At 38.5% G+C, this 117,840-nt stretch overlaps 1 protein-coding gene, 1 long non-coding RNA gene and 4 pseudogenes across 3 annotated transcripts; 2 read left to right on the forward strand and 4 right to left on the reverse strand.

Annotated features, from left to right (window-relative positions):
• Positions 1-259: 259 nt before the first annotated feature.
• LOC101716303 (histone lysine acetyltransferase CREBBP pseudogene) lies at positions 260-10,815 on the reverse strand (annotated as a pseudogene).
• Positions 10,816-21,380: 10,565 nt separating this feature from the next.
• Positions 21,381-84,919, forward strand: LOC147822115 (uncharacterized). 2 transcript variants are annotated; one of them, XR_015446075.1, is made up of 3 exons: positions 21,381-21,455; positions 83,757-83,963; positions 84,491-84,919. It is a non-coding gene; the product is annotated as an uncharacterized LOC147822115 (long non-coding RNA). The 2 variants fall into 2 exon arrangements; XR_015446076.1 differs by lacking the exon at positions 21,381-21,455 and adding an exon at positions 70,200-70,261.
• Positions 31,121-34,253, reverse strand: LOC147822116 (olfactory receptor 14A16-like; annotated as a pseudogene).
• On the reverse strand, positions 81,729-82,669 carry LOC101715631 (olfactory receptor 14K1-like; annotated as a pseudogene).
• A 15,960-nt stretch (positions 84,920-100,879) lies between the features above and the next one.
• On the forward strand, positions 100,880-101,820 carry LOC101715273 (olfactory receptor 14A2). The gene is given in 4 exon segments (XM_004875290.3): positions 100,880-100,923; positions 100,925-101,043; positions 101,046-101,099; positions 101,102-101,820. Coding segments are annotated over 4 exon segments (936 nt in total).
• A 5,034-nt stretch (positions 101,821-106,854) lies between these two features.
• Positions 106,855-107,723, reverse strand: LOC101714910 (olfactory receptor 14K1-like; annotated as a pseudogene).
• Between the last annotated feature and the right edge of the window lie 10,117 nt (positions 107,724-117,840).

Here is a 117,840-nt window from a genome sequence, read left to right on the forward strand (position 1 = left end):
TCTTGCTTTGACAAAAGCCTATTCACATCTTTGGCTTATATATTTTTTTTCAATTTTAAGTGATACTTTATATACAATGGGGCAAAAAACACATGCATAGCCCAAGCATAATGTTGAAAACAGCATTTTCATAACAAAAAACCCTGAACCCTAAATGTTAATACCATGTATATGAATTCAAGAAGGACCACACTTTTTCTCTGTTCCACACAATTTATTTAACAATATGATATAAGAAATAAATTGATACTTCACTATTCTATACAGTGATTGAATCTTCTTGAATTTTCTTTTTCATAGTAATTGTAGTGCTTGCATGATTTACACTAGAACTACTTTTCCTCATTTCAAGTTTTACTTGCTGGCCTTCACACTCATTCTGCCAGGGTGCTTCCACTGCTGCCAGTGGAGGCTGGGCAGGGGGTGGGGAGGCCTGAACCTGGTTGGTGGGCTTTCCAGTGGACACTGTCATGGGGGGCTGACTCCTGGTCACACTGGGAAGCTAGCTGGTGACATGCTCATGGGTGAGGGCTGGGGCTGGGCAGGGGGATGTGGTGTCTGTGGTGTGCTGGGCTGATGTGTGGGTGTCCAGGGCAGTACTGAGGTAGGCGAAGGCAAACTCTGCTAAGGCACATTGTGGGTGTTCATGGGAGCCATATGCCGGCACATGAGATGGGCCTGCTGCAGGTGGTGCTGGATCTGCTGCTGGTGGAGCTTATGTTTGATGTTGAGGCAGAAGGGCACTGGGCATTTGTTTTCTTGGCAGTGTTTGGCATGGTAGCAGCAAAGAGCAATAAGCTGCTTGCACACTGGGCAGCCTCCATTGGTCTTGCATTTGCAGCCCTTGGTGTGCTGCACAACTCTGTTTCATCTTCTGGCAGGATGGCAGTGAGCAATTGGCATTGCCATACTGGCAAGCATGTACCAATGACTGGATGCAGCAATGGATGCTCAAATGTCGGGCCTCCTGGGGTCTCTTGGGCTGTGGCTCACCCTGGCTGTTCCCCATATCATCCAGCCCCAGGCCCCACTTCATCATTTTATGGGTGTGGCTCTTTGTGTTGTAGCAGTTGATGCAAAGGTCCTGGTCCTCACACACAGTGCAGTGCCAGCATGTCTCCACATGTTGCTTGCATTGATTACAGCTATAGACAAAGTGATCCTGGCCCTGGGTATGCAGTTCCACCAGCATGCACAGTGCAGACAACCTGGAGTGGCACAAGAAAGAAAATTCCCAGTGCTTATCTCTGGACAGGGTGAGAAAAGCACCACGCCTGTACATGAAGTCACAGCTCAACAGTGGGTCAGCATCTACAATTGGGGACAGAATATTGATGACAGGCCCAGCATGCAGGTGATTCATGAAAAAGGCCACTTTGTGTTTCTCCATGGTGGCATAAAGCTTCTGGGACAGGTTGTTGGACACACTGGGCATGCTGAGCTTCTTCTTATTGGTGCGGCTAATGCTGCTTTTATTCTTGTTGGTCTTCTTTTTTTGTTGTTGTTAAATTCTTTTATTGGTACATTTTAGGTATACAACACAATTACATTTCTCATTGGGAATTGTACCTTTACATAATGCATCTTCACTCTTATTTTTTCTCCATTCCTAGCCCTCCCTTCACCCCCTCCACCCTTCCCTATTTACAAAGACTTTATTTCCATTTTTTCCATTTCTCAGCATTTTTCCTTTCCCTTCTTTCCTTTCTCCTGTCCCTCCCACTACCCCTACCCCCTTGGACCTTTTCTTCCTATTTTGCATTATTGATTACTCATTCTAACCATGGGTACATTTTAGGTATACAATATAATGACATTCATCATGTTAAGGAATATGTAAAATGACTACAGGCAAAATTACCATCCCTAGATAAGGAAATGCCTGCAGCATTTCTTAACCTCAACCCCCCACTTGAATAGGGCCAGGTGTCCAAACATTAAAACAATTACCATGCCTTGCTAGCAAAAGTACACATAGACCTGAAGCTTCTGGCAAATCACATTGATAGAAAAAGCTTTAAGTAGCTTAGTAGTGTGAGACCAAAAGTGACTCCATTTTGTGAATGTGAGACCAGAATGACTCCATTTTGTCCAAAATGGAGCAGTCTCCTTTATTCTTTCAAATTAATGATTAAATGTGCTTAATCTGGGACAAAAGACATGATCTGTAACTCAAGATTCCTAAACTCATTACTCAGCCATCTGTTTGCCCTAGAAACAAGTGTCCCGGGCCCACTATCTATAGGACAATCTGTTAACGTGCTGACTATCCACACAAGGTGGTCATGACCATGAGTCAAGATGTCTGCTGACCATCAGTACGTGACAGTAGACCACTAACCTTTGTCCCCATTTTTCTTGTAAAAACCTATACGTAATCCCCTTCAACCCCCAATGAGCCTAGCCAATCAAAATTCTACACTTCATACTTGCTAAATATTAACCAATAATATGGCTGCTAATGACTAAAGCTTGCTGTAATCTCAATAAAAACCCTGCTAATTTGGAACTCGGGGCTCTCAATCTTGATCCGCTGTGTCGGTGACAATTGAGAGTCCCTGCTTAAGCTTGAATAAATGACCCTCCTGTGCTTACATCGGAAACAGCCTCCTCGTGGTCTTTGTGACTTCTTAATCTGGGCACAACAGTAGATTGACTATGAAGGTAATTGTAGAAGCAAAATAAGTAGTGTATTCTTTTAAGATTTGCTTTTTTCTGTTGCTTTTGATGTTTAAGGTGTTAACCAGTAATTTAAGTATAGATAACATTTGAACCTAACAAAGTTGCAAATGCCTAAGTGAATTTACAATGTATATGTGCCTATCTTGTGTCTCTGATTTGTAGGTAGGAACCAGAATTGTATTTACACATCAAACACCACAAGCAAGGAGATACTGACTAACAAAAGTACTAAAGAGAAGAGACTAACAAAAGAGGGAGCTGATTTTGACCAGACCAGTTTCTGGTGGTCTCACCAGCTTGCAAGTAAATCTTATTTGTTTTATCTGACTTCTGTGTTGTTGAGCATATCTTTTCGAGATTCCTGTAACAATCATTGGAAATTTGCACCTTTACCTAATCTCTCTTGGTTCTTATTTTTCAACCTTGCCTAGCCCTCCCTTCAATCCCTCAATTCATCCCTATTTACAAAGATTTTGTTCCTATTTTTCCATTTTCTCATATTAATCCCATTCCCTTCTATCCTTTCTCCTAGCCCTCCCACTTCCTTCCCCTTTGCCCCTTTTCTCCCAATTTCACATTACCTATTATATATTTTAGTCCTTATTTACACTTTCAATTTCTCATACCAGAGAAACTATTTGGTATTTATACATATGTGTCCTATTTATTTCACTTAACAGTATCGCCTCAATGTGCATCCACTTTGCTATAAATGTCTCTAATTTCTCATTTTTATGGCTGAGAAGTACTCCATTTTATAAAAAAAACACACATTTTCTTTATCCAGTCTCCACTTCACGGGCATTTGGGCTGTTTGCAAGTTTTAGCTATCACACAATGTGCTGCTATGGACATGGGCACACATATATCACTGTGGTATGATTCTTTTAATTCTTTGGGGAAGATCCCCAGCAGTGGAATAGTGGGGTCAAATGGGACTTCCAGTCTTAGTTCTTTGAGGTATCTCCATACTGATTTCCACAGTGCTTGCACCAGTCTACACTCCCACCAGCAGTGGAGCAGTGTTCCTCTTACCTCACAGCCCAGCCAGAATTTGTTATTGGTTGATTTCATGATAGCAGCCATTCTTTCTGGAGTGAGGTGGAATCTCAGCATTGTTTTCATTTGCATCTCTCGAATGACCAGTGATGTTGAACATTTTTTCATGCATTTATTTTCTATTTCTAATTCTTTGTCTGAGAAATGTCTGTTCATTTCAGATGCCCATTTTTGGATGGGGTCTTTAAATTTGGGAGGTCTGATATTTTTAAGTTCTTTATAGATTTGAAATAGTAGGCCTTTGTCTGCAGAAAAACAGGTGAAGATTTTTTCCCACATTGTGGGTTGTCTCTTCACACTGCTGGTGGTTTCTCTTGCTGTGCAGAAGCTTTTTAAAAAGAAGAGATCCCACTTGTTGATTGTTTGTGCTAGTTCACGGGCAACTGAGGTTTTGTTCATAAAATCTTTTCCTACACCGATGTCTTCAAGGGTTCTATCTAACCTCTGTTCCAATTGGTTCAGAATTTCTATATTAATATTTAGATGTTTAATCCATTTTGATTTTAGTTTAGTGCATGGTGAGAGATACAGGTCTAGTTTTAATCTTTGTCAAGTTGAAGCCCAATTTTTCCAGCACCATTTTTTAAACAGGCTATCTTTCCTCCAGTGAGGGTGTTTGTCTCCTTTATTGAGGATGAGATGGCTGAGTGTGTCTGGCATTTCTGTATCTTCTAATCTGTTCCACTGGTGCTCAGGTCTGTTTCTTCACCAGTACCATGCTGTTTTTATCACAGTAGCTTTGTAGTATAGTTGCAGGTTGGGGATTGTGATACTCCCTGCCATGGCTGTTACCTAGAATTGCTTTTGCTATTCTGGGTCTCTTCTTGTTCCAAATGAATTTTTGGATTGTTTTATCGAGGTCTATGAAGTATGCTTCTGGGATCTCAATTGGAATTGTATTAAATCTATATAGCAGTTTTGGAAGTATGGCCATTTTCACTATATTAATCCTTCCTACCCAGGAGCAGGGAATGTCTGTCCATTTTCTGATATCATCTTTAATCTCTCTTTTCAGAGTGCCATAGTTTTCAGAGAAGAGGTCTTTGATTTCTTTCGTTAGGATGATTCCTAGGTATTTCAGTTTTTTGGATGCTATTGTGAAAGGAATTATTTGCCCTATTTCTCTTTCAATGAGTCTGTCATTTGTGTAGAGGAAAGCTATTGATTTTTGTGTGTTGATCTTCTTTGAAAGAATCAACAAAATTGACAAACCCTTAGCCAACCTTATCAGAAAAAGGAAAGAAAAGGCCCAAATCCATGCAGTTAGGAATGAAAAGGGTCAAATTACAACAGACCAAGCAGAAATCCAGAGGATCATCAATACCTACTTCCAGAACCTGTACACCAATAAGATGGACAACACAGAAGAAATGGGCAGATTCCTAGATACATATGAATTACCAAAGTTGAAAGAAGAAGACCTAAAAATTCTGAACAACCCAATATCAACCAATGAAATTGAAAATGTAATTAAAAACTTATCAACTAAGAAAAGCCCGGGCCCTGATGGCTTCACTGCTGAATTCTACAAGACATTTAGAGAGGAACTTCTTCCTCTACTCTTTAAACTCTCCAATGAAATTGAAAGGGAAGCAATACTCCCAAATTCATTCCTGGAAGCAAGCATCACCTTGATCCCCAAAGCAGAGAAAGTCCCAACTGAAAAAGAGAACTATAGGCCAATCTCACTAATGAACATAGACACAAAAAATCCTTAATAAGATAATATCAAACAGAATGCAGAAGATCATTAAGAAGATCATACACCCCGATAAAGTGGGATTCATCCCAGGGATGCAGGGATGGTTCAATATACGAAAATCAATCAATGTAATATATTATATCAATAGAGCCAAGGACAAAAACCATATGATTATCTTTATAGACACAGAAAAAACATTTGACAAAATCCAACATGCATGGATGATAAAAACCCTATAAAAAATTGGAATAATAGATGGTCTCTACCTCAAACTGATAGAAGACATCTAGGAAAAACCTACAGCCAATATCATACTAAATGGTCAAAACCAGAAATCCTCCACACTAAAATCAGGAACAAGACAAGGATGTCCACTGTCACTACTCTTGTTCAATATAGTTTTGGAAACATTAGCCTCGGTAATTAGACAAGAGAAAGAAATAAAAGAATAAAAATAAGAAATGAAGATGTCAAATTGTCATTATTTGCAGATGACATGATACTGTATATAGAAGACCCCAAGAACTCCACCAAAAGTCTTCTAGGCTTAATAACCAAATTCAGTCAAGTAGCTGGTTACAAGGTCAACACCCAAAAATCTTATTGGTCTTCTTATTGTTCTTTTTCTTGGCATTCTTGCTGTCATTCTGAGTGCCCTCAGGTGTCTTGCTAGCTGTGATGCTCTCTTCTTTCTTCCTCTCTTCTTGTTCTAGTTCCTTAATGCTCTCTTCCAAGACATTGGGCCAGAACTCTCCTTCAAAATAGGGCAACTCCTTGGCACTTGTGAGCCTGTCTTCAGTTGCTTGTTTGAAGATGTCTTTGTAATTGTGAACGATCTGCTCTGCAAATGCTTTGTTCAGCATCTGCCTGTATCACTCTTGTAGTGCATTTGGTTTGGGGATTTTTTGATCTGCAGGGTGGCAATGAAATATATATACAGTCATCTCCTTCCCTTGGGGGACAGGCCCAGATTTGCCTTGTTACATACCCTAATTTCTTCACATATGTGAGGTAACCAATAAGGATCTCATAATAAACACTTGTCTGAGGGCAATGGGCCAGAAGAAATGAATACTGTCCAGATAAGTTATATACATAGGTCTTGTGTTTGGTGGGGAACAATCAGAGCTGTATTCTTGGACATGCATTCCAAAGAAACACACATCTACTCCATCAATTTCCCTGAAAGCAAAGAGGGCTTTATTCAGTATGGGAAAGACTCAGACATTTCCCCAGAATCCACAAATCATGACGTCATCCCAGGCTTGACCTCCACAGTCTTGTTGGAGCTGGCCAAGACTGTGACAAAAACTTCCCCAGGTTCAGGGTGATTCTGGAGCTTTAACAACTTGTACACTCGGTCTTCCAAGTGGTTTCCCAATGTAGAGGTCTGCAGTCTCTTAGCACTGAATTTTTTTCTTTTCCAGGTCTGCCAATTTTCTTCAAGCAGTTGTCACACACAAAGCCTGAAGGCCAAATGATGTCATAGTGCAGAACACAAATCTGATGCATCTTCCAGCCACACTCCTTGAAATCAATAAAAGGTTCAGGATCTAAAGTATCATTTTTCTTGTTTTCAAACTGATTCTTGGAAATTGCTGTGTAGGGTCATCACCCAGGGTCACATTCTCACCCTGGATCTCTGTGAAACACTTCTCATAGAAATGATACCTATTCTGATAGCTGTAGTAAGCTGCATCTTGAGGAACTGTGTACAGCTGCTTCCCATAGCAGCACAAAATTTGTGGGGAAATCTCATACTTGCTTCCACAGCAATATCCAAGGGACTGCATAACAGGGTCAATTTCTTGCTCAAAGACCTCTGCGAGTTTACTGCAAAACTTATAGACCCGAAATGTCTTACGATCATAGAGCCAGGCATTGTTGAACATAAGCAAGACATCATCTACATATTGCCAGGGTTCTTGATACTGCCCTGTATCCATCCAGCTTCTGTTTGATGGTAGAAAGGTCCATGGGATTCTTCACAATGTCAAAATAATCTGGAATTCTCAGGAGCTGAGGATCTACAGGCTGCTGAAAAGGTAAGGATTCTGGGTCCTCTTGGTAGAATGCTTCTACCTGATATAAGTGCCTTGTGTAGATCCTCGGGTCTAAAGATTTTTTTGCATGGCTGCAAAGGGGATGTTGACTGAGAAGCTGTACCATTAGCAGTACTCTCTTCTTCCTCTTTAGCTTCCACTTGTATATCAGATTTCTTCTCATCTACTTCCACTGGTTCTCACTTCTGCTCTATGTGTGTCTCTTTCTTCTTTACCTTGGAAAGATCCTTGTAAATCTTCCTCCATCATCTCAGATCGAGACTCCTTCTTGGATTCACCAGGATCAGGCTCAGTGTCCTCAGTCTGCACCTCTGGTGCTTCATTTCCAGCACAGGTATATCAGGTACTGGCTGTTGGGAACTGGTTTTGGCACTAGCCACTGAGGAGGGTGTGGGGACCCTGTTATCAATGCTGGCTGCTGCCTGGGAAAGCAGTGTGCCAGGAGGCTGGACGTGCACAGGTATCAGTTGCTGCTACTGTGATGACTGAGGGGTGGCCACAGATGGCAGCTGGACTGGGGTTTGAGGCTTCAGGGTCACTTGGGCTGCTGCCTGCACTGTAGAGGTTCTCTGGGCTTGGGTAGCACTGGGCACTGAGCAAGGAGTTGGGGTAGGAGTCTTCCTGGAAGATGAAATGGGAATGGATGGCTGAGTGGGAGCTACTGGCTGGGGAGGCATCATCCCAGGTGGTGTCAGGTGTTGGAGAGATGGCATGCCAGAAGCTGTGGAACTAGGAGGTGGCATCAGGTGCAAGGTTGACTGGGTCACTGTTGGGCAAGGGAGCTGGCTGGCTTGGGGACCCAGCATGTTCAGAGGATTAGGAAGAGCAGCACCAGGTACCTGGCCCTGTGACATGCCTTTCTGGGCTGCTGGCTGCCCCATTCCCAAACTGTTCACCCTCCACCCCACTGGTTGATGGGAACTGACTCTGTGTCAGAAACTGGTTCTGAGCAGGTGCCTGGGCCATTATGTTGTTGGCATGTGTGCCTATCATTATTGGAGGCTGAGGCATTTGGGAAAGAGAAATGGCCATCCCTGGAATGGAGGCCATGCTGTTTATCTGGACAGAGTGGTTCACTGGGGAGGCTGCACGTGGTCCCATGGGTGCTTGTGGTAACTGCACGTTCCCCAAGGACATCAGATTAAATGAATTCATCCCTTGAGAAACCTGCATGCAGTTCACTGGCAGTGGCAGGGGCCTATTCGGAGGTCTCACAGACTGCCCAGGTGGGATCACAGGGCCCTGTGCCCCAGGAGCTGGTAAAGTTGGCTGGTTACCCAGGATGCCTTGCTTATGTAAACATGACCTCCAGTTTTCTTCTAGTTCTGTTTGTATCTTATAGATTTTCTCTGCTAATAAGTGATAGTATTCATCCTTGCTGTTAGCAGGCTCATACCTGTCTCCCTCAATTTTCTTGGCATAGGCAACAAAGTTCTCCATAAGGCAATCCTTCAGAGCAGCAGGGTCTAGGGTTGGGAAGATGGCTTGAATGAGTTTATGTACTAAATGGCTCCACAGGTCCTGAGTAACATGTTCATGCCAGCCTTTCTGAACACCAGTGCTAGAAGGAGGTGCTGCTGTAGGTGTTGTGCTGAGGTTTTCAGTGTTATGAGAGTTTGAGCCATCATTCATCAGTGAATTGGTGGCCCCCAAGGAAGTTGGAAAAGCTGATTCTGAAATCAAGTTTGGTGGTTGCTGATCTGCTGTTATTCCTCCTGTTGGAATGTTCATTGGGTTATTTCCCAGAGGGTTGAGAGTCCTCATCTGCTGGTGAGCTGGAGGCTGTGCTGGTTTCTGGCCAGGAACCTGAGGCTGCAGCTGCATTGGGGGCTGGTTCCTATAGGGGAGTCCAAGAGGAGCATAGGCCCACTGCATGGAGCTCAGGTCTATGGAATGTGGGTTACTTAAAGAAGTGGCATTCTGTTGCCCTGTGCCAACAGAACCAATTGTGTTTTGAATTCCCCTAGCTGGAGATCCCAAGATGGTTTGTTGGTTTTGCTTGTCATGGGCGTTTTTCAAAGGGAGGCAAACAGGACAGTCATGTCGTGTGCATTTCTTTCAGTGAGAGATGATTTGTCCTGAAGATGCACAATGGGCAACTTGGCAGGCTTTCCCAGCCTGACAATGCATCATGTGATTCAAAACATTTTTCATGGTTCCACAATGTGGTAGGGAGCAGGCCCGAACCTCTCCATTGGCTTGTTCTTGTCACTGACATTTATGAGCATGAAGCTGTAGAACCAGCTTCTGCTGTATCAGTTGGTGTTTTTCAGGATCTGCGGTGGGGCCTGTTGCAATTGCTTGTGTGGGAACAATTCCAACTGATGTTTGCATTTGTGACATATTTGGCACATTGGTGAGTGACATATTCTTGATGTCATCAGGGAAGGTAGGCAAACTGTTGACCATGCTCTGTTTGCTGGATAAGTGCGGGTTTACCCCATTGGCTACCATTTGCTGCCCTCCAGTTTGATTAAAGGGCGGCTGTCCAAATGGACTCGTGTTACCAGTCATTCCCATCTTGGTCATGCCTCCTGTCTGTGCAGTGTTCAGTCCCATGTGGCCAGCCATTTGCGGGGAAACCTGGGTTAAGATCTCGGTCAGGACGCTGCTTGTGGCTCCCTGCATGGCAGGAGCAGGGAACTACATTCCAGCTCCCCTTCCTCTACCAGCAGCCCCAAGACATCCATTCATGACTTGAGCTTGCTCTTGTTGAGCCTGATTCATTAAACTATGGTCAGAGTTACTGTTGAAGAGGCCAGAGTGGGTCTGGTTAAAGGTGGCATTCGTGCAGATCCCAGGTCCAGTCTCAGATGTGGCAGGGCTGCTGGTTACCAGCCTTACTTGCTTTTGTGTTTGTGGATTCAGTGCTTGGGAAGCAGGGGTTGTGGGTTCAGAGGTGTTGGCTGCCTGTTTTGGGAAGGCTGGCAGCTGATGAATCTCCCTGGTTCAAGGGGCTTTTGCCCATGGCACCTAGGCTGGCCATGTTCCTGTTTGGCTGCCCTTGGGCATGGCCTCCAAGGCCCTGCTGCACAGGGCTGCTGGTGCTCGCATTTCCTATTCCTGGGTTGATACTAGAGCCAGCGCCTCCTCGAAGGAGCTCGGACAATTGTTTATGTTTGGAAGCAGCATCTGGAACAAGGTTCCCATTATTTAATAGGACTAATTCTCCATTGGGGATCAGGCCTTCAGGAAGATCATTTTCCAAGTCAAAGATGCAAAATCTGTGCTGTCATTCGAGGAGAAGCCGGGCCACCTGAGTTTGCCTCCTTTGGTGTTGGGTGGTCTGTCCAGCAAGTTCTCAGCCATCTTCAACTACTCCAGGAAATAGCCCCAGGCATGGCAGGAGGTCTGGCCAACAGCATGGAGCAAAGAAGCCAGCTCAGGATGAGCAGGGGCATGGCCCAGCCTAGGCTCAGGCCAGGTGGGGGAGGCAGTGGCCAAATCTCAGCCTCAGCAACAGCACCCCGCAGTGCTCACTGCCAGCCCCTGGCCCCCGCCACCGCTGGCCTGGACCCCCTCATGCCCTCCCTGCCTCCCCAATGGGACACTCCACGGCGGGGGCACCGGGCAGCCCGGCCACCCCCAGGGACCGGCTGGCAAGGACAACGCCCTGCCTGGCTACTCAGGCAGCACCCAGGAACCTGGAGCCAGGTCGCCACCACCTCGCCCCGCCTCCCCACTTAATGAATTCGCCTAAGGCCAGAAGACCAGGGGGTCCTGGCTCCGCTGAATGCCCTGGCCCGAGGCCACCTTAAGGAAAAACAATGCGCCAAGTGGGACCTCCACGGCGCCCCCCCACACACTGCCCCTACCCTGGGCAGCGCCAGGCTCCAGGAGGCCAAGCCAAGAGGCCAGCGGGGCTTCCTGGGTGGATGTGGACCCCAGGGCAGAGCGGGATGCTCAGGCTGTTGTGGGGCCCCGGACCTGGACCTGCGGGGCCTAGTCTTTGGCTTATATTTTAATCAGGTTATTTTAAAAACTATTGTCTTACATTTTATAGGTATTAATCGCTTTTCAGGTTTTACAGCTTGCAAATGTTGTCTCCCATTGTGCAGGTTTCTCTTCACTCTTTTGCCCATTGACTCCGCCATGCAGAACCATGTCAGTCTTATGAAATTCCATCCATCTGTCTTTCTTTAGTCTTGCTGCCATGCTTTGGAGGTCCGGTCCAAAATGCTCTCAGATTAAAGCTACGGAGTTTGCTCTTCTGCCTTCTAGTATTTTTGAATTGTTTTGATTTTATAAATTGACACCTATCATCCGTTTTGAGTTGGTATTTGTGTGTTCTGAGAGACAGGGGCCTCTCTTCATTGTTCTGTGTGGAGATGTCAGTTTCCCTAGTACCATTTATTAAAGAGACTTCTCTTTCTAAATTTGTGTTCTTGGCTCCTTTATAAAAATCAGTTGGCTGTAAATGTGATTTATTCCTGGGTTCTCTAATCTGTTCTGCTGGTGTTCATGTGTGACTGTATGCCAGTATGATGCTCTCATATTTATTATATCTTTGTAATTTTGAAAGTCAGATATTGTTATGTTTCCATTAACACGGGATGACATCTCTTACTTTATTTTGTGTTTTTAAATGTGTCATAGTTTTCATTGTAGAAAGCTTCAATAGAGGCAACTCTTTGTAATTACTATAAAGGAAATTGTTTTCTAGACTTCTTTTTTAGGAAGTTCACAATCTTCATATAGAAAAAGTACTATTTTTTGTAAGAGTTTTTATTCTGTGTTTTTACTGAATTCAAGGCCAGCTTTTTTTTTTTTTGCTGCAGTCTTTAGAATTATTTTAAACATCAGGTAATGGTATCTGAAGGTAGGGAAAATTTGAAATTTTTCTTCTTTTAAAAGCATTGTATTTGTCATCCTGCCATATTTGTCTGGACAGGACATCCAATGATATGTTGAAAAGAGCTGGCAGACACAAACATCTTTGTTTTGTTCCAGATATTAGAGAACATACTTTCTCTATTATAGAACAAATTATAATGTGTTACCTGTGGTGTGGTCATAGAATATCTTTATTACATTAAGATATATTCCTTTTATACTAACTTTTTTGAGAATATTTACAAAAAAATGATGTGGAAGTTTGTCAAATACGTCTGTATCTGTTGAAGTGAGGGCTTTAAAAAAATTCTGTCAATGTGCTGTGTCATGTTTGCTGAAGTTCTTCTGTTGAGGAATCCTGGCCTCCTTCTCATCTATTTTTTTTTGCAGTGTTTTTGTAAACCTGCTTTATTAAATCTGGTATATGAATTGGTATTCTGGGTTCCTTTGGGTGTTCATGTCCATGGAATCCACTTTTTCCTTCCTTCACTTGAAGTCTGTGTGAATCTTTATACATAAAAGGAGTATTTTGTGAGCAATGTAAAATTGAGTCTTTTTTGGAAAATACATTTAGCAATCTATGCCTTTTTATCAGAGGATTTAATATACTTATATTAAAGATATTTATTGATAAGAAATTACTATGGACATTTTATTCTCTAGTTGTTTTGTAGAAATGTCCTCTTATGGAAATATTTTCTGGCTATTATTTTCTCTAACAGAATGACTTGCTTTTTTGCTTTTTAATTTTTGTGCATTTAATGTATATTTTGCTTTGTTGATTCATTCATATTATAAATATATCTTATAACAAGTTATTTTAAACTAGTAGTAACTTAGCTTTTATTACCAAAAAAGTCTACTCTTAAACTTTTCACCCACATTTTCACTTTATAATACAATTTATATTTTTGTATTAAATATTCATTGATAAGCTTTTTATTTATTATTTTGATAATTTTGTCTTTCAACCTTTCTACTAAGCATATAACTAATTTACATAGCACCACTCCAAAATTTGAATATCCTTTATTTAAATGTGTCCTTGCATTTACTGGTATGCTCTATATTTTCAAATGTCTCTGGATTTTGAGAACTTTCTGCTAGTTTTCTTTAGATATGCCTTGTTCCTCCTTTTTCATAGCTTTCTTTCTTTTTATTATAATGACTCAAAAATTTTCCCTTTCATATTGTTCTACAAATCCTATAAGACTTTTTCCTTTTATCTCTTAAAAAAATTTTCCTGTTTATTTTGCTTTACATACAGAGTAACTTTATTTTGGGATCAATTGCTGGTGATGTATTTCATTGCATTTTAATTTTCTTAAAAAGTTTCAAGATTTTTTGTTTTACTTTGCAACATTTCAAACTTTCTGTTTAATTACTTATACATCTAATGTTTGCTGCACTTCCACAATTGTTCTTCTGTGATATTTTGAAATGTGCTGAGCTTCCTCACCAGTCAGTTTGAATTTTTATGTGTTGCAGCCATGCAACTCCATCTCGGTAGCATCATTGCACTTTGCACTGTCCATTTGCTGAAGCCTTGTTTCCCTAGCAATCCTTGGTCCTTATGGTGGTGTATACCTGGTGTGTACATGGTGTTGTGTACACAGTTGTATACATGGAAGAAGACAACTTATTGCAGTCTTTGTAGTCCAGCTTTATTGGACAATATCTGTGAACAGTAAACCTGTTGCTGATAATGGGCAGAACTTGTGAGGAGGTCTCTAAACTTGTATCTGCAGCCACACAGTGACAGGGGTCACCTCAGCTATGGAGCACCATGCCCAGTGCAGCACAAAGCCAGCATTCCTTGTCTGCCAAGGCTCATGTGTCGCTAGGGTGATCCAAGTCCACCATCATTGAGACTAGTGCAATGATAGGTAGGGCATGCATGCTGCCTGTGGAGTCTAAGGCCAGCCTTCCAGGGAGTTTGTCTCTAACCCAAGGCCACTGTAGTCAGACACAGGTGATTCAGACTGTACTTTTACAAAGATGTTGAGGATTTTGTCTCAGGAGTGGGAAAGCTGACTAATACGCCATCAGAGAGTGACACCAAGGAGAGGTTGAAATAGCAGTACCAGCTCCACTCCCCCAGATGGAAGATTCACACGCAAAAATACCTTTGTGAAAACCGTTAAGTGTGGAAATAATCTGAATCACCTGTATTTTACATGGAATTGGCTAATAATCTGCATTCAAAGTGTAGGAAAAATGGTATGTTTAACTGTGCTGCTCCTCTTTTAAAATGGCAAACTGCAACAGAGCCAGGACTCCACCTAGAAATGGAAAGCTGCTATCTAGCTTCCATAGCAGCACAAGTACACTTCCCAGGAAGCCAAATTTTTTTGGTACCGGGGACCCAATTTGGGTCCTTGCACTTGTGCAGCAGGCAGCAAAACCACTGAGCTAAATCTCCAGTCTCCAGGAAGCCAATCTTGTTTTCACCTGACAGGGAAGAGGCATAGGAAAGAAGAGCTGGAGTGCTAGATCAGCTGGTATTCGGTACAAAATAAGAAGGTAGTTCCAACCAGGGAATCTTGAAAACATGCAGGGATGTGCTCTTCCACACCTGGGAGTTTAATCAGAATTCTCTAGAGCCTCAAAGACCCCAAATATCAACTATTTATTCATACAGAGCATGGCAATTCATCAATCTGGATCTGCAGACTTCAGGGCACTTACTGCATTCTTGTCTAACTGTTGAACTCAAATAGCTGCACCTTCTCTCCAGAGAATCCACCCTGTGGATAAGCTAAGCCCTAGGTGACTTTAGGACCAGCTCAGCAGCTCAGTTTGTTCCCCTGCTGATGAGCAGAGCCTCAAAGACATCATCAGCTTAGCCATCTCAAGAAACTGAAACAAGGGGTGCTTGCCCTTGGCCATTACCAGAAGACCCTTCCAGAGTCACTGTTTGGTCACACAGCAGAGATCTATTATGGCAAGAAATGACTACGAAATCAAGAAAAGTAGCTGCTGCTGTAAGTGCATAGTGCCATGGCATACAAATTACAAAGAAATCATGTGCCTCCAAAGAAAGCTACACCATTGGGCTTTAAAGAAAGGGAGGCCTATAAAATGGGAAGATGATTGAAAAAGTCCTCTTATAAATTTTCAAGGGTGCCCATGTTTGCTTCTTATCAATAGAGTCAATATTTCAGGAAAGACAACACACAATTCATTCATTCTTTCTCTCCATTATCACCTATACTTTGGTTCATGAACTTAATTCTTTCCACAATTCTGTTTGCAAACTGAATTAGATGAGAACTGAATCAAATTTCTCCATAAGGTCAACATTGAACCTAACAACTGAATTTGATTCATCTCTCATCTAACTTGATTTGTGACCAGAAATGTGGAAAAAAGTTTGTGAACCAAGGTACCACTGTACTAAATGTACATATCAGTAAGTAACAGACAGCTTCTACCTTCAAGGTATTTTACATTGAGGTAGTGCATGAAACTTCCTACCCTGTGATAACACAAGAAAGAAGAAAGGAAGCACCCAGAGAGGTTTGAGAAATTCACCACCATTGCACACTGAAATGTGAAGTCTCAAACACTACTCTTGGCTTAAGCATATGTTCAGGTAAGTGTTCCCCAAGGCCCATGTGTTAAAGGACACCTACCTATGATGCTATGGGGGTACATTTAGGACTTGGGGCCTCAAGAAAGGAAACTGAGCTCTTGGAAGGCACAGTGGGAACCTGAAGTGTCCTCATTTATTTTGCTTCCTGGATGCCATGAATGAGCAGCCTTATATGTCCCATGCTCCCTGCATGATGGACAGCTTTAACATGGGTCTGAAAGCAACAGAGACAACTGTGATGAAAACCCAGGGTCCCAATAGCCCAACTCATCTAAATGTATCACCTCAAGTATTCTGCCACAGTGACAAAAATTGGCACTTCCAAGAAGGGTCATTGCTATGATTCTACTTGATGATGGGGTTCAGAAGGCCATGGAATTGTATTTGGGGAGAGATTTGAAAAGGTTTGGAGGACTAGACTAGAAAAAGCATGGAGGGTGCATACTAAGTGTGGTGGATGATTCTGGTGAGAAGATCAGAATGCTGATGAAATGTGGACTGTAAAGGTTATGCTCATGAAGTGTCCAATAGAAAGTGGATCCTATTGGGTCTGGACTACAAGTCACCTGGGTTACATCAAATCAAAGCATTTGGCTTCCTTTACTCCATGACCTAAGACTTGGAGGGAGGCAAAGATTAGCAGGTCAGACTAGTTTCTTAGATGGAAGAAATTCAAGGCAGTACAGCTTTCAGGCAGTGGCATGCAGGTTACTAGCTATCTTTAACTCACTTTACTGTGACAGTGAGAAGCAAAGGGGAGCAGAGAGGAAAACTTAGAAAGTGCAGTTTCCTCAGGAAAGGAGCATGGTTAAAGGTATTGGCAAATAAGGTACAGTTGCTCAAGAGATTAGCTCCATTAAAATGAAATGTACATACTTTGCACTAGGACAATATGAAAAAAGACTTGAGGGCATCTCAGAAACTCAGCATCATCTCCAAGATGTAAAGGTGTAACCATCCTCCATCATCCTTTGAGAAGAGAGCTGGAGGGACCCTGCTCACATAGAGCCACCTAGAGGAATTTTACCCTGGGATTCATTTTCCTGTGTCCATCCACAAATTAGCACTACAGCCATGGTTCAAGTGGGTTCAGGTAGGGTCAGTAGCATCAGTGGGCCTTGGCCTTGTGCACATGTTGCTGGTTTTGAAGGCACACAAAATGCAGCAGTTAAGGAGTCATGAAAGTTTCCACCAAAATTTCAAAGAAAAACCTGAGACCAGGAGGTATAGTAGGGTTTGGTCTATGAAAATAGCTCTGAAAGAGTGATTTTTGAAGCTGTGAGAATAACAGTAAAGGTCCTGGAAAGTTGGAGATGCCAGGAATGTGGAACAAAAGGCAGTGAGCACAACCAGCCCCAAGGAGAAGGCATGTAGTCTGTAACAGGCAAGGCTACAGCATAGGAGCACCCACAGCCTTGAGGGCTCACATCCAGCTACTCCGTGCCATGAGTGTAAGACAGAGCTACAGGATTTATTGTTTTCTCTGCTGGCTCCAGCCTTTATTTGGTCTGATTTCCCCTTGCCATTTTCCTAGTCTTCTCTTTTGGAATGGGAATACACTCTGTGGAATTTACTGTGTACATGTTACCTACAAATAATCTTTTTATTATGACAGGGTCTCTCAGCTGAAAGTTATTCTCATGTCTCAGAAGAAAGTGTATACTTAGACTTTTGAGAAATATGGGAACAATTAGCACCTTGGGGAATACTGGAGATAGCCTGAATGCATTTGCACAATAAGATGGACATGGACCTTCAGGAGCTAAACGTGGTGTGCTATGTTATAGATAAGTGCTCCTGAAAGGCCCCTCTGGTGCATCTGGATTTCTAGTCTGTGGTGCCATTGTGAAGTGGTAAAACATTCAGGAGGTGGATGGGGCTTAGTGAAAGAAAGATGGGTCATTTGGATCATGGCCTTGAAGGACACATTGGGACAACAACTCTCCCCAATTTCTCCTTTACTTCCTGACCACCATGAGGTGGCCCTTATGTTGCCTCTCTTGTGTCTTGTCCACATGATGCCAATTTGTAGGCATTAGCATGCTGTGTCATGTGCTCCCTACCATAATGCACCACCATGCTGAAGGACCCTATAATCATGCCAGCTCACTATGGACTGAGCCTCTGAACCTGGGAGCTATGACAAAACCTTTCTCTTTTAGGATTTTTTAACTCAGGTATTTTGTCACAGTAATCAAAAGCTGACTAACACAATCAATAATGGTTCTACTGAGAAAATGACTCTGAGGTTTTCTCCTTGATATGGAACTAAGAGTGATATTTCAAAAAATGTCATGGATATGAATGATTTTAAAAATTGTCATATCAGTGGAGATATCTAATCCAAATAATGCTAACACAATTTGTCACCAACCAGATGCCAACTATTAAGAAAAATTCTTAGAATTAATCTCCTTGATTTTGTAACACAACCTATGTTTACTGGATTCAATATTTATATAAATACCACTGCAAAGAGAAGAAAAGTGATCTGAAATCTCAGCATAGTGACTCAGTTCATAGTCAGAGGTCTCTACCATTTCTCCAAAGAGCTGTGAATTTTTAAAAGAGATGTGTCACTTATTTATTTATTCATTCATTTATATGACTTTTGAGACAGCATCTTGCTATGTAGTTAAGACTGGTCTTGAACTCACTATATAGCCTGGCCTGGCCTTGAACTTCCAGGGATCCTTTTGTCCCAGCCTCCTGAATGCTGGGATTATGGGTGTGTGTGTGCCACCACATCCAGGAAAATATGGCTTTTAGATACCACAGTCTCTGGGTTGGAAGTGCTTTATGTTATGGTATTGATCATTATTTCTAACCTTTACTGTATTTGGAACATGTGCATGATTTGGTGGTGAAATAGATCAAGAGTCCTTATATTTCTGTTACTTTTATACATTTGTTGTTTTTAAAGTAAGTGAATGATTTGTGGAAAGATTTCATTTATTTTAACATATTTACATACATCTTGTTACAGAAATCAGATTAATTTTTTGAAGTGCTTTGTATTTAGATTTTATAACTTTAATAATAAACACATTATTTCAAAGTCTTTTGGAATAGTTCTAAAATAAGTCAATTTTCTTTAATAAAAATCCCAAAATAAGAACTACTTAGTGATATTTACTTAACTCAAAGTAAAGTTCTTTTAAAAATTTTAATTTAATAAAATTAATATGTACATGTATTTGTGTTCTGCCATGAGATCATGATTTAATAATGTTTACAATGTGAAATCATTAAATCAGACCAATTTTGAAAATTCTATCATATCACATACTTATATTTTAACAATGAATTTATTTAAAATCAACTCTTTAGAAATTTTGAATCATGTAATACATTGGTTTTTATTACAGTCACCGTTTTGTGCAAAGCATTATTAAGCCTGTTCCTCTTGATACAGTGTGGCAGATCCAACAGATAGAATACAGTTTCCTGGGAACAATAAGCAAAGAATTGCAAGTGTACATCCAGTTGTACAAGAAAAAAGCAGTGGATTTATTGCAGGTGACAGGAAGGCATGCTGACGGCAACCGGTGCCAGCAGAAACAAATAAGAGTGGTAAGAACACAAAAGTGATGTCATGGCGGCAGGGAAATATAGAGCACACAGGTAAATCAGAGTTTCTGGTTTTAAAAGATGTACACTCCAGCCCAGGTGCCTCTCATTGGGTTTCTACACATGACTAACAGGGTGCTGAGCCATCTTGGGGGGATTCAGCACCAGGTCTGTTCTAGAGGTCACTCTGACAAAAGCTCACACATGCAACTCAGCCCACGTGTGTGAACCTTTAGTGAGCTCTGGGTGAGGAAAAGATCAGGCCCTGAGGTCCAACATGCCAGTGTTATGGCATGGAGCTTTAGAGACTTCCTGGGTCATAATTATCTTATTTCTGCTTCTCTCAGAGGATTTGTACTTGGGTGTTGCCCAAATTCAAGTGGGTAGAAGGAGTGACTCCCAGCCCCAATTGTGCTACCTGTCCTAATCCTGTCTAAAAGGAACTGTATCTTTTGAGGAAAATCCCTTTTCCCATCACCCCCTAGCCATGAGTATCCGACTTTCTATTCTCTACTTCTCTGAGTTGTACTTTATTAGGTTTCATATAGAAATGAAAACACACAACATTCGCATTTCTATGCCTAGGTTATTTCACTTATCATAATTTCTTCTTCCAGGTGAACCTATCTGGTCACACATGAGAGGCACTCCCATTTTCATGACAGAATAATATTCTACTGTGTATGTATTCCAAATGCCAAAGGCTGTTTATTGATTCATCTGATTATAGATGCCTTGCAGGCTTCTGATCCTAGCTAATGTGTATAATGCTGCAATGGACACAGGAGGGTGGTATCATGGTTAAATTTTCTTTGTTGAATACACAGATGTGGAATTAGAGGACCATATATTTCTATATTTGATTTTCTGAGTAATTTCCACACTTTTGAACATAATGGCTTTGTTTTAAAAATAATTGTGAGGGGCCGGGAATTTACCTCCATGGTGCTGTGCCTGACTTGCAAGCATAAGGTCCTGAGTTATATCCCTGGTATGAAAAATAAAATAAATGTGAAAGTTAACTTCTTTTTGAAAGAAACTAATAATATAGCAAAAATTATGAATATGTATTTGAAAGAAACAAAAAATAATTTATATTTGAAGATATATCTACTGTTCTGTTATTTTGCTGGTAAAATTGATGTGAACATGACAATTAAAAATTCATGTAAGCATACTTCTATTTAGAATATTCTAATCCTTAATTACTAGAAGAAGCCTAAATATATTAATTATCCATTCCAAATAAAAAACTGCTTCAGATTTATTGGTAAGAATAAATTCTCAGAGCACATTTGCATAATTATGGAAATACATTATAAAATATGATGATTAAATAAAAATAACAAATACTGTATTTGTTCCATTTTGGTATATCAGGTGTTAGAGATTTACAGTAAGTCACTGTCTTATGGATGGGTTCCAATCTGGGTGAGTTGTTTGTAAGTTGGATTTGTTCATAAGCTGACAAAGTGAGTCTTATACAATGTTTCTGTGAAAGTTCACAACTCCAGTGTTTGTAAGTTGGGGACTTACTGTATATTATGGTTGTCTCTATTTCAAACCAGTTTTATCCCATCATGTCATTTATGGTCAAATCTGCCTTCATGCTGTGTTTATTGATACACATCATTAGAGTCTGGCATCATATGAACACCCTCCTCTTTTCAGATGTGCACCAACTCCCCCAGCATTGTATACAACCCCTCTGGCCTACCTGTGCAGTGTGTTAACTTCATGCTTCTTTAGTGTTGCCAAAAGCCTAGAGAGAAAATCTGTTCTTCTAAGCAGTGCTTACACCTTGCTGTGACCTAAAAACACAGCCAGTGTGTTGTGGGTTACACTTACTAATCAGATGATGCTTATCAAACAAAAGAACAAATTCATGCAGCCTTGGCTTGCACAAGATTTAGCTGGCATTCTTCTTGTGCTGTGGACCTAATAATGCCTGGTAAGACAGAATCCATTCCTGATGCTGGGGAAATTTGTGGTGGATGGCAGGTCAAGGGGACTGGGGGGCCTGGTACTTTGATAACTTGTAGGACTGCCTAGGCCAGCAGTAGGTGTTAATCTCAGACTCCTGATGCAGGAGGTGTCAGTGTCCCCTCTTGTTCACAAGGGCTGAAGCAAAGTAAAAAGGAGAAACAACATGGTGCACACAAGGTACCAAAAGTAACAAGGGACCTTAACAGAACTTTCTGCTCCTTTTATTTTATTCAGACTACTTAGCATGGGTAGCAACAAACCATAAATCCTAGTACCCTCAGGTCTAGCCTCACCATGAATCAATCACACAATCTAGTTTCAGCCACCTACTAAAAGTAAAGGCATGAGGCTTTGAGGGGTACACCTAAACACAAACCATAATGTGTGCATTTATTTCTGAGCTGTCTGCCCTGGTCCATTTTTCTGTGTGTCTGTTTTCATGCCAAAGCTAAGCTGTATTAATTAACATGGATCTAGAGTATAATTTGAAGTAGATGGTGTTTTGTATTAAATCTCACTCTTTTTGCTCCTGATTGGTTTGGCTATTTGGGATCTTTTGTAGACCTTCATGTATTTCTGCCCTGTACTGTTTCTGTGAAGAGTAACATTAGAATGTTTAAGGGACTGCGTTGAATCTGTAGTTGCATGGCATGCACATTTTAACACTATTGATTTTACCAATTTACTCTACTGCCTGGTCCCAGACACTTGCATGGAGCCCAGATGACCCTCAGGGTGGGGAGTGGAGGGAGTCTGAGCACTGGTGCACTTTCCAAATCTGGATAAGCACAGCAAAGTACTCTGCCCCTGAGATCTTAGAGTATAGCACAGTAACCCAATACAGTGAGTCTAAGAAATAAAGGAGATATGAGGGATTTAGAGTTTTGTTTTTTCAGCAAATGTGTCATTTTTTGAAGAGTGAGGTCTGCATTTTCTTGTCTCTAATCCAATTATTTAATCTCCTTTGTGTAACTCATTTTACTGAGTAAAACCTCTAATACCACATTAACTAATAATGGTGATAGTGTTAGAGAAAATTAACAATTATGTATTATGTTTTTTGTCTGAGATATTTGTCATATGCAAAGTATCATAAAAATGTCAGTTCTAGAAAAAATATTTGTAACATTGTAAATATTAGCTATGCATATAATACATATCCACATACATGTCTATTAGTACCATATGAGTATATGTAAAGCATAGAGCATGAATATATAAACTGACATATATTTCTTCAAATTAATGAGAATAAATGAACACTAAATAGAAGAATTAAGATGTAATGATTTTTAAAACAACATTTAGTCATATTTAATCATATGTTTTATTGGCTTTTGCCAGCTCTAAACTGCATCATTGTTTGTTTGTTTCCTTGTTTGTTTTTGGACAGGATCTCCCTATGTAGTTCAGGCTGGACTTGAATTCACTATTTGGCCCAAGCTGGCCTCAAACTAACAGTGGTCCTGCTGCCTCAGCCTCCCAAGTATTGAGGTTACAGAAACAACCCCAGCTTGAACTTTTTAAAACAAGTTTTTCTTTTTGTCCCTTCTACAAAGAAGCACTAGGCTAGTACTATACTTTTTAACTCTGTCTTTTTCAGTTGACGCACTAAAAAGCTAAACAATTTGGGTTATCCAATAGATAAAACATTGACAGGGGTGGGGATAAGTACAGGACCAGAGCTCACTCCTTCAAGGGCATGAAGGGGATGGACAACAAGTGTCAGGAAGGCACCCTCTTAGTGTGAGCCTACAGACTGCACCAGCTCCATCAAATGTCTCTAGCCATTACCCAAGTGACCGTTCAAATCTGCATTGTCCACCACATGCTGTCCACTGCACCCTGCAAGGAAAACCAGCAGGCTCAGGTGGACCAGGCCTGTGCAAAAGAACAAGGAACCTGCCTGAAAGTCTCTATCCAGAAAAAAAAATGTTCTAATCCCAGTGGGGGTCAACACAGCTGCTCACTGTTCACAGCTTTGCCAAAGCTGTGGCACTGGCTCATGGCTGCCTTCCTTTTTGCTCTGCTCAGTTTCATTACCCAAGGATTTAGGAAACCATGGCTACTGGAGGGGCTTTCCATATTGAATAGATCAACAGCAGAATACAACCCAAACAAATTGGCAGGAGCTCTCCTGCTCCCTGCAAAGTTGGAGGCTTTTATCTCCACAGCCTGGTCATCTCTTACCTCTGTGTCTACAACAAGCACCCTTGGTTGTTATAAAAATGAGGAGAAAGGGCCTTCCCATAAGGAGAAGGACTTTCCTTTTGGGTCAGGCTGATGTCTGCTGATGTCTTCTGATGTCTCCCAGCTGGACTCTCAATATGATCCTGTGTGTTGGATCTAATAAGTAGGTTCCAGGGTACTGTGTATGGTGAGTGAAGAATTGCAAGTGTACACCTGAAGGTAGAAGATAAAGCAGCCACAGTATTGACGATATTGGGATCATGTGCTCAGGACAGGCAAGAACAGAATTGTAGTATCTGGCAACAGGGAAATGAAAAGCACCGAACAGCATACAGATGAATCAGGCTTTTGAATTTTAAAAAACATACACTGTAGTCTGGGTGCTGCTCACTGGGTCTCTAGGTAAGGCTGACAGAAATGATTGACAGTTTGTTGAGTCATCTCACATACTTTTAATCAGCATGCATGTCCCAGAATTAATTCTGATTAAATTACATGTATGAGACACAGTCCATATTTATGAACCTTTAATAAGATTTGTGTGGGAATAATATTACTGAAGATCAGTGTTCAAAGAGAAAGGAAATGAAGCAGGGGTACAAGCTCAACAGGACAGGCTTATTTCATTACACACGTGAGAGGGACCATGTTGGTACTAGAGAAAAGAGTAGCAACTTTCATACAGGCTAGGAGGTCTTTATAGGGTCATGGGCATAAAAAAATGGGGGCTGTGGAAGGGAAACATCACAATGGGGCTTTCAGAGGAGATAGTTCAGTACAAAGGAGTTGGGGCTATCCACTTAAAAGACATACAAGGAGTGGTGTGTTGTCTGTCAAGAGCAGGGCTGAACAATGACTGGGGATTATAGGGTTCAGCTGCTCTTACTGGCCCTTATCAGCCCTTGAGGATACATCTGCAGCAGATGTACAAGCACAGCAAGGGAAGGCACTTAAAGTAGTCTCTGCTGAGACCAGGATGGCTGTGGTCAGATCCCTTCATTCCAAACTCTATGTTTAGATATGGAAAATGGGTGGCACATTTCTTTCTTAACTGCTTCCTGCTGATTAGAGGTGATAGTGATCATGAGGGTTCTGTTTGGACTGAAGAAAGGGGACTACACTTTAGCAAATGTCCATGAAATGGCTGCCATCCTATTAGTAGGAAATCTTTGCAATAAAATGATTAGGAATGGCATTAATAAACAGGTGCAAAGAGCAGAATAGGCACTACAAAAGAAAGGAGGGTGGACTTCTATGAATTCCATGAACATTGTAGGCATACTAAGACATTTTCTTAACTGTACTTTGACATCCATGCCTATCTCCTTCAGAGCTATGGTTGTATTAGTATGATGATCTAGAGTGAAACTAAAGTATGTTGTATGAAGCATAGACAAGTGTCCCCTTGAACAGACTGGATGGGGGCAATGGATCCCGAGCACTTTTATCATTGTTTTCATTGATTTATATCTGTGAGATTGGCAGTCTCTAGGCAAGAGTAAACAAACTTTACCGAGAGATTAAAGCACATATGACCAAAGCATGAGCATCAGAATGAAAGGGAAGATTGGGGAAGGAGTCACATCCACACACTGTTCTTGAGGGATCAGAATATCAATTGTAACCAGCTGGCTTCTAGACCTGTCTGTAGCCAGAAACTGTCAGTGGGGTCAGGGACTGGAATTTACTTTTCATGTTGAGCCTATATTATTATTATTATTTTAATATGGTTTTGGTTGTACTTTTGTAGGTGTTCAAAACCATGTGAAAGTGAGACCTGTGTTAATCAAAATTATCCTCTCACTGTCTGTCATGGTCTGTTAAGGTACCTTCAGCATCAGTCTTGTAACTATGTGAAGAGCCTCTCAGCTCCTCTGTCAGTATTACGTGCCAGGATGGGTCACAGTCTTGCTTGACCATGTGGCTTCCTGTGTAAGCATGGGTGGTGATCCTCCCTTTAGCCCACTGTACACTGGTTGACTCTATTCTCTGAGGTCCAATAATCTCCCTATTCAAGAAGCTGTGAGATTTATAAAAGTTATAAGATCTTAGAGAAAAGGACCTGGGTGGTCCTTGTTGATCTTAGAAGGTCAGGTCCAATATATTGGTTGTCCTCCTAGTCTAAGTGCTTTACTAGTTCTGTTCTTCAAACTTTAGTTGTTGAATATCCAGGATATTAGTTAAATCAGTATTGCAGTGGGAGCAATAGGTTTAATCTTATGATCTTGATATCAACCACCTTGAAATATATTAAAATGACATGTTAATAGTTATCTCATGATCTCTGAACTATTACTTCCTTACCAATTATGGATGTCTTAGAAATTGAATCCCTGCATAATATTAACATAATATTAACAGTTGACAATTATACAGATTCATTGAGAAATTTCATTATGACATCATTAAATGAGATGAAGAAATTTTTAATTAAATTTGTCATTTTCAATAGAGTGCCATCTAAGAAGAATGTATCCTATATGACTTTGTCTGGACTGCACAGTGTTTGATCATCATTAAGTGTTGAACCACATACACAACATACACATAACAATGCGGGTTGTTTCTCATGCTGGATTGGCATGCACATCTTATCACAAATAGGTGGAAGATAATTAAGGGCAAGCCTGATTCTTGAGCCTAAAAATTTACCACCAGAAATAACTGGTGGAAATCAGGAAATCACTTTTTTTTAGTTTTGCATTTTGAAGACCTGTACACTGAGAAAATAATTATATTTAATTCACCATGAAGTCAGCAATAAGGAATATCACAGAGCAGGTCAGACCTGACCAAGGAGACAGCTCTGTCCTGGTTCTTGTCACTGATCAGTCTATATGTCCCAGTTAGTTATGCAGAAAATCTCATGTTCACTATCAATTCTTAAAATGGGAGTTAAAGCCTTTGGCTGGAAGCACTAATTAGACCAGAGAGGGGAGAGAGGGCTTAGGGAGAGTATTCCTGAATTGTCACAGGGTTAAATTTGGCTAGCTGGGAAATAACCCTCCAAGTTACCTTGAATGGCAGAAGTATATTACTACCAGCAGAAAGCAGAAAGAAGAGCAAGTAAATGCTGCAATTGTAGTCTGAGAATTTACAATGAACTAGAAATGTCTTAAGTATATCAATTAAACAAAAATATCCACTCAAATTGAAAGCCAAAAGGAAATTTATCAATTTTTGTTTCCCTAGGCCTAAAATTTTTATTTCTCCTTTTCAGCTGGTTCCTGTCAATGAGTTTTTAGTTCTTAGAAATAAATTTGCTTGTTTAGACTCAAATGGGATTAAAGAGGCACTGAAAAGATAACTAATATGTTTGATCATTCTGAAAACTTATATAAACAGCTTTGTGTGGAAATCTCAAAAAGTGAAAAAAAATAAAGTTGGGCTTAAACAAAGCAGTTCCTTTCACCCTTGAAAAAATACTCATGAAGGTTTTTTTTCCTGATTAATTTGTCCCAGTATGGCATGATTTACTGGCTTGATTTTTGTTGCCTTTAGCCATTCATTTTTATGAAATAGACTCAAATGGTACATAGTATTGTAATTTAGAACTGCCTAATAGGGCCTTGTCTCTGGGCTGGTATCCCTATTTATTTATTTGGAATGATTTGACTTTTACTATGTTACATGTATCAGATTCAAGGTGCTATTGAGAGAGAGAGAGAGAGAGAGAGAGAGAGAGAGAGAGAGAAAGGAGAGAGAAGCAAAGAGATCAGAGCAAAGAAATCGAGCATATATCATGAAATCAACCAATAACAAAGGCTTGTGGGGCTGTGGGGTAAGAGGAACCCTGCTCCACTGCTGGTGCGAGTGTAGACTGGTGCAACCACTGTGGAAATCAGTATAGAGATACCTCAAAGAACTAGGACTGGAAGTCCCATTTGACCCCACTATTCCACTGCTGGGGATCTTCCCCAAAGAATTAAAAGAATCATACCACAGTGATATATGTGTGCCCATGTTCATTGAAGCACAGGTTGTGATAGCTAAAACTTGGAAGCAGCCCAAATCTCCATCAACTGGAGACTGGATAAAGAAAATGTGGGGTTTTTAAAAAATAAAATGGAGTACTACTCAACCATAAAAAATGAAAAATTAGAGACATTTATAGATAAGTAGATGCACATTGAGGTGATACTCTTAAGTGAAATAAATAGGACACACATGTATAAATACTGAATAGTTTCTCTGGTGTGAGAAACTGAAAGTATAAATAAGGACTAAAATGTATAATAGGTAATGTGAAATAGGAAGAGAAGGAGCAAAGGGGAAGGAAGTGGGAGGGCTAGGGGAAAGCATAGAAGGGAATGGGATTAATATGAGAAAATGGAAGAATAGGAACAAAATCTTTGTAAATAGGGAGGACTGGAGGGGTTGAAGGGAGGGCTGGGCAAGGGTGAAAAATAAGAACCAAGAGAGATTATGTAAAGATATAAGTTTCCAATGATGAATGTCATTATACTGTATACCTAAAATGTACCAATGTTTAGAAGGAATAATCGATAATGCAAAATAGGAAGAAGAGGTCCAAAGGGGTAGCGGTAGTGGGAGGGGCAAGGGAAAGGAAAGAAGGGAAAGGAAAAATGCTGAGAAATGGGAAAAATGGAAATAAAGTCTTTGTAAATAGGGAAGGGTGGATTGGGTGAAGGGAGGGCTAGAAATGGGGAAAGAAAAGAACGAAGATGCATTATGTAAAGGTACAATTCCTAATGAGAAATGTAATTGTGTTGTATACCTAAAATGTACCAATAAAAGAATTTAACATAAAAAAGGAAAAATCATATTTTAAAAAAAAAAATCTTGACCATAAGGTACCTCCTGTTACTTTCCACTTCCCTGAAGGTAGTTACCAATATTATAAAGGGCCGGGGATTTAGCTCAGTGGTTCCACTGCCTGCTGCACAAGTGCAAGGACTCAAGTTCTATCCCCAGCACCATAAAACAAACAAACATCAAACAAAAAATATTAAAATATTTTGAAATGAAAAGTGCCAAGTTTAGGCCATCAGCTGCATAAGATATGAGTTATTTTGGCAGAATATCCCCTATTAAAACAAATAAGGGGTGAAAGAATTTTTAGACCACAACTTAAAGGAGTATCTGTGTAATATGAGAAATTTGGGCACCCATAGTAACTGATATGAGAGTGTTCAGGAGTCCTAGCCTTGTGTTGGGGTGTCCCCAAAAAAGGATGTGTGTCCCAGAGATTCTCTTGTGGACATGGCCTGGCCATGTCTCAGAAGTTATTTCTGAGAGTTTGGGCAGGTGATTATGCTCAAAATAGCTGCAGAAGTCCACAATAGAATGCAGCCCTGTGGGACAGACCCACAGGGGTCTGGGATGAACCTACACTTCCCAGGGGCACCTGGGGTAAGGTAGAGGTGAATCTTAGCAGTGCTGTGTTGGATAATGAAGTGTCCAGTGTTGAGTAAAGGGTTACCAAGAAATGACATATAACCTTATGTGATCATAAGGAAGAGGGGGAGAAAGAGAGGGAAGAAAGGGGGTGAGTAGTTCACAAAAGGAAGAGGTGAGGGATATTGAGGTCATCCTCTTGAACTCTGCCCTGCATTAGGCACCAGATTTTAGGCCAAAAGGAAAAGAAGCAAGGGTACAAGCTCAACAGGACAGGCTTATTTCATTACAAACCTGAGAGGGACTGCTCTGGCTCTCAAGACCAGACCAACAACTCTCATATTGTTTATAAGGTCTCTATAGGCTCATGAGTAAAAAAAAAATGGGCTCTGTTAAAGGGCATTTCAAGTCAGGGAAAACATTTTCCCCAGTGGTTCATCAGAAAAAAGACTGACATCTAGAGGACATGAAGAATTTTTTAAAAATCAGCCCAATGAAATTTAAAGACCCAATCCAATAATGGCCATATGAGATGACACACACTTCTCAGATGAAGTGTAAACTGCAAAGAAAGGCATGAAAAAATGTTCAACATCACTGGTCATTTAAGAGATGCAAATTTAAAAAACCCTGAGATTACACCTCAGTCCAGAAAGAATGGCCCTTATCAAGAAATCAACCAATAACAAATACGTGTGGGTCTGTGGATAAAAAGGAACCCTTCTACAATGTTGGTGGGAGGGTAGACTGGTGCAAGCACTATGGAAATCAGTGAGGAGATACTGAAAAAAACTAGGATTAGCGATCCCATTGTACCTACCTATTCCACTTCTAGGGATATTCTCAAAAGAATTAAAGCATCAAACCACAGCAATATATGCACACCCCTGTTTATAGTGACAGTTTGTAATAGCTAAATCTTGGGGAAAAAACACAAATGCCCATCAACTGATCAATGGATACAAAATATTTTTTTATATAATGGACTACTATTCAGGTAAAAATAAGAATAACCTTGAGGCATTTCTAGATAAATGGATGCATACTCTTTAATGAAATAAATCGAACACACATGTGTAAGTATCACATTTTCTGTCTGCTGTGAAAAACTGAAAAAGTACATAAGGACTAAAGAGAATCACATTGGGAAATTGAAAGAAACTGTTCAAAATTATACCAACTTTGAGATATCTTACTAATAATCAACAAAAGTTTCATGCTGAAAGTATAGTATTATTAGAAAATAAGCTAGAGATGGATTAGCAATTAAAAATATATTCTCTTAAGGTCATGATGCAAAAGGTATTTACCATTTTTTATTCTCTAATAATTTTTGTTATGTAGAATTAATTTTCATAGAATAACTTTTTTATTAATACCTACTATTAAATTAAAATAAAAAGAATTAAAATAAAATCTAATTGGTCACAAAGGGGGAAAATAGAAAGAGTAAGGCTATATTTCACATAAATAAACCAAAGTTTAAAGAAGGATAAAAAGACAATGGAGACAAGACCAAAACAAATGGAATATAAAACAGGTTAAAAACTCTTTTGGAATTGTGGGTTTTGAGTTTGTCACATGGAAGGAAAAGCCTTGCAATTGAGACCTCTTTGATTCTGGACTTCAGCCTGAGCACCATCATGGCTGCCTCTGGACCTCGCAGTTCTCAGGCCTCTCAGGGCTGTCCTAAACCCCAGAAGAAGTAAGTCATTAGCATAGATAGCAGGAAACTTTGAACCCAAGTAATGAGATCTATGTAACTGCACTGTAACTACAGATACTTTGATATGAAGTGTATTTCCCACATTGAGAATAAAATATGTTGTTGTTGTGACTGCCGAAAAGTACTGTGAGTTCTCATTATATTTTCAAATGTTGTTGGAGAACATAAATCATCCAGAATTTGATGTAAATTCCCATGATACAAAGTTAATAGTGAAAAGAGAGCCACTGAATTGAAAATTTCCAACAGGGAAGATTAAACATTGACCTAATACTTCATTATACACTGAATGAGAGAATTTTTTGGAGTAGCAAAAGGGAATAGAACTGTTATGAGCAACTGAATCACTAACAAAATTAAATTTTACATCTTTTTATTAAAATGAAAATCCTAGACATTTCCCCAGTTATCACATTCCTCAAGGCAGCCTGCAGCTCCTGGTTTCTCAGGCTGTAGATAACAGGGTTAACCGCAGGGGGAAGCACGGTGTAAAGCAGTGATGTCAATGATTTCGGTGAAGATGAAGTTATAAAAGTTTCAGCTACATATGAAACAGACCCAGAACAGAGGAACAATGTCACTACAGTGACGTGAGGCAGGCAGGTGGAAAGAGTTTTCACTCTTCCCTTTGAAGATGGGATTTTCAGTACAGTAAAAAAAATGTGAACATAAGACACAAGCATCACAACAAAACACATGAAAACAGCCACACAGCTAGCAATGATCAACCCATGCTCCAGCAAAGGCTCTCCATTACAGGAGAGTTTGAGAAGTGCTGGGACCTCACAGAAGAACTGGCTCACCTTGTTGGCCTCACAGAAACCGACAGAGAATGTACCTGCCATGTGCAGGGCCCCATAGATGCATCCCCCAAGCTAGGAGGCTGTCACCATCTGAACACAAGTGTCCCTGTTCATGAGAGCCTCATAGTGCAGCGGGTAGCAAATGGCAGCATAGCTGTCATAGGACATCCCTAGAAGGAGCACAATCTCTGTGTCTGCAAGGACAAACAGAAAGAAAACCTGCAAGGCACAGCCCAGGAAGGAGATAGAATAGATGTCGGTTAGAGTGTTCATGATGGACTTAGGGACAGTGACTGAGATGTAGCAGATATCGATGAAGGACAGGTTCTTCAGGAAGAAGTACAAAGGAGATTGGAGATGATGGTCAGCAGTGATGAGGACCATGGTGAGGAGGTTTTCCATCAGGGCTGTCAGGTAAATCAGAGAGAAGAGCATGGCCTACACCTTCTGGAGCATCGGGTTATCAGAGAATCTTGTCAGCAAGAACTCTGTGAAGTTCCTCATGTTGGCTAATTTCTTAGCCCTGCTGCTTCTTCACAGTAGGAATAGATAGCACTGGTTTCTCATTCACAGAAAGTATCCTAATTATATTTTCTAGTCATACTGATTTAACTCAGCTTGATTCTGTTAAAGTTTGAGGTCATCAGAATACTATTGAAAAATCACGACATAGCTCTCCATCTTATGATTCTTACACAGAACAAAGAGAACTATGCTTGATGTGAAAGATAAGAGGAGTGGACAAAAATGAAATGAAATGAAGTTTGTTGGTTTCTCAGGAATAGAACGTGTTCTGGCATCTTTCTTGCCTTAGATCATCTAGCTGGTAGCTGTAATGTTGAGGATGGAACTTGTAACTTAGCTAACATATTTCATAGGAGTAGAAGGTACATATAGCAAAAATATGTCTATTTTGTCAGATCTTTGTAGGAGTCATTGAAAAAATATTTTGAAAAATAACAATGGGTAGTGTGGTTTTGTCGAATGAAGTTGAAAATATGAAACCACAGGTGGAAAGTTTGAGGATATGCAAGAACAAAGTTCTCATGGTGATGATAAAGGTCTTGGCTGACATTAGATGGAAATATTTTAGCAGGATGTAATAGGGTGTCCAGATTGTGCTTTTCTGTGTAGTTCACTGGAGATGTGGTGCACACCTACTCTTTTAGCAGCATGACAGCTCGCATCTTCTATAAATAAAATTATCACCCAATAATGATGGCAGGCTCCTGCCTCAATTTCACATTTTTAGGTTTTTTTTCTTATCCCTGTGCTCTACCTCTAGTTTTAAAATAACCATGGGTGGTTTAGACTCACAGTAATACCCAGGAGCACCAGAACACCCTCTATTCCTCTTTCTTCTTGCAACATATTAATTGCAGCAAATGTCACCAGCTCTCTCAGCTGATGGATAGGACATCACTAGCATTCCTTCTTCTTGAGGTATCAGAGCAAAGACCTTTACATAATTTACCCATTTAAGTCATCCAAATTTGCAGGGAATTTTTCCTCAAAATTTGTTAAACATGGTAGTCAGGACAAAATGAGATTGGAATATCCCAATAAGCATACAGGGTCAGACACTCCTCTTATGTCCCTCAACTACCTGTGTCCATAGAAATGGGTAAGAAAAAGCTCTTCAGAATCTATTCTCAAAGGTCAAGATCAACCCAGAAGAGCTTTGTATTCCACAGTCAATGCTAATTTATTCCTTGTACAATTCCTGTGTGATTTGAGTTGCAGACTTCCTTAGCAGTTTTGGCACTGGTCCAAAGCTAATGTATATTTATCACTGCATAGCTGAAGTGGCAATTAAGTGGAAGAAATGGTAAAGGGTACTGTTGAAACCATGTCCTCTGAGAATCCAGGAGACAACCTTAAACGTCTAGATGCAAGATGACTCAGAAGGGTGATATATATATTAAAAATTTTGGAATATTTTAAATTTTAAAATATACATTGCTGGGGGTTTTACAATAATTTTTTAAATAGTAGGTAAAATATTTGCATTCAAATAGAGTTCAGTGACACACATTAAACCACACATGTTGTATATTTTATATTCCATTACTTCTGCTATTTTTAAATTTTTTGTCAGTAGTATCTATAGAAATGTGTCAAAGAAAATACCAAACTATACAGGACACCTAACTTTAAGAGAAGCTTACCTGTAGAAACCTACTCAAATTTTTCTTCTCAGATGTATAATACATTTTGGTATTCTTTAAATATATTTTGTTTATTCCTTCACATATTGATGGACATTTAGAATGATTCCACATTTTAGTTATTGTGAACAGTGCTGCATTTGAAAAATCAACCCAAATATCTCATTGTGTCCTTGCATTCTATACCTTTATATACACACTCAGGAGTTTGGAGGCAGGAAGTAGATTGGAGAAATTTTTGAAAGAGGGATCCTAAATACTAGAGGGAAAAGGAGGAAGCTGGGTCTCCAAAAGCCACAAAGTGCCTGCTTTTGACAACTGACCACTGCTGAGAAAAATAAGAGAGCACATGTGCTATAGGCTTCCAGTTGGCCTATGATAAGTTCTTCAGAAAGCACAGACCACCCACTTCTGAAGCCTAAGCCATGCCAAGGAGTGATGAGCTATGGAATACAATGGCACCTCAGTTCATAAACTTAATTTGGTCTACAATTCTTATTGCTTACTGAATTGGTCATGAACTGAAGCAAATTTTCCCATAAGGTTAAATGTAAATAGTTAATCCATTCTGAACCATATGTATTTTTAACCATAAAAATACAAAACACATCACAATACAGTATAAAGAGAGGGAACACTCTCCTTGCTTGTGGCAGCTTCTGGCATGGAGGGCCAGAAGATGGTTGGGAAGGAGAGTATTGTTTGGAGAGAGAGTTCCCCTCCATAAGGACATTGGGGAGATATCCTTCAGGGGTTTCCTTTCTTCTTTGTCTCTTAGCTTCAGGGTCAAATTTGAAGATAAATCTTTCTAATGTCACTTGTTTTTTTCTGTGCTGAATAATCTTCCTAAAATAAGATAGTATATTATCATTTATCAGATTCAATACTGTTTATTACAGTTATGTTGTTCTAGTGCTTCTTAAAGAAACCTTGGGACTCTTTCCATTTTTCCATAATGGATTTTATCAAATAGCTGCAAACCTCCTCCCTGTCTTCCTCATTCTCACTGGAATGCTGCTCAATAAAGGCCTTCAGTGGCTCATTCTGGAGTTCAGCAGGTTTTTGCATCATCAGCTCCTCCTTATGGTCTGCAACAAGCTCCTCTATATCTATCCAATTGACATCTAGACCCAAACTCCTGCAGAGAGTCACAATCTCCTCCACTACCTCTGCTTCAGACCCTTCAAAGTCACCTTCGGTGACACATTCTGACAACAGTTTCCTTCCAGGCTTAGTTTAAGGTCCAGTAAGTGACATCTTCTCAGACTTTGTCAATGAAGTTCATGGAGTGGAGGACATTGAAATGCTTCTTCCAAAACCCTTTCAGAGTCAAGGATGTCTCTTTGGTGATATTAAGACACCTGGTGAAGAGGACCTTCATGTACAGCTCCTTGAAGTTGCTGATGACTTGCTGGTCCATGGGTTACAGAAGAGGTGTTGTGTTGGAAGTGAAGAACCTGAACTTAATGAAGTCATACTCAGCACCCATGTCACTCACCAAGGCTGGTGGTGTTCTGGAGCATTGTCCATCAGAAGAAGGCACTTGCAGGTAGTTGTCAGAAAGGTATTTCTTAATGGTTAGTGTGAACACCTCCTGCAACCATTCCATGAACAACAGCCTTGTGATCCAAGCTTTCCAATTGCCCTGTACCAGACAGGCAGTCTGGGCTTGTACACATACTGTTCCTTGAATACTGAGGGATCTGGGACTGGGACATTAGCAATGGCTTAATCTGCAGATCATTGCTTGTGATCACACAAAGCAAAAGGCTCAATCTATCCTTTGTGGGGTGGGCTTGTGCCAGGCAGGGCCTCACCCTGCTGCATGATATAGGTTCTTTTTAGCATCCTTTTTCAGAAGAGCCCTGTTACATTGCACTTGAGCACTTGTTAAGTGATATATTCTTCTGCCTTCATGAATTCTGTGAATCCTTACTTGTAGGCTTCTGCAGTGGGCTTGTCAGAACTGGAAGCCTCACTTTCAGGCTGCTGTACCATTTAACCCAGCACAGAGGAGGAGGGTTCCAGGCCACTATACAACCAGCCCAAGAAAAGAGGAGGTGAGCTACATTCAATATAGATGAGGAGGCTTCTGGGTTGTGGTACCACTGCCTCAAGTGCAGAGGAGGAGGCTTATGGGATGCTGTACCACTGGCCCTACTGCAGAGGAGGTGAGCTTTCCCCAGCACTATGGAGGTGAAGCTGTGCAGGTGCCAGAAGCACACACCCCTCCCCACTGTCAAAATGAGAAGACACAATAATAAGTCTCAAAACCAGACTTCCAGATCACATAAAACCCCAAAGGGAAATGAGAAGGAACACTCTGATACTCTACCACCTGGACACCCTGAAGTGGCAACAAAAGAGGATCTGGAAAAAATGAAATCAGAAATAATTTCTCATATAATAGCAGAGATTGGGCTCATAGTGCAAGAGATGATGAATACATTTAGAGAAAACACACATAAAAAACTAGAGAAGTTGAGAAATATGATGGAATCCCAACATAGGAAATAAATGGAATCCATAAAACAGATGCAAATAGACATCCAGGAGATTAGGAACTTCATTGAAAATTTATGCAGCAGAAAGAGCCAATGTGAGGATATAATTTCAGATATAGAAGATAAGATTGCAATTAGTGACCAGGGAAAGAAAAATTTCTTAAAATTGTAAGGGGTCATGAGAAATAAATCAAGCAACAGTTAGACAATGCAAAGAAGAATAACATAATACTGATAAGAGTCGATGAAGAAACAGGAGAGATTGAAGATGATATAAAAAACTGTTCAGAGAAGAGATGAGAGAAAACATTCCAAGCAGGGCAAAAGAACTTAGCATACAGATAAATGAGGCATACAGGACTCCAACTAGCCTTGATAAAAAAAAAATTCTACACATAGGCATATAATAGTTAAGATTCCATAAACCCAAGAGAAGAACAGAATTCTATAAGCAGTTAGAGAAAAGAAAAATCACATACAAAGGAAAGCCCATCAGTGTCACAACAGACTTCTCAATGCAAACCCTTAAGGCAAGAAGAGCATGGAGTGATATACTTCAAGCCCTAAAGAAAAACAGTCTCCAACCCAGACTGATGTACCCTACAAAACTACCTTTCAAAATTGATGGAGAAATAAGATACTTTCATGACAAAGAGCTCCAGAGGAAGTTCATGAATATAAAACTAGTACTACAAAAATTTTAGACAATATCCTAGGAAAAGAAAATGAGGATCATAAACCCAGGAAGCCCAGCTGAATGAATCCATCAGGTATAACAACGAATTAAATGCAAAGGGGGAGAATCCAACAAAGAGAATAAGTCATGAAAATGATAAGTCAATACATATCAGTTATAACCACCAATGATAATGATCTCAATTCGCCAATCAAAATAAATAAACTGGCAGAATGGGTCAAGAAGCTTGATTCAACAATATACTGCATACAAGAAACACACCTAATTCAAAAAGAAAGTCATAAATTGAAAGTTAAAGGGTGGAAAACCCTATGTGAAAGGAACCACAAGAAATCAGGAGCAGCTATCCTGTTGCAGATCAAGTGATTCTCAAACCAACACTGATTAAGAGAGACAATGAAGGACACCACATCCTTGTAAAGGGAGCAATACAAGAGGAAATGATGACAATTGTAAATATATATGTACCAAACTCTAGTGCACCCAACTATATAAAACAAATACTAATGGACAAGAAAAATCATACAAGCACTAATACAATAGTAGTGGGGGACCTCAATACCCCACTGTCACAAATAGATCAACTAGACAAAAAATAAGCAACAAAATACTAGAACTCATTCAAACTCTTGAAAACATGAACTTACCAGATGTTTACAGAGTGTTTCACCCCACAAAATCAGAATAAAGAATTTTTTCATCTGAGCACGGGTCATTCTCCAAAATAGACTGCATCCTCACTCAGAGAACATGTTTAAGTAGGTGCAAAGGAATTGAACTTATCCCCTATATATTGTCAGACCTTAGTATGATGAAATTGGAGATCAATAGCAAAAGAAACCATAAAAATTTCATAAGCACATGGAAATTGAACAAAATACTTCTGAGTAACCAATGGGTCACAGAGGAAAGTAAAGAAGGAATCTCACAGTTCCAACAATTAAATGGAAATGTCAATACAACATATCATAATCTATGGGAAACAATGAAAGCAGTCTCATGAGGTAAATTCATAGCAGTGAATACCAATATTAGGAAAACAGAGTGAGCCCGAATAAACAACCTGATGCTGAACTTCAACCTTCTAGAAAAAGAAGACCAAGACAAATGCAAAGCTCATACAAGGGAGGAAATTATAAAGATCAAAGCAGAAATTAATGCAATGGAGACTAAGAGAATAATACAAAAATTCAATGAAGCCAAGAGTCTGTTCTTTGAAAGAACAAGGAAAATTGACAACCCTTATCCAAAAAAAAAGGCCCATATCCATGCAATTAGGAATGAAAAGGACGAAATTACAACAGACTCTGCAGAAATCCAGAAAATTATCAATACCTAATTCATGAACTTATAAGGCAATAAGATGGAAACCACAGAAGAAATGGAGTGACCCCTAGATATGTATGAATTACAAAAGCTTAACCAAAAAGACCTAAAACGTCTAAACAACCAAATATCATCAATGAAATTGAAAATATAATTAAAAACTTAGGAGTAAGAAAAGCCTGGGTCCTGATGTCTTCACTACTGAATTCTACAAGACGTTTAGAGAGGAATCAGTGCCACAGCTGTTTAAAATCTTCAATGAAATTGAAAGGGAAGTAATACTCCCAAATTCATTAACGGAAGCAAGCATCACCTTGATCCCCAAAGCAGAGAGAGACCCAAATGAAAAAGAAGTCTTCTAGACTTAATAACCAAATTCGGTAGAGTAGCTGGATACAAGGTCAACACAGAAAAATCAATAGCTTTCCTCTACACAAACAACAGAATCACTGAAAGAGAAATAGGGCAAACAATTCCTTTCACAATAGCATCCAAATAACTGAAATACACAGGGATCAACCTATCAAAAGAAATCAAAAATCTCTTCTCTGAAAACTATAGCACTCTTAAAAGGAGATTGAAGAGGATATCAGAAAATGGAAAGACATCCCTTGTTCCTAGGTAGGAAGAATCAACATAGTGAAAATGGCCATTCTTCCAAAACTCCTTTATAGATTCAATGTAGTCTCAATTGTAATCGCAGCAGCATACTTCTCAAACCTTGAGAAAACAATGCAAAAATTCACCTGGAACAAGAAACCTAGAATAGCAAAACCAATTCTAGGTAACAGAGACATGGCAGGAGGTATCACAACCCCCAACTTGAAACTATACTACAAAGCTACTGTGATAAAAACAGCATGGTACTGGCAAAGAAACAGATTTGAGGACCAGTGAAACAGATTAGAAGGTGCAGAAACAACTCCAGACACACTTAGCTACCTCATCTTTGACAAAGAGCCAAACACCCTCACTGGAGGAAAGATAGTCTCTTTATTAAATGGTGCTGGAAAAATTGAGTTTCAATTGGCCAAAGATTAAAACTAGAACTATATCTCTCACCTTGCACTAAAATAAAGTTGAAATGGATTAAAGATTAAAGATAAATATTAAATCAGACACGCTGAACAGGCTGGAGCAGACATTAGGTAGAACACTTGAAGACATTGTTGCAGCAAAAGATTTTATGAACAAAATCTCAGTTGCACTTCAACTAGAACAATCAACAAGTGGAATATCTTCTTATTAAAAAGCATCTGCATAGCAAGAGAAACCACCAACAATATGAAGAGACAAACTATAATTTGGGAAAAAGTTTTTCCTCAAACAAAGTCTACTATCTACAATCTATAAAAAACTTTATAAAATCAGACCTCTGAAATTTAAAGACTTAATCCAAAAATGGGCATCTGAAATTAACAGATATTTCTCAGGCAAAGAAGTAGAAATAGCAAAAAAATAAAAATACGATAAAATGTATAATGTCACTGGTCATTCAGGGGATGTGAATGAAAATAATGCTGAGATTCCACATTGCCCCAGAAAGAATAGCTGCTATCCTAAAATCACCCAATAACAAATGCTGGTGGGGCTGTGGGGAAAGCGGAACACTCCTCCACTGCTGGTGGGAGCATCAACTGGTGCAACCACTGTGGAAATCAGTATGGAGACACCTCAAAAACTAGGAAGGGAAGTCCCATTTGACCCAGATATTGCCCTGCTTGGTATCTTCCCCAAAGAATTAAAAGACTCATACCACAATGATATATGTATATCTATGTTCATAGAAGCACAATTTGTAATAGGCAAAACCTAGAGGCAGCCCAGTTGCCCATCACCTGGAGACTGGATAATGAGAATGTGGTTTTTGTAAATAAGAGGGAATACTATTGTACCATAAAAAATAAGAAGTTATAGCCATTTATAGCTAAATGGATGCACATTGAGGTGATACTCTTAAGTGAAATAAATATGACATATGTAAATACCAAATAGTTTACCAAATAGTGTGAGAAACTGAAAGTGTAAATAAGGACTAAAAGGTATAATAGACAATGTGAAATAGGAAGACAAGTGGCAAAGGGGAAGGGGAAGTGGTAGGGATAAGGGAAAGGAAAGAAGTGAATCAAATTAGTATGAGAAAATGAAAAAATGGAAATAAAGTCTTTGTAAATAATAAGGGATGGAGGGGTTGAAGGGAAAGCAGGGGATTGGGGAAAAATAAGAACCAAGATATATTATGTAAAGGTAGAAATTTACAATGATGTATATCATTATATGATATACCTGAAATGTACCAATAAAATTTAATTAAAAAATGACCTGGAAACCTCACCATGTCTTATCATACCCTGGATGCCATTTCTCTTGTGGAATGTGTTAAACCACCCTCTACCTGCTTAAATTCATCCACTTGTTGCACTGGTAGAGGATTTTCTTGCAGTAAATCACTGTGCATTCTCCTGGCTTTTTCACAGATAACAGGTCCATTAATGCTATCACCTGCAAGCTATTTTTCATTCAGCCATGCTAACAAAAGTTTTTGCACCTCTTCCAGCATTTGTTTCCTCTGCTTAGTTGACATCTTTACACCTTTTGCCACATCAGCTCCTTTGGTGGCATCTTTATTTTTCAAAATAGTAAAGATGTTGATTTTGCCATCTTGTACTCTAAGGCCAGACTAGTCACAGGATACAATGCTCACATTTTCCTACAATTTCCTTCTTTGATTCTATGGTTATTTTCTTCAAAACCTTCATACCTTTCTTTCTTTGTGCATTCTTGTCACCTTCATTACTGCTTTGCACTTTCTTTTTATCATCAATTTCTCTGCAATTTCTTTGGAGCCATGCTGGATTGAATAATACTGTACAATATTCTACATACTAAAAAGTGCACAAAAATCTTTGTGCCAAGTGTTCACAGGTCTGGCTGTGACCACAATCTTGTGTAGAGGAAGCAACAACCACGTGTCTGTGAGAAGAAAGATGGTGGAACAAAATTTTTCATGCATAGAAATGTTTATGAACCAAGGTATTACTGTATCCCAAAGAGCCAAAAGTGACTACTTGATTGAATTATAATTAATCCTAATCGCATTCACATTGTGTTTTTGACACCCTGGTAGGCTTTGGGCACCATGACAGTTCTCCAAAGTTCCATATAGTAACAGAAACTCCTACTTCAACAAAAAGGAAAGTTCTCCTTGATTAGAGTGAATTTCCATTCCATTTCAAAAAGATTCTCCCTCCATTTACCAACCGTACATCACCTCTGGCAACTGGATTCTTCCGGGCTGTGTGTCCCTCTTAGGTCATAGATCTAGACAGTCACACTGCCCAACAATAGTGGAATTGCTGGATCATGTGGTAGATCAATGTTTAGCTATGTATTTCAGTAAATGAACACGGCTCTCTACCATGACTACACCATTTACGTCCCAACCAGCAATACCAAAGAAATAGTTTTTCATACCTCACAAGAATTTGGTCTTTTTTCATTATTTTTTATTTTTTAATGAGAAATTTCCAATCTAATATATGTAGGACATATCTCATGTCTTTTTGTAGTGAATAAAGATATAAATATCCTTCCACGTGCTTTATTTCCAGTGGTATATTTCCTTTGGAGAAATGCCCATGGGTGTCCTTTGCCTGTTTTTAATCAGGTGTTTATGTTCTTTTTTATTGTATCTTATAACCCAGTAAATAAAAATAGTATACAAGTGACTTGTTATTCTTATCTCTAATTCCATGAGTTGCATTTTCACTAGGTTTATAGCATCTTGATTATATATATATATATATATATATATATATATATACACACAGGGTATAGAGACAGAAGTTTCTGGCCCTTCACAATTCGGCTGTGTTGGAAGTAGTCCAGTCAGCTAAGTTCAGTTCCAGCCAATGTTAATTTGGTTCAACTAAATTCTTCCCTTCTGAATTAAATATGTGTTCTCTTTATCAAAGACTTTCTTATGCTTTCATTTTCATTCTACAGTCTGGCCTGCTAGATGCTAGTTATCAGCAGGTGTCCCAAGGCCTGCTGAGCTTAACCCCTTCCCATGATTGTAACAAATAAACAGTGGATATTCTGGGAGACCTTTGTCTTTGCTGCCCAGAGTAGCTTAGATAAGCCCAAGACTCAGTTTCTCTCAACACTCTGTCTCTGTGTCTTTATTTTCCACTTTCTAATCTCATGGACATCATACAGGCTCACAGCAGCCCAGGACCAACTGAAAAGGTCTCTGGTAATGTCCCCCTTTCCATTACCTACAGTCATCAGTCATGTTGTTTTACCACTCTGTTCTTCAAAGGGATTTATAGTTTCTGGTCTTTCATTTTGGCCTTTGGTTCATTTTGAATAATTATTGTGCATGGTGTAAGACTAGGGCTGAATCACTTTCTTTTGCAATACACTTTGCAGATCTGGCTAACCAAAGATGTTACCCTTTGCCTTCTGGCAGCTAGCATCTCATAATTAGATGGTACATGTCTAAATTACATACATTACATGGATTTTATGCACGCCATTAAAATATGCACCTACTGCTTTTATTATTTTCTATTTACTTTTCATTTTTACTTGCTACATAATATCTGTACTTATTCAGGGAGTGTAACATTAAATATTGTACAAGAATACATTTTATAATGACATTCTTAATGATTATTATTTTCATTAAGTTAAACTTTTCTTTTGTATTGACACCTTCAAAAATCTCTACTGTAGATATTTGGAAATATGAAATGCATTATTTTAACTACACTAACCCTGCTGAACAAAAAAAACACAAGCACTTGTTACTATCTCTATGCAACACCTTTCCACTGAGCAACACCACCCTACTGACCCTACTGGCTAACCCAGCCTTGGGCTCTACTCTCAACTTCTGTGAGATTGAATTTTTTAGGTTTCATATATACCTTATTTACTTTTCTCATTACTGAGACAAAATACACAATCTCTAAAGTTAAAAGAGGAAAGGTTTATTTTGTCTCATACTTTGTAGAGGTATCAATCCATAATTGGCTGGCTCCAAGGCAGGGTGCCATGGCAGACAGGCAGAGTGAGGAGAAACAGGTCATGGTATGACACCCAGAAAGCAACAGAAACAGCAAGCAGGAAGCTTCCCTTTCCCTTTTATTCCACACAGGTTACAAACCTGTTGGGTGGTACTACCCACGCCAAGGTTGTTGGTTCTATTTTCAGTAAATCCATTCAGCCACACCCAGAACTATGCTAATTCCAATCATTGGAATAAGGGTACCACACACCCTCAATCCCAGTATCACACCCTTAATCCACATTCACACATCTTTGTTCCAGCCACATCTGAAAAGCCCCAACCATCATCACATCAGACTTAAAACATAAGAATGAGATCATTAAATATTTGTTTTTCTGTGAATAGTGTTCTGATGGTGAAAGATGCAGTCAATATTTAAATTAACTAAGAAACATTACAGTAAAAGACATATTGCTAAGAATAATGAAATAAGTGTGCTCAAACAAGAGTGAGTAGTAATGACTTTTTGTAATTTGAGGGGTGATTCATGGCAATGTGTATTTTACTATAATAAAATTATAAAATTTAAATGTTTACCATATTTTATGATTACCCTGTCATTGATCAAAGGCCAATGGAAATTTCTGTCAAATGAAAACTTTCCAGTGTGTTGTAAACCTCCCTATTCACTAACTCTGGAATGATGAGACTTTTCTGTCTCCCAAAGTCAAAATGATCATGAAAGGTAAATATTTTAATTGACTTGGGATAATAAGGAAGCCATGACAGCATAATTAAAGACACCCAAGAAAGAGCACTTCCAGAACTGCTACTGGAAGAGGCAAGAATGCTGGGATAATTGTCCAAAGTAAGAGGGAGTATTTTGAAAGGGATCCATGGCAATGTATCTTTCCTGTAATTTTTTAATTTAAACACTTACTGCATTTTGTTATCACATGTCATATATCACTTCACTTTCTCTTTTTCTATTTCTCATTTGATGAACATCTAGGTTAATTCTATGTTTTTCTATTGTGAATAGTACAGTAGTAAAAATGGGAATATAGACATATTTTGACATGTTAATTTTATTTACATTAATACTCAGTAATGCAATTGCTAGATCACAGGATATTTCTACACTTTTAAGAAATTTATATACTCTTTTCCATAATTCCTATAGAAATTTACATTTACACCTGCATTGCCTAAGAGTTCTACGGTCTCCACAGCCTCATCAGCATTTAGTTGTGCCTTTTTTGTAATAGCTGTTACATCTGAAGTGAGGTGATAGTTCATTGTGATTTTTACTAGCATTTCTTTGATAATTAATTATTTTGAACAATTTTTCATACTTTTTAGACATTTTGCTTATTTTTAGAAATTTATACTCACTTGTTTAGCCTCTGTTATGATTATTTGTTCTTTTGCTATTGAATTATTTGAGTCCCTTCAAAATTTTAGATATTACTCTCTCTTCAAATTTATAGTTCACAAATAATTTCCCCCAAACTGTAAACTTTCTTGAATGTGTCAATTTTCATTATTGTTGCTTTTTTTGTCTGGTTTTTGAATGTTATATCTAAAAACTCATTGGTCAGACCAATAGCATAAAGCATTTGCCCTGTTTTCTTCAAGTAGTTACGTGTTTTTGAGACTTGAACATAAATATTTAGTTCAATTTGTTGATTTTTGTGTATGATGAGCAGCAAAGCCTTACTTTTCCTCTTCTGTATGTGGACACACAGGTTTCTTATTTCTTTTTCAAGAAATGTTTTCGCCCTATGGTTCTTGGCATTTCTGTTATAATCAGTTAGCTGTTTATGGTGCATTGGTTGCTTTGCTGTCATTGCTGAGACAAAATACATGATACAAAAAGTTAAAGGGGAAAAGGTTCAGTTGCTCATAGTTTGTAGAGGTTTTAATCCATAATAGACGGGCTCCAAGGCAGTGATGGCAAATAGGCATCGCAGAGGAGAAACAACATGGTGCACACAAGGTAGCAAAAGTAAAAAGGTACCTTCACAGTATCTTTCTACTGCTTTTATATTATTCAGACTACTTAGAGTGGGTAGCACTCACACTCAATCCTAGTTCCCTTAGGAACTAATGAATCAATCAAACACTCTAGATTTAGCCACCTAGGAAAAGTATGAGACTTTGGGGCAACACCTAAATATAAACCATAACATGTGGATTTATTTCCAAGTCGTCTATCCTGTTCCACTTTTTCTGTCTGTTTTCATGCCAATACTATGCTGTATTAATTAACATGGACTTGGTGTATAATCTGAAGTCAGATGGTCTTTTGTATTAAATCTCACTCTTTTTGCTCCATATTGCTTTGTCTATTTAGAATCTTTTGTACACATTCATGTATTTCTCCCCTGTACTATGTGTTTCTTTGAAGACTAACATTGGAATTTTTAAGGGACTGCATTGAATCTGTAGTTCCATGGCATGCATGTTTTAACACTATTGATTTTACTGATTTACTCTACTGTCAGGTCTCAGACACCCACATGGAGTCTAGATGACCCTCATGGTAGGGAGTTGAGGGAGCAAGAGTGGTGCTGAGCTTTCCACATCTGGATAAGAAAAGCAAAGTATTCTGGCCCTGAAATTTTAGAGCACAGCACAGTAACCCAGTACAATGAGTCTAAGGAAAAGAAAGGAGAATGAGGGATTTAGAGTTTCACTTTTTCAGCAAATGTGTCATTTTTTAAAGAATGAAGTCTGCATTTTCTTGTCTCTAATCCAATTATTTAATCTCCTTTGTGTAACTCATTTTACTGAGTAAAACCTCTAATACTACATTAACTAATAATGGTGATAGTGTTAGAGAAAATTATCAATTATCCATTATGAGTGAAATATTTGTATCATATACAAACTAGCATAAAATGTCAGTTCTAGAAAAATTATTTGTAACATTGTGAATATTATCTATGCATATAATACATACACATATAAATGTCTATTTGTATCATATATGTAAAGCATAGAATATGAACATATGAGCTTATGCATATATTTCTACAAATTAATGAGAATAAATTAATATTAAAGAGAATAAATAACATGAAATAATTTTTAAAAGAACATTTAATCACATTCAATCATATATTTTATTGGCCTCTGCCAGCTCTATATGATATTTTTGTTTGCTTGTTTGTTTTTAGACAGGTCTCGCTATGTAGTTCAGGATGGACTTGAACTCACAATGTATCCCAGCCTTTCCTCAAACTCACAGTGGTCCTGCTGCCTCAGCCTCCCAAGGGCTGGGATTATAACAACACACACATGTTGTTCTTTTTTAAAACAAGATTTTCTTTCTGTTCCCCCCACAAGGAAGCACTATGTTAGTACTCTACTATTTAGCTCTCTATTTCACTTGATGAACACTAAAAAGCCAAAGAACTTGTGTCCTCTGAAAGACTGATGGGGGTGTGGATAGGTAGAGGCTCAAAGCTCACTCCTTCAACAGCAAGGGGGAGACAGAATCCTCAGGAGGGCAAACTTTCAGTGTGAGCCTTTAAGCTCCACTGGCTCCCACAAAGGTCTCTGGCCATTATCCAAGTGACAAAACCTGAATGGTCCAGCACATGCTTCCCACTGCACCCTCCAGGGAAAATCAGCCTCAGGAAGACCAGGCCCATGTGAATCAACAAGGAACCTGCCTGGAAGACTCTGTCCAGAAAAAAAAGTGTTCCAATTCCAGTGTAGGCCACCAGAGCTGCTCATTGTCAACAGCTTTGCCAAAGCTGTGGCACTCAGTCATGGCAGCCTAACTTTCTGCTCTGCTCAGTTTCATTCTCTTAATGGTTTAGGAAACCATGGGTACTACAGGGGCTTTCCATATTGAAAAGATCAACAGCAAAATACAGCCCAAACCAATCAGTAGAATCCTTCGTGCTCCCTGCAAACTTGGAGCCTTTTATCTCCACAGCCTGGTCATCTCCTACCCCTGTGTCCAGAACAAGCACCCTTGGTTGTTGTAAAAATGAGGAGAGAGGGCCTTCCCATGAGGAGAAGGACCTTCCTTTGTGGCTGGGTTGATGTCTGCCAATGTCATCCAACATCTCCCAGCTGGGCTCTCCAAATGATGCTGTGTGTTGGATCTGATGGGTAGATTCCGGGCTCTTGTATATGATGAGTAAAGAATTTCAAGTGTACAGCTGAAGGTAAAAGAAAAAATAGCCACATTATTGAAAGATAATGGGAAGATGTGCCCAAGGCAGGTGTGAACAGGAATGTAGTATCAGGCAACAGGGAAATGAAAAGCACAGCACAGCATGCAGATGAATCAGGTTTTTGAAATTTTAAAGAACACACATGCTAATTTGGGTGCTACTCTTTGTCTCTCTAGATAAGATTGATAGGAATGAATGACAGGTTATCACAAGTGCTTTCAATCAGCATGCATGTGCCAGAATTCACTCTGCTTAAATTACATGTATGAGATGCAGTCCATATCTAAGAACCTTTAGTAAGGTTTGTGTGGGGGAAATTATACTGATGGTCAGTGTTAGAAGAAAAATGAAAAGAAGTAGTGGTACAAGTTCAACAGGACAGGCTTATTTCATCACAAACCTGAGAGGGATCACTCTGGCACTAGAGACCAGACCAGCAACTCTAATACAGGCTAAGAGGTCTCTATAGGGTCATGGGAATAAAAAATGGGGCCTGTGGAAGGCAAACATCACAATGGGGCTTTCAGAGGAGATAGTTCAATACAAAGGAGTTGTGGCTATCCACTTAAGGACATACAAGGAGTTCCATGCTGTCTGTCAAGAGCAGGGCTGAACAATGTTTGGGAATTATAGGGTGCAGCTGTGCTTGCTGGCCCTTATCAGCCCATGATGATTCATCTGCAGCAGGTATACAAGTACAGCAAGATAAAGGATTTGAAGTGGTCTCTGCTCAGACTTGTATGGCAGTGGTCTGATTCCTTCATTCTAGACTGTATGGGTAGATAAAGAAAATGGGTGGTGCATATTTTTCTTAAGGATTTCTTGACAAATCCTGCTGATTAGGGGTGATGGTGATCATGAGTGTTTTGTTTGAACTGAATAAATAGAACCATACTGATGTGGTCTGTAGCAAATATCCATGAAATGGCTGCCATCCTATTGGTGAGAAATCTTTGAAATAAATTGATTAGCAATGGCAATAATAAATAGGAAAAAAGAAAATAGAAACTACAAAATAAAGAATCCAACATAGGGTAGTGGATTTCTATGAATCTGATGAACATTGCAGGGTGAGGGAAGACATTTCCTGTACTGCCAAACCTCTGTGTCTATCCCCTCCAGAGCTGTGGCTACGTTAGTATGATGATCTGGAATAAAAGCAAACTATGTTGTATGAAGCATGGCACAAGTGTCTCTTGGGGAGAATGCATGCAGGCAATGGATCACAGGCACTTTTATCATTAGTTTCACTGCATTATTACTGGGAGTTTGGCAGTCTCTAGGTAAGAATAAACAAACTTTACCAAGAGATTAAAACACATATGACCAAAGCATTAATATCTGAATGGAAAAGAAGATTGGGGAAGGAGTCACATCCACGCATTGTTCTTCAGGGATTGGAATAGCAATTGTAACCAGCTAGCTTCTAGACTTGTCTGTAGCTGAAGACTCAGCAGGGGACAGTGACTGGCATCCCGTTTTATGTTGAGCCTATATTACACTTATTTTAATATGATTTTGGTTTTACTTTTGTAGATGTTCAAGACCAAGTTTAAGTGAAAAATGTGTAAATCAAAATTAACCTCTCACTATCATAGTCAGTCAAGGCTACTTGGACATTAATTTTATAACTATGTGCAGATCTATCCTGATCCTCTGCCACCTGCCAGGGTGTGCCACAGTCTTGCGTGACCATGTGGCTTTCTGTCTAAATATGGAGAGTGATCCTCGCTGTAGCACATTGTACATTGGTTGACTATTCTCTGGGGTCCAGTAATCTCCCCACTCAAGAAGTTGCAAGGCTTACACAGTTATAAGATCCTATAGAAAAGGACCTAGGTTCTTGTTAATCTCGGAAGGTCAGGGCCAAAATATTGGCTGTCCTCTTAGTCCAGTTACTTTTCTCGCTTTTGTCTCCAAACAGTTGTTGAACATCCAGGACATGAGTTAAACTAGCTTTGCAGTGGGAGCAATAGGCATAATCTTACAATTTTTATATCAACCACCTTTAAATATACAACATGACCAGGGAACTGTTATTTCCTTACTAATCATGGTTGTTTAAGAAATTGAATCCCTCCATAATATTAACAGTTGAAAATTATAAGGCTTCAATGAGAACATTTTAGGTCACATTTCAGCATAACAATCCTGACGACATCATTAAGTGAGATGAAGAAATTTTTACTTAAATTTGCCATTTTCAATAGTATGCCATCTAAGAAGAACATATCTTATATGACTTTGCCTGGGCTGCACAGCATTTAGTATCATTAAGTGTTGGAGCACATACACAACATACACATAATAATGTGGGCTGTTTCTCATGCTGGATTGGCATGCACATCTTATTATAAGTAGCTGGAAGGTAAGTAAGGGCAAGCCTGATGCTTGAGCCTAAAAATTTACCACCAGAAATAACTTTATTCTGGAAATCACTGGTATTTAAATTTTGTATCTTTGAAGACCTGTGTACTTGAGTAACAAATATATTTAATTCATAATGAGGTCAGCAATAATGAGTGTCACAGACCAGGTCAGAACTGCCCAAGGAGGCAGCTCTGTCCTGCTTCTTGTCACTGACCAGTCTAGGTGTCCCAATTAGCTATGCAGAAAACTCATGTCCACTATCAATTTTAGAAATGAGAATTAGAGCCTTTGCCTGGAAGCACCAATTAGACCAGAGAGGAAAGACGGGGCCTGGGGGGGGGGGGTTCTTGAATTGTCACATAGTTAAATTTCACTGGTTGGGAAGTGAGACTCCAAGTAAACTTGAATGGCAAAAGTACCAGTAGAAAGCATAAAGAAAAGCAAGATAATTCTCTAATTGTAGTCTGAGAATTTACAATGGACAAGAAAAGTCTTAAGTATATCAATTAAACAAAAATATCCACTCAAAATGAAAGCCAAAAGGAAATTTATCAATTTTTGTTTCCCTAGGCCTAATATTTTTATTTCTCCTATTCATCTTGTCCCTGTCAATGAGTTTTTAATTGTTAGAAATGAATTTGCTTGTTTAGACTCAAATGGGATTCAAGAGGCATTGAAAGGATGATGAATAGTTTTGGTCATTCTAAAAACATATAAATAGCATGTCATGGAAATCTCAAAAAGAATAAAAAAGTAAAGTTGGGCTCAAACAAAAAAACAGATACTTGTACCTTTGGAAAAATATAATGAAGCAGGATTTTCCTAAAAACTTTCTCCCAGTATGGCATAATTTACTGGCTTGATTTTGCTGCCTTTAGCCCTTCATTTTTATGAAATAGACTCAACTGGTATATAGTATTATAATTCAGAGCTCCCCTGTAGGGCCTTATCTCTGGGGTGTCAACCCTATTTATTTGGAATGCTTTGACTTTTACTGTTATGTGGATCAGCTTTAAGGTGATATTGAAGCGGGGAGAGAGAGAGAGAAAAAGGAGAGAGAAGCAAAGGCATCAGAGAGCAAAGAAATCTTGAGCATAAGGGACCTCCTGTCACTTCCCACTTCCCTGAAGGTAGATATCAATAGTATAAAAATTTTGGAAGTCAAGTGTGTCAACTCAGACCATAGCCTGCATAAGACATGAGTTATTTTGGCAGAATATCCCCTTTTAAATCAAACAAGGGGTGAAAGAATTTTTAAAGCACTACCTAAATAAGTATCTGAATAATTTGAGAAATTTGAGCACCCATAGTAACTGATAAGAGAGTGTCCTGGTGTTCCTAGCCTTGTGTTGTGATGTCCCCAAAAAAGGACTAGGGTCACAGAGATTCTCTTGTTGACATGGCCTCACCAGATTAGAGAAGTTGTTTTCTGAGAGTTGGGGCAAGAGACTATGCTCCAAATGTCTGCAGAAGTCTACAACAGAACCCAGCCCTGTGGGACCCACCAGGGTCTGGGATGAACCTACACTTCCCAGGCTCACCTGGGGTAAGGTGGGGCAAATCTTAGCAGTGCTTTGCTGGGCAATTAGGTGTCCAGTGTTGAGGAAAGCGTTAGCAAGGAATGGCATATGACCTTTTGAGCTCATAAGGAAGGGGGGTAAGAGTGGGAAGAAATGTGGTGGGTAGTTCACAAAAGGAAGAGGTGAGGGATATTGAGGTCATCCTCTTGAATTCTGACCCATGTTAGGCACCAGAGTTTAGGACAAAAAGGAAAAGAATCAGGGGTACAAGCTCAACAGTACAGGCTTATTTCATTACAAACCTGAGGGACGGCTCTGGCTATCAAAACCAGACCAACAACTCTCATATTGTTTATAAGGTCTCTATAGGGTCATGAGCAATAAAATGGGCACTGTTAAAAGGAATTTCAAGTCAGAGAAAACATTTTCCCCAGTGCTTCCTCAGAAAAAGAGACTAACATCTAGAGCACATAAAGAATTTTAAAAAATTAGCCCAACAAAATTTAAAGACCTAATCCAAAAATGACCATCTGAGCTGACACACACTTCTCAGATGAAGAAGTAGAAACTCCAAAGAAAGAAATGAAAAAATGCTCAACATCACTGGTCATTCAAGAGATACAAATTAAAACAACCCAGAGATTCTAACTTGGTCCAGAAAGAATAGCCATTATCAAGAAATCAGCCAATAACAAATACTGGTGGGGATGTGGAGAAAAAGAAAGCCTTCTCCAATGTTGGTAGGAATGTACACTGATGCAACCACTGTGAAAATCAGTGTGGAGATACCACAAAAAACTAGGATTAGAGATCCCATTTTATCCAGCTATCCCACTTCTGGGGATATTCTCAAAATAATTAAAAACATCAAACCACAGCAATATATGCACACCCATGTTTATAGTGATACAGATGTAATAGCTAAAACATGGGGAAAAATGCAAATGCTCATCAATTGATCAAAGGATACAAAAGGTTTTTTTTTATATAATGAACTACTATTCAGGTATAAATGAAGATAACCTTGAGGGATTTCTAGATAAATGGATACATACTCTTGAATGAAATAAATTGAACACACATGTAAGTATCATATTTTCTGCCTGCTGTGAGAAACTCAAAATATAAATAAGGACTAAAAAGAATAATATTAGGAAATAGAAATTGTTCAAAATTATACCAACTGTGAGATACTTTATTAATAATTAAAATATTTTATGACAAAATATATTATTAGAAAATAAGCTAGAACCAGATTAGAAATTAAAAATATATCCTCTTACGATCATGATGCAAAGTGTTTTTACCATTGTAATTCTCTAATAATTCTTATGTAGCATAATTTTTCATAGAATGCTTTATTATTAACATCTACTTGTATTATATTAATATAAAATGTATTAAAATAAAATCTAATTGGTCCCAAAGGGGGAAAAAGAGAAAGAGTAAGGCTATATTAACATGAAAAAAACCCCTATATAGTTTTTGGTACCAGGGATCGAACTCAGGTCCTTGTGCTTGCGCAGCAGGTGGCAAAACCACTGAGCTAAATCCCGGCCCAAAATCCCCAATATTTAAGAGGGATAGAAAGACAATGGAGACAAGACCAAAACAAATGGAATATAAAACAGAGGTTATTAATCCTTTTAGAATTGTGGGTTTTGAGTTCCTCACATGGAAGGAAAAGCCTTGCAGTTGAGACCTCTTTGATTCTGGACTTCAGCCTGAGCACCATCATGGCTGTCTCTAGACCTTGCAGTTCTCAGGCCTCTGAGGGCTGTTCCAACCCCCAGCAGAAGTAAGTCATTAGCATGGATAGCAGGAACCTTTGAACCCAAGTAATGAGATCTATACAGCAGCATTGTAACTACAGATGCTTTGAATATGAAGTGTATTTCCCACATTGAGAATAAAAATGTTGTTGTTGACTGCCAAAAAGTATTGTGAGTTCTCAGTATATTTTCATATGTTGTTGGAGAACATAAATCATCCAGAATTTGATGTAAATTCCCATGATACAAAGTTAACAGTGAAAAGAGAGCCACTGAATTGAAAATTTCCAACAGGGAAGATTAAACGTTAACCTAGTACTTCATTACACACTGAATGAGAGAAGTTTTTGGAGTAGCAGAAGGGAATAGAACTGTTATGAGCAGCCAAATGACTACCATAATTAAACTTTACATCTTTATATTAAAATGAAAATCCTAGACATTTCCCTAGTTATCACATTCCTCAAGGCAGCCTGCAGCTCCTGATTTCTCAGGCTGTAGATAACAGGGTTCACCACATGGGGAAGCACTGTGTAAAGCAGTGATGTCAATGATTTCAGTGAAGATGAAGTTATAAAAGTTTCAGCTACATATGAAACAGACCCAGGACAGAGGAACAATGTCACTACAGTGACGTGAGGCAGGCAGGTGGAAAGAGTTTTCGCTCTACCCTTTGTAGATGGAATTTTCCGTATAGTAAAAAAAATGTGAACATCAGATACAAGCATCACAATAAAACACATGAAAACAGCCACACAGCTAACAATGATCAGCCCATGCTCCAGCAGATATTCTCCAGAACAGGCAAGTTTGAGAAGTGCTGGGACCTCACAGAAGAACTGGCTTACCTTGTTGGTCTCACAGAAACCGACAGACAATGTACCTGCCATGTGCAGGGCTCCATAGATGCATCCCCCCAAGCCGAGAGGCCGTCATCATCTGCACACAGGTGTCCCTGTTCATGAGAGCCTTATAGTTCAGTGGGTGGGAGATGGCAGCATAGTGATCATAGAACATCACCAGAAGGAATGCATACTCTGTGACTCAAAGAACAATCAGAAAGAAAACCTCCAAGTCACAACCCAGGAAGGAGATAGAATAGATGTTGGTCAGGGAGTTCATGATGGACTTAGGGACAGTGACTGAGATGTAGCAGATATAGAAGAAAGACAATTTATTCAGGAAAATGTACAAAGGAGTTTGGAGATGCTGGTCAGCAGTGGTGAGGGTCATGATGAGGAGGTTCCCTGTCAGGGCTGCCAGCTAAATCAGGGAGAAGAGCATGGCCTACACCTTCTGGAGCATGGGATCATCAGAGAATCCCATCTGCAAAATCTCTGTGAAGTTCCTCATGTTGGCTAATTTCTCAACCCAGCTGTTTCTTCCCTTTGTTATTTTGATACTACTGGTTCCTTGTTCACAGAAAACCTCCAATTCAGGTTTTCTAGTCATATTTACTTTACTTAACTTGATTCTGTTTAAGTTGGAATTGATCAGAATACTGTTGAATAATCACAATGTTGCTCTCTCTCTTATAAGAAAAGGGAACTATGCATGCTGTGAAAGACAATTTAGAGTGGACAGAAATGAAGTGAAATGAAGTGTGTTGGTTTCTCAGGAGCAGAAAGTGTTCTGACATCTTTCTTGCCTTAGAATATCTAGCTGGCAGCTTGGGGAAGGCTTGGGGGATGGAACTGGTAAATTAGTTAACATATTTCATGGGAGTAGCAGGTACATGTAACAAAAATATTCCTATTTTCTTGGCTCTTTCTAGAAGTTATTGAACAAATATTTTGAAATATAACAATGAGTAGTGTGGTTTTGACAAGTGAGGTTGTAGATATGAAACCAAAAGCAGAAAGTCTAAGGAGTTACAAGAACAAGGGTCTCATGTGGATGCTAAATATCTTTCTTGGCATTAGATGGAAATGTTTGAGCAGGATGTAATAGGGTGTCCAGATTGTGCTTTCCTGGCTAGTGCACTGGAGGTGTGGTGCACACCTATTCTTCTAGCAGCATGACAGCTCACACTTTCTGTAAATAAAATTATTACTCAATAATGATTGGAGGCTCCTGCCTCAATCTCAGATTTATCAATGTTCAAAGCATTTTTAGTTTTTTAAATCTTTCTCCTCTATCCCTAATTTTAAAATAAGCAGGGGTGTTCTACACACACAGAAATCCCTAGGAGCACCACATCATCCTCTAGTCCTCTTACCTCTTGCAACAAAATAATTGCAAAATATGTGACCAGTTCTCTCAGCTGATTCATAGAACATTATAATTCCTTCTTCCTCAGGTATCAGAGCAAAGACATTTACATAATTGACCCATTAAAGTCACCCAAATTTGCAGAGAATTTTTCCTCACAATTTGTTAAACATGGTAGTCAGGACAAAATTAGATTGGAATATCCTGATAAGCATGCACGGTCAGACATTTTCCTCTTATATCCCTCAGCTGACCGTGTCCATAGAAATGGGTAAACATAAGCTCTTCAGAATCTGTCCTCAAAGGTCAAGATCATCCCAGAATAGCTTTGTATTGCACAGCCAATGCTACTTTTCCTTGTACAATTTCTGTGTGATTTGAGTTGCAGACTTCCTTAGTAGTCTTGGCTCTGGTCCAAAGCTAATGTACATTTATCACTGCATAACTGAGGTGTCAATTAAGTGGGAGAAATGGTCAAGGGTGTTGTGGAAACCATGTCCTCTGAGAGTCCAGGAGACAACCTTAAACCTCTAGATGAAAGATGACTCAGAAGGGTGATATATATCACAAAAATTTAGAAATAATTCAAATTTTAAGATATTCATTGCTGTGTTTTTATATTAGATTTTTAACTAGTAACTGAAATATTCGTATTCAAATAGAAATCAGTAGCACATATTAAGACACACATGTTAGATTGTTTTATATTCCATTACTTCTGCTGTGTTTTAATTTTTTCTCACTAGAATCTATAGAAATGTTATTCAAGGAAAATACCAAATTCTACAAGACACTTAAATTTAAGTGAATCTTACCTGTAGAAACTTTCTCAAATATTTCTTATAAGAAGCATAATACATTTTGGTATTATATAAAATATGTTGTTTATTTTTTCATGTATTGGTGCACATTTAGAATGATTCCACATTTCAGTTATTGTGATCAGTACTGCATTTGAAAAATCAACCCAATTATCTCATTGTGTCCTTGTATTCTCTGCCTTTGTGTACATGCTCAGGAGTGCGGGGGGGCAGGAAGTGGATTGGAGAAATTTTTGAAGGAGGGATCCTAAATGCCAGAGGGAAAAGGAGGAAGCTGGGTCTCCAAAAGCACAGAGAGCCTGCTTTTGAAACCTGACCACAGCTGAGAAAGAAAAGAAAGCATATGTGCTATAGGCTTCCAGTCAGCCCAAGATAAATTCTTCAGAAAGCACAGAGCACCCACCTCTGAAGACTAAGCCATGCCAGGGACTGATGAGCTATTGAATACAATGGCACCTCAGTTCATGAACTTAATTCACTCCATGATTCTGGTGGCACACTGAACAGTTCACAAACTGAAACACATCTTCCCATAAGGTTAAATGTGAATAAGGTTAATCCATTCTGAATCATATGTATTTTTAACCATAAAAATATGAAACAAAGTACAATACAGTGTGAAGAGAGGGAACACTATCCTTGCTTAAGGTGACTTCTGGTGCAGAGGAGAGAAAGGTGGTTGGGAAGGTTATTGTTTGGAGGGAGAGTTCCCCTCCATAAGGACACTGGAGAGATTTCCTTCAGGTGTTTCCTTTCTTCTTTGTCTCTTAGCTGCAGGGTCAATTTTTGTGAATAATCTGTCTAATGTCACTTGTTTTTTACTGCACTACATAAGCTTCCAGAAATGAGAAACCATGGTATCATTCAGAAGATTCAACACTGTTACAGTCATGTTGGGGTGGCTCTTCTCAAGGAAATCCTGGCACTCATTCCATTTTTCCATAATGGATTTTATCAAATAGCTGCAAACTTCCTCCTGTCTTCCTCTCCCTCAGTGGAAGTTCCCCCAACAAGCATCTTTTGCTAATTACTCTGAAGTTCAGAAAGTTATTCCATCCTCAGCTCCTCCTTATGGGACTCAACAAGCACCTCTATGTTTTTTCCATTGATGTCCAGACTCATACTCCTAACCTCTCACAATCCCCTCAAATACCTGTGCATCAGAGCCTTCAAAGTCACATTCAGTGACATCTTCCCAGTCTTTGTCAGTGAGGTTCATGTAATGGAGGACATAGAAGTGTTCTTCCAGAACTCATTCAGAGTCAAAGACATCTCTTCAGTGACATTAAAACACCTGGTGAAGAGCACCTTTGTGTACAGCTCCTTGAAGTTGCAGATGACTTGCTGGTCTGTGGGCTGCAGAAGAGCTGCTGTGTTGGGAGGTGGAATCTAGTCTTTATGAAGTCATATTCAGCATCCATGTCAACCACCAAGGCTGGATGGTGTGCTGGGGCATTGTCCATCAAAAGAAGGAATGTTTTAGGTAGTTGGTTGTTAGAAATATATTTCTTAATAGCGGGTGTGAACACCTCCTGCAAGCATTCCATGAACAACTACCTAGTGATCCAAGCTTTCACATTGCCCTCCAAGAGATAGGCAGTCTGGCCTTGTTCACATTCTGTACTTTGAATGCACCACGGGTCTGTGAATGGGACATTAGTAATGCCTTAATTTTGAGATCATCATTTGTGCTCACACAAAACAAAAGGCTCAATCTGTCCTTCATGGGCTTGTGTCTGGCAGTACCTTTTCCCTTCTGCATGATATAGGTTGTTCGGCATCTTCTTCCAGAAGAGCCCTCTTAAACACTTGTTAAGCAATGTATCCTAATGCCTTCATGAATTCTGTGAATCCTTTCTTGTAGGCTTCTGCAGTGGCCTTGTCAGAATTGGAATGCTTATCGTGTCTTATCACATTGTGGATGCCACTTCTCTTGTATAATTTATCAAACCACCCTCTACTTGCTTAAATTCATCACTTGTTGCACTTGTAGAGGGTTTTCTTGCAGTAAATCACTGTGCATTTTCCTGGCTTTTTCATAGATCATTTTTTCACTAATGCTATCACTGTCCAGCTATATTTCATTCATCCACACTACCACAAGTTTTTCCAGCTCTTCCGGCACTTGCATCCTCTGCTTGGTTAACATCATGACTCCTTTACCATATCAGCTCCCTTGGTGGGATCTTTATTTGATGATTTTTGATTGATATTTGAGATTGTCTACCTTGCCTTCTTGTACTCCAAGGCCAGACCAATCAAAAGAATGCCACGCTCATGTTTTTCTACAATTTCCTTCTTTGATTCTATGGTTAGTTCCTTCAAAACCTTCATACAATTCTTTCTTTGAACATTCTTGCCACCTTCATTACTACTCTTCACTTTCTTTTTATCACCATAGTTGCTCTGCACCTTCTTTGGAGCTATGCTGGATTAAATAATACTGCAAGGTACTCTATGTGCTAAAAAGCACCAAAAAATGCTTCACAGAAAGTGTGCACAGTTCTGTTTTGATCAAAATCTCAACTAAAGGAAGCCACAACCACATGTCCAAGAGGGGAAGATGGCCAAACCAAATTGTTTGGGACTAGAAGTGTTTATGAACCAAGGTATTACTGCATCCCAAAGAGCCAAAAGTGACTTGATTCCATTAAAATTAACTATAACCTCATTCTCATTGTGGTTTTGCCCCCCTGATGAGCTTTGGGCACCTTGACAGTTCCTCAAAGTTCCATATAGTAACAAAAACTCCCCCTTAAACAGAAAGGAGACTTCTCCATGATTAGACTGAATTTCCATTCCATTTCAAAGAGTTCCTCCATTTAAAAACCATGCATAGGCTCTGGCACCTGGATGCTTCTTGGCCATGAGCTCTTCTCATTGGCCTGCCCCTACTCTGAGATGCATTTCCTGGTTAATAAATCTATACTCTCATTTCTACTTCTGTGTGTCCTTCTCAAGTCAAAGATCTAGTACAGTCACACTTCCCAACAATAGTGGAATTGCTGACTCATGTGGTAGGTCAATGTTCAATGATGTAATTCAGTAAATGAACACTGCTCTCTACCATAGCTATGCAATTTTGCATTCCAATCAACAATACAAAAGAGATAATTTCTTCATATATCACCAGAATTTGATTTTTTTCCTTTTTTTAATGAAAAATTCCCAATCTAATATATGTAGGATATATTTCATCATTTTAATTTTAGTGATTAGAGATATGACTATCCTTCCATTAGCTTTTTGCCCAATGGTATGTTTCCTTTCCAGAAATTCCCATGCATGTTTACAGCCTTTTTTTAACCAGGGATTCATTTTCTTTTTGATTGTATTTTATAATCTAGGATATCAAAACTTATTACACATGTGCCTTTTGAAGTTTATCTCTAATTCCATGAGTTACCTTTTCACTAGGTTAGTAGAATCTCAGTATAAATATATTTTTAAAAAGTCAATGAAGTTCAAATTGTCTATTTTTTTCCTCTAGTGCCTGAGCTGTTGGAATTATGATCAAAACCAATTGACAAATCCAGTCATGATATTTTACTACTCTGTTCTTCAAAGTGTTTTATAGTTTCTGGTCTTTCTTTTTGGCCTTTGGTTCACATTGGATTAATTATTTTGGATGGTGTAAGATGAGGATTGAATCACAGTCTTTTGCAACAGGTTATACACTTTGCAGACCTGGCTAACCAAAGATAGTACCTTTTGCCTTCAGGCAGCTAGAATTTCATAATTAGATGACACATGTCTAAGGTACATACATGATAGGCATTGTAGGAACTCCATTTAGATCTATACCTCCTGCTTTTATTATTTTCTATTTACTTTCTTTTTTACTTGCTGCATAATATCTATACTTATTAAGGGAGGGTAACCTTATATATTACACAAAAATGAATTTTATAATGATATGCCTGATAATTATTATATTCATTAAGTTAAACTTTTACCTTATTTTGTGTTGACACCCTCCAAAATCTGTACTGTAGATATTTTGAAATACTAATGCATTATTTTAACTACACTAACCCTGCTGAGCAATAGAAGACAAGCATTTATGACTGTCTGAATGCAACAAGTTCCCACCAAGCTACACCACCCTACTGAGCCTACTGACTACCCCAGCCACTGGCTAAACTTTCAACTTCTATGAGATTGAATGTTTTAGGTTTCACATATACCTTAGTTACTTTTCTCATTATGGAGACAAATCACTAAATCCCTAAAGTTAAAGGAGGAAAGCTTTATTTTGGCTCACACTTTGTAGAGGTTTCAGTCCATGGCTCCAAGACAGGATGCCATGGAAAACTGGCAGAGTGAAAAGACACAGTTCATGGTGTGACAGGCAGAAAGAAACAGCAGCAGCAAGCAGCAAGCCTACCTTTCCCTTCTGTTCCATGGAGGTTACAAGCCTTTTGAGTGGTTCCAACCTCATCAGGTTTGGGACTTCTATACTTAGTAAATCCATTTAGCCACACACAAAGCTATGCTAATTCCAATCAGTGGACTAATTTAACATCACACACCCTTAATCCTAGTATCACATCCTTAATCCACATTCACACACTATACCTCCAGACCCCCTCAAAAGCCCCACCTATCATCACATTAGGCTTTGGGGGGATGTCTAGATACCAGCCAGAAAAACATGAATGAGATCATTCAATATTTTTTTTTCTGTAAATAGTGTTCTAGTGGTAAGAGATAGAAATAGTATTTAAATTAACAAAGAAAAATTACAGTAAAAGAAGCATGGCTAAGAATAATGAGATAAGTATGTTCAAAGTGAGAGTGAGTAGGAGTAATTATTTTAGTATTTTGAGGTTTGGTTCGTGGCAATGTGTATTCTACTGTAATAAAATTTTAAAATTTAAAGGTTTCCCACTATTTTTGTATTGGGGATCGAAATCTGGACCTTGCACTTGAGAGGCAGGTGGTGGAACCAATGAGCTAAGTCCCAGACCCCTAAAATTTAAATGTTTACCATATTTTATGATCACCTTCTCATTGATCGAGGGTTGAGGGACATTTCTGTCAAATGAAAACATACCAGTTTGGTTCCAAACTGACCTACTTACAAGCTCTGGCATGATGAGATTTTTGATTCTCTCCCAAAGTCAAAGTGACCATGAAAGGTAAACATTTTAATTGACTTGGGACAATCAAGCAGCCATGATAACAGAACTAAAGACATTCAGGAAAGAGCACTTCCAGAACTGCTACCAAAAGAAGCAAGAAAGTTGGAATAAGTGTTCAAAGCAAAAGGGAATATGTTGAGGGGGACCCTTGGAAATGAATCTTTCCTCTAAACTTTTTAGTTAAAATACTCACTGTATTTTGTTATCACAAGTCAAATATCACTCCACTTTTTCTTTTGCCATTTATCATTTGAAGAACATTTAGGTTAATTCTATGTCTTTCTATTGTGAATAGTAAAGTAGTAAAAATGGGAATGTAGATATATTTTGAAATGCTTATTTTACTTATAGTAATACCCAGTAATACAATTGCTGCATCCTAGGATAGTTCTACTTTTATTTTTCAAGAAATTTACATACTGTTTTCCATAACTCCTATGGTAATTTACATTTTCATCTGCATTGTCTAGGAGTTCTATTGTCTCCAGAGCCTCATCATTTAATTTTGCCATTTTTATAATATTCATTATATCTGAAGTAAGTTGATACTTTACTGTGATTTTTACTAGCATTTCTTTGATTCTTATGGATTCTGAATTTTTTTTTTACATATTTAGACCATTTTATTGTTTCAATTAATTTTATTGGTACATTTTTGGTATACAATATAATGACATTCATCATTGGAGATTTGTATCTTTACATAATGTAAATGATTCTTATTGTTTTTGCATTTCCCTGCCCCCCCTTCAATCCCTCCATGCCTGTCTATTTACAGAGACTTTGTTTCCATTTTTTTCTCATATAAATTCCATTCCCTTCTTTCCCTTCCTCTATCCCTGTGACTTCCCCTTCCCCTTTGCAACTTTTCTTCCTATGACACATTATCTATAATACATCTTGATCCTTATTTGCACTTTTGGTTTCTCACACAAGAGAAACTATTCAGTATTTATGCATATGTGTCCTATTTCTTTCACTTAAGTGTATCACCTCAATGATCATTCATTTAGTTACAAATGTCTCAAATTTATCATTGTTTATGGCTAAAGAGTACTCCATTTTATTTTTAAAAAACATTTTATTCATCCAATCTCCAGTTTATGGGCAACTGGAGTTTTCCAAGTTTTAGCTATTACAAACTGTGCTGCTATAAGCAAGTGTTGTACATATATCGCTGTGGTATGATTCTTTTAATTCTTTTGGGTATATATCCAGCAGCTGAATAGCTGGGTCAAATGGGACCTCTACTTCCAGTTCTTTGAGGTATCTCCATACTGATTTTCACAGTGGTTGCACCAGTCTACACTCCCAACAAAAGTGGAGAAGTGTTCCTTTTCCCCCACAGTCCTGCCAGCATTTGTTATTGGTTGATTTCATGATAGTAGCCATTCTTTCAGGGGTGAGGTGGAATCACAGCATTGTTTTCATTTTCATCTCTGGAATGGCCAGTGATTTTGAACATTTTTTCCTGTGTTTATTTGCTATTACTACTTTTTTGTCTGTGAGATGTCAGTTCAATTCAGATGTCCATTTATGGATTGGGTATTTAAATTTTGGAGGTATGATTTTTTAAAGATCTTTATATATTCCAGATAGTAGACCTTTGTCTGAGAAACAGATGGTAAAAATTCTCTACTGCATTTTGGGTTGTCTCTTCTCATTGTTGGTAGTTTCTCTTCCAGTGCAGAAGCTTTTTAATAAGATGATATCCCACCTGTTGATTCTTTGGGCTAGTTCATGTACAACTGAGGTTTTGTTCATGAAAACTTTTCCTATGCCAATATTTTCAAGAGTTATACCTACCCACTCTTCCAGCCAGCTTAGTGTTTCTGTTTTAATATTTAGATCTTTAATCCATTTTGATTTTAGTTTAGTGCATTGTGAGAGGTATAGGTCTAGTTTTAATCCTTGGCAAGTTAAAACCCGGTTTTTATAGAACTATTTATTAGAGGCTATCTTTCCTCCAGTGACAAAAGATGTTTGGCTCCTTCATCAAAGATGTGGTGTCTGTGTGCCTGGAGTAGTTTCTCTGTCTTCTACTGTGTTCCAACTAGTCCTCAGGTATGTTTCTTAGCCAGTACTGTGCTGTTTTTCTCACAATAGCTTTGCAGCGTAGTTTCAGGTTTTAGATTGTGATATGCCCTACCTTGTCCTTGGGTAGAATTGCTTTGGCTATTCTAGGTCTCTTATTATTTCAAATGTATTTTTGGATTATTTTTTCAAGGTCTGTGGAATATACTATTGGAATTTCAATTGGGATTGCATTGAATTTATATAGCAATTTTTGAAATATGACCCATTTTCATTATATTGGTTCTTTGTACCCAGGAGGGATATCTTTCTATTTTCTGATATATTTTTCAATTTCTCTTTTCAGAGTAATATACTTTACAAAGAAAATGTCTTTGATTTCTTTGCTTAGGTTAAATTCCTAGGCATCTAATTTTTTTGGATGCTATTGTGAAGGGAGTTACTTCTCCAGTTCCTTTTTCAGAGTCTGTTGTTTGTGTTTGGTACAGGAAAGCTATTGATTTTTGTGTTGACCTTCTATTCAGCTCCTCTACTGAATTTAGTTATTAAGACTAGAAGACTTTTGTCGGAATTCTTGGGGTCTTCTACATAAAGTATTATGTCACCTGCAAATGACAATTTTACTTCTTTATTTCCTATCTTTATTCCTTTTCTTTCTCTTGTCTAATTGCTCAGGCTAATGTTTCCAAAACTCTATTGAACAGAATGGTGATAGTGGATATCCGTTTTTTGTTCCTGACTTTAGTGTGAAGAATTTCAGGTTTTGACCATTTAGTATGATATTGGCTGTTGGTTTTTCATAGATGGCCTTTATCAGGTTGAGGTAGAGAATGTCTATTCCATGTTTTTGCTGACTTTTATCATGAATGCATGTTGGATTTTGTCAAAAACCTTTTCTGCAACTATTGACATAACCATATGTTTTGTGTCCTTGGCTCTATTAATTTAGTGTATTACATTTATTGATTTGTGTATGTCGAACAATCCCTTCATTCCCTGGGATGAATCCCACTTGGTCAGGGTTTATGATCTTCTTGATGATCTTCTGCCTTCTATTTGTCTCTATCTTATTAAGGATTTTTATGTCTATGTTCATTAGTGAGATTGGCCTATAGTTCTCTTTTTTGGTTGAGTCTTTCTCTGCTTTTGGGATCAAGGTGATGCTTACTTTCAGAAATCAATTTGGGAGTATTGTTTTCCTTTCAATTTCATTGAAATGTTTAAATGTTAGTGACAATAGTTCTTCTCTAAATGTCTTGTAGACTTTAGCAGTGAAGCCATCTGGACCCGGGCTTTTCTTGGTAAGTTTTTAATTATATTTTCCATGTTGTTGATTGATATTAGGTTGTTTAGAATTTTTAGTTCTTCTTCATTCAACTTTGGTAATTCATACATATCCAGAAATCTACCATTTGTCTGTGTTTTCCATCTTATTGGCTTATAGGTTCTTGATGTAGATATTGTTCTTGAAGTAGTTATCTGGATTTCTGCTGTGTCCATTGTAATTTTACTCTTTTCATTCCTAATGGCATGATTTTGGGTATTGTTGACAAGGATGGTTAAGAGTTTTTCAATTTTGTTTATTCTTTTGAAGAACCAACTGTTTGCTTTTTTCATTTTTTTATGTAATTCTCTTAGTCTCCATGCATTGCTTTCTGCTCTGATCTTTATAACTTCCTCACTTATATTAGCTTTGGGTTTGTCCTGCTCTTCTTTTTCTTTGAGCTTGAGGTTCAGCATCAGGTTGTATATTTGCGATCACCTTGGTTTTCTAATATGAGTATTCACTTAGTTTTCCTCATAAGATTGTTTCCTTGTGTCCCATAGATTCCAAAATGTTGTATTGATATTGTCATGGAATTGTAGAGACTCTCACTTCTTCTTTAATTTCCTCTGTGACTCACTGTTTATTCAGAAGTGTATTGTTCAATATCCATGTGTTTATGAAATTCTTGCAGTTTTGTCTGCCATTGATCACCAATTTCTTTGCACTATGGTCTGATAATATAGAGGCGATGACTTCAATTTGTTTGCATTTACATAAAATGTTCTTATAAGCTAGTATGTGGTTTACTTTGGAGAATGATTTGTGTGCAGTCAAAAAGTATGCATATACTGATATTGAGGGGTGGGACACTCTGGAAACATCTGTTAAGTTCATTTGTTCAAGAGTATGATTGAGTTCTAATATTACATTTTTTATTTTCTGTCTAGTTGATCTATTTATTTGTTACAATGGGGTATTGAGTTCCCCAACTATAATTGTATTAGTGCCTATTTGATTTTTCATAATAATTAGTACTTTTTTGTATTTCTGGGTGCACAAGTATTTGATGCATATATTTATGATTGTCATCTCTTCTTCTTGGATTGTTCCATTTACAAGGATATACTGTCCTTCTTTGTCCCTCTTAATCAGTGTTGTTTTGAAATCCATTTGATCTGCAAATAGGATAACTACTCCTTTTTTTTTTTTTTTTTTAGCTTCCTGATGCATGGAGTATTATTTTCCACCCTTTAACTTTCAGTCTAGGAGTTTCTTTTTAAATTAAGTGTGTGTTTTTTGTATGTAGAATATTGTTGCATCTTGCTTTTTGATCCATTCTGCCAATTTATTTATTTTGATTGGTGAATCGAGACTATTAACATTGATGGTAATAACTGATATATATTTACTTATCCTTGTCATGTCTTTTTTGTTGGATGTTCTTACTTTGCATTTAATTTCTTGTCATGCCTGATGGATTTATTCTGCTGGGCTTCCTTGGGTTGTGATCCTCATTGTCTTTTCCTAGGATATTGTTTAAAATATTTTAGTATGCTGTTGTGGTATTCATGAATTTCCACAGGTGCTCTTTGTCATGAAAATGTCTCATCTCCATCAATTTTCCAAGTTAATTTTGCAGACTATGTCAATCTGAATTGGAAGTTATTTTCCTTTAGGGTATGCAATATGTCAGGCCAAGCTCATCTTGCCTTTAGGGTTTGTATTGAGAAGTCTGTTATGATTCTGATGGATTTTCCTTTGTAAGTGATTTGCTTCTTTTCTCTAAATGCTTGTAGAATTTTATTCTGTTGGTTTTCTGGAATCTTAACTATTATATGCTTAGGTATAGATTTTTCTTTTATCAGGACTAGTTGGAGTGCTATATGCTTCAATTATCTATATTTCAAGTTCTTTTCCCCTACTTGCGAAGTTTTCTGCCATTACTTTTGTGAACAATTTTTTAATGTCATTTACACTCTTACCTGTTTCTTCATTGACTCAGATCACTTATGTTATTTTTCTTTGCATCATCTTCCAGCTGTTTGATTGATTTCACATGGTCCTTTACTATTTTTAAGAAATCATGGTCATAGAGCTGGGGGTTTAGCTCAGTGGTTTTGCCACACGCTGTGCAAGCATAAGGATCTGAGTTTGATACCTGGTACCAAAAAAAAAAGTTCAAGAAATCCTGGTAAATATTGCAATCCTATCTTCTATATATTTAATTCTTTCCTCACACTGGCTCATTCTGCTGCATAAACTTTCAGTGCAGTTTTTAATCTGGAAATCTGTTTGCATGTGTTTTATGAATTCCATTTGTTTCCTATGTTGGGATTCCCTTATGTTCCTTAACACCTCTATTTTTTCATCTGCATCTGCTCTAGATTTATTAATCATGTCATGCACTATGGACACAATCTCTGTTGGTATCTGAGAAATTATTTCTGATTTCCTTTTTTCCCGATCCTCTTCCATTGCCAGTTCAGGGAATCCAGGTGGTTGGGCATTAGATTGCTTCATCTCATTGCTCTTTGGTTTTGCCTTAGGTGATCAGGAAGACTGGTTTTAAGACTTGTTTTCGTGTTTCCTAAATTCAGCATATGCAAGATGCTGCCCCTTTGTTGAGGGAAATTTTTGTTCACCAGTGGTCTTCAATTCTCACCAAGGCACCAAATGGCCTTTTCCCTGCTGCTCACCACTGCACCAATTCCTGCATTCAGAGTTGTGGCCTTCTGGATCCCTGTGCTGTCTTATTGTCTAGGTGGAGTTCTGGCGGTGGCCTGTGCATACTTGGGATGGTATGTAGGCATGCTTCTCGCTTGGGCCTGTCCTCCTGTGTAGCTGTTGTCTGGGATGGCCTTCTGCACCCCAGGTGCTGGTGTCTGTGAGGGCTTCTGGATAGGGTTTGTGTGCACTTCCCAATGGTATTGGAGTGGGCCTCTGGCTGTTGCTTATACAGCTGTGCAGGTCTTTTCCAGGTGGATATTTTGCTGAGGCATGTGCATCAAAGGGGCTAGGGTCAGGGCAGAGCCCTGGCTGGACCTGCCTACACCTGTGCCACTATGGACCACACTGGCTTCTTACTGGGATCTGTGTGCACTTACCTATGGTATTGGGCAAGCCCCATTTTATTTCTTTTGAGAAATGGATGTTCACATATTCAGCCTGTGTTATGATTATTTGTTCTTTTGCTAATGAGTTGTATGAATCCCTTCAAAATTTTAGATATTACTCTCTTCAAATTCATAGTTCAAAAATAATTTCTCCCAATCTGTAAATTGTCTCTCCAGTGTGTCAATTTTCATTATTTTTGCATTGTTTTGTCTGGCTTTTGGTGTCTCATCTACAAACTCATAGGTCAGACCAATAGCAGAAAGTACTTGCCCTGTTTTCTTCTACTAGTTATGTAATTTTTAATCTTAAACATAAACACTTACTTTATTTTGAGTTGATCTTTTGTACAATGAGCAGCAAAGCCCTACTTTTACTCTTTTGCATGTGGACACTCAGGTTCCTCACTTCTTTTACAAGAAATACTTTCCCTCTATGGTTCTTGACATTTTTTTCAAAATCAATTGGCTGCATGGGTGGTGTATTTGTTACTTTTCTCTTGTTGCTAGACAAAATACTCAACATCCAAAGTAAAGGGGAAAAAGTTTATTTGCTCACAGTATGTATAGGTTTCCATCCATAATCAGCTGGCTCCAAGGCAGGGATGGCAAGCAGGCATCACAGAGGAGAAATAATAATGCATGCATAAAACAGCAAAACAACAAGGGAATTTACAGCATTTTTCTGCCCCTTTTATCATATTCAGACTACTTAGGGTGGGTAGCACACACCCTTAATCCTAATACCCTCAGGACTACACTCACCAGTAATCAATCACAGACTCTAGATTCAGCCACCTTGAAAAAACTTGAGGCTTCAGGGGACACCTAAACACAAGCCATAACATACGGATTTATTTCTGAGCTGTCTGCCCTGTTACATTTTTCTGTGTGTCTGTTTTCATGTCAATACTATGCCATATTAGTTAACATGGACATGCAGTATAATTTGAAATCAGATGGTGTTTTGTATTAAATCTCACACTTTGTGCTAGAGATAACATTGGCTATTTAGAATCTTTTGTAGACCTTCATGTATTCCTGCACTGTACTGTGTGCTTCTGTATAGAGTAACATTAGAATGTTTAAGGGACTGCACTGAATCTGTAGTTGCATGACATGCACATTTTAGCACTACTGATTCTACAGATTTACTCTACTGTCTGGTCCAACACACCTGCATGGTGCCCAGAGGACACTTAGGGTGGCAAGGGGAGGGAGCCTGTGCACAGCTGCACATTCCACATCTGGATAAGGATAGAAAAGTACTCTGCCCCTGAAATCTTGAGAGCGCAGCACAGTAACCCTGTACAATGAGTCTAAGCAAAAAAAGGAGATATGAGGGATTTAGTGATTTGTTTTTTAATCAAATGTGTCATTTTTTAAAGGAATGAGGTCTGCAATTCCTTGTCTCTAATTCAATTACTTAATCTCCTTTCTGTCATTCATTTAAGTGATTAAAACATCTAATACCATATTAAATAATAATGGTGATAGTTTAAGAGAAAATTGTCGATTATGGATTATGTTGTTTGAGATATTTGTATCATATACAAACCAGCATAAAAATATCAGGTCTAGAAAAATATTTGTAACATTGTAAATATCATATATGCATATAATACCAATAAAAATGTGTATTTTTATCATATGAGTATATATAAAAAATGGAGTGGTTTCCGCTCAGACCAGTATGGCTATGGTCAGATTCATTCATTCTAGACTAGATGATAAGATAAGGGAAATGGGTTGTGTATTTCTTTATTAAATGCTTCCTACTGATTAGGGCTGATGGTGGTTGTGAAGGTTTTGTCTGGACCGAAGAAGGAGGACTGTACTGATGCAGTCTTTAGCAAATATCCATGAAATGACTGACATGATATTGGTTAGAAATCTTTAAAATAGATTGATTAGGAATGGCAATAATAAACAGTCAGGTACAAAGTGATAGGCACTACAAAAGGAAGAATCCATGACAGGATAGTGAGTTTCCATAAATCATATTAACTCTGTAGGTAGTCTGGAAACATTTCCTTTACTCCCTGGATCTCTGTGTCTATCTTCTGCAAAGCAGCAGTCACAGTATGATGATCTGAAATAAAAGTATAGCATGGTGTATGAAACAAGTCCACATGTATCCTTAGGGCACACTGCATGGGCACAATGGATGCCAGGCACATTTATGATTGGTTTCATTGTATTATCAATGGGAATTTAGCAGGCTGTAGGTAAGAATAAACAAACTTCATCATAGATTAACACAAGAATGACCACAGGATATGCATCAGAATGGAAAGGCAGATTGGAGAAAGTGTCACATTCACACACTGTTCTTGAGAAATTGGAACAGCAATTGTAACCAACTGGTTTCTGGACCTGTCTGTACCTGGAAACTGTCAGCAGGGGTCAGTGACTAGAATCCCTTTTTATGTTGAGCCTATATTACTATTATTTTAATATAGTTTTGTTTGTATTTTTATAGGTGTTCAAGACCATGTGAAAGTGAGACCTGTGTTCATCAGAATTATCCTCTCACTATCATGGTCAGTTAAGGCTCCTTGGGCATCAATTTTGTAAGCTTTTGCAGAGCCTCTCAGCTCCTCTGTCAGTGTCAGCTGCCAGGATGTATCACAGTCTTGCTTGATCATTTGGCTTTCTGTCTCAGCATGGGTGGTGACCCTCCATTTAGCAGATAGTACATTGGTTGACTCTATACTCTGGGGTCCAATAATCTCCCTATTTGAGAAGTTTTGAGGCTTTCCAAAGTTATAAGGTCCTGTAGAAAAGGTCAGGGGTACTTGTTGACCTTGGAAAGTCAGGGCCAAAATATTGGTTGTCCTCTTAATCCAGTTGCTTTTCTAGCTTTTGTCTCCAAACCTTAGTTGTTGAACATTCAGGATATGAGTTAAACTAGTATTGCAGTGGGAATAATAGGTATAATCTTCTGATTTTTATATCAACCACCTTGAAATGTACAACATGACCAGTAAACTATTATTTCCTTACTAATCATGGTGGCTTTAGAAATTGAATCCCTCCATAATATTAACAGTTGACAATCACAAGGTTTCATTGAAAACATTTCAGGTCCCATTTCACTCTAACAATCCTGATGATATCATTAAATGAGATCAAGAAACTTTTACTTAAATTTGTCATTTTCAATAGAGTGCCATGTAAAAGAATGTATCTTATATGACTTTTGCCTGGACTGCACAGTGTTTGAGCATCATTAAGTGTTGGAGCACATACACAACATAAACATAATAATGCTGGCTGTTTCTCATGCTGGATTTTCATGCACATCTTATCACAAGTATCCGGAAGATAAGTAAGGGGAAGCCTGATGTTTGAGCCTAAAAATTTACCACCAGAAATAATGGTAGCCTGGAAGTCACTGGTTTTTTAGTTTTCCACATTTGAAGACCTGTATACATGAGAAGTAAATATATCTAATTCACCATGAAATGAACAGTAATGAGTGTCACAGATCAGGTCTTAGCTGTCCAAGGAGGCAGCTCTGCCCTGCTTATTCTCACTGACCAGTCTTAATGTGCCAGCTAGTTGTGCAGAAAACACATGTCAACTATCCATCAACACTTTTTGAAATGAGAGTCAAAGCTTTTGCCTGGAAGCAAAGTTATACTGGAAAGGAGAGATGGGGCCTTGGAAGGATGTTTTTGAATTTTCACATGGTTACATTTGACTGGCTGGGAAATGCCTCTTCAGGTAACCTTGAATCACAGAATTATATTATTACCAGCAGAAGGCAGAAACAAGAGTAAGTTAATGTTGTAATTGTAGTCAGAGAATTTATAATGTCCAAGAAATGGCTTAAGTGTATCAGTTACACAAAAACACCCACTCAGAAGGTCAAACATAAATATATCTATTTTTGTTTCTCTGGGCCTAATATTTTTATTACCCTTTTTCATCTGGTACCTGTTACTGTGTTTTTAACTGTTAGAAAGGAATTTGCTTGTTTAGAATCAAAAGATATTTTAGAGGCAATGAAAACAAGACTTTAATAGGTTTGGTTATTCTGAAAACCTACATAAATAGCTTGTTATGGAACTCTCAAAAAGAGTTTAAAAAATTGTGTGCTTAAACAACTAGTTTTGGACCTTTGTAAAAATATAAATGGAGACATTTTTATCCTGATTAATTTGTCCTAGTAATGTATAATTTACTGGCTTGACTTTTGTGGTCCTTAACTCTTTGTTTTGGCAAAGTAGACCTGATTGCCATGTAATATTGTAATTTTGAGCCCCTTTTAGGGGTTTATCTCTGTGGTTTCATCCCTATTTATTTGGGATTGTTTGATTTTTACTGTTTTATGTGTACAAGATTCAAAGTGATATTGAGAGAGAGGTAGAGAGGGAGGGAGGGAGAGAGAGAGAAGCAGAGAGATCATAGAGCAAAGAAATCTTGAGCATAGGTGACCTCCTGTCACTTCAAAGTCCCCTGAATGTAGTTATGAAGATTAAAAGAAATTTAGAAATCAAATATCCTCAATTTAGCCCATTGGCTGAATAAAATACAAGTTATTTTAGCTGAATATCCCCTTTTAAATCAAACAAGTGGTGGCCCCACTCCACACTGTGCTGAGAAATTTCCATAAACAGTTGGTTAACAAGAGGTGATAAAAAATGTAATGATGAGCCAAGCAGCATAAAGCTGCTCAGCTGCATCCCAGTTCCTGGCCATGCCACAGTGAGGTCCCACGAGTGGCTTGGAGCCCTGCCTCCATCCCGTGCTCCTCTCCACTGGTCAGCCAAGCACTGTGAAGTTCCTCAGCTGCATCCTGGTTCCTAGTCACGCCACAGCAAGTTCCCAGGAAAAGCTTGAAGCCCCGCCTCCTTCCAGCTCTCCTCTCCATGGATCAGCCAAGCAGCATGAAGCTCCTTGGCTGCTTCCTGGTTCCTGGCCATGCCATGGTGAGGTCCCACGAGTAGCTTGGAGCCCTGCTTCCATCCGGTGCTCCTCTCCATGGGTCAGCCAAGCAGCGTGAAGCTCCTCAACTGTGTCCCAGTTCCTAGCCATGCCACAGTGAGGTTCTAGGAGCAGATTGGAGCCCTGCCTCCATCCAGCACTCTGCTTAGCTGCATGGGCACCTGCAAGGCCCAGTTCCATGCACCCACCTTCTGGCTCTTCTGCTACCTGGTCCCACATTATAGAGGCATGGGGATTATACTTCACATAGTTAAATGTGATAGATTAATAACTACCACAAATTGTCATTTTCTAAGCTGCACTTGATGCTATGGTATTGCTGATTGTATCATTTGGCCTAACATGTTGTGATTGATCTAATCAGTTTTCCTTCCTGGTATAAGGAAAATAAAATAGCCTCAGAGTCATTAGAGCCTTGAAACCTAAACACAAGCCATATCTGGAAGACACTTCTGAAAATCAATCATTCCACAAGGGTTTTAAACACAAGCAACAAAGATACCTGCATTAAGCAATTTTGAAATATCAATCCAGGAATTAAACCAAGGACAATACCCCCCCCCAAAATGAGAAGACATTTAAGAAAGGCAAAACACAGGCTTCCATGCCACAAAAAGGAAACTCTGGGGGAAATGAGGTGGAAATGTCTGATAATCAACCACCTGGATACCCTGAACTGATAGCACAGTAACAAAGAAGATGCATGAGGTTCTAGAAAAATTCTGCTTTGAAAATTCAAAGCAGAAATAATCTCCCAGATAAATACAGAGATAGTGAGGACAGTGAAAGACATGATTAGAGGCTCTAGAGCAGAAACAAATAAGAAAATAGATGAGATCAGAAACATGCTGGAAGCCATGAATGCCCAGCATAAGAAAGAAATGGAAAACATGATCACCCAACATAAGAAAGAAATGGAATCTATGAAACAGATTCAAACATATATTCAGGAGATTAAAAACTCAATTGAAAGCATGCAGAGCAGACTAAGAAAATCTGAAGATAGAATATCAGAAATAGAAGGCAGGATCACAGTTAAGGATCATGAAAACAGAGATTTCTTAAAGATAGTAAGGGACCATGAGAAATCAATCCAACAGCTTCTAGGTGATGCAAAGAAGAATAACATAATACACATAGGAGTCCAGGGAAAAACAGGAGAAAGCACAATAGACATAAAAAAATTATTCACAGAAGTAATAGTAGAAAACTTCCCAGACAGAGGTGGAGAATTGGTTACACAGATAACTGAGGCATATAGAACTCCAACCAGCCATGATAAAAAAAAATCTACACCTAGACATATAATAGGCAAGATCCCAGAAACCCAACAGAACAAAATTCTACAGGCAGTTAGAGAAAAGAAACAAATCACCTAGAAAGGAAAGCCCATCAGAATTATGGGAGATTTCTCAACACAAACCCTCAAATCAAGGAGAGCCTGGAATGAAGTATTTCAAGCCCTAAAAGAAAATAACTTTCAACCTAGACTATTGTATCCGGTTATCTTTCTAAATTGATTGGGAAATTAGATACTTTCACTACAAAAACACCTGAGAAATTTCATGAACACCAAACCAGCACTCCAAACAATTTTATGCAATATCCTAGAAAAAGACAATTAAGGTCACAACTCTATGAGGGCCAACAGAGAGAAGAAACTATGCAAGGTATGGCTCTAAAGGGAAAGGGGGGAAAATAGGAAAAAAAAGAGCCAACAACAATAAAACATCATGGCAAGAATGAGTCAATGTCTCTCAATTATACCTATCAATGTTAATGACCTCAATTCACCAATTAAAAGAAACAGACTGACAGAATGGATTAAGAAGCAAAACCCAGCAATATGCTGTATACAAGAAACACACCTAACTCAAAAGGAAATTCATAGACTGAAAGTAAAAGGATGGAAAACATTTCTCCATGTCACAGGAACCCAGAAAAAAGCAGAGATAGTAATCTTATTTGCAGACAAAGTAGATTTCAAATCAAAACTAATTATGAAAGACAAAGGTGGTCAGTACATCCTTGTGAAAGGAACAATCCAAGAGGAAGAGATGACAATCCTAAATATTTATGCACCAAATATGAATGCATCCAACTATACAAAAGAAATATTAATGGACATGAAAAATCAAATAAACAATAACATAATTGTAGTGGGGGACCTCAACACCCCTTTATCACAAATAGATAATCTAGGAAAAAAATTAACAATGGAATTCTAGAATTGAACCAAGTTATTGAACAAATGGACTTAATAGATGTTTATAGAGTGTTCCACCCCACAAAATCAGAATACATATTCTTTTCAGCTGCACACGGGTCATTCTCCAAAATAGATCACATGCTAATGCTAACTCATAGGGCAAATCTAAGTAAATGTAAAAGAGTTGAAGTTATCTCCTGTATATTATCAGACCATAGTGCAATAAAATTGGATATCAATAACATAAGAAAATGCAAAACACCCACAAACACATGGAAATTAAATAACACCCTCATAAACAACCAATGGGTCACAGAGGAAATTAAAGAATAAATTAGACAGTTTCTACAAGTAAATGATAGTGCCAGTACAACATACAGGAATCTGTGGGACACAATGTAAGCAGTTCTACATGGGAAATTCATAGCAGTGAATGCTCATATTAGGACAGGAGAGAGAACTCAGTTAAATAACCTAATGGAGAACCTCATATATTTGTATTTTAAATCTGTTTCATTGGAAATTCTCCTTTCAAATAAAACAAATGATATATTTACTCCTTAAAATTATGTATACTCACCCAGGCATATTTACACTATACATAATATATGTATATCATATATGTGTGTATATATTTACACTAAGACACTAGATCTTTTTACTTTGCAATTTATTTTCATGATAGGAAAATAAGAACACAAAATTAGTTTATCCTTTTGAACATACTCACCTGAAGCATTCAGATGCCCTGTCCTCCTCTGTACATCATGGTATGTATGAGTTTATTTTAAAAAACAGTTAACTTACTATTAAATACTTACCTATAACCACAAATCTCTTCCAAAGATAGATAATCTTTTGATATTTCTTTCTACTAAATTTTAAGGATGTATTGAATTACAATAAAAATTAATTTATGTACATTAGATTTCTATTTCACAGTGTGATCTAGCTTTATTTCTTAATAAAATTCAAAGAAAATTTACAATATGGAAACCATATTTCTGACTGTATATTTGTGCATTTCCATTGCATGATCATCTGAAATCTTTTAGTCCTTACTACTGAGCTCACCAAAGAATTCTTGGTTAGCTTTCTTTAAATGCCAGGACTTTAGAAATGTGGTATGACCCCACTTTAACACTTCTAAATATTTGTCCATGTGTCATTTGCAGCTGCTGAAAAAGATATCTAAGTGCTTTACTTGTATTTTCCCTATGAAGCAAAGGACTGATTTCCAGTGAAAATGTAATGCAGACCAAATTATGTTACTAAAATTTGCACAACAAGGAACAAACAGTCAGGAAACTCCTTCATTTACTCTCTTTCCAGAGTTAGAGAATTTAGTATCATTAACATTTTGGCAAAGAACTTACTTGAAATTAGTTTTTGAATCCTTCTAAACAGTTTTTTGTGGATTTTCCAGCACAAGTTGAAGAGTACATGAAAGATTAAGAATGGATAATTTCACCAAAATATGCACTCTACAGATGTAGACATAGTAGAGTAGAAGGTTGAATGACTTCCCAGTGCCTGAGTAAAGTTTCAGTGTCTGAGGAAAGTAACTGTCCCCAGACACTCAGAGCTCCTCTAAGTTAAGGTGGATACAGTTTTTCCAGGGTTCCTGTGAATCATAAGTATAATCATTCAGCTTTGGGTAAATATGTGGGAAGGTAACAAAGAAGTGACCACTACACTGAGGGCTCTCCACCAATCACAGTGTTATAGCCTCAGCTGACAAATGTCAGGGGATTGTGAAGAAAACCCCATACACAAGGTGGAGGACCTGCAAAATGACAAGAAAGGATTCTAAACATTGCCTGGCAGAGGTAACATAGCCCATCTGCAACTCTGCAGGACCTGAGGATTCCAGCCTAGTTGCACTACTCTTGACCTTGAATTTAAACATAAAATCTCATCTCAGTTCTCCTTCATCAGTCAGCCAGTTACCTTATTTTTCCACTTAAAATATTAATTGTATTTGTGACTGATGTGTACATGTGTGAATTATCAGTTATTTTGACTGCTTGTAAATATTTAGTCATTCCCCAATGCCTTCATTCTCAAATGCACATTTTTTCATATTTCCATTCATTGTTTCTATAAAAAAGAGTCAATTAAAATTTGATATGTTCATTTAATACAATATCTTTTTTTCAAAGACATTTTTACTTTTATGGTGCATTTGTAATACACTGAAGTTTTACTTATGCTCAGAATTATGAATTTCATAGTATAATCAATGAGTTCATGCTTCATCTTTCCACGCAGGCATACATACCTGAGTTCTTGTGTGCTATCGATTTGCTTACTAAAATAGATAATTACATTACAATCAATGTATTCATGTTTCATTATAAGATATATTTAAATTATTCTCTGATGTTCACATGTATGTGTATAGAGATTGAAAATGTGAAACCAAGTGTTTTTTACTTCTTCAGAGTTACATTCTATTTAAACTACACTTTGAAATTTGAGTAGAATTTGTATAAATTGGAGAGTCTATATGCCAGATAATAGGAGCAAATATCAAAGGCACTCAGTGAGCATAGAGTCTGAAGGCATTGCCAGTGGCCACAGCATTTTCTACGTTGTCTGTTATGGGCTTGATACTGAAGGCTACACCAAACTGTCTGAGTCTCAGTTGCCCCACCTGCTCCAAGTGAGGCTCCTCCTGCCCTGGAGAGGACTGGCAGGTGTTAATGTGTGTGCTGTAAAGATGGCGGTTCAACAAACATGAATTCCCTCTCCTGAAGGCAGCAGTAAGAAGACTGACCAGGGAGACAGAACTGTGCTCTGTAGCCAGAGCAGGAAATGATTTTACAGGCTGAGCATAAGGGAAATGCCACGTGACAGTGAGAGTCTGGAAGACTCATTCATAAGGCCAAGTTCATACATTCCAAAGTATAATTGGAAAATGTCAGGAATGTGCATATTAGAGAGAAACAGCTTTCAGTAAAGAGAAAGATGTCTGCATCCAGAACAATTAATTTCAGAAAAAAAACAAAGATATGAAAGATTAAATGTTTTATTATATAGAATATATCAAACAAGTGTTCACCAAGTAAAACCTATGATAAACTTAAGGAAATTTTAAAAATTGCACAAATATGTTTAAATTATGAATTCAAAATAATTTTCACTAAGGAATGATAATTGGAAATTATAATAAAGCCTAATTATCAGAACCTAGGCAGCACAATGAAAAAACTAGAAAAAAAGTACATTGACAAAATACAGAGAAAGCCAGGAAAGATGAGTGATTAAGAAGAACAAGAACATCACACAATTCTTCTGTGTGTGGAAGGTCAGGACAAGAGCAAAACTCATTGAAGACACAATAGGAAAACCTTCATAATTTCTATAACACACTGAAACTGACAGCCTGAGATCACCGAAGGAGGACCACATGATCTATTGACCTCTAGAGACAAATCTACCCAAACAGCTAGTTAGGGGAAGAATGATAGTGGGAATGTTGCTGCCTCTTTCAACTTACTTCAACTTAGTATCTTTTTTCCCATTGTTTATTGGCACATTTTAGTTACCCAATACACTTACATTCATCATTGGGATCTTGTACCTTTACATGACGCATCTTGGTTCTTATTTTTTCCCCATTCCCCTGCCCTCCCTTCACCCCCTCCACCCTTCCCTATTTATAAAGGCTTCATTTTCATTTTTTCCTTTTTCTCATATTTTTTCTTTTCTTTCCTTTCTCCTATCCCTCCCACTTTCCCTACTGCTTTAGGAATTTTCATTTTATTTAACAATATCAATTACACATTTTGATCCTTATTTGCACTTTTAGTTTTTCACACCAGAAAAACTATTTGGTATTTACACATGTGTGTCCTATTTATTTCACTTAAGAGTATCGCTTTGATGTGCATTGATGGATGAGTAATATTCCATTTTATAGAAACACCACATTCTCTTTATGCAGTCTATAGTCGATGGGCAATTGGGCTGTTTACAAGTTTTAGCTATTACAAACTGTGCCACTATAAACATGGGTGAGCATATATCACTGTGGCATGATTCTTTTAATTCTTTTGGGAAGATACCCAGCAGAGGAATACCTGGATCAAATGTAACTTCCTATCTTGGTTGCTTGAGGGATCTCCATACTGATTTCCACAGTGGTTGCACAGTTTGCACTCCCACCAACAATTAAGAAGGGTTCCTTTCTCCCCACTACCCAGCCAGCATTTGTTATTGATTGATTTCTTTATAGCAGACATTTTTTCTGGGGTGAAGTGGAATCTCAGCATTGTTTTCATCTGCATCTTGCAAATGACCAGTGATGTTGAACATTTTTTCATGTGTTTATTTGTTGCTTTTACTTCTTTGTCTGAGAAATGTCTGTTCATTTCAGATGCCTGTTTTTGAATTGGGTCTTCATATATATATATATATATATATATATATATATATATATATATATAGTCCATTTGTGCAAAAGCTTGGTACAGTTCTAGTATTTTGTTGTTGATTTTTTGTCTAGATGATCTGTTTTTTTTGTGTGACATTGTGACAGTGGGATACCGATGTCCCCCACTACAATTGTATTAGTGCTTATTTGGTTTTTCATACCCTTTAATATTTGTTTTGTATAATTGGGGGCATTATTATTTGGCACATATATATTTATGATCATCATCTCTTCATTTTGGATTGTTCCCTTTACAAGGATGTAGTAACCTTCGTTGTCTCTCTTAATTAGTTTTAGTTTGAAATTTACTTTGTCTGCAAATAAGATACCTATACTTTCTTTTTTTTCCAGGTTCTTTTTGCATGGAGCACTGTTTTCCATCCTTTTACTTTCAGTCTATGATTTTATTTTTGAAATAGGTGCATTTCTCATATACAGGATATTGTTGGCTTTTGCTTCCTTTTAAAAATTATTTTATTGGTACATGGCTTTTGGTTCTTAATCCATTCTGCCAGCCTATTTATTTTGATTGGTGAATTGAGGCCATTAACATTGATGGTTATCACAAATATGTATTGACTAATCGTTGTCATGTTATTTTCCTGTTGTTGGCTCTTTTTTATTTTATCTCCTCTCCCTTTAATTTTTTGTCTCACCTGATGGATTTGCTCTGTTGGGCCTTGTGGAGTTGTGACCTTCATTGATGTTTTTCTAGGATATTTAAAAAATTATTTGGAGTGCTAATTTAGTATTCATGAAGTTTTTCAGGTGTTCTTTGTCATGGAAGTATCAGTTCCCCATCAATTTTGAAAGATAGTATTGGAGGATAGATCAGTCTAGGTTGGAAGTTGTTTTCATATAGTGGTTGAAATACCTCACTACAGGCACTCCTTGACTTGAGGTTTTGTGTTGAAAAGTCTGCTGTGATTCTGATGGGTTTTCTTTGCATGTGATTTTTTTCTTTTCTCTAACTGCTTGTAGTATATTTTTCTGTTGGGTTTCTGGGATCTTGATTATTATATGCCTAGGTGTAGATTATCTTTGATCATGGCTAGTTGGAGTACTATATGCCTCACTTCTCTGTATGTCAAATCCTTTTGCTATTTTTGGAAGTTCTCTGTCATTAATTCTGTGAAAAGTTGTTTTTAATGTCATTTGTAATTCCTGCTGGTTTTTCATGGACTCCTATCAGTCTTATATTCTTCTTCTTTGCATCATCTAGGAGTTGTTGGATTGATTTCTCATGGTCCCTTACTATTTTTAAGAGGTCTCTCTTTTCATGGTCACTGGCCACCATCTTGTCTTCTATATCTGATATTCTGTCTTCTGATAGGCTCAGTCTACTTTCAATAGAGTTTTTATTCCCCTGGATATCTGTTTGAATCTATTTCAGGGATTCCATTTCTTTCCTGTGCTGGGCATTCATAGTTTCCATTTTTTTCCTATGCAGGATATTCATGGCTTCCATCATGGTCATGAATTCATCTATTTTTTTAGCTGTTTCTTTTCTAGAGTTGCTAATCATGTCTTTTATTCTCTTCACTATCTCTGTAGTTGACTGGGAAATCATTTCTGTTTTGAATTTTTCTAGAGCCTCATTCATCTGTTTTGTTACTTCCTGTGCTATCAGTTCAGGGTATCCAGGTGGTTGATTATCAGATTTTTCCACCTTGTTTCTCCCAGAAATTGCCTTTGGTGAGCTGGAAATGTGGGTCTGTGCCTTGCTTAAATGTATTCTCATTTCTATTTTAGTTGTTGGTACTGTCCTTGGTTTAATTTCTGGGTTGATACTTTGATATTGCTTGTTGTATCTTTGTTGCTTTTATTTAGAGCACTTATGGAATGTATGCTTCTGAGAGGTGTCTTCTAGATATAGCTGATCTTTAGATTTTGAGTCTCTAATGACTCCAGGGAAATTTCATTTTCATTATACCAGGAAGGATAACTGATTAGATCAATCACAACACCTTAGCCCAAGTGATAAAATCCTCACAAAGAATAGTATCAAGCACAGTTTAGAAAATGACAATTTGTGGTAGTTATTAAATCTATCACCTTTAACCGTATGAATTAAGTCAAAATTGAGGACCAGACAAAAATATGTTTATAGTGAATAAACTCCTCAAAATAGCAACATTTCTCTTTGGGATTGGGACTTAGAAGGCCTAAGGCCCTCTTTCTGTTGTTCACTTCTGCTCTATATTCTGGAGCTCAGGACAATGGCATTTATGATCCCTTGTACCTTTGTATTATGGTCCACGTACATGCACAGCCATGAGGCCAGAAGTGGGGTGCAGGAGTACTCCTGCAGGTGCCCACTGGGTGCTCTTCCTCACCTGTCTGCTAATGGTGGGAGGTGTGGATGGTGGTGGGGCAGCATCATTGGCTCCAGGTGTCTCCACTCCTCAACTTAGTATCTTTCTATTAGTCCCTTTCTCTCCTTCTTCAGAACTTCACTTGGAGCTGATTCAATGTCCCTGTTTCTCAGTAGATAATGGGGATAGAGGCTGGGGGTGTCACAGTGTAGAACATAGAGCACAGCAAGTCCAGAAGAGGAAGTGCATTGGAGGTTGGCTTTAAATAAGCAGTAGCACATGTTATGAGAAAGGTACCCACAACCACCAGGTGGGGCATGCAGGTGGAGAAGGCTTTGGATCAGGTCTGCCTGGATGCGATCTTCAACACAGTAGAGAAAATAGACACATAGGAAACCACAATGCAAACCAAACATGAGAACACATAGAGGACACTGAGACCCACACTGACACTGATAGCAGCATGTTCCTCAAAACTAGTGAGCTCTAGAAGGGCAGGAACATCACAGAAAAACTGGCAAATCCTGTTGAAGCCACAGAACTCCAGGGAGACTGTCTCCACTGAGTACAAGATTCTCATGATCCATCTAAAGAGCCAAGAGACAGCTATCAATTGGACACAGCATCCTTTGCTCATGACAGCTTCATAGTACAGAGGGTGGTAGATGGCAACATAGTGATCACAGGACATGACAGTGAGGATTTCTGCCTCTAACTCTGTCAAGAGGATCACCAAGAAGAGCTGACACATGCATCCAAAGAAAGAGATGGAGTCTCTGAGGGTGATGGAATTGAGAATGGATTTGGGGACTGTGGTGGAAATTAGATACAGGTCAAAGAAAGACAAATGCCTGAGGAAGAAATAAATAGGGGTGTGGAGGAGGTGGTCCAGAATTGTGAGGAGGAGGATAGTCAGATTCTCCAGCATGGCCACTAAGTAGACCTGGGAGAAGAGGCCAGCCTGAAGCCTCAGCTGCACCATGGTCTCCATCAGTCTCAGGTGCAAGAAGTGCCTCAGAAGTGTTTGGTTCTTCATATTGTAGAGTCAAGAGGTGCCTTTTGAGTCTAAAAGAAAAATGGTGAATTAAGTACATCATATTACAGGGATGTGAGCACACCCATGTTTCTAGACTCATCCTTCTTTATAGTTCAATCTTGGGAGTTGCCTATATGTCCATCAATTTTGCTGCAAATGCAATATGTAAACCAGGCATTAATCATGCATTCAGTTGGCTGAGCTATGTGAAATGGAACATAAAGAAATGTCTCTCTGTGACAGGATATTCCATGCCTTTGGAAATCTAGTAGTCCATACATTAGAAAGAAATGTAGGAGTAGAAAAAACTAAAAATAATAAATGAAACATTTATCATTATAAAATGATATCAAAATTAATTATTACTTCCTTTTTACAAGATATTAAGATTGTTTGCCTATGCTTTGATACAAAATTTAATTCCTTCATGTTATCATAACATATTTTTTTTGCTTTAGAGCAGTTATTTAACATAGCACCAAGCACTGAAAACTACTCAAGTCATTTTGACAAATTGAATTTTAAACATACAATGGCATTGTGCATAAAAGAGCAAAACTTGAGACTAATGCAGATAACTGGGGCCATGTTCTAGGGAGGATTCCCTCCACACTGAGAATGAGCCCATGCTGGAATCAAGGATACCCAGCACAGAGGCCATGTAACCCCCAGCACAATTTCCCCCTAGGTATCCCAGGAGAGGGGCTCTACCTTGCTCTCTCCCTCAGGCCCTCAGTCCTTAGAGACTCTGCCCTTTCCCTCACCCCAGCAACCTTGCTTTCCTTCTCCAGGCAGCCCTTCTCCTCTTCAAGATTAGAAGTGTTTCTGTGAACATTCAAAGTTGTCACTACCCCAGGCCATGCAGACTGTCCTGTGATGCCCTGGGCTGAGTGTGGAGTCAGGAGTGTGACACTCTTACATGTGGGTCCCTGGCCATGCTGCCATGCAAATGCCATGAAGGCCAAAGACTCAGGGACTTCCTCATCCTCACTAGGTAGACACATCTCCAGGAGTAGCTTCTGTTCCTTTTAATATAAGTGCCTGAATTCCCTGGTTCTCCAAGTCTAACTGGTGTGTTCCCTCATAGGGGGGGCAGAGTCTGCTCAGCTTGATGGTTCAGCATGGCAGCAGATGGATCTGAAGGATGCGCTGAGCCCACCTGGGGAACAGGCTCAGGCTTTCCTTCTGTCCTGCAGAGAAGCATTTCCATCCCTCTTGTGCTTATTTCTCAACTTCTGAAAAGCTCTGCTCTCTCTCAGTGGGCTGTACACCCAAGTGGGGCTGGGATGTGGAGGTAAGTTCTGATTAGAGCAGTTTCTCTCTTGCAACTGAGACATAATTTCCATTAATAAAAAAATTATATTAACATCTGAATGCCACCACTACTACTTTCACAAATAAAATTATTGTTATTTTTCATACAAATCCTCTCAGTTGAATATTACAGTTTTGTTTGGAGGAGATAACATTTACAAAATTTCAAAAAAACTAATACTTTCTATTTTTGTCATATAGAAAAATATTTTAAAGTCACCTACTTCCAAATACTGTCTTAATGAAAATTAGCCATATTTGAATGTTGAACATGGTTTCTTAAATAATCAAATAATTTAATATATTTAAAAGATGCCATGAAAATTTTCTTCCATGTCCCTTAAACAAAATCTGTATCAACATGATTAATAGAATTTAAACCTTATTTTAATAATCTAATGTCGTATTTACTTTCAAGGATACAGAATTAATAACAGAAAATCAAATTGAATAGATGGTAAAGGGCAATGAATAAAAGTTTTGATTTATGTTTATTTTAATTTTTAGTGAAAGCAGCAGAGAATAACAGTGTGATGACCAAAGGGAAAATTAATTTTAAGAGTGGAGTTTGAAAAATGAAAACCTGAAGATCAAATTACTGGAATATATCATTTTACATGTGTGCACACACTCAAGAGCACACTCACGAGCACACACACAAGTGCATACACATCTACACACACACACACAAACTCCCCATACTGTCCCTTGGAAGCTGGCTTAACATTTTCAAGTCATCGTGGGAAAAAAAGTCTTCACTGTTATAACTAGAGAGGATGTACATGTGAAATTTTGTGACATTTACGATTTTCTGCAGGTCCACTTCAAACATGCTATAAAGAAGTATATGTTTATGATATGTGGTTTTAATTGAGAAGTTCTGCCAAAGCCTTTGGCAAAACATTCTTGAAATAAACAGTAATTAAAGTGAATTAAAAAGTCAAAAAGTACTTTGTGGTGTGACTGTGTATTTTAATTGGATTGTGTTAATAAGAGCCAACTATCTTCATTTACCCTAGACAGCTACTCTTTATTGTCTAATAAAGTGAGTATGTCCAGTAAATAACATATCATTTAATAAACATTGGTTTCATTGTTATAAAAACAAGCTGAAAGGTATGGAAGGAATTATGGGATTGAAAATCATGTGCCACATGTACTATAGAGGTCAGCAAATAGAGAGTTTCACATAAAAAGAAGTGGGAGACAGCATCATATGCTTCAGCTCTTGACTCAAAGCAATCTTACCTTTTATTACAATACAGAGTGAGATGTAAGGGGCTAAACTGAATACAGAGCAGGGTCAGCAGCTGTGTCAGATGAGAGCAAGGAATGCTGAGGATTAAGGATGCTCTTTCCTTGTTCTGCCCTAAAGCTGAAGAAACATGGCCCTGGTGTTATGTGGGACACACGGTGTCCTAGCCTGTTCATGCAGCAGTGAGCTGGCCATTTAATAAATTAAAAGTGGATGTGAGAATGGGGAGGGAATGGGGCGAAAGAGGCAGGGTTGGAGCAGCAGGGGACACAGAAGGAGAGAGAGCTACACATTTGTTTGGGAGAATGAGGGAGTGAGGAAGCGAAATACTGTAGAATGGAAAAAAATTGGTAGGAAAAGAGAAACTGTTTCATTTGGAACACAATATAAACAAAACATTTTCATTATCTCCACCAACCTCCACCACACACACCCAAGAGAGTGAGCAAGAATGGACACAGCATGTCCAGGAGGAACATTCATACCTGACATTCATAGAAACCAGGCATGGCAGTGCAGGTAAATTTCTGAGGAGTAAATAAATGACTTTGGAGAACAGTGAAAGGCAGTGTGGCTCCTGTGAAGTTTCCCAGGCAGCTTTTTAGGTAGCTTTTTGTACAGGAGAGCAGGCCCTTTAAGCTCTCACAAGTGAACATTGCAGGCTTCTCCAAGGAGGACACACAGCAGCTGTGCACTTGGCTTCCTGGGATCCCAGAGCCTGGAAACCAGGCAGTTTCTAAGGGCTGCAGGCTGCCCCTGTGCCCCTTCTTCCACTGAGACACATGGGAGAGCTCCTCAGCTCCTTAAAATAATCCCCCAGGATACCTCTCTCCATGTTCCCCATGGCAGGGACTGGAATCCATGTGCTTCTCAAGTTGTACCACCTTAAATAAAGGCTGTGCCCACATGACCTTTGAGTGTAGCAATTTCAGCTCAGTTTCAGTTGGGAGGGCTACTAAGACACACAACGCTGTGACTTGGGGGTCTCTCAATGGATTTAATTGAAGTCTATGGGCCTCCGTACTTCCCTAGGACATGGATTCTCCCCTGGATTTCAGTCAGCCTCAGTGAGCTCAGCTTCCCTTCCTGTTGGCACCTTGCCCCAGATGCCTGTGCAGGGATTCCCCCTTAGCAATGCAGGCCCACCTTCCATGGTGTCCTCTTGCATGTGGACAATGCCCTCAGGAGCTCCTGAAGAATCCTGGCTCAACTTCAGTGGCAGCTAACCCCAAAGGATACTCAGCATGGGCTTCTCCAGCTGTCGGATAAGATGGGGTTTATTTTCAGAGCCTTATTTTATAATGTTCTTCTTATATTCTAGTAAGAGGCCCACAAAGCCTCACTCATTGCTCATGATTTTCCTTTAATTTATTGCTCTCCAGATACCGAGCATCACACACTTCCCACTTGCCTGTTTCTACAACCCTCTTGTTGAATCCCAACATCTCTCATGGAGTTGGTGTTTAGTTATACTTTCTTCCCTTTCTTTGCCTGGTATCCTCCTGGGTTTTCTTATGAGCCTGGTGCAATTATGGAGTCACAGATCATCATCAAAGTACTTCAGCATCAGTTTACCAGTTTCCTACAAACCTGCAGGGATTTGAGTGGGATGGACCCAGGTCCATGTAGACCACATTTCCACAGTAATGCTGCACATGGAGCAATGAAGATGGCACATTTGTCCATCTTTAAGTCTTCAAGAAATTGTCTCAGCAATGATTTATAATTTCTGTATTTTTGATAAACTCATCACTAAACATTTCAAACTTTTTATCTAAATCTGTATTAATCTGTCCAGCTGCCAAAATGAAACACCACAGACCGGGCAGGTTGCAAAACAGAAACTCAATTACTCACAATTATCAAAGAAAATGATCAGGATCAGGGTGTGGGGAGGGTTAGTTAGGCCTTCACGTTTTCAGTCCTTGGCTGTGCTGGCCCCATCTTGCTGCCTCACACATGGTCATCTTCCAGTGTGTGTGTGTGTGTGTGTGTGTGTGTGTGTCTGTGTGAGCTTGGTCTCTACCTGCCTGTCCTTACTACCTGTCTTATGGGGCACCAGTAAGCCTGGCTGACAGCCATCACATCTTACCCGAGTCACCTCTTTGCCAGGACTGTCTTCAAATGCAGAGCCTTCATGTGATATGCCAGGGATGAGAACCTCAGCATTTGGATGAGTTTAACCCAGAAAATAATATGAATGACATTGTTCTGCTTTTTCTTTGCATTTATCTTTCATAACCATACTACAAACATATTGGATCATGTATCATTTTAAACTAACATGCTAGTTTTCATAGGTGTTTTTCAGACTTTGTAAACCTTTAAGACTTTTTAAGGCCAGAGAGGGAAGAGATCAGTGGAAAATGCTTGCCTACTGTGGATGGGCTTAAAGAAATGGATTAAAGAAATGAATGAGTGAATTTATTTTTATGCATATATATTTTTTCTTAAAAATGAACTTCTTCCTTTTTTATCTTATTTAAGTAATGAGAGATAAATAGAGGATAAGACAATAATTATATTTTTTATATCTATAGCATAAAGCATTCTGGTCTTCACCATCAAAGATGATGGTATCTCTAGGATTTTGATGAATTACTTGGCTAGTTTGCTTTGATTTTCTTCCTGCCATTTTTAATCATCCTTTTTTTGTTTTTAATTAGCAGAGATCTTATATAACAAAATGATTGCCATAAAGAAAAGATGTTGCAGTAAAAGAGAGAGGAAGCTTGCAATGGGAAGAATCACCTGACCAAAAGATCTGTAATCATCTATGCTCAGGAGAAAGAACCACTTTTCACAGGGAGGAGCAAGGAAGCCTGGAAAGAACCTGTCATGGCAGTGTACCTCGGGGAGGCAGCCTAGTGGGACAGGTAGAGGCTTTGGGGTTTGGAGGTCTTGCAAAGGAGGAAGTGCTCTACAATTTAATTTTTTTTAGGTTTCTTGCTTTTCTTTTTGTTAGTTGTTTCATTTCATTTCCTTTTTTTTATATAGATATCCTTTCTTAGTTGAACAAGTTGCTCTCATTACTAGATTTCTGAGCACTTTTTTCCTAAATGTTTGTTGAATCTTCCAAGTTTGTCTTCTATGTCAGAGAGAATTGCATGCATTTGCTTTTCATCTTTAGCTTCTTAATAAGACTGATCATTAAATCTCGGAAATCATAGATAAAATCTGATTACTTGGAACAGAAGCAAGTGAAAGAATTACCTGCTAGGGTCTGAAATCTGATCAATTTATGCATGCAGTGAGGATGGGGATAGGGACATGCTCTGAGGGCTGCAGAAGGAGCACTGCCTGGCACAGTCATGGGGCAGAGCTCCGGGAAACCAGCAGCTACAATTCTGTAAGGTAAGGGTAAGAATCAAGGGAAATTGCTGTTGGGATTGCCAGAAGAGTGGGACATTAAAAATGATGAATTTTTCCAGCTTTTTCTCTTCAAGACTTTTCCAGACTTTTCCAGAGTCTTCCAGAGTTTTCTCTTCAAGACTTCTCTTCAAGGAAAAGAGCACTGCAGTGGTATTGAACCTGGAAAGGGCTGTTTGCACTCAAGTCTCTGCTACCACTGCTGCCTACCTAGGGCAAAAGAGGTCACTCTGTGGGAAATGCTCCAGTGAGGGTCTCACCAGACAGCCAGGTCAGACAACAGAGTGGAATGGGTGGAAAGAACATAAGCTCACACCCTCCCCATCCCCACAGGGTTACAGAAAAAGACAGTGAGCTCTGACATGCCAGATACAGACACATCTCTCAGTCACTAGGAGATAGGAGGTCAAGAGGGGAAACACAAATAAGGACTTTGCTGGGGTCTGAAGCCTCAGATACTTAGAGCTTATGCAAATAATAAACAAAGATGCATTCTTCTGCAGATTAGAATCAGTCTTTGTACCAAGCATACTAATCTCATATTATATTATCTACTGTAACATGTCTAATGATAAATAAAAATGTACCAGCAGATAAAAAATCAAGCAAACAATCTACAGAGGCAGACTTAGTCATGCCACATATATTGAAGCTGCAAGAAAGGTATTTTAAAAGAACTAAAGTTACTAAATGAGGTGATGCACATGTAATAGTACACAACAAGCAGCAACAGATAAGCAATTTTAAGAAGAGATGGAAATTTTTAGAATTCAAGCAAATAAACAGAAATTTCTGACAATCTAAATATTATTTATGTTGAAGAATAAGGAAAACGAACAGCTCAGGTGATTAGGAGCAGGAGGGGGTGGTAAACACATGGAGCACTGGGAATGTTACAGCAAGGAATCTTCTCTGTTTTACTTTAATGGTGAATACAAGATATGTAAGATTTGCCAAAATCAGTACATCATCAAATCAGAAACCCTGCGGTACAAAAACATCAATGAAAACCAGAGAATTTTTATTATTCGAGGTAGAATATAGAACAATACCACAAAAGCCTGAGAATTTTTGTTATTCTAGGTAGAATATAGAACAATACCACAAAAACCTGAGAATTTTTGTTATTTGATGTAGAATGTAGAACAATACCACAAAAACCTCAAAATTTCTGGGGTGAGCTGGAATCTCATTGTTGTTTTCATCTGCATCTCTCAAATGACCAGTGATGTTGAACATTTTTTTATATATTTATTTGCTGCTTTTACTTCTTTGTCTGAGAAATGTCTGTTCATTTCAGATGCCCATTACTCTTAAGTGAAATAAATAAGACACACATGTGTAAATACTGAATAGTTTCTCTAGTGTGAGAAACTGAGAGTGTAAATAAGGACTAAAAGGATTAATAACTAATAATTGATACTTTGAAATTGGAAAAGGTCCAAAGGGGTAGGGGTGGTGGGAGGAGATGGAGAAAGGAAAGAATGGAAAGAAAAAATTATGAGAAAAGAAAAAAATGGAAACAAAGTATGTAAATAGGAAAGGGTGGAGGGGTGAAGGGCTCACAGGTAATAGGGAAAAATAAGAAAAAAGATACATCATGTACAGGTACAAGTACCCAATGATAAATGTAAACATATTGTATACCTAAAATGTACCAACAAAAGAATTTAAGCAAAAAATAAAAAAATAAAAAACCTCAAAATTACAAACATCTACATAAACTTCACTTGAGAAGAGGATATGGTACTGATGGAGCTAAGTTTTTAAACTAGCTGATTCTATGAATAAGCCAGAGAAGAAACCGCGCCTTATCACCCACCATGTGGCAGTCCATAAAGTGTCCCCACCCGATCATCAGGACAACAGGTGTCATCCACTGTACACATGTACTAGAATAGTAAAATGACCAAAGGCTTACTTTGGCCAGGCCTGAGTGTGCTGTTACAGCAGAGTCACAGATAAGCCTGGAAATCAGGCTAAGAGTGACTTGAGTGGGGATGAACTAGCTATGGTGACATCAATGTAAAGTACAACTTACCTTCAGTCACTTGCAGTGAGGACACTCAGAAGTGTTACAGCCCTATCTGTGCACTAATGTGTATTTTCTTGCTCTTTTGGCTAAGATGGCCTAAGATAAACAGCACATCATAAAACAGTGCAGCCTGGTGTCTGGCTCCTGGCTCCTGTTACCCCTGAACTGGAGGACAGAGATCCTGCAAACTGCCTCATTCACTGACCAGGGCACAATATCTATGAGCTGGTCTTGTAGGCTCCTATCTAACTTTTATTCACTAACACAGTCAGGGCATGATTAAACCATCAAAATCTCTAACAGCAAAGTCCACAGTGATAGAGTTGATTTCAAAACAAACAACTGAAAGGATTCCCAATGGACAGAGCCAAAAAAAGGAAAACTAAAAAAGTAGTGTGGGATGACATGCCAAAGTGCTGTCTAAATACCCATGGTCTGCATTTATATACATGAATGAATGAGTAAATGGGAAAAGGATACAGATTCCGGAGCAGAGCAATGAGTGCTTTATTTCTGTCATGTTACATAAACTATTGCCCAGGCCTCATCCAGGGGTGCACAGTGGCCTTTCCCTGTGGAGTGCCTTGTGGATTGCTGGGAGAGGTGGTGTGTGACTGTACAGTTGTAAGGTTTGGCAGGTGATCCTCACAAACATCCAGAGATGAAAATTACTGCTCTTCTACAACTTAGCAAGGGTGGAAGAAACTGGCACCTTGTCTTGTGATCATCTTTCCAAGAACACCACTAACATTCATGAGAATGAGACAAGTTCATGCCAAAGGGAACTACAAAAAAAGTCTGACCAAAATTCTCCAGATCTCAAGGTCATCAAAATTGAGGAAATCTGACAAATATAAATGTACTGGACTTTAGATAGGATTGTGAACATAAGTTGACATTAGGTTACTTAAAAAAGTATGTTTTTTTAATTAATAACATTAAATCAGTAATGGTATACAGATAGTGACAGATATACTATAGCAATGTAAGATGTTACCATTAAAGAAAAAAGGATGTGTGGTATACATGAACTTTCTAAAATTTTGTAAATGTTTTATAAATACAAAACTACTGTGAAATAAAAGCTTTAGTGCTTCATGTACTCAACTCTACATTAATGTAAGCAGGGGCTGCTGATATATTTTCTCTCTGTATAATTTCCCTTTTTCCAAAAGACATCAATCAAGCATAAGTGATTGCTCAGTGGGGCTTCTCCACTTAGAAACACCAGTATGAAAATGTCACAGCTTGTATAATGTAACCACTTGAGTTCCATTTTCACTTGGACTACTGAAAGTGCTTCTTACAATACAATGAGTTATAGAAAAGAAAAAGAAACACAGAGAAAGCAAGATCTGGACAAAACTGGTTGTCACCCATGAGGCAGCAGTCACAGTTGAGATCCAATCAAGAAATCAACTTCTCAAAGCACAAAATATATTCATTTACAAACAAGAAACAAATTGGAGGATCTCTACAATTTAGCATCCCTGATGTTCAGGAACAATCAGACTTAACCCCCACATGGAGAACCCAAAAATGGAGTATGTGAAAATGAATCAGACATTACAATAAACACACAGGAATATTTAATTAAAATCTGGATTAAGAAAAGAAAATACATTTTCAAAACATACAGAATCTCATCAATAAACAAAATTTCTCAACAAATAGACACAACAAGCAAATAGAGAGGTCTGAGATTTAGCTCAGTGGTTCTGGAGCCTGCCTCACAAACACAAGGTCCTGAGTTTGATCCCCAGTGCCAAAAAAAAACCAAAACAAGCAAATAGAAATTATCATACCAAAAGTTTCAACTTCTCAAATGAAAATTTTACTGAAACCATAAGTAAATTGAAGGTAAAGCAATAGAAATTATCTAAGATGTTGAGCTAGACAAGAAAGAATAGAGGTGATACCAGAAAAACATTTGTAGGTATGATAGCCAAAAATTTCCCAAATTTAAAGGCATTCAAATTTTGTAAGAATAAGATGCTAAAAAAAACCAAAGAAGAAAACATACAGGCAGATATACAAAAATAAGTATCAGTAACACTATTAAAAGTTAAGTATAAACAGCAGTCTTGAAAGCAGCAAGATACAACACATATAAAGTGGAAAAAAAGACAAGTGTTTGTTAAAAATACTGATGGCCATCAGGAGGGGGTAGGAATGTATTAGACACTGAAAATGAAACTTACAAAACAAAACAAAAGCAACTGTCTACTGAAATTTTTATGTTCAGTAAAAACATGATTGAAGAAGGAAACAAAGATAAAAATTTTAGTACATAACAGAAGACTATATAAACTTGTTAGTGGCAGACCTGAGGTACAAAAAAGACCAAAGGAATTGAGGCAATGCAATTATACAAAATATTAAACTTCCACATTTCTCTCATACTAAAAACTCAAGAAAAAAATATTAGGAGTAGTAAAAAATGTGCTGTTGTGGTTAATTTTATACACCAACCTGACCAGGAGATGTTCTGGGTACCTGGTGAGACACTGTGTCTGTGTGTGTGTCTTTGAAGGTGCTTCCAAGAGCAGCTCATGGGCAGGAGGCCAAGTGAAGAAAGTGTCTCTCCCCAGTGTGTGCAGCATCAGCCAGTGCACCAGGGCTGACACAGAACCAAAGACGGAGGAAGAGCAAATGTACTCTCTCCTTCAGTGGGGATACACATTTCTCTAGCCCTGTCAGCCAAGGGCCAGGGTCTGAGATTGTAAGACAGATTTAAATGTCACCCTAATAATTTTTGGTTTGTCTAATATATCCATAAAAGCCAAAGAGTATTCATATGTGTGTGTTTGGACTATCCTGTTTCATTTATAAACCAAAAATGTATTTAAAAACTAAGGTTATAATATTCATGATGAGTCTATTACAATGAGTATACAAGCAGCACATATGACAAATGAAACATAATAAGAACATAAATTTGAATTATCTTATTTTATAGACTATAAGATTACATTTTACAAGTAGTATATTACTAACTGAAAATAGAGTAAGAAAATGTAAGTATTTATATTTTAATTGGTAGCATCTTGGATCATGAACTTAATTCTTTACACTATTCACATTGCAAACTGAACTGGATTAGAACTGAATCAAATTCAGTGATTAGGTTCAATATTGGCCTTATGGGGAAATTGATTCAGTTCTTGTGCAATTCAGTCTTTGACCAGAATTGCAGAGAGAATTGAGTTCAGGAAGAAGGCACGACTGTACTAGGAGGACTAAACACACACACAGAAAGATTAACAACCAGTTCTATAAAATTATAAAACATATTCAGATGACCTCTAAAGCTGACAGAAAATAAGACAGGAACAAAAAGAGAAGAAACCAAAAGGAAAATATTAACTAGCAGAATCAGTGGATTGGAGTATTTTCTGTAATTCCAGTGTTTGTCTTATATATAGCTAACGGATGTGAGATGTAGTTTTGTAGAGCCACCAGGCTCTAAATGGCTTTAAAATGTGCCTTTTTAGCTGTATACAAATCAACTGGATGTGTAAATCTTGTTTGGTGATAGCTGTTTTGGGGAAACAGACCCAGCCTACTGTGAAGAAATAACAGTGTAAGGCCAATAATAAACAGGACCTGTGTGGCTGATTTATGGAATGTCCTGTGATGCAATAATACATCATCACAAGGTTTTTTACTTGCATCTTTATTTTTAATTGAAAATTTTTGAAAGTTCCATTTGAAGAAACTATTGCATATATACACATTGAGTATCCTTCAGCCAGGTGAAAGAAAACCTCCCCTGGGAGGTGATTGAGAGCTATTGACTTACATCACTTATTAAGTTAGAGATGAAATGCCAGACAATACAAATAGTATATGACACAATAAGAAAACAGATGTGAGTTTCCTCTTGATAAGTAAAACACAAAAATTCTTGAACGCTGTTTTCTGTATGGGCTGAGCAAAGGAGTGGAAAGGATAGGAAGAGAGTGACACTTCTTCAGGAATAGTATGTTTATTTGTTTTAAGTCCATTTAGTTTTGATAATTTTCTTCATATTTAAAGTGTATCATCAAAGATTTGGAACAAAAAATAAATTAAAACTTAAATGTAAACTAAGTCAAATGAAATGGTTGTACTTCAAATAAAACCTATAACCATGGTTGAAAACAACAAGACACAATTCCATGTATGTTGTGGCATAGTACATAGATATACACCCTCATCTAAAGGATGAAAAGTACCACAAACATGTCTTGAACATTTTATGCAGGTTCCTTTTGGGAATGGTGTCACTGTAGCCATGTGAAACACTTGCTCTGCATACTATAGGAATGTGCAAGTGACTATTGTTTTGATATTGCTGGGATCCCAGGCTTCTAGTGTAGAAAGATGGAAAATTCAGGAACACAGAGAGACCAGGGAGGGTGTGATTGATGTCAGAAATCACACAAAGAACTCATGGTAAAAATTCTGCTCTAATTATAGAGAACTGATGAAACTTTAGCACCAGGGCCCAGAACTGAGTGTTTTAGGGGGTTTAGATCTAGAATGTTTCTCAACAGCCTCCTGTATTCAGAGGTGAGACTTTTGGAGGGTGATTGGACTAGGGGTACTAGACTTGATTTGCTGTTAGAATTTAAGGTAAGGTTGGAAGAGACATGTTACTGGAATTACAACTGTAGATGTGACCTATGAAGAACTCTCTCTCTCTCTCTCTCTCTCTCTCTCTCTCTCTCTCTCTCTCTCTCTCTCTCTCTCTCTCCCCCCTAAGCTCTCCCTGGGCTCTCTGCTTCCTGGTCACCATGATATGAGCAGCTTTTCTCCATGCAAGCTCTTACCCCAAGCCCTTTATGCCTCAGAGCTGGACAACTGAAAGACAGAGCTGAAATAAACCCCTCCTCCTAAGCTGTGGGTGTTGTATATCTCAACCCAGCAATGAGGAGATGAGTGAGGGCCTGAGATTCACATATTTGTTTCTAAACACTAATTCTGATTTCTTCTTCTTGCTACTAGCAAGTGTTATTCACCAATAAAGCTTTAAATATACAATTCCATCTAACCATCTGTTCTTATATACTATGGTGACACAAAAACTAAGAAATGTATTTCGGACAAAGAAGTAAAAGCAGCAAATAAACATATGAAACAATGTTCAACATCACTGGTCATTCCAGAGGTGCAGATGAAAGTAACACTGAGATTCCACCTCACTCCCAAAAGAATGGCTGCTATCATGAAATCAACCAATAACAAATGCTGGCAGAGTTTGGGATGAAAGGAACCCTTCTCCATTGTTGGTGGGAGTGCAGACTAGTGCAACTATTGTGGAAGTCAATATGGAGATCCCTCAAAAAACTAGGCTTAGAGGTTCCATTTAACCCAGCTATTCCCCTGCTGGATATTTTCCCAAAAGAATTAAAAGAATCATGCCACAGCATTATATGCATACCCATGTTCATAGTGGCAGTTTGTAATAACTAAAACTTGGAAACATCCCAATTGTTCATCAGTTGGAGACTGGATAAAGATGATGTGGGGTTTTTTTTAATAAAATGGAGTACTACTCAGTCATAAAGCATGAGATACTAGAGACATTTATAACTAAGTGGATGCACATTGAGGCCATAGTTTTAAGTGAAATAAATAGGACACACATATGTAAATACCAAATAGGTTCTCTGGTGGGAAAAACTAAACGTGTATATGAGGATCAAAATGTATGATTGATAATTTGAAATAGAAATGGTCTAAAAGAGTAGGGGAGGAAGAAGGAGTAGGAGAAAGGAAAGAAAGAATAAGAAAAATATGAGAAAAGAAAAAAATATAAACAAAGTCTTTTTAAGTAGGGAAAGGTGGAAGGGTTGAAGGGAGGGCAGGGGAAGAGGAAAAAATAAGAACCAAGATACATCATGTAAAGATACAAGATCCCAATGATGAATGTAACTGTATTGTACAGCTAAAATGTACCAATAATCTTAATGAAAAAAACCCAAAAAAGTACAAAGAAAAACTAACAAATGCATCAATGATTCCTCACACTCTGAGCAAAATAAGGACAGGCACAAAGTGGGCCTTTTTGTTTGAGGGTCATACTAAAAGTATAGCTCACAAACTAAGGATGCTAAACTAAGAGCAATTATAAGGGAAGAGGACACAGTCCCAGATAAGGACACATTTTCTTATATAATTATCCTATAGTTTATAAAATGTCAAATTCATGAATGTAAAAAAAATAATGAAGCACTGTTTTAGTATACATAAGATGAAAGGAACACAGTAAATAAGCACCATGGATGATCCTAGACTGCATCCTTTTCTGGAAGGAGAGAATGTTGTAAATAAATGACATTAGTGGTACAAATGAACCAGGAAAAGAATCAAAACTAGATAAAATTATTACATCAATATTCAATTTTCCCCCTTCTGATTCTGTCATTCATTCCATGAGACCAACATCTTTATGGTCAAACTCCTACATTAATGCAAATTCAGAGTGTTTGGTGTTCTTTTTCTTCCTTTTGCATCTGAGTCTTGAGAAGTGTCCCCATTCACTACCCTGACCTTCCCAGCAAGTTATGTTGTCAGACCAGAGTGGAGTATGTGCAGAATGTGCCCTGTTTGAACTACAGCCTTTCCTGGGTGCTCTCCCCAGAAAGCCCCTACTACTGTCCCATAAGGAGAGGCTCATTGTGTAGGTCACTGGGATACTTACCTCATGAAGGTAACCAATCTTTCTCCATTCTTTCATCTTATGGTTGTGCTCATTAGCTTCACACTCACTGGAAGGGAAAACATTCATTAGGTTTCACGTCTGAACTGGTGCAAGCATTTTAAAGATCAGACATCTTCATAAAGGTTCTTTGAGAGTTCAGTAAAATATGCATGCAAGTATTTTAAAGTTTGAAATACTTCCATATTTAAGAAACTACACTGTGTTATAAACAAAAAGCCGTATTTAAAGTCATATTTCATATTATTGTGATTCTCATAATTTAATGAAATGAACAATATTTTAATTCAAATGTTGGGGACTTTATTGATCCTACATGCCAGAGGTGTGCAACTCCTTACTCAAAGTACAATACTGACTTTCCTTTCACTTTATAATTTGTTTCTCTCTTAGGAAAAATTCCAGTTGGTGCATGTTCATGAAAAATAGACTATATTCAAGAATATAAATAGGTAATCTTAGTAATGCAAACTGGAAATGCGTATTAAAAGTATAATTTACTTCTCTATACACCCAGGTGTACCACTAATTCTCCATGGTGGAGAAATCAAGCTTTCTAAATTTTAAAATTTTTTCTGGAACTATGTACAAAATAAATGGCATTTTGCTAACTATATTTCCTATAGCCAAAATTATTTTGGAAGAACATGACTAAAAGATTTTAGCTAATTTATTTAAAATTTATTTTAGAGGGCAAAACAGAAACACAAAGATAATTTTAAAATTCTTCTGGCTCTATCTTTAAAAGTCATTTCATTTTCACTGCTCCACAGTGGGGGGTTTTAAAAGATGACCATTATAATTTATTTTACTTTTCATGTCATTGAACTTTGGTTTTGCATAACAAAGTTTTTCAAAGTTTCTATAAGATTTATCTGTCCTTGGGCCCACCAAGCTTATTGACCAAATGCACACAGTAAACTTCTCTTGGGATCTTCTGAGTCAAATTCATTAAGAAAAGAATGTTATTAGGAATATTTGACAGGGGGAAATATTCATATCTCCATTATAAATGAATTGCCCACATTATAGACTTTTTCTTACAACTCTTCTAGATTGTGTAATTCTATGATAAATGGAACTAAGGGAGTATTTAATCAGTTTACAATAGTACTGGTGAATATCACAGCCATGCCCTTCATGATGTTGTTTCAGAATGATTTCTGTGGCCAGCAAATCTGTGTATAGAAAACAATAGTGGTCATAATGCTAATGGTCTTGAGAAGTAACCACTTAATAAGGCTATTCAGACCTTTTCCTTGGAGGATCCTAGGTATGAGTGAATTGTCTTTACAAAGATCTTCTAGATACCTTGTACCTGCAGAGGTTTTCAAGTGATGCAAGACTTGAAATTTACAAAAGACAAAGGACTTGCTTTACTTTGCATCCTTCCCTGTGAAATCTCCATATTTTAACAGGAATCTTTCTGTTGCACCAACAGCCTGGAGGTGTGCCTGTATGCCATGAAGACAGTTTCCAAAGCTTGATGTTCAAACTCACTTTCAAGTCAAAATATTTGCATTCCAGTACACCTATTGGAATCATTTCCTAAAAATACATTTGAAAAGTAAGCCTTTGTTTGGGTGATTGAAGAACTGGAATTATTTTAAGGTATATATTTCAGATTTCTTTGGAGAAAATGTTAAAATGCTCCATTTCAAAGAGATTTTTAAATTTTTTGTAGAGTAAGGAATTTTAGGAAAGAGCCAAAATATAATTTTAACAGCTGATTTATCCAGTTTTGTTCTCCTGTCTGCACCATGTTTATTTGCCCAGACTTGCCTTTGGAATGGGCTGACCCACAGGGTTTTCTCCTCCCCCACCCACCCCTGATCTACAGAGTCACCACAGCCTGCTTCTCCCCAGGTGACCCAGATGCCCAAAACTTGCACTGATTTTGAGCTGTGTCCTAAGTCATCCTCCACACAGCTCTTGTCCATGAGCTCATTCTCTGCATTTTAGTGTCTGCACCTGGGTCACCCAGGTAAAAACTCTTCCCCAAGCTTAATCTCCAAAATAACACCTTGTCTTATCTTAACACCTGTCACTACCTCAGACATTTTCATATTTATTTTTTTCATTTGTTCTTCTTTTATGTCTCCTCTAATGTAGAGCAAGCTCCCAGAAAAAAATTTATCTCTATCATTTAGTTCATGTCTGGGGCACCTTTTTGTGCTGTCAGTAAAGAATTGATAGACAACTCTATTAGTAATCAATAATCTATGGAAATATTCTGAACATAGAAAGATTCTATTTAATACCATTAAAAAGTAAATGACAGAAACTGTGACATCATGGGAAAATAATCAGACAAAATGAGAAATATATTCTGTCATGGTCACCTTTGATAAATCAAACACCACAAAGCCTCATACCAAGGCTGTAGTACACATGTGTGACCCAAAGAACATGAACTGTGTGGAATAACTCATTTTTCTTCTCCTGGTCCTGTTCAATGTATTAGGATCACATGAGCTGAAGATAATATAGACATTGATCAACAAAGCTTCACTTACATCCTGTTGCTCACATCATTGAGGATGGAGCAAGTTATTTGCCTGTGTTGCACTGTTTAATATAAAAGTATGTGTGAGTTCTTGATCATAGCAACATACGAGAACATATGTTTTGCTTCAGTACACAATATCGAGGATAGTAACAAACTCTAAAGACATGGGACTTTATACATTTTCTGGTAGAAAAATGTTTGCATTGAAATACAGTTTAGTAATAATTAATTATAAACCCCCAGTGAGTTGGGAGAGATTCCTTGTTTAGAGAAGTTGTATTCATCTCAAAACAAGGTTAAGTTGAGGTTACCCCATGGGTTGAGCTCTTATAATGACTAGTTGGTGTCACTTTGTCTTTATATTGTGTCTATTTCTTATTAATTGTAATGTTACTGAGGGTAGTGTGCTGTTTCATGCCTGTGCACATCATTTAAAGATCTTATCAAAGTAATTAACACAGGGATCAAATGAACAATTTTTCCTCTCTTTGTTGTGAGTACATTTACAATCTTGCCTTCTAGCTATCTGAAATATTCTAAGTAATCAGGAAAGAATTCTTTACATCTGGAGGGGAAATAAGTCAACCCCCAAAGCCAGAAAACTTCTTCCCAAACCTCTGAGTGTCAAAACTCTAAAACCAAAGCCAAGGCCACCTCACCATATGTATTATCTTATTAATTGTTCCATATAAAAAATAGTAGCCATTTGGCATGTAGCTTTGTGCTAGATCATTTATTGTTAGCATTGCCCCATGTAGTTCAATCCTTAGCTAGAAAAGGAAGGCATGGGAGAGGGAGGCATAAGAGAGGGGAGGGGAGGGATACCAAAGAGGATGGTAAGAAAAAAACTGAAGGAGGTAGGGAGGAAGGAAATAAATTTTTAAGGAAATGCAGAAAAGTTTTTAAGATGTTTCCTTTACAACTGAATGGTTCTGAATTTAATATCACTCTTTGGGGGCTGATTATTACTTTTTCTCTTTTTTGTATGTCCTCACCTTGACAGGAAGTGAGGAGGCTCTAATATGTTCAATGCCAACTTGGTGACCATTCTCCTTCTCTTGGGGTTCTGAGGGACCGGAGCTGCAGACTCTCTGTGGCCTGCTCTTCCTGCTGATGTACCTGGTGGCCCTGATAAATAACCCTCTCATTGTCACTGTCCTGACCCTGGACCCACAGCCCCAAGCACCATGTTCTTCCTCTTGAAGAACTTGTCCTTGCTGGATGTCTCCCTGATGTCTGTCCCAATCCCAAGTTCATCCTCAACAGTCTGCTTCACAACAATTCCATTTTTATTCCAGGCTGTGCCTTCCAGCTCCTTTTAATGACCTCCTTCTCAGCAAGTGAGACATGTGTCCTCACTGTCATGTCCTATGACCACTATGTGGCCATCTGCTGTCCCCTGCACTATGAGGCTACTGTGAATGGCAATGCCTTTGTGCTGAGGGCAGGATTTTCCTGGGCAATGGTGGCGCTCTCTGGAGCCATGTACACTGCTGGCACATTTTTTGGGCCCTTCTGTGGCTGCAGTGCGATCCCAGAGTTTTTCTTCAATGTTCCCTCCTTATTCATGATTTCCTGCACTGACATGCTCCTGGTGGTCTATTCCAGCATGGGGATCAGGGTTTGTCTGAGCCCCTCCTGTTGTGTTTTCATTGTGTTCTCTTATGTTCACATTCTCTCCACTGTACTGAGGATTCCATCCAGGAAAGGTCAGTCAAAATCTTTCTCCACCTGCCTCCCACATCTTGTTGTCTTCACTGTTTTTATGATCAGTGCATTCATGGTTTACCTGAGGCCACCTTCAGATGCACCTCCAGTTATTGGCAGGCTGCTTCCTGTGATCTATGTTGTGCTTCCTCCAATCCTGAATCCCGTCATCTACACTCTGAGGAATGGGGACATGAAGCAGGGTCTGAGGAGGCTCCTGCCAGCCTTGCCTGCTCATTGTGTGCACTTTATCTAACACTACCTTGTGTTTATGGCGGACAGAGGCCATCCACAGTGGCACAAAGTCTTCTTAGCTCTCACTTTGGGAAGGCCTGGGGTGCACATATCCATGTGTGGCTCTAGGAAGAAAACACCTAAGAGACATCTGAGCTCAGAACCTGCAGCCTACAAAGCTAACATGTAGGTCATGGAGTCACCTGGTGTTCTCCTAAATCAAAGCATCTCTCCCTTGGTGGCTTAGCTTAAAAAAGATTGGTTGTTTTTTGTGATCAGATTTCATTTTGGATCATTTATTAACCAATTTTTGTGTTTCATTTATTGAATACAAATGCAAATGTTGAGGCCCAGAAATGTAACTCAGTGGTGCTGTGCCTGCCTGGCAAGCATAAGGTCCTGAGTTTGATTCCCAGTACAAAAAACAGCCAGCCATCCACTAAACAAAATAACAATAATGAGACAGCACAGTGAGTCCTGTACATGGAAACCATGTGAACTACTGATGTGAAACATGTTCATGTCTTTCTCAAAAACCAGACTGGCTTGTGCTGATGCAGAACAACTAACTGCAAAACCACCAGGAGGTGACAGCTGAGTTGCATCCTCTCAGAGGGACCCTGTTCACCCAAGTGTACAGTGTGCAGCAAGGCCCAAGGCCCTGCCAATGCAGCAGACTCAGGTGTGTCTTTGTGCCTCAATGTCAGTAATTCAGAAAGTACAGAATTTCTGAATTTAACTTAAATCAGGACTGTGATTTTAATCTGAGTCTGAAAGAAACAATGCAATCTATTCAAATTATAGCAGAACTCACTGGCCAAAGACAGATTTCTTTTGACTTATTCACTAATAGTCACAATGCAAAACACTTATCCTGGCCTTCTCTGTAATGTACATAGAGATCCTAGATTTTATCAGAATAACTTTTGAGCTTCACCTTTAATTATCTAGGGAAATAAAAGGAAGTTTTTCAATAATATTATATGATTTATGCACTTTTTCAGTCATATTGACAACGTTTTACTGCCATCAATGAAATGATCATTGCTAAATTTCTATACATTTAAGATGTATTTTATAAAATGTTTTCTTTTGATTTTTCTGATAGAATTAGCCCAATTCAGTACAAAGGCACATGACAAAACAGATTTGCAAGTTTTGGAGGAGGTCAAAAGTGAATCATCAGATTATTCATGCATGGACGATGAAGATGATAATGCCTTTGACATTGGCCATCTGAGTCAACAATCCTGGGCCAGTGAAATGGAGCAATACACAGGGAATGCAGACCTACTTGATTCACACTATGAACAAAGGAGTAATATAAGTATACACTTGACTGGTTGAAATGGTGCAACATGGTCATGAAAACAAATGGAATGATCCAATGATAGAAATAGGTCCAAAAATATACTGAGGATCTTAGTATCTTGGTAGGGGTGAAATCTATTGGATAGAATCCCAGCACTGCCATTCAATTTTGGAAATCATTTGTAAGAAATGAAATGCTACAAGATGTTGTGAAATGTAAGTTAAATTTTCTGTATGTATCAGTAGCCATACTCAAAAATGTGTTTATTATGACACCTCATTAGCTGAACTGAAAACATTCATAGATCTTCTGTACCTAGCATGGCTTTCTTATAATAATCACCAGAATGTAAAAGAGTGATGGAAAAATGAAGGGTATGGGCTTGAGGTTTGTAGAATAATGATGACACTGAGGAGATTTGGTTTCCTTCAAAATTGCCTTAGGTTTGATGAAAAAACCATCTGCCAAGAAAGGAAAGGAACTGATAATATGGCTGCTGTCCACCTACAGTTTGAGATATTTGTGGGTAATTGGCAAACAATTTACACACCACTGTAATACATGACTTTTCTTCAACAATTTTCAGTGTGTCATAGTTGCTGTGGCTTCAGACGATATGTGCAAAAACCCCCCAATTGTATCTACAATTTCATTTTTATGTTACCATTAATGTAACCACTGATTTCTTTCATATTTTTAGTCCATTTGCATTTTAAATCTATTTTTTTTGGAAAATTTCCTTTCACATATCACAAATAATATATTTACTCCTTAAATTATGTATGCTAACCAAGATATATTTATACTATATATATTATAAGTGTATTATATAATATGTATATATATTTACATTAAGACACCAGCTCCTTTCAATTTGCAATTTACTTTCATGATAGGAAAATAAGGATATAAAAATGTTTATTCCTTTGAAAATACTCACCTGAAGTATTAAGATGCCCTATGTGCCTCTATACATCAGGGTTTATATGTGGCAATTTTAAAAACTTTTAACATACTTTTAATACTTATTTATAATCTGAAGTCTCTTTGAAAAATAAATACTCCCTTGATATTTCTTTTCATGAAATATTAATATGTTGAATTACATTAAAATTAACATACATTAGATTTCTGTTGAACCACATGATCAAGATTTATTTCTTAATAAAATTTGAAAGAAAATTACAATACTGAAACCTTACTTTCCACCACATTTGTGCATTTGCATTGCCTCATCCTTTGAAGTCCTTTAATCTTTACTACTGAGCTCATTAAAGAACTCCTGCTTATCTTTCTTTAGATGCAGGACTTTAGAACTTTGGTACAATCCTACTTTAACACTTCTAAATATTGGCCCATGTGTCATTTGCAGATGTTGAGATAGACATCTCCTAAGTTCATTATTTGTATCTACCCTATGAAGCAGAGAACTGATTTCCAGTGAAAATTCAATGCAGACCAAATTATGTTGCTAAAATTCACACAGCAATGAATAGTCAGGAAATACCTTCATTTACTCTCTTTCTAGAATTAGAGGAGTTAGCATCAGTAGCAATCAAGATAAAGAACTTCCTTAAAATTAGTTCTTGAATCCTTCTTAACACAGTTTTCTATGAATGCTCCAGCACAAGCTAAAGAGTACATGAAAGATTAATATTGAATAATTCCACCAAAATGTGGACTCCACAGATATAGACCTAGCAGTGTAGAAGGTGGAATGAGTTCCTAGAGGCCCAGTTAAGTTTCACTGTCTGAGGAAAGCAAATGTCCCAAGACACTCACAGCTCTTTTCAGTTAAGGTGGATATGGTATTTCCAGGGTTCCTGTGAATCATCAGTATGCTTGTAGGGCTTTGGAGAAATATGTGGGAAGGCAACAAAGAAGCAACCGCTACATTGAGGGTTCTCCGCCCTTCACTGTTTCATAGCCTCAGCTGAGAAATGTCAGGAGATTGTGAAGAAAATCCCATACACAAGGTGGAAGGTGGGCAAGATGAGAAGGAAGGATTCTCCACACAGCCCAGCAGAGGTAACATAGCCCATCTACAACTCTGCAGGGCCTAAGGATCCCAGCTCAGTCACCCTTCTCTTGACCTGGAATTTAATTGCATTATTTTCCCACTTAAAATATTACTCGTATTTGTGACTGATTTGTACATGTGATATTTATCAGTCATCGTGTCTGGTTGTAAAGATTTAGTCATTCCCCAATGCCTTCATTCCCAAATGCACATTGTTTTCAAATTTCCATTCAATGTTTCTATAAAAAGGAGTCAACTAAAAATTGATAAGTTCATTCAGTACAGTATCTTTTTTTTCAAAGACATGATTACTTTTATGGCTCATTTGAAATAAGCTGAATTAGAATCAAGACTTGTTAAAGTGGATGTAATAACAAAACTGACTTATGCTCAGAATTATGAATTTCATGGTAGGATAAATTAATGAGTTCATGCTTTACTTCCCCATGTGGGCATACATACCTCAGTTCTTGTGTGATATCGACTTGATTAGTAAAATAGATTTTACTTTACTTTAATCATTGTATCCATCTTTCATTAGAAGAGATATTCAATTATTATCTGACTTTCATATGTAAGTGTTTAGAGATTGAAAAGATGAAACAAAGTGCTTTATAGTCTTCAGAGTCACATTCTATTTAAATTACACTTTGAAATTTGAGTAGAATTTGTACAACTGGGAGAGTCCATGAGACAGGTTCTAGGAGCAAATTTCAAAGGTATTCAGTGAGCATACAGTGTCTGAAGGCCTTGCCAGTGGCCACAGCCTTTTCTTTTTCTACATCCTATGTTATGGGCTCCATACAGAAGGACATGCCACACCTCCTTGTGCCTCAGTTACTCCATCTGCTCCGTGTGAGGCTCCTCCTGGCCTGGGGGAGAACTGGTGGTGTCAAAGTGTGTGCTGTCAAGATGGTGGTCAACAAACATGAGTTTCCTCTCCTGAAGGCAGCAGTGAGTAGACTGACAGGGAGACAAAACTGTGCCCTGAAGAGCAGGACACGATTGTACTGACTGAGGATACAGGAAATGCAATATGATAGTGAGAGTCTGGAGGACTCCTTCACTATGACACATTCGTAGATTCCATGTATAATGAGAAAATATCAGGAATGTGCATATTAGATACAAACAACTTTAAGTAAAGAGAAAGATGCCTGCATCCAGATACATAATTTATTTGAGAAAAAAGAAAAATATGAAAGAAAAATGTTTTATTATGTAGAATACATCAAACAAGTATTCAACAATAAAACTCGTGATAAAATTAAGGACATTTAAAAATTGCACAATTATATTTAAATCATAAATTTAATTAAAAATAATTTTCATTGAAGAGTGATCATTTGAAGTTATAATAAAGTCTCATTAAAAAAACTTAGGAAGAACAATGAAAAATCTAGAAAAATAAAACTTTGACAAAATAGAGTGAAAGCCAGGAAAGATGAATGCTTAGGAGGAAGGAGAAAGTCATACAATTCTTTTGTATGGGGAATGTCAGGACATGAATGGTACTTATCCAAGGCACATTAGAAAAACCTTCATAATTTCAGTAACAAAAATGCTTTAAAGCTCAGGAGTGTAGGTAACAATTTACTTTCTACTGAAACTGACAGCCTGAAATCACCAAAGGAGGACTCCAGGGTCTACTGACCTCTAGAGAGAAATCACCCCAAATAAATAGAGAAAGAATCTTGGCAGAAATGGTGCTGCCTCCTTCAACTTTAATATCTTTCTATTAGTCCCCTTCTCACCTTCCTCAGGACTTTACTTAGAGCTGAGTGAATGTCCCTGTTCTTTATACAGTAGATAATGGGCTTCAAGGCTGGGGATGCCACAGTGTAGAACACAGAGCACAGCAAGTCCAGGAGAAGAGGTGCATTGGAGTTCAGCTTTAAATAAGAAGCAGCACCTGTTAGGAGAAAGGTGGCTAAAACCACCAGGTGAGCATGCAGGCGGAGAAGGCTTTGGATCAGCTCTGCCTGTATGGGATCTTCAACATGGCAGAGAAAATAAACACGCAGGAGACCACGATGCAAACCAAACATGAGAACCCATAGAGGACGCCAAGGGCCACACTGACACTGATAGCGGCATGCTTCTCAGAACAAGTGAGCTCTAGAAGGGCAGGGACATCACAGAAAAACTGAAGAATCCTTTGGAGCCACAGAATTCCAGGGAGAACATGCTGCTGAGTACAAGTTTCCCAGGGCCCCTCCAGGACACAGCCATCAACCAGACACCGCATCCTTTCTTCATGACAGTTTCATAGTACAGATGGTGGCAGATGGCAACATAGCTCTCATAGGACATGGCAGAGAGGATTCCAACCTCTGACCTGCCAACAGGACCACCAAGAAGAGCTGATACACCCAAGAAAGAGATGGAGTCACTGGGGGTGAGAGAGTTGAGAATGGATTTAGGAACTGTGGTGGAAATGAGCCACAGGTCCAATAGAGACAAATGCCTGAGGAAGAAGTACATGGAGGTGTGGAGGTGGTGGGCCAGAACTGTCAGGAGAGGAAGGTCAGATTCTTGAGAATGGCCACCAGGTAGACAAGGGAGAAGAGGGCAGCCTGCAGCCCAGCAGCATTGTACTGTTCATCAGTCTTATGGGGAAGAACCTCCTCAGAAGTGTCAGATTCTACATATTGTAGAGTCATGATGTGCCTACTGAGTCTAAAAGAAAAATGGTGAGTTTAAACATCATATTACATGGATGAAAGCACACCCATGTTTGTAGCATCACAGTTCTTTATAGCTCAATCTTGGCAATGCTTCTACATCAGTGGACAAATAAATGGATGAAGAAAATGTGATTTATAGACATAATGGAACACTACTTTACTATCCTCAAAGAAAGATAAGCTTCAGGCCTTCAGTAGGAGAGTGGGTGCACCTGGAGACTATGGTACAAAATGAAGTAAATCAGAGACATGAGCTCAAAAATCACGTAGTTTCTCTTTCATGAGGAACTCAAAGTATAAATAAAGATCAAATAAAAGAGGTAGTAGGAAAGGAGAGATCTTCTGCAAAAGGGAAGAGGATCAAGAGATGCAGGGAGGTGAGGGGAAAGGGGTATAGAAAGAATTGAGATGTGTTATGTATATGTACCAACCCCTCACTGTGAATGTAGTCATTAATCACTGCAAATGTCTACGAAGACAAATAAACATTAAAGCTCATCCAGCACATCCCCTGTTATGTGTCTCTCCATTCTTGAGCCATGCTTAGATTAGCATTATAAGTTAGATAGAAAGTTTAATGCACCAAAATATTCATCTTTGTACTCAAATGAGGTATAAAGCAATGATGGACATAAAACTCTAATGTGATTCAGTTTAAATTTGTTTTGAAAAATGAAAGAAATTTGACACATCTCCAAAATAGTGTGAAATTAATTTTTCTATGTTTTTCCCATTAAGACTTAGGGGACTGGCTGTGTGAGAATAACTGAAATAGGGTATAGGGTGGACCTTTTCACAGATTAATATTATCATCCTTGTTGTGATTTGTGTGTGGATTACAAGTCACGGGTGAAACATCTGCTGGCAGCATATTCAATATGTAAACCAAGCATTAATTCGGCCATCAGTTGGCTGAGCTGTTTGAAGTGGAACTTAAGAAATTTCTCTCTGTGACAGAATATTTGATGACTTTGGCAATCTAGTAGTCCATTCCTTAGAAAGAAATGTAGGAGTAGAAAAAACTAAAAATAAAAAAGGAAACATTTATCATTAGGAAGTGATATTACAATTAACTGTTCACTTCCCTTTCATAAGACATTAAGATTGTTCCCCATATTTTCATAGAATATTTAATTCCTTGGTGAAGATGTTAGTATAGCATTTATTATTTTTACATTAGTGCAATTATGTAGCATTACAGAGCACTGAAATTTTCTCAAGCAATTTTGACAAATTGAATTTTGAATATAGAGTGGCTTTGTATATAAAAGAGCAAAACTTGAGACTACAACATACAACTGGGGCCATGTTCTGGGAGTATTCTGTCCACACTGAGAACCATCCCATTCCCTAGATGAGGATACCCAGCAGAAAGGTTGTATGTCCCCCACACCCAGCTCCCCTGGGGTCCCCTAGGGGAGGGTCTCACCCTTGCGCTTCCTTGGGTCCCCAGTTCTTAGAACCTCTTTGTCCTTTCCCCCACTCCAGTGACCCAATTTCCTTCTCCCAGCAGCCCTTCTCCTCCTCAAGGTAAGGGGTGCTTCTGGGAACATCCAAAGGTATCTCCAATCCAGGCCATGCAGGCCGTCCTGTGATGCAGGCCATCCTCTTGGCTAAGTGTGCAGTAGGGAGTGTGAGATGCATCTCTCTGGGTCCCAGCTCATGCTGCTCTGCAGAGACCATGAGGCCAAAGACTAGGGGACTTCGCACTCCTTCCTAGGTAGATGTATCTGCCTGAGGAGATTCTGTTCCCTTTAAAATGAGCACTGTAATTCCCTAGTCTCTAAGTCTAACTGGTTTGTGCCCTCATAGGAAGGCAGAATCTGCTCAACCTGATGGTTCAGCATGGTAGCAATCAGATTGGAAGGGTCCTCTGTCCCTACCTAGTGAACAGGCTCAGCATTTCCTTCTATCATGCAGAGAAGCCTTTCTCATCCCCTGCCTCATGCTGATTTCTCAGCTTCTACAAGCTCTGTTCTCTCTCACTGAGCTGTACTCCCAAGAGTGGAGCTGGGATATGGAGGTGAGATCTGACCAGAGCAGTTTCTCTCTCAGAACTGAGACATAATTTCCATTAATAAAAAATATTTATATTAACATCTGAACACCAACCCTACTACTTTCACCAATAAAATTATTTGTGAAATACAAAAACTTTTTACAAATTCTCTCACATTTGAATGTTATGATTTGATTTGGAAGACCTAACATTTATCAAATTTCAGAAAAAATACTAATACTTTATATTATATAGAAAAAATGACTCAGTAGTAGGTGACACTAAGTAACAGTGGTAGTAGTAGCAGTCAGTACTAGGTGACACTAAGACAAAATACTGTCTCAATGGAAATATAGCCATATTTTAATGTTGAACATAGGTTTCAAATAACTCAATATTTTAAAAAAACACAATGAAAATTTTCTTCCAGGTCCGTTAGACAAAATCTCTCTCAAGATTACTGATAAAATTTAAGTTCTATTTTATACTCAAATTTCAGATTTACTTTCAAAGATAAAGCTCTAATGACAAAAAAAAATCAAAATTAAATAGATGGTAAAAGGAAAGGAATAAAAGATTTGCTTTATGTTCACTTTATTTTTTAATGAAATCAGAGGAGAATAACATAAAATAGAGAACCCTAAAGGGAAAGGGAAATTGAACTTTAAAAGTGGCTTTTGAAAGATGAAAACGAAGATCAAATTCCTGGAATATATGGGACTTGAGTCAGTCAGTCTACACATGCACACACACAAGTACATGCACACACACACACACACACACACACACACACACACAAACTCCCCATACTGCTCCCCAGACTTATGCTTTGGAAGCAGGCTTAAAAGTTTGCAGTTTTCAGTATTCCAACAACAGTGGATTTGAGCATAAAATTTTGTAACATCTACTGATTTTCTGAGGATAGTTCCACTTCAAACATGCTATAAAGATGCATATGTTTAGGGCACATGGCTTTCCTGAAGAAGTTCTGCCCAATCTTTTAGCAAAATAGTAGTGATATGAAGAGGAAATAAGGGTGGTTAAAATGTTGAAAGATATGGAAGGAGTTTTGATGATTGAAAATCATGTGTCACGTTAATTATAGAGTTCAGAAAATAGAGAGTTTCACATAAAAAGAATGACACAGCATCATGTGCTTCAGCTCTTATCTTGAAGCAATCATATCATTTATTACAATACAGGGTGAGTGGTAAGGGGATAAATTGAATACAGAACAGGGTCAGCAGCTGTGTCAGATGAGAGCAAGGAATGCTGAGCATTAAGGATGCTCTTTCCTTGTCCTTCCTTAAAGCCAGAGAAACAGCACTAGTTTGTGGGGCATATGGCATCCTAGCATGTTTCTGCAGCAGTGAGCTGACCACTTAATAAATCAAAGAGACTGGGCAGGTGTGAGAATGCTGAGGGAGTGGGGAGAAAGACAGGGTAGAAGCAGAAGGGGAAGAGAGGGAAACAAAAGAAGAGAGAACTAGGAATTAGTTTGAGAGAATGAGGGAGTTGGGAAGCAAAATACTGTAGAAGGGAAAAAACTTGGTAGGAAAAGATACACTGTTTCATTTGGAACAGAATATAAGGAGAATATTTTTATTTTCTCTGCCACCCCCACCACACACACCCAAGAGAGTGAGCAGGAATGGACAGAGCATGTCCAGAAAAAGAACATTCATACCTGACTGTGGAAGGCGGTGTTAGCTATGAAGATTCCATTTTAACTTTGCCCTCCACCGTAAAGGACAAGATATCAGCTCTGGGAATACTCTGTCCCTGCCAAGCCAAATGCTTATCTTTAAAGATTGTCCTGTGCCATGATGAATGTTCTTTTACCCAGAGATATAAAGAACTAAAAGAACAGGGAAATTCTAGAGAATGGGGAAATTCCTAAGAAAAGAGAAGTGGGCATTTCTGTATCAAGGCCAGGACTAAAAATAGCCACAGCCTGTTCAGTGTATAAAAGATCCAGAAAAAATGAACTTGCACTCTCAGTCTCTCTGGGAGCCCTCCCGAGTCTATCTCTGTGTCTTTCTTTTTCTTCATCCTCACTCCCCCATTCAGGTGCTGTTCCACAAGTGACGGCAGGCTCCATCACCTGAAGTTCATAGAAATCATGCATTGCAGTGCGAGTGATTTTCTGAGCAGTAAATTAATGACTTTGGGGGACAGTGAAGGGGAGTGTGGCTCCTGCCCTGTGTCTCTGGCAGCTCCTTTGTCCGGGAATGACAGGCCCTTTAAGCACAAATAAGCCAAACATGCAGGGCTATCCCAAGGAAGATTCACAGCAGCTGTGCAACTGGCTTCCTCTGATCCCAGGCCCTGGAGAGCAGATGGGCACTCAGGGCTGCAGGCTACTCCTACATTCTTTCTTCCAGTGAGACCCAGAGGAGAGCTCTGAGATTCCTTAGAATAAACCTCAAGCAGCCCTCTCTCCCCATGCCCTGTGCCTGGGACTGGAATCCATGTGTTCACGAAGCAGCACCTAAAAGTTTGCATCCACATGACCTTTGAGTGTAGCAATCTCAGCTCAGTTTCAGCTGGGAGGGACCCTAAGAGACACAGCACTGTGATTTAGGGTCTCCCAATGGATTTAGTTGAAGTCCTTGGACCAACACTTCCTAGGACATTGATTCTCCCCAGGATTTCAGTCAGCCTTGGTAAGCACAGCTTTCCTTCATGTTGGCACTGTGTCCCAGATGCCTGTGTAGGTATTTCCCCTGAGAAATGCAGGCCCAACTTCCATGGTGCCCTTTTGGGTGTGAGAAACTCCCTCACTAGCTCCCCAAGAATCCTGGCTCCACTTGGGTGGAAGCTACATTCAATGGACACTCAGCATGGGCTTCTCCAGCTCTGGGATAAGATGGTGTTTATTTTCAGAGCCCGATCCTATAATGTTCTCCTTATATTCTGGTAGCAAACCCACAAAGCCCCCCCTCATTGCTCATAATTTTGCTTCAAGTTATTGAAGATACCATGGATCATGCACTCTCCACATTGCCTGTTTCTAGAACCCTCTTGTTGAAACCTCTCATTTGTCATGGTGTTGATGCTCAGTTACACTTTCTTCCTTTTCTTTGCCTGGTAACCTCGTGGTGTTTCTTATAAACCTTGTGCAGTTAGGGACCCCCAGATCATCATCACAGGAACTTCAACAACAGTTTACCAGTTTCCTACAAACCTGCAGGGATTTGAGTGGGGCAGACCCAGGTCCATGTACACCACATTTCCACAGCAATGTTGCACATGGAGCAATGAAGATGGCACATTTGTCCATCTTTAAGTCTTTAAGAAATTGTGTCAGCAATGTTTTATAGTTTCCATATTTTGATAAATTCATAATGAAATATATCAATTTTTATCCAAATCTGTATTAATCTCTCCAGCTGTGAGAATGAAACACCATAGACTGGGAAGTTTTCACAACTGAAATTCAATTCCTTAGAATTCTGGAACAAGATGACCAGGTCAAGGTGTGAGCAGGGTTAGGGCTCCAGTTCATTCAGTCCCTAGCTGTGCTGGCCCATCTTGGTGCTTCTCCCCATGGTCATTTGCATGGGTGCAGGTGTGTGCCTGCATGTGCATGCATGTTTAGGTGGGTCTGTGCATCCTCATGTGTGTTTGTGTATGTGTGTGTGCATGACCATTGGTCTCTCTACCTGTTGTGACCACCTGGCCATATGGGGCACCAGTAAGCCTGGCTGACAGCCACCCCATCTTTCCTGAGTTACCTCATTACAAGGACTGGCTCCAACCACAGTACCATCACAGGAGATGACAATGATGAGAATCTCAATATTTGGATGAGTTGAACCCAGAAGATAATATAAATGATATTGTTATGCATTTCATTTCCATTTATTTTTCATACCCATACAAAACCATATTTTGTCATGCAGCATTTTAAACCAATACACTAGCTCTCATAGGTGTTTTTCAGACTTTTAAAATGTTTAAGAATTTTTAAGGGCCTGGATGTCAGAGATCAGTGGAAAATGCTTGTCTACTGTACATGAGCCCCAGGTTTGACACCCACCAGCTTAAAGAAATGATTGAGTGAATTTATTTTAATGTATATATATATATATTTTTTTCTTTTTCTTACAAATTTACTTCATCCACTATGCCTCTTTGTTCTTCCATTCTTTAATTAATGAGGGCTAAAAATAGAGGGTAAGACAAGAATTCTTTTTTTCTTTAGATCTATAGCATAAAGCATTCTGGTATTCAACATCAAGGATAATACTAGCTCTAGGATTTTGGCGAATTACTGGGCTGGTTGATTTTAGTTTTCTTCCTGCATTCTTTAATAATTCCTTTTGAGTTTTAGTTAACAGAGATCTTATATATTATGATGAGGGGAAATCTGGTTGCAGTAGAGCAAAGAAGGAAGCTTGCAAATCATTTACGCTATGAAGAAAAAATCAATTGTCACAGAGAGGAGCAAGGAAGCCTGGAAAGAACCTTCCATGGAAGTGTACGCTGGGGAAGCAGACTAGTGGAATAGGAAGAGGCTTTGGTGCTTGGAGAGCTTGCGAAGGAGGAAGTGCTCTACAATCTAATTCTCTTTTCAGGTTTCTTGCTTTTATATTTTTAGTTGTTTTATTTCATTTTCCTTATTTTAATAGATATCTTTTTTTAGTTAAACAAGTTGCTCTCACTACCAGATTACTGAAGACTTTTTTCAAATGTTTGTTGAATCTTCCAAGTTTGTTTTCTATGTCAGAGGTAATGGCATGCATTTGTTTTTCATCTTTAGCTTCTTTGTAAGAAGACTGGTTGTTAAATCTTGGAAATCATAGCTAAAATCTGATCACTTGGAACAGAAGTAAAAGAAAGAATTAATGGCTAGGGCCTGAAATCTGATGAATTTCTGCATGCAGTCTGGATGGGGATAGGGAAACACTCAGAGGGCTGCAAAAGGAGAAACACCTGGAACAGTCATGGGGCAGAACACCAGGAAAAGAACAGCTACAGTTCTATAAGGTAAGGGTAAGGCTCAAGGGAAAAAATGCTCCTGGGTTTGCCAGAAGAGTAGAAAATTAAAAATGATGAATTCTTTCCAGCTTTTTCTCCTAACCACAAAACTTCTCTTTGAGGAAAAGAGCACTGGAGAGGCATCACACTTGGAGGGGGCTGTTCCCACTCCAGTCTTGGCTAGCACTGCTGCCCACCTAGGGGGAAAGGAGCCACTCCATGGGAGATGCCACAGGGAGGGTCTCACCAGACAGCCATGTCAGAGGACAGAGTGGAATGGGTGGAAAGAGCATAAGTTCACACCCTCCCCATCCCCACAGGGCTGCAGGAAAAGATAGTGAGCTGTGCCAGGCCAGGTACAGACACAGCTCTCAGTCACTAGGAGACAGGAGGCCAGAAGGGGAAACACAGACAAGGATTTACTGGGATCAGAGGCCTCAGATGCTTGTAACTACTGCAAATAATAAACATAGGTACTTTCCTGTACAGATTAGCATCAGGCTTCACACCCGGTGCATACCAATCTCATATTCTGTTATCTAATGTCACAGGTCTAGTGATAAATAAAAATGTACCATCAGATCAAGAAATGGACACAATCTCCAGGGCCAGTGTAAGGTTCTACAGCAGACTCCATCGTGGCACAGATATTGGAGCTGCCAGAAAATTAATTTAAAAGAACTAAAGTTAATACATTAACTGTTGCATAAAGAATAGTACACAACAAGCAGCAATAGGTAAGCAATTTTAAGAAGAGATGGTAATTTTGAGAATTCAAAGAAACAGAAATCTCTGACAATCTAAATATTATTTAAGATGAATAGGGAAAATAAATAGCTCAGTGCATCAGGTGTAGGAGGGAGGGTAAATACAAGAGCACATGGAATGTTAGAGCAGGGAAGCTTCTCTGTTATTTTCTAATCATGAATACAAGACATCAAGGATTTGTCAATAGTGAAAATGGCCATACTTTCAAAACTACTATATAGGTTTAATGCAATGCTGATTGAAATTCTAACAATATATTTCACAGAACTAGAGAAAACAATAAAAAAATACATTTAGCCAGAAGAGACCTAGAATAGTAAGAGCAATTTTAGGCAACAGAGATATGGCTGGGGGTATTACAATCCCCAACTTGAAACTATACTACAAAGCTACTGTGATAAATAACAGCATGGTACTGGCAAAGAAACAGACCCAAGGATCAGTGGAATAGATTAGAAGATGCAGAAATGACTACAGATATGTTCAGACACCTCATTTTTGACAAAGGAGCCAACCATTCTCATTGGAGGAAAGATAGCCTATTTTATAAATGGCGTTGGAAAAACTGGATTTCAACCTGCCAAACATTAAAAGTAGACCCATACTTTTCACCATACACTAAATTATGATTGAAGTGGATTAAAGATTTAAATATTAAGACAGAAACACTAAATTTTCTGGAAGATAAGATAGGTAGAACTCTGGAAGATGTTTGTATAGGAAAAGATTTTATGAACAAAACCTCAGTGCCACGGGAACTTACACAAAGAATCAACAACTGGGATCTTATCTTATTAAAAAGCTTCTGCACTGCAAGAGAAACCACTGACAGAGCTGACAGACAACTACATTATGGGAAAAAAAATTTAGCAGCTGTACCTCAGACAAAGGACTACTATCTGGGTATTTTCCCAAAAGAATTAAAAAAATCATACCACAGCAATATATGTGCACCCGTGTTCATAGTGGTGCAGTTTGTAATAGCTAAAGCTTGGAAGCAGCCCAAGTCCCCATCAATTGGAAACTGAATAAAGAAGATGTGGGTTTTTTAAATAAAATGGAGTACTACTCAGCCATAATGAATGAAAAGCTAGAATCACTTATAGCTAAATGGATGCATACAGTGGCCATACTCTTAAGTGAAATAAATAGGACACACATGTGTAAATATCAAATAGTTTCACTAGTGTAAGAAACTGATAGTGCAAACAAGGGTTAAAATAATTAAAATGAATAATTGATAATTTGAAATAGGAAAAAAGGTCCAAAGATGAACAGGTGAAGGGAGGGGAAGGGGAAAGGAAAGGAGGGACAGAAAAAACTATGAGGAAAGAAAAAATAAATGGAAATGATGTCTGTGTAAATAGGGAAGGGTTCACAGCTAATGGGGAAATGATAAGAACCAAGATACATCATGTACAGGTACAAACACCTAATGATAAATGTAAACAAACTGTATGCCTAAAATGTGCCAATAAAAGAACAAAAAAAAATTGTGGTAGTCATCAGAAGGGGACAGGAATGTATGTATTAGGCATTGAAAATGAAACTTACAAAACAAAAACAAAAACAACTGTGCACTGAAATTATTTTGTTCAGCTAAAACACAAAGGAAGAAGGAAACAAAGGTAAAAAATTTATTAGATAACAGAAGAATATGCACACATGTTAGTGGCAGACCTGAGCTGCAAAAAAAACCAAAGGAATTGAGACAGAATGCAATTATTCAAAACATTGAACTTCAACATTTCTCTCATACTAAAAACTCAAGGAAAAATATTAGGAATAGTCAAAAATGTGTTGTTGTGGTTAATTTTATACATCGACCTGAGTGGGTGAAGGTGTTCCAGGTACCTGGTGAGACACTATGTCTGCGTGTGTCTTTGAAGCTGCTTTCAAAGAGCAGCTCATGTGCAGGAGGCTGAGTGAAGAAAACAGCTCTCTGCAGTGTGGACAGCATCAGCCAGTGCACCAGGGCTGACAAGGAACCAAAGAGGGATGAAGAATGAATGTGCTTTCTCCTTTAGTGGGGACACCCAGTTCTCCAGCCCTGTCAGCCAAAGGCCAGGGTCTCAGATTATAAGTTAGATTTAAATTACACTGTAATAATTTTTGGCTTCTCTAGAGCCTGACCAAAATATTTGTAAAGGCCAAAGAATATTTGTATGTGTGTGTTTGAACTATTATCTTCTTTATAAACCATAACTCTACTTAAAAACTAAGGTTATAGTACTGATGATGAGTTTATTATAATGAGTATACAAGCAACATAT

Source organism: Heterocephalus glaber, unplaced genomic scaffold (assembly GCF_053883595.1).
Source record: "Heterocephalus glaber isolate CG9 unplaced genomic scaffold, H.glaber_assembly_v1.0 deba00001673, whole genome shotgun sequence".
Taxonomy (NCBI): domain Eukaryota; kingdom Metazoa; phylum Chordata; class Mammalia; order Rodentia; family Bathyergidae; genus Heterocephalus; species Heterocephalus glaber.